The 103701-nt window shown below is 42.1% G+C and overlaps 5 protein-coding genes and 1 long non-coding RNA gene across 14 annotated transcripts; 3 read left to right on the top strand and 3 right to left on the bottom strand.

Annotated features, from left to right (window-relative positions):
• Positions 1-379: 379 nt before the first annotated feature.
• On the bottom strand, positions 380-29927 carry USF3 (upstream transcription factor family member 3). 3 transcript variants are annotated; one of them, XR_016470907.1, is made up of 7 exons: positions 29803-29927; positions 18754-18818; positions 16941-16969; positions 14514-14596; positions 13768-13864; positions 6148-12704; positions 380-759 (listed from the first exon to the last, which is right to left on the bottom strand). XR_016470907.1 is itself a non-coding variant. In XM_090149957.1 (6 exons), exons 1-6 carry the CDS (start codon positions 29848-29850, stop codon positions 6265-6267), a joined length of 6762 nt encoding a protein of 2253 aa, XP_090006083.1. In that variant the 5' UTR covers positions 29851-29927; the 3' UTR covers positions 5548-6264. The 3 variants fall into 3 exon arrangements, 2 of the variants coding, with proteins under 2 accessions (XP_090006083.1, XP_031468893.2); XM_090149957.1 differs by lacking the exon at positions 380-759 and having other exon boundaries at positions 5548-12704; XM_031613033.2 differs by lacking the exon at positions 380-759 and having other exon boundaries at positions 5548-12704; positions 29435-29915.
• A 125-nt stretch (positions 29928-30052) lies between these two features.
• LOC116242338 (uncharacterized) lies at positions 30053-42132 on the top strand. Of its 4 annotated transcripts, XR_016470963.1 has the most exons (4): positions 30053-30137; positions 30431-30526; positions 30665-30698; positions 30843-30996. It is a non-coding gene; the product is annotated as an uncharacterized LOC116242338 (long non-coding RNA). The 4 variants fall into 4 exon arrangements; XR_016470962.1 differs by lacking the exons at positions 30665-30698; positions 30843-30996 and adding an exon at positions 41780-42132; XR_004169719.2 differs by lacking the exons at positions 30665-30698; positions 30843-30996 and adding an exon at positions 35339-35425.
• NAA50 (N-alpha-acetyltransferase 50, NatE catalytic subunit) lies at positions 31980-52920 on the bottom strand. 2 transcript variants are annotated; one of them, XM_031613038.2, is made up of 5 exons: positions 52652-52920; positions 40417-40550; positions 39844-39963; positions 38227-38293; positions 31980-35857 (listed from the first exon to the last, which is right to left on the bottom strand). In XM_031613038.2, the coding sequence occupies exons 1-5, from the start codon at positions 52657-52659 to the stop codon at positions 35677-35679; spliced, it is 510 nt and encodes a 169-aa protein (XP_031468898.1). In that variant the 5' UTR covers positions 52660-52920; the 3' UTR covers positions 31980-35676. The 2 variants fall into 2 exon arrangements, with proteins under 2 accessions (XP_031468898.1, XP_031468897.1); XM_031613037.2 differs by having other exon boundaries at positions 40417-40553; positions 52652-52918.
• Positions 52921-52974: 54 nt separating this feature from the next.
• ATP6V1A (ATPase H+ transporting V1 subunit A) lies at positions 52975-80695 on the top strand. Of its 3 annotated transcripts, none has more exons than XM_031613138.2 (15): positions 52975-53105; positions 64364-64458; positions 65889-66017; positions 67532-67746; positions 68437-68574; positions 69026-69177; positions 70018-70180; positions 71316-71424; positions 72177-72299; positions 72389-72503; positions 73816-73879; positions 74729-74932; positions 76156-76250; positions 77400-77571; positions 78446-80695. In XM_031613138.2, the coding sequence occupies exons 2-15, from the start codon at positions 64377-64379 to the stop codon at positions 78536-78538; spliced, it is 1854 nt and encodes a 617-aa protein (XP_031468998.1). In that variant the 5' UTR covers positions 52975-53105; positions 64364-64376; the 3' UTR covers positions 78539-80695. The 3 variants fall into 3 exon arrangements, with proteins under 3 accessions (XP_031468998.1, XP_031468999.1, XP_031469000.1); XM_031613139.2 differs by having other exon boundaries at positions 52994-53183; XM_031613140.2 differs by lacking the exon at positions 52975-53105 and adding an exon at positions 61572-61729.
• An 81-nt stretch (positions 80696-80776) lies between these two features.
• DUSP12 (dual specificity phosphatase 12) lies at positions 80777-85019 on the bottom strand. The gene is made up of 6 exons (XM_090150006.1): positions 84705-85019; positions 84506-84619; positions 84314-84432; positions 83073-83169; positions 82218-82404; positions 80777-81652 (listed from the first exon to the last, which is right to left on the bottom strand). Exons 1-6 carry the CDS (start codon positions 84953-84955, stop codon positions 81491-81493), a joined length of 930 nt encoding a protein of 309 aa, XP_090006132.1. The 5' UTR covers positions 84956-85019; the 3' UTR covers positions 80777-81490.
• A 7252-nt stretch (positions 85020-92271) lies between these two features.
• TENT5C (terminal nucleotidyltransferase 5C) lies at positions 92272-100650 on the top strand. Its single transcript, XM_031613141.2, has 2 exons — positions 92272-92387; positions 94862-100650. The coding sequence occupies exon 2, from the start codon at positions 94888-94890 to the stop codon at positions 96058-96060; it is 1173 nt and encodes a 390-aa protein (XP_031469001.1). The 5' UTR covers positions 92272-92387; positions 94862-94887; the 3' UTR covers positions 96061-100650.
• Positions 100651-103701: the final 3051 nt, after the last annotated feature.

Here is a 103701-nt window from a genome sequence, read left to right as displayed (position 1 = left end):
CCACGTGGCAGCCCTGAGCCCATGGCCTCAGCACCGTGTTGCTGTGCTGAAACTGGGATCTGCAGGAGTGGTGCAGGCTGCAGAATGGTCTCATTTCTCAGCCTCTGAAAAGCTGCAGTTTCTCCTGTCAAAAGTGGCAGGAGGTTCCATCCCTAGAGGTGTTTGAGGCCAGGTTGCATGGGCAGCCTGGTCTAGTATTAAATGTAGAAGTTGGTGGCCCCTTTCACACAGGGAAAGAAGCTGTACTCAACAAAACACAGACTTTGAAGAACGTTTTTCTTTTTTTAATAAAATACTATTGTGTTCATATCTATACAAATAATTATTACAACTATTAAACAAAGTATTACATATAACAATAGAAATCTCAGAGCTCTGAACAAGGTCGTGGATTGAGATATTTACACCCAAATACGACACATTTGTAAAAAGATGTCAAAATAAACAGAACAAGATCTTATTTACAATTGCAAGATGATGTTCCTCCTCGTTCATTATATTCTTCTACTGCAGATTTCCTTTCTTCATTACAAAATAAGAAGGGCTTTCCACTGGGGCCGTATCCAAGTAATTTACAGCTGTATAAAACAGGAGCACAGCAGATGATTCTGGGCTGAATATAAATAATTTACATTGTGGAGGGCAACAGCATCTCTGAATAATCTCCTGTGGCAAAATCCATCTTTGCTTTCCTTCTCACAGTGAGCAGGCAGGAATGCAGGGGCAGCCTATTGCTGCCTTGTTTTGCATTTGTGATTGCTGAAAAGAAACAAAGCATATCGCAGACTTGAAACCTGTTTGTAAAAATGCAGTTTGATGAGAAAGCAGGAAATGCTTTTTGTAATCTAAAAATTTGCTGCTAAGATATGGGTCAGCAACTTTAAAGAAGAATATGCTGTTTTTCAGAAATTATCTTGCAATGTAAGAATGGCTTTTGTGTAACCGAGTGAGGACTGTCAGCAAAGAGAAGATGGTTCTTTATCATCACGGCCAAACATTTCTGGAAGTCTTCCACCATTCACAGAATAATTTGCTATCAGTACAACATGTAGAGGTAAAGCATGGGTGCTTTAACTCTCATCTGTACTGTAAGGACAGTAGAGGCAGTGCAGGGTTGACAGTGCCATCCTCATGTGCTCAGCTGTGAGCTGCCACCACTGCTGGACTGGGCAGAAAGGAAAAGGAGCAGAAGTAAATGCAGACTGGCTGATGAAAATGGATGGAGCTGTTCTATTCAAAAGCAAACACACAAAAAAACCCAACAACACGAATTTGATCATTTCAGTATGAATAAATTCAGTCCTACTCTTTCTTTCCAAGTCAAGGTGGGGTTATTATTGAAGTGACAAGCATTAAAGTGGGAAATATGGAGAGATGCGATCACGCCCTGCATCTATGGACTATGTTTGGCCATGCAGAAGCAGAGGGCAGCACAGGTCTGTGAGCAGGGCTGTGTGAGTACCTCTGAGTACGGCAGACAGATGGGAGAAGAGAAGTAACGAGATGACGCTTGTTACTAGAAACACCCTTTGCATTTGCCCTGCCAAGTGATGTGTTCTCTGCGCCAAAACCAGTCGCTAACCACAGTGGCAGTGCAGCTTTAAAGTGCGTAGGAAATCTGTGCAAAATGTCAGAGGCCCTGCGCGAGCACTGCATCTTTCATTCAGAGGCGCTTCTCTGACGGCACTGGGATATCAAACGCATCCCAACGTGGCTTAAACCATTTCTGGGAGCTGCACTTTGATGAGCCCCTTACTCTCAGTGAAACCCGGTGAGAATGCTCATACATGACCTGTTTATTGCCTGCTGTCAGCTCAGTCTGGTTCTGCTCATGTTCTCCTAGTTTTCTTGAGGGATTAATCGATTAATTTAATTACATTGAAATACATGCAATTCATCCCTAGGCCGTTTGCTATTGTTTGTTGAACATGTTTAAGACAAGCTGGAGGCCACAGCTACCCAGTGCTCATTGACTGCAGCAGTCCCACCCCAGAGGTAGTTCTGAACCACTCCCTTTTGCTACTTCTTTTGCTAAATGAAGCAGCATGGAGCATGTGTCTCTTCAAACACAAAGCAAACCTTCCAGAAAGATTCTATGAAACTGTTATGGAAGAGAAAATTCCACTCTCAGGATAATAAATTGCAATTAAGTCTTTTCCAAATGTATCTTTAAAAACAAGAGAACTTTAAATTGACAAGGAATTCTTGTTGGAATTATGGAATTTTGGAAAAAAAAAAAAAGTGGTTCTACTTGTAGAATGAAGAGGCAGGGGTAATTAGTTTACAGTGAAGAAGAAAACAAAATTCCATAATTAAAAACCAATAGAAAGTACCTAACATCTCACTTCTTCTCTTTTAATGCAAAATACCCATTCCATCAGCTGTTCAAGAGCACCAACATGTGAGAAACAATCTGGTAAAAGCACAATCACCCCAAACTGGGGCACCTGGCCAAGCTCAGCAAAGACAATCTTGAACTGTGAACGATGCCACGAGACAGACTACATACTAGAGCCAATTTTTCTTTTAATTAATTGATTTAAATGCCAGTCAGCAATGAGAATAATAGAATTGGGGAATAAATAATAGAATTTGAACAAATGCCTTCATGTGAATCTCTTGCAGCTAGGTCTTCCTACATCTCCTTTTATCCTAAACAAATGCCATCAAGAACACTTAGCATCATTTATGGCATATAAAAAGACTCACACTGGCCTGTGGTTGAACTTCAACAGAAACTGTCCTATTCAGTTGGGGTAACGGAGTGGTCTCCATCCTGGTCTTGGTAGTTTCCATAAAAAGTCCAGAGAGGCACGGTGATTACATAGGAACTACCACACCTCATAAAAACAATATAAGGTACATTCCTCTGGAGGAGAATGGTCACGTGGTAATGAATTTTGAGCCATACACCTCAAAACTGTGCAGTTCATGCAAAATCACACAGTTTTTGCATCACTAAAATGACTGTATGGTAACTGCCTGCACTAAAGGTATCCTATGAGTACAATTGCTTTTTGGTCACCTTTGTAAACAAAAAAGGAGAATAGAAAACTTACTGCCTGTTCAAAATTTGATTTACAACATAAAAAATAAATACAAAAAGCCAACACTTCCAACACGTTGTGAATACTCAGGATCACATTTACCTTAATACAACACCAGTGAAACTTATAGTAAAACCAATCTGAAGGAATAAATATACCCATGCAAACTTACAGGTTCCTTGCAGCTTTGACAAACAGCCCAAAGTGCTGGAGCCTTCCCAGCAAAGGAAACCAATGCAAGTAACAAATGACTGAGGAGTAAGAATGGCTCTTCTATATTCCTCTGTACAGAAGACTACATAATAGAACATGCAATTGCTGATTCAGTCCTTCTGACACAATCATCCATAACCCCTGGAGCCATTCAGCATTATGGAAATCCTTGCGCTCCTTCATGGCACCCCCATTTGGGATCTACAGCATCAAGGAGACCAGCACTGCCCAAGAGTCCAACCAGACAAAAGTCAGTCACATTTTTCTCAGTCATTGTCAAGGACTGGTGGTCATTGCTAATGCAACTGCATTCACTGCTGTTCGGAAGAAAAGCAGGCTTGCTTTGAAGTGAAATAAATATTCCATCAAATATTTGCACTAAACACACACAAAAAAAATGAAGCACCACTTACATTTAGTGTCCTAAAGATAAGCCCCATCTGAATTAGGTGGTGATACTCCATTTGAAACAGAACCATTTTACTTGGCTTTGTGGAAAAACATCAGACCCCGGGTTACAAGAATGAGATCTTATAAGCTTACTACAGACAGCCCAATTCTGTTTTATGCTAAAGTTTCTTTCCTGAAGCATATAAAAAAAAGAACTTGGCAAAAATGGGGCCTTGGCAGTGCAGCTATGAATAAACTTTCAGCTACCTCTTTGGGACTCCTATTCTTCAATATGAGTATTATGAGTCTTGAATACGAGCCAGCAGTGTGCTCAAGTGGCCAAGAAGGCCAGTGGCATCCTGGCTTGTATCAGGAATGGAGTGGTGAGCAGGACTAGGGAAGTAATCCTGCCCTGTACTCGGCACTGGTGAGGCCTCACCTCGAATACTGTGTTCAGTTTTGGGCACCTCAGTATAGAAAAGATATTAAGGTGCTGGAGCAGGTCCAAAGAAGGGCAACAAGGCTTCTGGAGGGCTTCAAGAATATGCCCTATGAGGAGTGACTGAAGGAACTGGGGCTGTTTAGCCTGGGGAAAGCGAGGCTGAGGGGAGACCTTATTGCTCTCTTCCAATATCCGAGAACAGGGTTGGTCTCTTCTCACTGGTGACAGGTGACAGGATGAGGGGAAATGGCCTCAAGTTGCACCAGGGAAGGTTTAGGTTGGATACCAGGAAAAACTCCTTTACAGAAAGGGTTGTTAAGCACTGGAATGGGCTCCCCAGGGAGGTGGTTGAGTCACCATCCGTGGATGTGTTTAAAAACCATTTGGATGTGGTGCTCAGGGACATGATTTAGCAGAGGGTTGTTAGAGTTAGGATAGTGTGGTTAGGTTGTGGTTGGACTTGGTGATCTTTAAGGTCTTTTCCAACCTGAGCTATTTTATGAGTCTATGATTCAAGATGAAGTGTCTTCCTTTCTACCCTTCAGGAAAACAGAATAAAACAATTACTCAAAAAACAAACAAAGGAACAAACAAAAACAAAACAGGGAACCTGCCCCTGCCACATTTCACTCAAGAACAGGGACACTGGGAATGAAGCTGTCAGAGGTCCCAGGAGCACTAGTGTGACGTAGGGATAGCAAAGTATTTGGATCTTACACTCCCCTGCAGCTTGTCAGCTGGGTACAGGAGGATTGCTTACAAGAAAACTGTTATTTGGAGAATATAATCTAGAATGGTATTTCCAAGAACTTAAAAGACATATTTCTATCCAAAAAAAATCACACCACAGAGCCATTAAATAAATAAAAGTTACCTAGTCCTTCCCTTTCCTTTAAAAGAAATGGGATCAAAATCTGTGGAAGCATACTGGGGTCTCAGCTAGTACACACACATGCTCTGTCCCTCACACACACACACAGGAAGTCCCCCTTCCTTGTGATGCTCACATCACATCTTCCTGGCATACAACTTTTCAATCTTGACACATTCACATTCTCCCTTCACCCACAACCACATAGGTTTAGACAAAAGGTGCATTCAAGTGCAAAGTACTGATATTATATTAGGCCCCAGTGATGCCAGCAACAGCAAGCAGACACCGTGCCCACGATCCCCATGGATTCTGTGGGATGCCATGGGCTCAGTGCTGCTCCTGTGTGCTGACCATTACAACAGGCAGTTGTCACTCACAGAAATCAGTAAGCTGGTGGCTGAGCATGGGCCAAAGAAAAGGAGGGGGGGGGGAAAAAAAAAGAGGACATTAAGAAGGTGCTAAACAAGGTACAAAACCACCCTGAGGTAACTTGCAGCATATGAGCAATGAAATGGCAACAAACAGGACTGCTGTCCCCACAGTACTCCAGTAGGAGTACTAAGTTACATTAAAATGTTGGCCAAGTTCAGCAGCAACAGATGCCATCATTAAACAAGATCCAAACAAATTCTTCTTTGAAACAGAAAATCATGCATTAAAGAAATTTCAATTTTCTGAAACGGTATTTTTAATTTCTGGCCATGGAAACACATGGCAATTTTTGCCAGGTTAAGTTAGCCTTAAGTCAGGTGGATGCAACAAGCTTCAAACAGACAAAAACTGCACAACAAATGCCTTTATCAATTAACGCCAGATTAGCAGAGACTTGTCTTGTTACGAGACTCCCAAAATATTTTACAAAGGAAAAAGAAAAACCTATGCCACTTGAAGTTCACCTTTAGCTTCAGGTAAACATAAGTAAAATGAAACCTGTAGCACTTGTTTTCCTGTGTCCTGTTTGGATATTCCCACCTCTTTCTTCACATCCAAGTACTACTGAGAGTGGCAGTCAGACATCAGGCTTGATTGTTGTAAAATCAACAATCAGTATTTGCACAGCTCTAAAGTTGCATTCTTACCGTTTACTTGCAAGTAAGCATTGCTATAGGCACTGGTGCTTTAAAGTTTGTAAGGTGGATAGAAAGTGTGTATACAGATATGGAAGGTACCCATATACATACATTTAGGCAAATAAACAGTGATGCTACGACTGGTCTCTTCAGGATGCCGGTAAGATCCACTTTCCTTTTCTTAAATATATAAACAACTCATCAGACTAGAAGTCAGTCTGTCAGTCTTCATACAGCTGAACTGCAGTCGTGACCTAGAATATGGCTTATATTGTGGGCGGGTCGGTTTGAGGGCTGCTTGGAAGAATCGGAAGCAGATGTGTTTGCAATGGAAAGCAAAGGCGACATTGCTGAACCATCTGGAGGAAGAGCAGTGGCTATTTCCGGAAACAAAGACGTCAAGTTAAAATTGGATAAGTGTGACGTATTGGTCATGTGCATTGGTGGCATATCCGGAAGCAAAGGAAAACTTGGCTGAGCAAAACCAACAGGCCGGGGAGGAGACAAGATAGATCCAAATCGATTGTTCAAACCTCCACTACTCGGCTTCTCTGTGCTCGGATTAGGAAACATTTGGTTGGGAAAGTAAGGGATAGAAATGTCATTGGAAAGAGTGGGGTGGGCCGGAGAGTAAGGTGGGTAGAAGGATGGCAGCGTATTTTGGGGATCGACGGGGATTAGGGCTGGTGTTCGAGTGGCACTAGGTTGAGTAACAGGGGGAATGAAGGATGTGTTGGCATTTATGGGTGGATTCATGCCACCCTCTGGGATAAAAGGGAATCCAAAGTTCTGAGAAAGAGTATGTTGGTCAGAGGCTGCATTGTCATTGGACACTTGAGGGCCATCAGACATGAAGCGGACAATGCTTCCTCTCTTTTCTATAGCAGACTGCTGGCGCCCAAGGATCATACTGCTGCTGGTAGACAGGGGGAGGTGGGGAAGACTGGGGTCAAAGACATTCCCGTGTCTTTGATTTCCAGATCGATTCCTTTCAGGCTGCCGTATTTTAGAGCTGCTGTTATCTTGTAGAGGATGCCTCGAGCGCTGAGTAACTGAAGAATTTGGCTGACGAACAGAAGGCTGCCCTTGTTCACCATTTCCATGAGAAACTGCAGGGTGAGGGTGACTTGGCCTCACAACCCCGTGCATGTTGCTGGAGACAGGTGTATTCATGTGGCTCTTTGTTCCATGACTGTCTGTCATCCTCATGGGATTGGACTTTTGTACGGAAATGTTCGGGCTTGTATTTCGACCCTGAATATCTCCCGAGGAAGATGAAGTTGAGAAGGGAATAGTTAAAGAGCTGTTCCTGGTGTTAATTGTGCTGATAGACATGTCACAGCTTTCCCTGTTCTGACCATCGCCATCTCTCCGGATGTGGACACTGTCCCGGGGCGGGGGACAGCTGTACTCAATCGTGGAGGATGCACCACACTGTGTATTCCTTGGATGTTCTGGGATCGATCGCTGGCTTCCACTGACTTGATCGCCAAGGTTAGGGGCAAGTAAACTCTGCATAAAACTTTGGTGGCACGTGTTTTCGTTTTCCCTTGATGGAAGGGAATTTCCTGTAGGAATACCTTGTACTGGCTGGTAAGGCAATCTCTTCTGTCTTTCTACGGGTGGCCCAGTATTCTGACCAATTCGAAAAGCTTGAGATTGCATGCCCCTAAGGGACGACACAGAATTACCAATTTCACTGTTTCTTGAGGCCTGCACATCAAAATTGCCTGCAGGTTGTTGGTTGGGTCCTGCTGGCTTAAACGTCTGGCAATCAGAAAGCCGTTGTACATCTGAGCCAACTGTATGATCAATGGATATACGGCCCTGCATATTGTGAATAACCAACCCTTTATTTCTAGAAGCATCAATATAGCTTCTCATTTCAAGCTGGTCAGAAACTCTAGGGCCTTGAAGAGAGATTCCTATTCTCTGCTCTGAATTAGAGGGTGTCTTCCCAATAAGTGCCTCAGCAGAGTAGCTGGAAACTCTGTTTCTCTCCTGCCTATGAGGGGTGCAGGTCATATCTGACGGCCTGGTTACAATACTTGCCTGGGATACCATTTGTGGCTCTAAGCCCCGGGAGGTCATCAGCCTCTGCATGGGATTGTGCCCTGATACATGCTCAGAAGCTGAACCTTGCTGCCTGCTGCTAACATCTTGCTGCTGTTGATGCATAATGTCCTGATTTATATGGCTCTGAGGGTGGTTATGATGGTTTCTGCTCGTTGCAGGATTTTCACAGTTCTTTTCAGGCTGGGAAGCTCCAAAGTGCTGCTGCATCTGCTGCTGCATTTGCTGGTGGTGAGGATGAGGCTGACCACCTTTCTGCCGTGTCTGATCACTCCCATGGTGTTTCTGCTGTAAAGAAAGTTGTGGGGCTTGGGTTCCCTGGATGAGATTTCTTTTCTTTTGCATTTGCACTTCCTGCTGTATTGTTCGCTGCTGGTGGACGCCGTGGGGTTGAGAGTGGACTGAGTTTTCCCCATGACTGACATGGTGCTGCAGCTGATACAAGTGGTGCCTTTCTCTTAACTGTCCAGCCTGCTGCTGCTTTAAGTAGGGATGATTATTGTGAAGGTGAGATATGCCTTGAGCAGGAACGTGCTGAATTGGCTGCAAATGCTGCCCTGCTGTGCCTTGCTGCTCTGAAATTGATGGCTGGGAGTTACACTGAACTTCAGTTTGTCTCAAAGCTGGTGTTACAAAGTTGCTGTTTGATGGGAATAGCCTACTGAGGCCATCTGTGTGCCCCTGACTGCTCAAGGGTGCCACCGAACTTGATGAATTAGAAGGCATCTGACCGACCAGCATCTGTGCTTGATCAGCAATACTCTCTGGTGTTCGATTCATCAGTGCCATCCCTTCAAGCCTTAGAGGTGCTGTCTGACACTGCTTTTGTCTCTTTGCTGTAGAAAGCAGAAGGTCATCCTGAACAGCCCGCTTAGCAGAGTCTTTACGACCTTCATGATTTTGCTGCTTTAATCGCGATTCCTGCAGCTGAGGAGCTTGCATGGAGTTTGCCCTAATAGCATTCAGTTGTTCCTGAGCGTACTCACTCATCATAGCTGGTCTTGGAGATGGGTTGACATATGAACTAGATGGAAGAGAGAGACCCACAGTTGCAGGAATGCTTGCTGGCTCTGAAGGCTGGGATAAACTTGAGCAACTCACGAGGGGATGGACAATGCGGCTCTGGTGTATCAGGTTATTCACACTTAAACTGGTTATGCTTGGTGACTGGGAAGCTGAAATCTGCAAAGAAGAGTTGGAGGTTTCCACACCTCCTACAGAACAGCTTGGTTTTTCAACTTGCCGACCAACATTTGTTTGTACTGTATCCTGAGCACTGAATTTGTTTGATGCTGTTTCTAATGGCCCTGCATTGCTTTCTTTCACTGGTAGAGGTTTAAAAGTCTGTTGCTCTCTCTCCAGAGTTGCAACTTCAGTTGACTTAGATATGGCATCCCTCATGTTAACTTGTATTCCTCCTCCACTTTTCTCAAGGCTTTCCTGGTCAAAAATAGCTCTTGCTGCAAGAGCAACTATGTCAGGTTGTTCGGAAAATGTGCAGTTGTTGCACGTATTGGTTGACGTGTTGCTAGTAACATCTTCTCTGGTGGTATCTGGTAACATCGATGCCACAGAAAAACCCCGGCTGCTACCAGAACTGGTTGACATCGGGGAGTCTGCCTGCCTGCTGGCAATGAGGGCAGCACTAACTACTTCCTGATCAGAAACGCAGGTGTGATGCTGGGAGAGTGCATCACCTTCTGTGTTCATTAACAAGAGTTCCTGCTTCTCAGGCAAATCAACATTTGATTCCACTGATTTAGAGTTTTCCATGGGAAAATTAGAATGCTCCCCTTGAACAGCAAAAGAAGAGCTTTTTTCCACGACCGTTCTTTCTTTCGTGAGATCAGACAGCATTTTGGTCAGACCTTGCCCTTCCAACAAGTCCACATCTTGCATGACAACTGAAGAACCCTGTGGAACGTTGCAGGATTCTGAAGTTGTTCCTGCAGTGGAAGTCTGACCTGCCGTGCTGCTCTCCACTGCCGATGCCCCAGAAACCTGAGAACTTGTCCCATGCGCTTCAGTTTGAGAGGATGTTAAGGTGCCAGAGGGCTCAGAGCGGGATGAAGACTCTGATGAGGCTGAGCTGGTCAGTGGGTTGCTATGAGACTGACGCACTGGCAGGAGAGGAGCAGCATCCCTGGCAGTTGGTGGGACCAGTGCCAACCGTTCAGACACAGCAAGCTGCAATGGCAAGGGGGCTGGCAGCTCTGCCAAAGTTGTCTCTGGTACAGGGCAGGATCCCGCTGTTTGCTCTGAGCACTCAGCTTCTTTGGAAGGAGAAATACTTGCACCAGTCACTTGCAACGTGGCTAAAGCTTGTGACACTGCTGGAATGTTCTCAGGCAACCCCTCACCCTTTGAATGCTTTGCCACAGCTTCTACAGGAGCACTGTCTGCCTTACCTGCATCTTTACAAGGAGTTGCTGCACAGGAAACTTTAATATTGGTAGCTAAGTGTTTTTTTGTACTCTGCTTTTTGTTTGTCCTTTTTGATTTTGTATTAGACAGAAAACCAGCAGTAGCTTTTTTGGGGGAAACATTTGTTGAATTAGATGCACTAGTTAATACTGAACCGTCCAGAGGCACTGAGGGGGGCACTGAAGCTGGCAACGACACACAGTTAACTGTGGTGATCTGATTATGGACAGTTGTGGGAGTGGTAGGGTGGCTGAGAGACAAGTGTAAGCAGCTTTGTCCAGCCATTTGTGAAATGCTCTGATTGAGGTTAGCTAAAGCACCAAATGTATTGAGAGCAACATTGGTATTTGGATCTTCGCTGGTGGTGGGTTGAATAATTTGCATAGGGGCTTGATTTGAAGCTCCAGATGAAGACAGCACAGGCTGCAATGCAAAAAGCTGCCCGTTTAATGAGATTGTTTGGGGATGCTGTTGATTTGACATTGTAACTGAAAACGTTTGTGTAGAGCTAGAAGTTGGCAAAGACGAGGGCCTTGGTAATATATGGACAAGGTGTTTTCCTCCAAAAGTCTGTGGAAGATGGGCATTTTGCACAGAGTTGTTGGAGTTTGCAACTGCCATAGGCCCATTCACAGGAACTCTCAGAGAAGCAGAAGGCTGGGCAGAGAGGAGAGGAAGAGGATTCTGACTAGCAGCTTGAATAATTACAATTTGTTGACTGACATTTTGGCTAGGAACTTCTGCTCTTACAATTGGAGGACACGGAGCAGTGTTTGGAGGCTGGAGAATGATGACATTCTGGTTCGCTGGTGCTCCTGTTACAGCTGACGCAACCGGCTGAGCCATCTGAATTACCTGCATAGTTGAATTTAATGGAAGGATACTTCCTGCAGCCTGAGTTTTAACCTGTGGTTGGCTGATTAATGGCTGCATAGGTAGGGATGGGCATGAGGGCAAGGTAACTACAATCTGTTCAGCTGCCTGCCCATCTATAGGCAGAGAAGGATTCAAACTAATGCTCGTTGTCAAAGGTCTGCTGTGAGCAGGAGATGCAGTACTAGCTCCATTAACTGGCTCACTTAGCAGCGCAGTCATTATACTGGATGGTGTTTGGCTCAGTGGCTGGACAGTATTTCCTGCTAGCTGCAAAGTTGTCCATGTGGTCTGTGTGTTTCCAGCTGAAGGCATCCGTGTAAGGCTACTCATATTTTTCAAGTCTGAAGGGACAACACCTGTAGAGCCTGAAAAAGACCAGCAGTTCTCCAGGGGACTGGCAGGCAGAGTGCTTATTACCGTTACAGCCTTCATTCCTTCTGCTGCAGAAGTCACGGGCATGTCAGCACTACTTATTAAGTTTGTGCTTTTGAGAACATTTACAGAGGAAAAACTGTCTGCAGCAGACAGTCTCACAGATGGCACAACAGCTGTGCCAGTAGTTGAAATTACAGAGCTTTCCTGAAATTCATTCCTAGAATTAGGTGTTTTTGAGCTGGTTGCATTCATATGTTGAACCTTCTCAGCTTCCATGGAGGCACTGGAAGGAAGGCTGATTCCCTGCACGACTGTTTTCTTTGTTGACTTCGAGCCACTTTCATCATTTTTATTTTTGGGGAGACTTTGACCATTCTGCAGTGCATTACCTGAAGAACACTGTAGGCCCTGTTCTGTTCCGGATTGCGAAGCGTTCTGTGAGCTGGTAGTAGCGAGCACACCTTGCTCATTTTCTGTGATGGAAAGTTCAAGAGTGTTCCCTGCTGGAACCACCTGAGTGGGTGCCAGTGGAGAAACTGTACTCTGAGACCGTGGTTTGTTTTCTGCAGGGTAAATACCAGAAATTGTCACAGGAGTCACTAGGTTGCAAGTTCTCTGGACTGGAACAACATTGGCTGTTTGCTTTTGTAAATTATGACCAACATTAAATGTTATTCCCTGGACAGATGCTCCCTGGTTATTTCCATTGGGTTGACTCCCATTTGAATAGACTATAATGTTCTTTTGAACTTGATCACTAGGAATAACAACTGAGACCTTTGCATTTTTGAGATTCCCCTTCCAGTGGATCGTAGGATCATCATACAGGCAAATATCATTGGCTTTCAGTAGTTCGATATATCTCCCATTTTCCTTTTGGAGTTCATCCAGTTGTTTCCGCAGTTTTTTTATCTCTTCAGCTAGAAAACAGTGAGAACAATTCAGGACAACAGCATCAGTGCAAATACTAAGTAAGGCTACCAAGTGGTTTGGAGAATAAGTTATATATAATACTGAAATAGGCTATTAATGTGTGCTTTCTTGAATATAATAACATAAATGAAGACTATCCCGATAAACCTTTCTACTGGGCAGGAAGGTAACGAACCCTACAAACTACTCCACTCCCAATATTCAGATATATCTAATTAGTTAGTTAAAAACATATAAAATAAATCATGTGAAACCAAACACTGATCAACTTCTTTAATTAACGAATGAAAAGCAAATATCTTAATTGACATTGATGAAATTGATACCCTTGTGGTTTTCCAGTTTCGTTGCATATAAAAATGACATGCAAAACTAAATAGAATGCACCTATGTAAAGCCACAAAACCCAGCAGTGGAATTGGAGAGAACTCACCTAATAGAAAAATCACCTAGGATTTTCAAAACCAATCACATCAACAACATAAACTATTTAATAGCATTCCACTCTTTGTGGAGAAATAAAAATCACAAACTATAACATTAGCTGTGAGATTATTACTGTCATATCTCCACCACTGCATTTGTATGCCTCTGTTAAAGTAGAATTTAAACGAGGCATTACATTTTTATAAGGTAGGGTGTTATTACTTTCAAAGGGTTTGAAAGGAAGGAAAAAAACAACTGCGTGAAGAAAGATCCATCTTTCCAATGAAGAAAATCTAACCCTTAATTTTAACAGAATTTTTTCATTACAGTAGAAAAAAAATCATGATGGAATCTACTGATATTGCATTACCTGTGAGATCTTTCACTATGTTACATCACAAGATGATCGCTTCAAATCTCATAGCTAGAACATGTGCTTGGGCATTTTCTTCTTTTTTTTTTTTTGGAGGTTATTCTAAGCAGATTTCTTTTTGTGTGCATATGTCTTGGGATTCCTTAAGTCTGTTGATACAGGGAATCCCTGGCTTTGTTCTCAGTACTAACAAACACACAGTAGAAAGGAGTGACAGAAATTCTAGAGCTTCCAGAGGACTCTGTACTTACCCTGTTCATTGTTCCCTCCATTTAACAGAAGCTCATCATTCTGTCTTTTCATTTCTGTTATGTACTTAAAGGCCTGATCCAGGATCATGTTCTTGCTCTTTAAAGGAAAAACAAACACATGAAATTAGAAAGAAATCTCACCATTATTGGATCTGTCATGATAGATCTTGCACTCAATCCAAGAGCCTTCATTTTAAAAAAGTGCTAAACAGAATGCTTCTCTGAACATTTTTTATTTTGTCTTATCACCTTGACACTGTCTTCCCTTACTATTAATATGTGACTTTCAGAATTGCTTTCATTTCATTATGCCGAAGATTACAGCAATAAACACACATGCATGTTTAATGAGAACTTTGGGAAGTTGTGAAAGGACAAGCAGGTGTCAGTAAGATGATTAGATGGCTATGGACAAATGAATCTTCTCAGAAACACTGCACACATGAATGAAGGAGAAAGTCAGCGAGTCACATGGCCAACTCGTACTGTTCATTTCTTCAGCAGTCATCTACAACACCTTCAGACATGAAGCTCAAAAATCTGTGCAAATATATTAACATGGCTTTGTATTTCTAAAAAGAAATTCTGTTATAAATACTTTTTAAAATCCTACTAATAACTAGTAAAATTTCAAGCATGTTAATTCAGACACTTTTGTCTTCTTTGTGAGACAAATAGCAAAATAAGTATTTGTACTTCTACAGACAAGGAAACACATCAGGATGCACATCTGAGTGAACACTTACCTGCTTAAGTGCTGGAGAGCAGGGAATGAGTTCTCCAATTCTGTTTATCCCAGCATTAATCTTTTTCTTTCGATGCCTCTCCACTGAGCAAAAATAACATGCACTATGTCATCTAGTTGGGCAAGTCAACACAACAAGACAACTTCTACCAATGTAAGGGTTCATAAATACATTATTTCCTGAGTTACTGGAACCATGAATAATATGGTAGAATAAAAAATCTCCTCTAAAGTAAACTTCAGCTACTGAATTAATACTCAGTGAAATTAACAGCTGTAACATAAGAAACAATAACTTTAAAAAGGTGAGGATTTTCAGGATGCCTTTATGGAAAAGCAGGGGTATTACATTTCAAAATTCAGGTTTTGATAATACTTTCTGGATCTAGCTATAATAGGCTACCAGTTACTCATTTTTATGCTGAAAGCTCTAACTGTTGTGGAAGATCTTACTATAACTGGAACTAAAAAAAATATTTTAATGAACAATACTGCCAATTACCTTTTTGAAGAAAGTCTGATATTGAAATGTTTTGGCGTACTGAATAAAGTTCTGTCATGGCTCTGTCAAGATTCATGTCGATATGTCATTCATTGTGAGTTCTGTTTTGTGCAGCAGGGCTGCTTCTGATACATACAGAAACACACAGTAACCCACAGATGAGCATATTTTCTACAAGCAAAACCATGCTTTACTTCTATATCGTGCTTCTTTACAAAGGATATACTGATTTATTTTAAATAGTTTTGTTTCAGTAATCTCTCACTTCAATTTACATTTCTCAAGCAAGTGAAGTAATTTTTGTATTTCAGGACAGGAAGGAAGTGTCCCTAGAGACAGTAGTTACATTAAGTACTGTTCTAACATAGCAAAATAAAGCCTCTTCTGCACAAAATTCATGAGGATAAAAACACACCAAAACCAACTAACCAAACCCAAACCCCAAGGCACTGTCTTCAGTCTCCATTTACTTGGGAGGTAAGGCACATGGAGATCAGCAAGTCCAGCATGAGAACAACACATACATCTCATTTGAAGTATTCCCCCAAGGCACCCTCTTTGCTCTGGGAACTATGTAATTCACCAAGCCTAAGGCACAGGCAATGTGTGAACATCTTTAGACTCCTCCCCAGGTCTAGCATGACTTCAACAAAAGGTCATGTTATTTACAGCAAATGAAGAAATAAAAACTAAGCAAAGCTGTTACTCTGAACTAAAGCTGCATTTCATATTGTTACTTGTAGGCAAGGCAGAAGTTTGTGTACAGCTTTTAAGGAAATCTTGCAGCCTGTCTATCTTCTAAAACAATGTAACAGTTCTGAAGAGCCTGTAACTTTTACATAACTTCATCCAATTAAGTCACACAGGTGTTTAAAAATTAATTACTGATGCCAGTTTCACCAGTATTCTTAGTGGTCAGTCACACAAGAGCAGCTGTACAAACATTAAAATAAGTTATCCTTGGGATTTAATTTTTAAATATCTTATTGTTGCTAATATGTGCAGATACCACAGTGATCGTAAGCATTATTCCTTTGTTTTGATAGTACTTTCCACTCAGTTTGTCCAGACATTAATGACTAAGCAAGCAACAGGGCTGGAGGGAGCCTGTCCCCACGCCTTGCAGAGATCAGCCCACTAGGGGAAGACTTTCAAAGCTATCAGCAAGTAAAATAGGAACCGAGAATTAGAATAAGTCTGGCCATCTTAAAATTAACTTGTTAAGATTCTTTCCCAATACTTCTTAGTCTTTAGGAAATTGGCCACATCCTGGTCACGTGGAAACTACTGGGTGAGAGAGAGTGGTGAGGTACTGGAACAGGCTGCCCAGAGAGGTTGTGGATGCCCCGTCCCTGGAGGTGTTCAAGGCCAGATTGGATGGGGCCCTGGGCAGCCTGGTCTAGCATTAAATGAGGAGGTTGGTGGCCCTGCCTGTGGCAGGGGGGTTGGAGATTGATGATCCTTGAGGTCCCTTTCAACCCTGGCCATTCTGTGATTCTGTGGGTGTTTTTTTCCAGTTGAGGTTGCAGAGACAACACATTTGCACTATTTAATGAAGGGAGAACTAGACTCAAGAGTTTAGTATTTTGTATCTGTGTAGATAAGCAAGGCCAAAACCTTCAGACTCTACTGAAACCTGATAGTTATCAAATGATGTTGAAAGTCAAATTCAATGGAGAGAAAAGGCTGCATACTGCACGAGGGATGTAAGTCCCACAACATACAGATGATACACAGAATTGCTGGAGCAGGCCTAAGGGACCGATTTGTGCACAGGTATTCTAAGCAGGACCATAGAGAGATGTTTGGTAGGATGTCGGGCTTTTTTTGCTATAAACTATTATAGAGGGACCTTCTCCAGGCAAAACAAGTTATTGAAGAATCTGTGCTTATTTATAGAAGAAACAACAAAAATAATATTCCTACCTGCATTGTGAGTCTCCCGATTTTTCTTTCTGTTAACGATAAAGGGAAAACAGTGACATGAAACAGAAGGGAAAAAAAACTGCACGCAAACAATTTTCTCTTATTTTATTATTTCATTTACAGCTAAAAACACTACATATTACACTCTACTCTGAACAAGAATACAGCAGAAGTAATACTCACAAGGATTGGTATTAAAAAGGCATTAAATAGTTTCTAACAAAAAATCATTAGTGTTCAGACTTGAATCAATTTCAGCAAAACAAGATATACAGTAATAATCCATTTGGTTATTACTACATATTTATTGGACAGAGCTAGACTTTGATTATTTTGTTCATCAAAAACTATTATACTATCCAATGCTAAATATTATAACCCAAAAACTAATTTTGACCAACAGGCTAGCCAATAATTTCTTTGAAATGTTGCTTGTACATTCACAGAATCAATGAAAAAGGAGAAAATATTACAGTGCAAACAGATTCTTTCAGATCTGCTACCTTCAAACATCAACCTTCTGATATCAAACATTCTTCCTTTGTTAGAAACCAGAATTATCCTTCCTTTGCAACCATTCCACTGTACAGCCTCAAAATTCTGTCTAGATGTAATGTGGGGGTGTGAGGGTTCTCTTTGTTTTCACATGTTCCTCTGGGATTCCTGGACCAATGGCAATCAGATGAGAATCAATGTGCAATGCCTCGAACTGCTTTCGCTAGAAGTCAATAAATTCTAAACACATACTTCATATAAATAAAACCAAGTGGCCTGTAGATATGTAGTAAGCCAAATATTTTCAAGAAATACAGTAAAACAATGCACATTTTTTTCTCAAAAAAGATATTTCATTTAAAAAATAGATAAATATTTCAAAAGACTTCTGCCCAGCAGTGCCCTCTCAGTCTGGTGGTTTGGCTACAGTATGCAATAGTAGTATTTTCTGCTCTCCACTCACTATTAAAGCACAGTCCAGATGTAACAAGGAACCTGAAGTGAGAATAGAAGATATATGTGGATGACATGAGTGACTACTATTGGCCACATACCCTTTATACTTTGAGTCGATGTTCGTTTATTTCTGGTAACTCACCACCAACAGTACGTATCAAGAGTAACTCAGTGATTACAAGACAATGTTGTTGCCTGCACATCTCAGTTAACAGTAAACTACAGTTTTCTCAGAAGATAATCACCTGTGATTACCCTAAAACATATCCTGCATGGCTTGCTAGCATAAGTTGGATGCTGTAACTAAGGACTGAAGGACTACATTGCCAAATCAGGTGTTAGATCAATAAATTACTACACAGAAACAAAAACTTGTAGAACTTGTGATGAACCCTAAGCCATTTGATTATCAACTTTGGTTATAGCATTACTATTCAACCTCAGGGTGTGTTTTGAATTTCAGCAGAGATTTATGAAGATCTGGATTTCACTGTAATTTGTGAAAGACATCTAAAACCACTCCATCAAAATGAGTTTTGCAAGGAGTTGCTGCAGTAAATACAGGCTGCACTCTAACCTAAGTAGTGGAGCAGTCACATGCATCTGAGTAGTCCCTGTGATAAAGAATCTATTTTGCCTTGGTGGTCGAGGTAGATTTATCTTTGACAAACAATTTAGCATGGATAGAGGAATAGAGAAGGGGAGGTTTACAGACATAGTTAACAAACTTTTGCATCAATCCTGGTCGACCCTCAGAACTTCTTAATAACCTTATTACCAAATTTATAACTAGAAATTTTGTCATTACAGCATGACCACAAACTACAGAACTGCAAAATTCATTTTTTTCACAGAAACTCACCGATGTTGCTTCTTAGTAGGTGTCTCATTTTCTGTCATCTCTGGCATGGTTTCAGAGAAGAGAACCTGAAGAAAATTATGGAAAGAATTAACAACTGCACTCTTCTGGATTCTTTGCACATGACATCATTTTGCCTTTGACCACAAGGACAGGACTGTACTGTTACCAGACAAAACGCCAGTCTGAAAGAAAACTCCTTAAGATGAATTTACCATTAAGAAGCAGGCATGCTTTCTTGTGGCACTGGGTGCACAAGGGATAACCACCTCACCTAGCAGGCACACTGGGCACAAGAAGTCTTCAACTTACATACACTTTAAAGTTGAATAAGCACTAATGATTCATTGCTACAAACTATTTGGTAGAAACAGATTGGATTAAGGCCACTTGGCATGCTTTGTTTGCCTATTCATTTGACTGGCAAATTTAGTGGCTATGTTTAGTTGTTATTCTTCTTTAATTCCCTACGTATGTGGTGCCTCTGTTCCTTGTGGCTTACCACCATTATTACTTCAGTAAATTTTGCAAAATATTGTGAAAGATGTGGCAAGACACATTAAAAAGTATACTGCAAGACACTGCAAGAGATATAGGAATGTACACTATAACATATTGGTACAATCATTACATTACTACAATGTGTGCAGAAGTCCATCACTTTTCTGTAGATAGGCTGGCCATGTGACCATTAAAAATAAAGTACACCTGCATTGATGCCTTGTGAACCTCTGCTGTCTATGAAGAACTGGTTTCCATTTCCTCAGTTTAAAAAAACAATTATAAACTCAACTATTCAAAGAAAGTAAAAAGGAAAAATAGAACGTAAATTTGTTGGTTTTTATTTAATGGGAGGAGGTACAGGCAAACTCTTTTCCAGTCAGCAGGTTTCTTCCAAGGGATGCTGTTCCCTGTCAAATGCCACCACGTTGAGTACCAGCCTCCCTAACTGTCACATGTAAGCAATGAAGTTTGCATTTCAGTTCTGCTGGGATTCACAGCCCCTTTCCTGCAGAAGAAACAGGGTATAAAAGTACGGTTAATATTATTTTAATTTCGCTTTACTGGGGGATTCCTTCAAGCCAGAAGTTTATTGAAGCTCATACAATTCAAACAACGTTTCAAAAAAGTTCTGTAGGTGTGGTAAGAATAAACAAGACCATGCCCATTAGCTAATTGAGCAGTTAGTTTATTTCAAGCTCCAATTTCCTCCTCAAAAAGAAGCAGTTAAGTGTATTAAATAGCTCTTATATACAACACTTGAGCACCTACTTCGAAGTTGTAACTTTAGAAAGATGGATAACTGAAGATTTTTCTCCTATTCTTATTCTGTAAGCACATACAGCACATAAGCACATAGAATGGGCTCAAAAGTACCACAATGATCATCTAGTTTCAACCTCCCTGCTATGTGCAGGGTCGTCAACCACTAGACCAGGCTGCCCAGAGCCACATCCAGCCTGGCCTTGAATGCCTCCAGGGATGGGGCAAGACTTCTGCATTTTATTTGTTAAACGTCAAAACAGAGCAGGCAATGGTAGGGAGGAACTGAAAGATTTCCTGAACACACAGAGTCCAAAAATTTTAAAAAGCTGCCCAGGTAGAAACTTCTGTGGACTGCTGAAAAAGGTTTATCCTATCTCTTTTCTCCCTAGCAGCCATTGCCCCACCAGTGCTTCATTTGTTTCTCTTTACTTATTCTATATCAAGTGATGCTTTCAGGAGAGATTCATTTTCTGATTTGCTGCAGCAGAAGAAAAGTATTTGCTCTATAAGCTTAGGGGCAAATACATTTTAAGTTCATTCATGCAATACGTTCACTCGACTCAGCTGAATATCCTTGCAGAAATAATGTTGCAAATCCCTAATTCTTCAGACAGATCAAGGATGCAATTGGCCATTTATGGTCATTTATTCTCAAGTTTTATGTAGTTTATAGCTCTCACAATGTCAGCTTGAAATACTGATTTTAGTTTAAATGCAGTGTCATCCCCAGCAATTCTTTGTCTTCAGGAGATTTAAGTTCAATGAAATTTAATCAGTGCTATGATTGTACAGTTCTTACCAGTTTCACACAATTTCAGTCATGACTTATGGATAAGATCAATTCCAAGGCATAGGTAACTTCTACCCAAATGCTATCTCTTTATTCTTATATAAAGAGACACTATTCTCTTTATTCTTATATACTTTCTCTTGGAACACTCTGTTCCAGTCTTCAATGTATGTTTTACAACAAGGCTAGCTTCAACCAGAGACTGAATTCAAGCTTTTAATCACAAGCAAAGCACCCTTGAGATAAAAATAATCACTGCCTTTGCTTTATCCCCCCCTTGAGACACTTCTATTGCCATTTTGCAGTTAGCTAACAAAACGACAGCAAGAACTGAAACTTGAAACTTCATCGTTGCAATTGTCACCAACATACCAACTATTTTTGCTTATAAAAGTAAGCTGTTAAGACTTAAGACTACTGGATAGGAAAACAGAGGGAGAAATGGTCTTACCCAAGGCAGTGAAAATCCCTTTGGTATTTTTTAGTTTCATTCTGAGGAACCCAATGTTTTTTTCTAACTACACTGTGTCTACTCTTCCACGCACTCATGACAACTGTGCCCAGTGATGAACCTAAACAAAATCCCCCAAAGACATGACATTCCCAGATGTTTATAAAAATTCAGCATGGGCAGAGAAGAATGAGTAAGGTTAGCACTGACAGTGAAGGTGAGTGAATAGATGCTCCTCTATGATCAGCATATACCTGCTGGCTGACTAGTTCAGCTGAGCCAGACCACCACACACACTCTTTATTTATTTGTTTATTAAATCTAGGAAGGTGTATGAGGGATTGAAGGGCAGGCAAGAGTTATCTTGACTTTTCACAGAATACACATTCCCAATCCATACCAGCTGATTGCTTCCTACAGCAACTAGGCTGCTCTGTGAGCTTCTGCAAGAGTTAGTGACAGCAAACCAGTGCCAATAAGCTACGGTGTGCTATACAACCCACTTAATTTTCTAAAGTGTCTGACAGCAACAACAGATGGGGATAAAAGCTTCACAGCTTTTACAATTTCTTACTTCTTTTGTTTGTACTATCTAAACCTCAAAGCCTATTTTTCCTCCCACTGACTTAAAGCAATTAAGTTTCACTAAGGCTATAATATAAGATCGTGTAAGAGAACCTGAAAGCAAGCCTTCTCTCTCTCTCTCTGTCTCCCTCATCCTCTCCCTCTCTCTTGCATTTTAATTTTTTTTTTTAAACAATATTGCAGGAAGAAGCAGGCTTATCATGCAAGTGATGTGCCATCAAATTCATTTTTGTTTACAATTTTCATAACAATAAAGTCACAGTTGCTCATGACTGTTGATTAACACATGGGTTTGAGAGAGCGTTCCTCAGAAGAATCCTGACCAGATTTGCTTAAGAAAATTCCAAAGAAGTTTTTAGTTTATTTTTCATTATTCTTGCTCTGGCACTGCTGTCCCTTTAGTCCTCCAAGTTTAGTATCTCATTCACTTAAACCTTAGAGGAGGCACAGAGACAGGAATATCACTCTACTGAACAAAGCCCCTTACCTGCTGCTGATGTTCTCAATGCTGCTTTGGGAGAGGCATCTCTGGACCTTTGCACCTAGCTGTGAGCTGCTGCCACCCCCACCCACTGTGTGGATGATCACAGAACTATGGACAGATCAAAATGACATGCAGTGCTAGCAAAGAAAATGCCTTAACAAACTGTATCCCATGATCTAGGGGAACTGTTATACGGAAACAGGCATTTGAGGATAAAGAGCAAAAATTACACAATTGGTATGCAAACTAAAAATGACAAAGACCAGACATGTCATCCTAAAGAGGGTCTTCAGCCATTTTAGATCAAAATAAGGGGAATAGAATTCTTATTTGGGAAATCAGAAAAAAGAAAAGAAAAAAAAAAATGATGACCATGGAAAGTCTCAGGGCACTGCGCTCCGTGGACACTTTGTTAAGATGCACAAGTCACCATTTACCGATTTCATAAAGGCAGCAAGAAAGAAGGAGGCATTTCTCTAAGTTGCAAGACAGTGCTCATTTCCATGGTTGTCAGTGATCCACTGTGCACTCCAAAACAGAAGATTAGTTTCAAATTGAAGACACGTCTAAATATGTCACATTCAACAAAACTATCCAAGACTCTGCTTTGGTGGGCAAGACTAAGTGGGTGCCAAGAGGCTTGTGGACAACTTCCTTCTGTGACAGGACCTCCACCTGCAGTAGATAACACACGTGCCCCGTACAGGTTGTGAGCACATTTCTACTCCCAGGTAACAGCACCTAGTGGTGAGCCAACCCTTTCTGGCAGCTGCCTAAAGAACAAGTGATTTCTTCCTGAAAAAGCTGTAACATAAATCTTTGCGATCTCTGACTCCTGGAACCCAGATGATTATTTATAATTGAAGATGCCCTACACAGGAAAGATCTGTCTGAAACACCAAAGACTGGTGGAATAAATTAGAAGTTACAGAGCCAGCAACAGCTAACCTAATTCTGCTTTATAATACGTCCTTACCTCCAAATGAAATCTCTTGATTTGTCACAGGGTTGCATAATCAATGTAAAATCAAAACAAAAACATTCTGGCTACAGCATCCAGAATGCTATCACTCACTTCATTTTTAGGTTTTAATCTAAGCTCTTATCTGTCGTGCAACCACAAATGATCCTCATGTAGTCTGTTTATAAAACTGCGTGAGATCTTAAGGAAGTATCAAGTTAGCCATAAGAGTGTTCTCTTACAGCTATACTGGACATGCAAGCACTCTAACAAGTAGTGCAAAATACCCAAGAACAGAAATGTGCAGGAGAGTTTAAACTTTTTTTTTATATTTACAGATAAGTCATTAACTACAAAGGATTACACAACAAAGTTCTTAAATCTTTTACAGGTTGAGGTTTGAAAAATATGACACAAACTAAGAATTGAACATGTGATCTTAAGACCTATACAGCTGTGCTTCCTGTCTCAACTACAAGGCTCCCTTATAACACGCAGAAGAAATCTACTGTCAGATTTGGTTACAGCGATCTTCCCATCTGAAGGTTCTTCCCAATGAATCTTAAGGGCATAAACAGGCAATGCACTATGAAACAGTACTTCTGCTGCTGTCTGAACATGCTTCCAAAGCACCTGTTGAGGCAGCGTACTGCCGCGTCCTTCAGGAAAGGCCAGCACAGTATTCTTGAAGTGGTGCTTTCACTATTATCAGCCGCAGTAAGCTTTAAAAACAAATGCTACCACCCTATACCTGACAAAAATGAACAAAACCCCCACAGTTTTGTAGTGGACTTTTCATTGCAGGCTCCTAACAAAAGGCTTCACTGGATGGAAGAGTGCTATTTCTCTCCTTTACTCTTCACAGGTTTTTTCCTAGATAAAGTGGGCCTAATTTCTAGTTTCAGAAATAAGGGGCTCACATTGTGATCTGGATGTCTGACAGATACTTTTGTACCTTACTGGTAGGGATAAAGCTGCAAACTATTGTGGTTTAATTTCACTGAAGTCACAATTAAAGATACCTGGGAATAGATGTGCAGCACAGACACCTTCTTAACAAGCACATCTTAAAGAAGAAATTTAAAAATCACAATTAGTATGTGCTATATATCAGAATCATAGAATCACAGAACCATAGAATGGCCTGGGTTGAAAAGGACCTCAATGATCATCCAGTTTCAACCCCCCTGCTATGTGCAGGGTCGCCAACCACCAGACCAGGCTGCCCAGAGCCACATCCAGCCTGGCCTTGAATGCCTCCAGGGATGGGGCATCCACAACCTCCTTGGGCAACCTGTTCCAGTGTTACAACCCTCTGAGTGAAAAACTTCCTCCTAATATCTAACCTAAACCTCCCCTGTCTCAGTTTAAGACAATTCCCCCTTGTCCTTATCCACCCTCGTAAACAGCTGTTGCCCCTCCTGTTTATAAAATGGCACAAGATCCAAATTCATAGAAAGCCTGAATTCAGTAGTTCCACAACTTTAAGAACTGGTTATTCAGCTTGGGGGGGAATTAGTGTACATGAGCTATCCAGCAGTAAGCAGACCTGTAAGCACCAGAGAAAGCAAACAGGGCATTGCAGAAGTTCAGCACTAACAATGGAACAGAAGCTGAAAACAGACCTCCAAGTTCTTACTTTGCAGAGATTTATAAGAACTGAGTAAAGGCAAAGGACAAGAACAACAAACAGACCAATATCACGATTACACAAGTCCTACGTCATTAGAAAAGCCTTCTCTAAAAATGCTTTACCTCCACCTGTTTTCTCTACATTGGTCTGAAATAACATTGCAGCTGCCACCTGAGACTGACTTAGCAACAATATCTTGAAAAGTAACCAAAAGAGGGAGATCTCCATTGTGTTCTTCAGAAGGGATAGCTTGAATATATGACTTTATCCACTTTATACAAGTGTATAGGCTTATACTTTGTTTTTTTAAAGTTATGTACACTTCTGAGAGTTTATGTCACTTAGAGTATTAAGGAGAGATGTAGACAATGCAAAGATATGAAAGATACCTAAAAACTCAAGCCTGGTATGTTGCAACAAAAAAATTTAGCTTTTCTTAATTATTTTCATCAGAAGCCAGATAGTGACAGAGTTAACGAGTTACACTGAAACATGCTGAACTAGGTTTCCTTAGTTAACATACTGTCCTCACAGCAATAACAGAAAGATCTGCAGGGAGGCCCTAACTACTCCAAAATTATGTGATGTTGCCTCTCCCCATCTTCACTGGCAGTGCTTAGACTTCTCAAATGACTCTAACCTCTGAATTTAGAACAAGTAAGAGTTATGTAGAAGAATCAAGCATTTACACTGCATGTACATAATATTTAAACAGGATCTCTTAAGTATTAAAAATCCTCCAACACAAATCAAACAAGAAACAAAATTTAAGACTAATCTAATTCTAACCTAAGACTTATGTTCAGTTTCTAGTTAACTTCACTGACGAGTAAAAGCAGTGCAGAATTCACTTATACCAAAGAGTGAGAGCTGGCATGAAATAACTGTCCCAAAAGATAACCACTTCTTACAGACTACAGATACAGCATGCATCCCAAATTGCCAACATTTTTTTTTTCACTTTTACACTACAGATAATTGAAGAAATACCATTTTTTTGAAGTTGAGCTCTTTTCCCCTCATACCTTTATGCTGACTTAATAGAGCCAGCAGCCTAAAGAACAAGATCTTCAACTACCTTCCATGCCACTGACTTCCAGACCACAGGACCAGAGAAGTCTGTGCTTAGATTTCTGGACTAGCAGACCCAAACCTGGATCTCTCCAGCCTCACTAGGGATGGCCCATGAAGAACTGATTTTGGTATGAGAATACCAGCACGACTGAGGTGTGCTTTTAGGTGGAATTGAGCTCCTTTGGGGCAAGAAAACCGACAGAAGTACAGGCACAGGTAACAGGGTGACAAAGGTGATTGCTAAAAGGAAACAGGGCAGTTATTGAGTCTGCTACTTTCCTATCTGCATCACAATGGCATACAGCTTGGCTGATGTAAAAGATTGCTATAAAGTATCACAGCTGCTGAAGTACCCCATTCATCTCAGAAGGTTAATGCCACAACACTTCATACAGGAAACAGACTCCGGTTACACAAGATCTGTCCATCCTGCGCACACCACAGAATCACTTTTGTGCTCACTCAGAGCATGACAACAGTTTCACACTTGAAAAGTCACAACAAAATACACCTCAAATATACAAAGCACACATATAAAAGCTGGAATTTCATTTTAACCAGCAAGTTAGGCTACCATTAGATAGGTGTGGCAACGCACAGTGTTTCTTAATCAGGGAGTTATGATCTCTACGTGTTTTATTGCAGTCAGACAAAAAGGAAGCCTTCTGCGCAACAGTTCAAGCTGAGATGTTCTCACTCAACTTTCCAGATTCACATTGATCATAATGTCCTTCAAAATAGGAAAAGGTGTTCCCAAGGGACTGAACTTAAATACAAGAATCATAAATACAACCCAGATGAAGAACGCTAGCAGAGGATACAAGTTACAAAGTGACTACAAGTGAGCAGTCTTTAAAGCTAGAGACAAGCAGAATGCATCTTCAGAAGCCTGAGAGCTTTAACTCAATGAATTATGAAACTATTAGAAACATTAATGTTGTCAGATGCTATGCCTACTTACATGCTGTACAACTATTTTCATGAGAACTCCTTGCATGTACACATAGCCACACATTTCCACTGCCATTCTGATATTCACAGGCAGCATTCAGTATTATGTTACTTAATGGAATCACTGAATGGCTTGGGCTGAAAGGGACCCCAAGGACTGTTGAGTTCCAATCCCCCCCACATGCAGGGCCACCAACTTCCACTTTTAATACTAGACCAGGCTGCCCAGGGCTCCATCCAACTTGGCCATGATCACTTCCAGGGAGGGGGCATCCACAACCTCTCTGGGCAGCCCAGAGAACAATCTCAGCCGAAAGGCTGTGTTGCAATACTTACTATCCTTCAAAGTGGTGCAGTGGGTATATTTACAAGTTAACTATTAAATGCATTTACAATTTAAGATGCAAACAGCCTTATTAAAATAAATATCCTCTTAATTGAGGATCCCTTCATGCCAAATGCAACTTCTAACTCCCCACAGGCACATGTCATTTACAGTTATTTTTAAGTGCACCTCAGATCCAAACAGTTATTATAAAGTCACAAAAACTAATGGACTGGTTGTTGTCAAATCCAGCATGTCCTTCTCTCATCCTCCATTTGTATTTGTTTATTACTCCTACCTGGTTTAGTACCCAACTTCAATCCACACATTAATTAGTTTACCTAAAAACTGGCTGTGCCTGGTTACAGTGCCACATACCTCACGCCAACCTGCTTTGCAAAGCAAAAGTGCACTTGAACAGAGCTCTATTCCAAATCATTTTGTGGACTAATTTGTTCCATACCTGGAAGCCTGAGGTGTTCTGATTTCAGCACACTGAAAAAAAAAAAAACAAACTAACAGACATGCAACACGTAACAAGAGCTCTTTAATTCCTCTCTTTAAAGAAGTCAGAAGCCCCTCTACATTCACCCAAGAGGCAAGATAAGAAAGCTAGAGCAAGTTGGCCAGCAGTGTCAGCAGAACACCAACGCTGAATTTCTGACACCTTGTTCACGTTGTCTTTTGAATTTCAAAGTATAGCTAACATTCAGCTAGTGTCTCCACAGTGCACACAGCAGGGACATGCCAGCAATGTACCACAATGCCGTTTAGGTGACAGTCAGTTCAGTCCACCCCTGCTCAGCTCCTAGGTGTACAGACTGCTTGGAAAAACAGGGACTGAAGCAGCAAAGCCACCACCTGGCACCCACAGCCTAATTAATTCCCACCTCATGGCCATCAGACTCTTCCAGGCTTCGCCACCTTTTCTCCTTCCACTCTGTTAAAATCTTCTCTAAGGGACTCATATCCAACAGTTCATCATTTATATCTATTCTCAAGCCACTGATGTTATTCTAGACACATCTTAAAACCATGCTTGGAACAAACTCATTTTCTAAGTTTAGCTCCCACAAACTGATGAGCACTTCATCCCAAAATATACATTTGGGTCATTATTACGGCATTAATTGAAAGTCAGAATTGAACCTTTAACAGCTCATAATAACAACCATTCACCCATAATTTATTCCTTCCTGTTTGTCTGACTACCGCATGCAATTCACGTGTGATAAATAGCACTCTGCAGTTTGTTAGTGCCATATAATATAATCAACGTATCTAAGACTGCCCTAATGAGCTGTACAAGGAGAGAAAAAAAGCTGAAGTCATGCTTCCAAAGCAAGCCTTTACATTACCTACATTACATTTAGAATGCTTAATGTGCAACATCAAGTTGTCTTTGCCTAATGTTTTTAATAAACGTGTGTCTGGCTGCATTTAACAGAAAGCCAAGATGTTATGTGAAAAATAAAAATAAAGCAAAAACAAAGTTGTGATTCCCTGCATGGTTATGGTCAGTGATCCAACGTGTCCTCACACCTCTTTGTCTTCTCACTTTCTCCTCTTCCTTACCAACAGCCCTGCACAAATGGCACTGTGTGGCTGCATCCAGCTGTGTGCATGCAGATGCGTGCTGTCCCATGTGTTGTCAAAGGGAGCTGCCTTCTACACGCCCTATCCTCAACGCAACCCCAAGTCCCGAGGTGCTGGTTTCCATGGAATAAGGGCATCAATCTCCGTTACTGGCAAACTTAATAGAAATTAGACAATGAGCTAACATTGCAGGACGGAGAAGGAATAGATGGAGCGTGTCCACGAGCCTTCTTTCCTTAGAAAATCAAACTGGAAACACACCCAACAGGAAAACGTTCGTTAGCAAGGCAGAAGAAAAGCTGTAAAGGAGAAGGACTTTTGCATCGCACTCCGAAGCCACCACACCTCCAGCCCGAGCTCTCCCACAACAAAAGCACCGACACGATGCACGACACGTCCTCAGGACTACACCGCAGAGACGTTACAGCTGAGAACCATCACAAGTGACAGAAAGCACCTGCTTTTCGCCGTCTCCGAAGTTACAACTTCCTGAACACCGGGTGACGGCTCACCGCCTCGGACCTCCAGGACTTCCCAGCAATAACCCCCATTTCCTCAGTGCCGTTACCTGCACGTTTCCCCCGCTCCGGGCGCTGCCGTCTCACCCCCTCTCCACCTCGCAGAGATGCCGCTCCGTCAGACAAAGGGGATGCGGTCGCCCCTTACGTCCCGGGGCGCCCCGGAGGCGGAGGAAGGCGGGAGGACGACGGGACGGCCCCGGCCCGGCCGGTCGCGGATCCCGAGTGGGCTCGCAGCCCCGTCGTCGCCATGGCGACGGGCCCAAGCGCGGCGCTCGCCCTCGGCCAACCGCCGCCTCCCTCACGGGCAACGGTCGGCGAAGGGGGAGGGGCGGCCACAGGCAGCACCCTCAGCCCCAACCCGCTCCCCTCCGCCCTTCCCCGAGCGCCAGCCCCCCCCTCCGCGGCCCGCACTCACAGGGGGACTGGGCGGGCTGGGCGGCGGCGCCCCCACGGCGGGGACCATCCTCCGGGCGGGAGCCCAGTGCCAGCGCGCCGCCGCTGCCTCCGCTCTCCTGTCCTCCCGCGCAGCCTACCCTGCTGTTAGCACGCGCGGCCGGCGATAGCCAATCGGACGGCGAGGGTTCAGCCCAGCGGGCCAATCGACGAGCGTGGGAGCAGGAAGGCGTCCCTCGACACGAGTGGGCGGGGAGAAGAGGACGTAGGGCCAATCGCCGCCCCAAACACCTTGAGCGAAGCCCAATCAGCGGCCGAAGAGATTGAGAGTGGCGTGCAGACCGTCAACAAGTTAAGGTGGCCGAAACAGGAACTGTCGTAGAGCGGCATTACGACCGTCTAATAGGGGAGCGAGAAGGGAGGCCGGGGCCGGGCGAAAAGTCTTAAAGGGAAAGCAGCTTGCGGGAGACCCCGCCCCTGGCGGCGGCACACGGGAACGGGTTGTCCAAGGAGGTTGTGGATGCCCCAACCCTGGAGGCATTCAAGGCCAGGCTGGATGTGGCTCTGGGCAGCCTGGTCTGGTGGTTGGTGACCCTGGGCATAGCAGGGGGGTTGAAACTAGATGATCATTGAGGTCCTTTTCAACCCAGGCCATTCTATGATTCTAAGAGCTCACCAGCAGCAGCAGCCTCCAGCCACCCCTTAGAACTGCATTTATGGGACAACTCAGCCCCTACAGCTGACAGGTAACCGAATAACCTTTACTGCTTTTTCCTCCCACCCCTCTCCCTCTTTAAGACACTCTGTCATTTAATACCAAATCTGAAGAATAAATAAGTAAATAATTTAAGCCGCTGTAAGCTCAGAAGATAATACCCTTGCAGGCACAGAGATGCGATGAAAAGACAGAAGCACAGGGTAGGTATGACAAAAGATAGGGTCTCACGGCTGCAGGCAGCCAATAGCAGAGGCCAGCGCTGGGGCAGGGCAGCCTCTTCAGCAGCACAGCCTCTTCAGCAGTGCCCCAAAAAGAGGGCAGAAGGAGATGAAATGTTTCTGTAGGTCAGTGGAGGTCATAGGAATGAGGAAGGACAGATGGACCTTCCAGCACTGAACAATGTGAAGCATTCTACCACTCAATTAGAGAACCTTGGCATTATAATTGTTGTTGTTTGTTTGTTTTTCCTCAATAATAATAATAAAAAAGCTTTGTGAAGGGCAGCAAAAGTTACCAAGTTTGTGCAGGTGCTGTTGAGGTCAGCACGGACAGATGGCAGCTCCAACTGTGCCTCCCAGGCTCTCCAGCAGAGGTCAGGCTCACCAACAGCAGCTCAACACAGCCAAGTCCACTGAGTTTTTTGCGTGTTATCCTGAAGAGTGCACAGACTGAAGCTACTAATAGAGCATTCTCAATAAGCAAACATGCTGTAGTGTATTTGGGGTTACATTTCTTTCCCCTTCATAGAAACCACATCATCTCAACTTCATTACTTCATAAACAGCACTTTCAAGGTCAGAGAGGAGCAGAAAGAAATTAATTAAAAGAAAAGTAGGAAAAGATCAGAACAGTAACTCGACATTTCTTAAGAAATGTCATTATTAACATTCACCAGACACTGTACTACAAGCAGGTACAAACCCTAGCTTTCCTAAGATTGTTGTCAACACTGGAAATAGCTACCCACTCATTTCAACACTAAATATTTAATCTATACAATCTGATTGTTTAAATCAGATTTAAAATATAAATTATCTTATAATTAATCTTAAACTATAATTATATCCAGGCTGGATGTGGCTCTGGGCAGCCTGGTCTAATGGTTGGCGACCCTGCACATAGCAGGTGGGTTGAAACTAGATGTAGTCCTTTTCAACCCAGGCCATTCTATGATTCTATAAAGCACCGAGTTCCTCATGCCTGGTCTTCTTCAAGACTGTGCCAAAATAGTTCAAGACAGTTGCTTTCCTTCATCCCCCAAGGCACAGGATTTCTAAGAAAGGCTCATGACTTCAGGGAAAACAGCCAACCCACCCCCACTTTCCTCAGCCATCAGACACACGTGGCATTCATCATACAGCAGACCCACTCTCCGCTCCTGTTTGGAATGCTCACTTTTTTTTTTGAAGTCTTCATGGAGTATTCTATATCTGATTTCAGAAGGAAACAGCTGGACTGCAAGAAATGCACATGACAAGTCATAAGTGACATAACTCAAATAGTGCACGTTTATTCTGAACAGTATTTCTAAAGAGTCTGAGAAAAACAAAAACATGCTTCTGATGTACAACAAGGGCAATGATATAGATAATAACGGACCAACTCATTGGTAAAGAATTTGCTCCCCCTGCAACTCAATTTGTAACGTTGAGAATGCAATTGCAAACTGCAAACAGCATACCTTTAACTAAATTTAAACTCAAGAGACCAGGGGTGGTCTTAGCCAGATTAATCAGAAAGCAGTTGCAGATTCAAAAGAAACATCCAAGTCAGCAAACACTTTACAGAAACACAGACTTTATGCATAGCAGCTGACCCTGGATTACAACATGGGGGAGAATGTAACAATGGATGTTTAGGAGATCAAATTTTTACTAGACATCACAGGGCACCATCAAGAATTAACAAAATATCACAGAAGTTTGTTTCAATTGTAACAGTATGTCATATTTAGTTGGCAACTTTAACCGTTAGCTGCATCACGTAAACTCAGCCAGTTTCTGTATACACAAAATAAATTCTCTCCCCTCCCCCTCCCAAAAAAGAGGGATATCTCTCCTGGATGAATCTTTTTCCCCTGTACCATGGTGTCCTCTAGTAGGAGTCTCTTTGTAGATATCATGCTTCAATCCACGTATAACAAAACCAATTGCAGAGATTCAGGAATAATATGTAAATACACAGTTAACTCTCTAAAGCTGCTAGTTGCATATACCTTTTTCTCGCTAGATCCTCATCCAGAACAGAAGTGCTGGTGTGTTTTTTTCTCTTCTCCACTGAAACTCCCACTCAACTTCAAAAAAAGTTTACTTGATCATAAACAGTTATTTTCAATCTAAAAGAGTTCCTGCTGCAGCAAAATATGAAGTTCTCTGCAGTAAGCTCATACTTCAGAGTTTCAGTGACTCTAGATAACAGTACTAAGATGCAGCATTCTCTTACTATGGCCGACTCGGCCAATATACTGATACAACTGTTTGTTGTTCAGAACTACTGACCTGCACTCTCCATCATCCATGTACAGGGAACACAGCTTTCTAAGAGACTGAGATTCAACCTTGTATTTAACAACCGTTTTCCACGATTAACAGCCTGGGAAAAGGAGTCTTACATGAGTGGTCACTCTCGCTTCCACCTCTTACAACACATTTAATCAGAAGTTACAATGAGGCAGGTTTGCTGTGAAACAGGAGCTCTAAGAATTGTTTTCAGGGATACATTCATAGAATGATGGCAGCCCAAAGCAAAGAGAGACAGAAACAAAGGTTACTCCAAGTAAGTTCAGACATCAGACTTGTACTTTTAAACCTGAAGGAAAACTGTCTGCAAAACACACTGATTTGTGGAAGCCTACGACAACAGCAAATCCTAAGAATTCATATCCCCACACCCATCTACCCAACCCAAACACTTACCACTTAGTTCTAGAAGAATGAAGAGCACTTCGCTTGGCACCAGAGGCAGCTATGGTCTAAGTTACAGCTGTGCTGCATGAACATCCTCAAGTACAATACTATCTCTCTCCCACCACATACTTCTCTTGGTTTGGTCTACAGATGGCCAGGGAAACTATGTTGGCATATGACAAACTAATTGTGCTTCAATACATTCCCCCCTCAAGACAGATACTAGAACTGCCAACATAAGCAGTGCAAGCAGATCCTAGCAGTACTAAAAATAAGCTTTTGTCAAAACTAGGTTGCTTCTGGACAAAGAAACTGCTGCTTCCTAGCCAGAGTCTGCTACCAAGTGTTGCAAACACAGGTGCTCAGGCCATGCAGAGGGGCTTTTGTTGTTAGAGACCTGCCCACCACCAAGACTCAATTAGTGCAAACCTAGCAAACAGAATAGCTGTTTTCCAGCATAGGTCTGTCAAGATGCATTCCAATAACACTACACACCTCTGGGAAAGTAGTAGCAATTCTGGAGCAGCTTGTATAGTCACCCCTCCAGGTAATAAAGGACCACATAATGTGCAATGAGGGGTACCATCCCTTGCCTCTTCACAACTCCCATCTTGAAATTCTTGGTTCCCAACTCACCTTCAAACGACTGGACAGCACCTGCTAACAAGATGTACGCTGCAATGCGCACTATAGGTTGGCAGGCTTTCAAAGCAGATGAATTCAAGATGCAGGTTCAAACTTTAAAAGAAAACAAACAGGAAAAGAATGCAGTTCAATATCTACTTGGGAGATGGGCAGGGTGGTGTTGTCTCAGCTCAGTGCACTTCCCCAGATGCTTGGAGAAAAGTCCAAGCTTAAGCTGGTATCTGTATTGGCATACACAGAATTGCTGGCAACAGTGCATAGAAAGGAGCACTGATTCATGCAAAGAAAGCATATAGGATGCAAAGCAGAGCTTAGAGTTTGCTGTAGCTTTTCTGAGGTTACAGCACCAGGAAGAAGCCATTCAGCCTATTTTCCAAATCCATAAATTGGTCTAGTATACACTGCTTTCTCCAGTGCCCCACAAACACCATCTGAAGAGAGGAGAACTGCATTATTATGGCTGAAGGGTAAAAGGAAAAGAATCTTCAAAAGAGCAAACCATACTGTTTTTAAACCACCTCCTTCTGAAGAAGCACGTAACACAGCAAGCCAAGCCAATCCCAAGAAAATCCAGGAGACTCCTGCAAAGCAGTGTGACTGGGGTCAGATTCTTGTTGGCCTTCTCAGCCTTGCTGCCTGGTTTCTTCAACCCTTGACTCATCTCAGATTTGTCACCACAGGTTTAGCATCTGTAGCAAGTTTATCTGGAGACAGGTGTTTGCCTTACATGATCAACATGGGTAAAGTGGTCACAATCACTCTTCCCATTCCAACAGTACAGATAAAACTCTCAATGAGCCCTACAGCACTTTACCCATTTTTAAAGCAACGATCTTGCCTCAGGATTTTTTTTTTGATAGGTTTACTCCTGCCAACGTTAGCTCTAGCTCTTACTCTGTCAGTCATCTGGTGAGAATCTGATAAATGGAGATAAGGAAAAACAAAGACCACTCTAAACCCTTCTCTCAGTCAGTTAAGAAGTGTAGCACCAGCTTGGGTGAGATTTAAAAAAAAAAAAAAAAACATTCAAAAATATCAGCCTAGGCAGAGTGAAAAAGTACGGTAAAGTAGCCTGCCCTTCTCAGCAAACGATGGAGGAAAAAGCCATACTCAAAAATATTGGGAAGAACTACATACTTTCTTGAGGTGGGGGGAACTGGGAAGAAGAGTGGGAAGTACTGAAATAACATTCAAAGGCTGGGGGAGTAAAGTACCCTGTAGGTTATAAAAAATAAGATAATACAGAAGTCAAAAGGACAAGATATTGCTTTTCCTTTTCTCCCCCTCAGATTTACATTCTGCTTACCGAAAGAATTCTCTGAAGAAAACCTATCATCAGGATAACCTGCTCAAGTCCTCCACACCTCAAACTAAAGAGATTTGCACACCTCTTCCCACCTCAATCAGAACAACAACAACAAAAAAAAAACCTTAAAAAATAACCCAAACATGATCTGACAATCCTTGGAAGAAGCATTACATTTTGTTGAAGAGAGGTCAAGATAAAAAAAAATTAAAAATAAGAGGATGACAATGAAGATGTGTAATTTAAAAAAAATTATCAATAGGCCTCTCTTTCCTTATTTGGCGACAAGCAAGTGCAAGAAAGTGTTCATTGGGGTTTTGTTCAGTTGTCGGTCTTTTGCACATCTGCGTTCTGGCCAAGACAAGGGGCTTTGAGGTTTTTCTGCAGCACGTGAGCATCTGCGGGTTCTATCCTCTTGTAGTAGTTTTTCTTCGTCTCAATGATCTCAAAGCCAAACTTCCTGTAGAAGTCAATTGCTGACTCATTGCTGATCTGGACATGCCTAGAACAGAAAAGAAGATAGAGAAACAGGTATCAAAACTCTGTATAGTATAAAGTTGTGCATTTGTGCTGTGAACAAAGTATAAAGAATAAAAAGATAAAGGAAGAAAGAAATGAATTATCTATCTAGAGAGGAATGACTGTAGTTCCAAGACTTGCAGTTTTGGTCTTCCCACAGGTTATCCTGAGCTAACATGGTTCCTGGATGACCTGTGGCAAATACCATGAGAAATGGCAAATACTTCCATTCAGGAAAGCTATTCTGAGGAATACAAATAGCTGAGACTTAAATATTGATAGCTTAGTAATTTCAAATTTTCTCCATTTGGAAGTGATGGATATGTTATAGAAATATATATAACACAGTTATATAGCGTTAAAGGCTCTAAAGTGAAACTTCAACTATTTTTAAACTTCCTTTGGAAACACTTCTTAGATGACCCAAAGCAAAGTGTAGAATTCATCACTCAGACAGCTCTAACACAAAACTGATGATAACACTGAATAAGATTTTAACTCTTTACTCCTTGCTAACCACCCTCCTCTCCTCACAGAAAGCTATGGCAGCACAAAGCAGCCCTACAGACTTAAAAAAGTCCCTTCCCTTTCAATCCCCTGAGTTTTACAGATCTTACTCTAGTGTATTCCCACAATTTGAAGGCCTCCAAAACAGCCATTAGTTCTTCATTCTAAGCAGCCAGTGCATTTACTTCCAAAAGTGACATTACAAAAAAACCAGCCTGGCTCAGCAAAAGACATTCATTAAGCACTCCCAAAATCCAGTGGACACTGTACAAGCTCACGAATCACTTTGTTGAACACCAGGCTGCACAACCACAGACACAAAGTAACTCCAGAAGCTAAAGCAGAGCAAAACAAAAAAACAATAGTTTAAGCCCAATAAACACCAAATATTTAAAAGAAAGCTTCAAAATAACAACAAGTTTAGACAATGATATCAAAGTAGGGGCCAAAGCTGCACATTCAGTTTGTAGGTGCACAAACAACAGAGCAACAAAACCAATGGTCAATTACAAAAGTTCTGTTGTGTCTGACTGTGAGACCTATTTGCTGTCATCCCAGAATCCTACTGTGGTAAGCTACAAGAAGGATTACAAAGGTTTTGTGTTATTGTACTGAAATCAGCAAACAGTTCCATCACTGTGCACATTGCTATATGCAAAAAAAAAAAAAAAAAAAACCAACCCAAAAACAAAGAAGGAAGTTTGTGCCTGTTAGAAGGCATCTGAAAGAATTAATTACTATTTCCTCTGAGAGAGGAGAGCAGGAATACAAGCCAAAAGCAGCTTTGACCAAATTCCTCTTTAAAATACCTGCTACTCTGACAGAGCAGGCACAAAGATACAACAGTAGTGGATTTGGAAGAATTTACACCTTCTTGGAAGAGTAGGTCTCAGCTTGAGGAGAAAGTTATTCATTTTCCAGTGATATCAGTGTCCAAAATACTCATCTGCACTGCCAGGACTGCACATTTTTAAAAGTCATGGCAAGAGTTCAGGCTGCCATGGAAACGCATCTTAAATGCATCCAAGCCACAGACACTGTAGGACTATCCTCATAGCACCCTGTGATTGTTCCAGTATAGCAGGAAGTTGTGGCCAAGGAAGGAGCAGGCTCTGAAGTGATTTTGGCCAAAACTGTTCTATAAGGAACTATTAAGACAGCCCTTGCAAGTAGCCCTGTCCTCTACCCCAGTGCTTGTTCACATGTTGGTATCACGCCAAGTGCTTACATGGATGTGGCTGATATTTTGGAAACAGACACAAACCAGCCAACCCCAGAAGCAACACACTAAGAGAAGTTTTCCCCAGCTGTGTCAGATAACTGACCTAATTTACTGTGCTGCTGCACAAACAGGTGACCTGGCACACTGCAAAAACTGGAGTAAGCAGTCAGGCCTTGCTATTGAATGCAAATACAGAGTGCCTCTTAAGCACCTCTGGGCTGATGTTTTAACCTACATGTTAGTGTTGTAAGAGACAACAGACAGCAAGTACCTTAAAACTGTATGCAGTATTTTCTATTAAAGGACAATACTGGATAGGAAAAAAAAATTCAAATTTTTTCTTCAAATCATGCAGTGCAACACTGCTATAGATGATCACTTTAACTAAAACAATTTCAAAATTAAGCAAGCCCTAGTAAAGCAGGCAAGCTTTTGGTTTTCTCTGCATCACACAACAAACCCAGAATACAACACATCCTCCCTTCTGCTGTTTTCGCTAAATATTTAGGAAGAAAGTTGTCTCATAACCCTGCAAAGACATAAGACACTTTTGGATTTCCCTCTGTTTGATCCCATGTACATCTCTCATTCTCCGTAGAAGTATGGGTGCAACTCTTACTTACAGATAGATGTTGTCAAAAGTGCCATCTTTCTCACAGATGTTTAAGACATGATTCAGCATTTTAGTTCCTGCCGAAAGTTAAAGAAAGACTTAAAATCAGAAATGCACAATCAAGTCTGTACTTAGATCACCAACTGCTTTCTTGAACAGTTAACCATATGTAGAATAAGATGACAGAACCTCGTGCTTATGACATTGCCATGAAGTTCTAAAATCAGAAAATAAAATTTAATACAAAAGACGTCATCTGTGAGCACTGAAGTTCAGCCAGCAAATATTACAAAAAAAATCAGTCATAGGAAATACGTGCTGTAAAAATTTTCACTGTGAACAAGATACCCTTATAATTATTAAGAAAAGATGCTTAAGACAGTTTCGTTTGTGAAATCTCCCATGGAAGGATCTCCAATAGCCTATGATTTTTCCCCTACTGCTACATTTGGGGAAAAGCTACTAGAGCAGGCAATAATACATGCTATGAGTACTCCACCATCCTCTTGTACACAAAACTCTGCTCAATTTCATCGTTTCTTTGGAGAAAAAGAATTGCTCAGAAGCATATTTATAAATCACTTTATCTAAATACTAGATTCTAGATCTATAATTAGTTAAAATATGGTCAAAGCAAGGTATAGACTAGTGAGAGTACTGATCATTTTTTTTTAAATGACAAAAGTCTATTAAAAATATTTTAAGTTATCCTTCCAAAGCAAATAGCAAATATCATGAGCTTTTGATTAACTTGGCCCACAGATCTGCAACAGAGAAAACAACTCATTGCTGTACGGACAGTAAAGAGGTACTATCTCTGAGCAGCAGTAATTAGAAACAAAAGATATAATTTAGAAGAATGAAGAAGTAACACAATAAAGGACAGATGCATTTCAGGGCTCCACAATATAAAAAGGATATTAAGGTCCTTGAAAGTAAAACCTTGACAGAAAGAAGAGGCAACCTCTCTGCTCTGGGCAGCTCCCTGAGGAAGGGAAACAGAATAAGGTGCCAGGCCATGCTCCTGGGAACTGATGGCAGGATAAGATATGCACAAGACTGCACAGGGTAGTGGGGAATGGTGTGTTTAGGCTGTATATTAGGAAACATTTCTTTACCTTGAGGGTGTTAAAACACTGGAACAGGCTTCCTAGAGAGGTGGCTCATCACCTATTGCCTGTCAGTGTTAAGAGACATTCGGACAATGCCCTCATCAACATGCTTTAACTTCTGGTTAGCCTTGAAGAGAGCATGCAGAAGCTCCCTTCCAAGTGAACTATCCCATTTTAAACAAACTATTCTAGAATATCTCTCTGCTTCAATTTCATATCTATAGAAGCTGAGTGTTTACATCACAGAACAGCATGATTAAAAGAATTTGAAATCCCAAACAATAAATAAAAAAATAAAGTTATAGAACAAACAAACAAAAAAAACCAAACAACCAAAAGACAGGAAAGCAAGAACATGTTGTAAGTCATTCTTTTCCAAAAGCAATTACTACTCTAGAAGTACATCTTGAGATGCCTTGGCTAAAGCAGCAAAAACTCTACGAGGCAATTTAAAAGGCTGCTCAGACAATCTTGTTTGTTTGATGACTCAAGATACAAAAGAAGAGCCTCCTCACCTATTCCTAGCCGTCGGTAGGGTGCCAGGCATCCAAGTGTCATGATATACAGCCTTTTTTGGTTTTGGGAGTGATCCACCCTACAGCACACTGCTCCCACTGCAATATCATTGAAGTAGGCTGTCAGGGAGAGAAACAAAGCGTTATCAGACACAAATCTTAAACTATACATGCAACTCTTTTGTTTAAGCCCGGTACACCCCTTCCCAGCTATTAACTCCCTGACTCAGATGAAGTCATACATTATGACTAACATCAAGGCAAATTATATTAGAATCAGGGGTACTCTAACACAGTGTTTATTACTTATTCTTAACCGTAATAAGCAAATGACTTCAGGAGGTAAGTTGGCAGCACACATCTATGAAGTTTTCTGCTGTAACAGAAAGTGTACCTCTTTACAGTAAAATGCAAGCTATTTATAACAAATCCTTTGAGGCTGGGACAACAGCTTTTTAAGATTCCAGCCGTTATTTGTCATTACGTTTAAGCAACAAAATAGCTGAATCTACTACTGAAAAGCATTAAGGATGGCACACCACAGCCCACAGTTGCTGGCAAGAACATCTGTACCTAATTTGGCTAGTTCGCCAACCTCCAGTACGTCCTTGTAGAACTTGTCGTTGTAGCTGACAGGAAAGATGACTTGGTTTAGCCTCTTCAGCTGTTTAATGTTGTGGGGTGTCACATCTCCCAGCTCGATCCGGCTACTGGAACAAATCAAAATATGCTTAACATTGACACACTCTAAAATTTCTATGGACACCAAAGATCAGTTGTTTTATATTTAGAGAACTGCTCCACCTAATGATCGGCTCAATATGTATTTGAACTGCAGTGTTCAACCCACAAAATTAACTTTCATCAGTGGCTGCTTTAACTACAGAAATAATATAAATCAGTGCTATACAGTCAAAGTTTGAGGCCGCACTTTACACTGACTTATTAGATGTGCTGCTTTATGGAGTGATTGACAGAAGAACATTCAAGAGAATAGTAACCTCTGTAGAAGCTTAAAAAAAAACTTAAACATGAAGGACAGAAGGCTAGGAGAGACCAAGCAAATGAAGACTTTGTATTGATAGGTGGCAGAATTAAGCAATGAATAAAGTTTATGCTTAGAGATGAGTGAAATGCCACCATACATCTATCTGTAACACAGTAATACTGTGTGCAGCAGAAAACTCATATTAAGCCTATTAATATGCAACTGCCGAGGTGATATGCGCATTGATTATGATCATCACTAAAGTCATTCTTCCTGTTAACTGAAAGCAGAACAATAACCTTTAAACACTAGTACTGCACCAAACTAGGCTTAGAAGAAATAGCCCAAGCTTGGCCCTTTTCCAAAACTAGTTTTCTGTCAAAAGCACTATCTAAAGGACTACAAGAATGAAAAATAAAGAACAAGCCCATCAAAATCTTTCTTGGTCATCTGGTCATCAGAAGACATAGGCAGGAACAAAACCAATACATGCTATGTTAGAAATGTATACAGTTGTAGATTTATCTGCGGTCCTGTTCTACTGAACACATACAGGGCAATCAGGTTGTTTAATACCTAATCATTGTTACAGGCACCATTCAGAGCCTTTTTTTTTTTCTTACAGCATGTTTTCAAAAAGACAATTTTATGAGATTTTTGTACGCCAGACTTCAAAATTACTTCTAATAATGTGTGATGGTTGCTTTCCATCTCTAATATCCTTTGGATGGAAAACAAACAGCAACGAACCCCAAACCTTAAACAATTAGTACTCCATATCATATCAGTTTTAGTGCCATTATCAATGATGGTAATAGACATGTAGTACAATGGCTAGAAAACACTACAACTGGCATAATGGTCAGAAATCACTACAGGAATGGAGTAATGCTACTTCATAAAGTATAACTTGCCCTCACACCCACTTTTTCTTCTTTTCTTTTACAGCCTTCAGTTCTGCAAAGCTATTGCAGCTTCACACATCAAGGATCATGGCTGACTGCTCTCTGATATGACACAGTCATAGCCACCTACTGAGCATGCAGAAGCTAAGCAATTTGTAAGGTGGGCCTATCTTTTAGAGAGACAACTGGCCTTAGCTAACAAATCATTGATAATTGTGTAATTCTCCATCAGATTAACATGTTCCAGTTAAATATCTTAGCTACAAAGAATTAATGGATGGTATTTAGATTGTGAACTGTGCTGACACCAGAGCCTAATCTTTCACCACGTATTTGCCAAATGGATTAAAAAGCCCCCTGGTATTGACATCTCATGCCAGTAATAGTGCTTGCACGTTGATCCAAGCAGCTTTTTGTCTTCTCCATGCCACACTGAAAAGCTGAATCTTCTTCCTTCTCAACTATGGCTTGCCCCATGTTCCGCCCAACTGGATGGCAATCTTCAGATCTCTTACCACAGCTAGACAGTACATTCTCCAACAGTGATCTCAAGAATGACAGAAGAGACCACTCTCCATATTCTTACACTTATCTATTTTAACCTACGCAGGCATACTAAAAGTAGCATCAGTTAGACATTGTTGAAGTTTCTAGCTATAAATCAATATGCTCTGCTGAAACAGTCCTTTTTTCATGACTCCTACTGACTCCAGCCCTTAATTTCACAATCTTTTCCACCTGTAGATAACCCTGCTCTCAAAATTCCTTTCTTCACATACCATAAGCTCTGAGAATTATATTCTAACATGAAGTACTGATCTAGCAAGAGAGGATCTGTACACACCACAGGAATCACAGAATCGTAGGGGTTGGAAGAGACCTCCAGAGATCATTGAGTCCAACCCCCCTGCCAAAGCAGGTTTCCCTACACCAGGTCGCACAAGTAGGTGTCCAGGTGGGTCTTGAATACCTCCAGAGAAGGAGACTCCACAACCTCTCTGGGCAGAATACTGCACTGTAAACAAGCATGCTATTAAATGATAGTTATTAGACAGTGAGGTAACTGTAATGCTTGTTCTACAACCAGCTTAATGCAGCTGTTCAAGCTAGCACAGCTGGCCTTCTTCAGGCACACAAATGGCAACAAGTTGCTCCCCTATCCCAGCCAGCAGCACTGCTACTTTGTCTCACAAGGGGCAGGAATAAGACCACAGTGCAGGGAGTTCCCTCCCAGATAAATCTAAGAGCATCCTGCTTGAGTAAAGCATCTCAGCAGTACTAGAAGAGAAGACTTCTGCATTGAGTGGAAACCAAAGGGAGCAGGTCTCATCTGCCCATTGAGATCAAAGCAGAATGTCAATGAGGAAGGAGAAAAACCTCACATTTAGTCCCCCAAAAGCTTAGACCTCTTGTCCAAAATATTTTATAGTAACCTTTGGTGATACCTTTTTATTTTTAATCAGTAGGTTCAAGCCTCAATAGATCAGTAACGCTAGCCTGAACCTTTATGATGAGCTTATGGCAGACTTGTTAGAGCAGCTCCTCCTTTACACTTCAGTAAAAATCCCCAGACTATAATCAGGTACTACATGCTTTCTAATATTTTAGTCTTTGATGAAGTGAAAAGTAAGGCATTAGAAGACAGTGGATTGAAAATTTTCAATAAATACAGATGTCATGGCTGAGGAGACATGGCCAGAAGACTGGCCTTGATCAGGAAGATTCCAGACAAGAAAAACAGAAAAGCAGAGCAAGACACCACCTCTCAGGCCACAAGACCAGAGAAACTGCTCCAGAAGTGCACAGCTGAAGGGTGTTGATGACTAATTTCCCAGAGCCCTTGGGCTCCCCAGCTCTCTCACCACCACTTGCAACATTAATTGCTGTCTCCAACATCTCCTTCTGTCCACCTCTTGCGCTCTGCCACTAGCTGTTTCTTCCTAGGGTGAGAATTACAGCAGGGCCAGCAAGATATCCTGGAGGACAGTATGAAAGAAATCTAAGAACAACAACAGTATATTGATTTTGTTTCCTGATATGTCTGTTTAAATACTACGTATTCAAACCATAAATTACTTTAACGTACAGCACTAGCTGATTAAATCAGCACCACATCTATTGCACTCAAAACCATCTGAGGCAAACTAAATGAACCCACAGGAAGATAGATATATACCATGGGAGTTCACTTTGCCTGAGGACAGCACAGCAAAAGTGCCACTGAAGCCTCAAGTAGAAACAAGGGAAAGCCAGCATTACTGCTGGAAGAAGCACTCTTGTTATGCCTGAGCCACTCATTTCCACCCTCCTGCTGGCACAAAGGCAGTAAACCAACCTCAATTAAAACTTTGCCAAAAAAAAAAAAAAGAGAAAAAAAGGAAAGTTTAGCTTTAACCCACATCAGTCCCTTGGTTGGGTTTACCATGTAAAATCTTCTGCCAACAGAGGGGGAAAGAAAACCACCAGAAGTAGAACTGCTTCTAGAGTAGAAGTGCCAGCCTATCCCACATTAAATTGCTTCTGGAAGAACTGTACAAGAGAAGCACAGGGATCATTCAGTATTCATTTCATCTCAACCTCATATATACAACAGTGTGCACTTTGAACCTAGGGATTTAAAACCACCCAGCCTCAAAAAGAGAAGGAGCCTGGAAGAAAGAACACCAGATAGTCACTCCTTCCTTTCCACTGGAGTAAAAGCAATTTTTTTTATTTTTTTATTTTTTAAAAAGCTAGTTACAAGTAGACAGGATTTCTAGTTACCTCTCAGCCGAAACAGTAATATAAATTTACTGTATCAGCTGAGGCTCAGTTGGGCCAGCTGTGTATTCCAGCTCAGTAGCAGCTGTAACAGAAATACCTATTCTTTACTGCTGCAAAGAAAAAAATTAAATCACAAAGCATATAAGAACACCTGAAGCACTCAGATGTCATCCCTTAACAGATTATTTTATTCCATTATTCCAATCATGTTCTTAGGAAGATATAGTTATTACCAGCATCCCAAATAGCATCTCACACAGGAGGTAGCAGTCAATTGTATTCACTGTAGGCATCAAAGCTTCCGGTGCAGAGATGGAACATCCCAAGGCACCCAACGTAAGTAATTCATTCTCATATGGAGGAACTAGGGATTCCCAGCTCATCATATCAGGCCTCTTATTACATGCAATGCTCTACCCTTACCTAGGTGGAGTACCAGTCAACTGGAGCTACTCAGACAACATCACTGCAAGGTTGTTCCCAAGCCATCACTGTTCTCATAGTTATGCTTTCTTCTGATTTCCACTCAAATTCATTCAAGTTCTAGCCACTTCAGTAGTTGATGCGAGTCAATACTCCTTGCCCACAGCCTGTATCTTCAGAGAGCTACCATGCCATTCAGCTTTCATTCCATCTAAAGCCAAGATCCCAGCCTCCTTCTTTAATGCTGCCTCTTAATTCCTGCTGCTGTCACACTAGCTCTTCTTCACACTCCTTCAGATTAATTCTCCCCAAACACAGTTGACCAAAACTGCTTACAGCACTCTAAACGCAAACCCTGTACAACAGCAACAGCTTTTCCCCATCTCTACTGGAAGCATTTTCCTGACATAACCTAGGACTACATTTGCATTTCAGCAACATAATATGACTCAGTTACTGAGAAAATCCACACTCAGAGGTGAACCAGTTTCTGATCCATAGGGCGCACAGCAATGTTGCCCAGCTACGTCAGAGCTGAGTGAAGCGTGATTCATGAAATCCTGATGGAAATGGGAATTTACAGAGGTGCCATGGAGAACTTACTGAAGCTGGATGCATGCCCAGAACATCAACATTAAGACTCTGGCTCTTGCATGCATTAGCCTAAAGTCCTTTAAGCACTTGCAGAAAAAACAAAAAGTGCACACCTTCTGTAGGAACAAATGCAATCCAATTAATTATGTTGCAACTGCATTCCTTCACCTGCACCTACTAACACAGCTGCAATTTGAACACAGTTGAGTTACTTTTCCTATAATGGCTTCAATTCAGACTGGTGGAAGTAACAGGAGTTATGTGAGAGATCAGCATTTGCTTACGCTGTTAAGGCTGTACTTTGCTTTTTGATGCATACTAAAGCAGAGCTGCTATAAAGAAGCTCATAAGAAGTTAATTTCCAGAGTTATAGTTCAGGAGTAAAAATAATTCAGTCACAGGAACAGCCAGCATTGTACACTAGTTTAAAGCAGACAGTGAGAAAAAGGGGAAATTCCAAATTTCTTAATGCTGTAAGAATCTCAGCCTCATTCAACTTTAAGCAGCATGAGTCCCTCCCCAGAGGGATGTGCCTGACTGAAACAGATCTCTTTGTAACCGATAGCTGGGCCTAGGCTTATTTAAAGCATCTGCTGCTCTAAATTTAGCTGAACTGTATCTGCAACTTGCAAAATGTACTGAGGGACAGTGGAAGAGGCAGGAGAAGAAGCAGGGGGAAGAAGACTGCCTGAACAAATGAAAGGACTTCAGAGAAGGTTTGTCACCCCATTATGCAGCCAACTTGCTTTATTGCTTCTATTTTGGCTTCCAAGTCAAAGAAGGAGTCTAGACAGGATAATCCACTCCCATAAAATAAAACCAAACCAGAGCTAGGAAAGCTATAGACCTGAAGGGTGTGGCTTTACTTAGATTCGGCTCCAAAGCCAAAAGAGCCTCTCTAGTTGCTTTTTTTTTTAAATATATGTTATTATTTTTTTTAAATAGATGAGCTGTCCTGCTAGGCACACAAGCTAGTCTAGTTCTCGTGGGCAGACCAGTATGTTTCTGATTATTTAGAAGATCTGCTGCCTATAAATCTGCAAGGATAAGTGCAAGTCTAATATGATTCTGAACCTCAGCCTCCTTTACTGTGACTTACTGCTGAGAGCACGTACTCACACAACACCTGACATCCTGCTGCAAGTTATCCCCAGCTGTGTGCTGGATTGTAGAACAGCACAGTGAAGTGCACAAAAAAATCCAAGTAGTTTCAGAAACAGAATTAACAGAAGACTTCACCTAAGATGTGCAGTTCAAAAGGATCTAGATGCAAAGAGGTTTCTCTGGCACCTGATCTAATTCCACAGAACAGTTCAGACAATATCAGCCCCCTCTCCTTTACAACAGGAAGTACATGGTGCATTACAGTCAAGGTATCTTAGTCATATTTAGACATTTGCTCTTCTTCAATCTAGAAGATCAGACAGAAGATACAGAACACCAACTGACCACCCAAACAACAACAACCCTAAAGCTACAGCAGCAGTACTATCATGAAGAGTCGCAGATGCCTGGTTATGCAAGTGCAAGAGAAAGACAGTGAGATCATTTCAAAAAGTATCAAAAAAGAAACTTTCCGGAGAAAATCAAGAGATGTCATTTTGTAGCTGGATACAAAGAACAGAAATCACCACACGCAGCTGAGAAATTTGAACTAACAGAAATAAGTTATTGCTGGTCTAGAAGAGAAAGGCAGCCATACACAACATCACTTAGTAGCTCACAACGCTGCTTCTTCAAAGCACTTCATGAAGTAAAGGCCTATTGTATTACATCTGCCTGTTCCAGGTACAGTGAAAGAGGAAACAACTTGCCTGCGATCATATAGCAGATAAAGAGCTGCCAGAAATCCCAACTCCCCACTGCTGGTCTAACCACTTTTCCTTATTAGCCAGGTGAGCTCACGAGCACATTCAGATTTTGAACCACAATTCCAGTCAAAGCAAGAATACTTCACCAGTTTGAAATAACTCCAAATTTTTTGTGGCTCCACAACCAATACTCCTGGAATGCTTACAAATTACAGCCCCCTTCCATAACCTCAGTGTTCCTGGATCTAAAACTATAATCCTTATTTGCCTCCTAGGAAATCATGAATCTTCACTAATTAACATTCATAAAATACTTAATGATCTTCAGGTGACAGCAGAGGTTTACTTTCAAATTCAAATCAGAAGCGATCCTGGGTTCACCAAGTGCCTTATTTACACAAATCTGAATAGCTGAAAGATATTTCTTGTATTTATAATTAGTTAACCTCTCTGTACAGAACTGACTTTCAAGAGACAGGCATTTACCTGCTTTATACAGACTATTTATGTAGGTCATGGAAACACCTTTCCTCACAAATGCTTGTGTTCATTTGATTAGTAATGAAAACACAGCAAACACCCATACTTAACATTTTAATCCCAGGTTCATTTATAAGATGTTTGAATTATGTATTATATATTACAAGAATGTGCTATCAGTTTTATGTGCTTACCTTCAGTACCTTCTAGGCAACAATCACTGCAAGCTCCTAACTAATAGAGCATAGAAGGTGGCTTTATCTCCCCCTCTCCTTTCTAGTTCTCAAGAATGAGTTGTGCTCAACTGAGAAGTTTGTGCTAAAGGGCTACTTATTAAAAACAAACAAGGATTCTTTAACTGCAAATTTCAATGTAACTCAATCTTTACTGGCAGAAACTTCAAGCACCGACTAGAAAAGATTGCCCTAAACCATAAATTGCTGCCCCAGGCCTCCCCCATACACTCGAGAAAATAATATGATGTTAAGATGGTGGAAATGGGAAGATTCTTCAGGAATCAAGATTCAAGCCTGCTAAGAACCAGAAATGAACAGTCTGTGAAATAACAATAATAATAATAATAATAAGAGGAAGGGCACGTGAGCTCAGGAAGCATTTCATACATCAAGACCTAACTGTGCTGCACAGCATTCTCATCTGCTGCTCTTATTCTGTTCCCTAACACAGTAACTCCACCCCCAGTAAAACTGAAATACCTTAGTTTTAGTGCCCTAGTGACAGCATTATGAAAGTGGGTTCTATTTTCTATAAAGCCTCATTTCATTTCCCTTCTTTAATGAATTAATTCAATAACATTTTCTTTGATACAAAGACACAGTTACCCCATTTCAATGCTCCACTTCTCCACTTTCAGGTCTTCAAGTGTAAGAGCCTCCAAACAATGAGCGAAGTCTTCTTTGCAGACTTCTCTCTTATCATCCCAACCTCAAGTCTCCTTCCTAAAAACTTCTGCTCTTCTAAGGCTCCTGGGAAGAACACATGGGTCACTTCATCCCTTACCCTCTTTTAAGAGGGAGCAGAAAGTAATCCTGAAATTGCCTGCCCTACCTAGAGAAGAAGGGATGCAAGGGACCGATGCACTTCTCTTTTATCAGTTCTCAAAGAAGTAAAGAGATCTGACTTCTCTCATCCTCTCCTCTTCTAAGAAAAAAGGGTCTAGTGCCTTCTCAGATTATTGGTTTGAACAAGTCTACTATTTGCCAAATGGGCAGGCCTTTCAAGTTCTGAATCATTCCCATTTGTATAAAAGTATTTATCTGGCTCAATCATCACTCATTATTTGCCATTTTAGTGGAAAAGGAAGATGCATAATTTCTCATCTTCAGGAGACAGCAGCAATCACCATGGCATGTGGTGATTAACTAAAGATACTACATTTTTCACAGAAGAATTGCCTAAGTTAGCATGTTTCAAACTTGCAAGCCCATAAAAAGTATGTGAATAGTCAAACACCACACAAGAGCAAAGATTAGGCTGTGGGATGCTTTCATAAAACAATTACAGTCCTTGCTGTTTTCCTTTCCTGCCAGTCTTTCCTATCTCATGGTGTGTCTTAAGCTGGTTACTCAATTAAACCTGCCTAAACTCTGTAACTCTAACTTGGGAAGGAGTGGAGAGAGAAATATTCCCCGTTCTTGTGAGAAGCACATACAACTTCAGGGCCGTGAAAGGTTCACTTCACAATTCTGTGAAGCAGTCAGAAGTCTGAGAACTTACCTATAACTATTCATTGCATTTAAATATGCCAAATTTGGTACTTTGCTGTTACATTCAGTACTCTCCAGCTGTGATGCCAGTTCCACAGAGCCAGCGAAAGCAGCACTAGCCAGCACCATGATGTTCCATTGCAGCAGCTGCCTTCTGCATGGGGCTGGTCTGGAGGCTTTGTGGCAGCAAGTGGAACCCCAGGAGACTGTAAGGTGTACTGAACTGTAACACAGAAGCTTGGAGGCAGTCTCTGATCACACGTGCAGGGCCTTGCTCATAGCACAGCTCATACACAGTGATGCAGTGTAATGCTCTCACTTGCTCAGTGGGTAGAGCATGTGATAGAGCACACACATCACATTCCCTGGGTAACATGACTTTGAGATAAGGGCAACGGGGAAAAACTGGGCTGCCTCTCACAGGCTTCTTCTGAACTAAAAGAGATCAGGAAAACACCTGCACTGCAAAGCCTCAAAATGCCACAGTTATCAGCAAGTGTTCAAGAGTCAGTACAAGATTTCCTGTTTTCCTTCCTTAAAAGGAATCAGAAAATCTGTAGCCAAAATTCAAAGCTGCTGAGCAACAAGTGAATCAGCGCTGTGAAAGCAATAAAGGACAGGGGGAATTATTTACATCTGCTCTACAAAGAGTCAGTTTACTACAGACAACACTACTTGAGTGCTTCCCAATGCTATTTTTCCCTCAAGCAAATATAGTCTAAAGTAGATTTTCAAATTCCAGAACTAGCAATAACAATTATGAATGCAATAAATGAAAAAAAGAAGTGGCCCTTTAGAGATTCATGAAGTTCACTAAGAGAACAAGGAATTACCTTAGTTTTACAAATCACACTTAAGGGGGAAAAAAAAAAGGGGGGGGGAACATAATGGGTTCTAAATCACTAAAATCATTCAGAAGATGAAGGAAGATTGAACATAATGCCAAGCAGCACAAAAGCAGAAGGGAGACAATAGCAATTACAAAGTCAGAAGTTGGTATTTAAGCCATCAAATTCAAAACAAAAAAAAATCACTTTCCCTGAACTAAGAGATACTCTGTAAAAGAGGTCACCTAACCTAACTGTGATGACAGAAACACTAATCTAAGTGCTATTAACAAATTACGTGTTACTTTGAATTCAGAGAGCTAACAAAGAGGGCTGCAAGCAATGTGTTGAGAACCCAGACTTCATCATCTGAAGTGCTCCCAAAATTCTTCCTATGCTTCATGATGTGCGTGTTACCATGCAACATACGCGCTCCCAGAAAAAAAAAGACACTCAGATGGAGTCAGTTTGTTCAAAAGAACTGGTCCACAATTCTGAATTAAATACTGAAGACAGATCCAATCCCTTCAAACAACACATTACTTTCTATATGCCAGACTTGAAGCTTTAGATCTATTTTGGGACATGCCTTCTAACAGCACTCTGATCTTTGCAGCTTGACAAACAATTTGCTTTTGTTCCAGAGTAACCCAGTGTAATTTAATGTTTTCCTTCTGATGTGTTCATCTAGCCCTTTCCATCTCTCATTGCATTTGAACTGGATTTTTGGTTTAATTCTATCATTCCATTTGCCTCTGTGAATTTTAAGAGAACACCTGGATTCAATATGAAGATTTTATCCAGCACAAGAACTTGCCGTGTGATGCTAACAGTATTTTGACAAGACAGGCACGTGATACTCTTCAAAGAGATGAAGAAATACCAGAAAAGCAGAAATATGCCATCAGAAAACCTGAAGGCATCCATTCGCAAGTCACATTGGTGATAAAGCTACCTTTAAGCAAAGCAAAGAAATATAAGCAATGTCTGGTGCTCTGAAAGCAAAAGAAGTTAAGGGTTGTTATATTATTTTTGTTCTGTTTTTTTAATTAAAAAAAGTTAGAAAAGCTCCCTGGAAGAACTCCTGTGCAGCACAAGCAAAGCTGGGACCCAGCCCCTGACAGAGCATAGCAGCAGAGCAGGCAGCTCAGGCTGCAATCTGCCTCAGCACCCTCAGGCTCCCACCAGCAGGGCTCCATGCAGCACAGCCAAATCCCTCAGCTCAGTCACCCAGTTGGGCCAGCAGAGGGTGGAAGGAAGTAGTCCACAAATTAGGACTGAGCAAAGACCAAGCCACTTATCACTCTGTCCTCGCTAAATGGCCCATTTCACCTACAGCATTCCAGAAGATTGTTCAAGACCCTAACACACCTACCTAGCATTAGCTATGAACTGGTTCATTTTTAATTGCAATCAGCAGTGAACCTCTTTCCTACAGATACTTGTCAGTCCCTCACAATGCAGGAAGTGGCTTATGAGCTGTAGGAAATGGCTAAGTACCTGTTATCAGGCAGCCTTCCTGCGTGACCTCACCCCAATTGCTAATAAGCTAAACCCCTTACCATTTCTTAGCAAAAGCTTAAGTGCTTCAGCTTCCATTCACCCCAGCCTTAAGCTGCAAAACTGGAATAGCGTTACGCAAGGCTGAGTATTACAAGTTTCAAGAGGACTGGTTTATTGCTGCTTTGAGAAACAGCTGCAGAAAACCTCCTTTACATCCAAGAAGAAAGTGAGGCAGGGGGAGGAAGGCCCCTGGAATGCAAATGGCCCTGAACCAAGGAGCACTGGGTAATCTAAGAGGCTGAGACAACCGCCTCACAGCAACCTGCACAAGGTCACGCGGGTCACCTAGCCCCGAAGCCAACCCGAGCGCCCCCAGCCCGGTGCTCACATCTCGCTCCCTAGCGGTGGCAGCAGGCAGGGTGCCCCACCAGCCACATCTGATCACCGGCAGGTCTTCCGGAGCCACCGAGGTGTAAAGACAGCCTCCCAGCACCGCTCCTTCCACCCATCCATACAAACTATTGCTTCAAGACTTCAACCCACGCTACGATCAGGCGGACGGCCGTCAGCTACGGTAAAATAAAACAGCCAGCCGGAGTCAGGCAGGCTAGCAGAACCACGAGGGCTCTTTCCACCGCCGGACCAGCACTAAGGAGCAGCCCGCAGCCTAGGGCCTCCCCGATCTCCTCGAGAACACGGAGCGCCAATCCCACGGGATAAAGAAGCCTCTAAGCGAGGCGGCCTAGACTGGCCCCGCACCCACCGCCCGGCCGGGCCCCGCTCTCACCCCTTCATGGCGCGGCCTGCCCGTTCCCAGCGTCCCCGCTAGCAGCGCGCAGGGCCCGGCGACTCGATTCGGGCCTTCTCCCTCCTCCTCCACCGGCTCCTCGGGCCGGGCAGCGCGAGCGGCTCAGCCTCCCGCTCCCGGGACCGCTCCACATGGGCGGCCGCCGCCTCCTTCTCCTCCTCCTTCTTCTTCTTCTTCAACCGCCGCCCGCCCTCACGACCCCTCACCTCACGCCGTTGGCGCGCGCGCGCCCCGCCCCCGCCGCGCACGCGCCGCGCCGTTGGGCGCGTGCGCGGAGCGGTCGGGGCGCGAAGAGCGGCGTGGGTGAGGGGAGGGGAGGGCGGGGCTTTCGGTCACGTGGGTGCGCCGCGCGGAGTGAGGGGACGGCGCGTGCGCGCTGGGTCACCATCAGCTGATCCGCGGCCGCCGGCGCTGGAACGGAGGCGCCGCTTCGGTAAGCCGGCCGTAAGCGAGACCTATCGCTTCCCACTCTCGTTTAACGGGGTCGCGCCGCCGCTCGTCCCCGCCTTGGGTAGGTTGCGAGGAGTCGGGCGCTCGCTAAAGGGGTCACCTCGTCTCCTCCAGCGGTCATTAACGGGCGCGGTGGGGAGGGGAAGCGGCGCTGTGCTCATTGAAGGGTGCGTGCGCGGCCCTGGCCGCCGCCGTGCTGCCGGGCTGCGCCGTCGCTGTCCGGCCGCGGGATGGGATCTGTCCGTGGGAGAGGCCTCTGCGCCTTGACCTTCAGCTCCCGCCCCGCCTGCCTGCGGCATGATGGCAGCTGGGGAACGCCGGATTTTGCGACGAGGAGCTTTCTGAGCTCTCTGGCGTAGGCCTCGCCAGATATCCCCGCGCTGTGTCACGAACCGCTTTCTGTGCGCTCTCTGCCCGCTGTCTGGGATGGGCGAAGCCGATCCTTGCCTCGCCTTGAGCGCTGCGGCGAACGGAGGGTTGTGGGACAGGCATGGCGCTCCCGCCGGGGCTGCTGGCGGCGTTTCCCCAGTGACAGCTTTCAGCTGAAGGTGCTGTGGCGAATCCCGTGCGTTTCCCATTCCTGTAGGCGGTGGTGAAGCCCGAATTTAAACGGGATGTTCCAGTTGTCGCCCCTACGATCCTTCCTCGTCTTTACGTGAATTTTAGTGACTGCATTCTGGGGAATACGGTTGGCTTATGTGCCAGCGTATGACGTACGTGGTTCAGGTTCTATCCCTTCACTGCAGTTGCCCGAAGTGATTTTCCCCTCTGTTTTTACCAGGCTCCATTGATGTGAGAATTTGCGCTCTGCTTGGAATAATCTAGTTGGTGATACTTTTATTCACTGTAACGTGATACTTCAGCAAAGTATCCGGGCTGTTTGATCCGTCTCAGCATTTCAAATGAGAATAGCTCTTAAGGAAGCAAAGGCAAACTGACTGGCAGCATGCTGGAGGTGGTTTATTGATCCACCCATCTGTGGCACCTGAGTGAGGATGTGGCAAACGTAGGTTGGCACAGGCGAGGGCAGATAACTGCAAGGCAGATCCTTAACACCTTTTGTGAGTTGCTGTGTTTGTGCTGACTTTGACGCTGCAGAATCCACAGTAGATGGATGTTTGGCTTCTCTATGCTGTAGTTTTAAAGGTGTTTACAATCACTCATATTTAATATCTGCACTTCTGCTTAAGAATATGTTAGTTGAGATCAGTGTGAATAGATCTTTGAATGACCAAAAACGTTGCAGGTAACTTTTCACTGTGTTTTTCAGTACCTTATGTTAAATCTTCTTGAAAACTGTTGTTTGTATGGTGGAAAAAGCATTTTATAATAAGGGACAAAGCCTGGCATTAATGATAAACACCAGCATTAGTTTGAGAGCATAGGGAAGGAAAATTAAGACAAGACTGGAAAATGTCTGCCAGTATCAGCTGACTCTTCAAATGGGGGTTGAAGTCTCGTGTTGCAATAGTAACACAAGATCTTAGTTTCCTGTAAATACAGTATTTCCATTTTCCATATCTGTTTTCTACAAATAGTGCTACTATTAAGGTTCACCCCAAGCAAATAGTACTAGCTTAATTTTCATTTAGTGTTAGCATAAATGTAGCTTTTACTTTGATCTAAATATATCTTAACTGTTTTACACCTCATTCATCCAGACTTGCATGGCCTGTAGGCTTCAGTGTGCTTCCATGTCTTATTTGTTTCCCAGTATTGCTTTGTGTGTTTATCTTCCAGATGCACACGGGCACTATACCACATGTTGTCATCCAAAGGATCTGTACACCAGCAAATTGCTAGATTATTCCCCTAGAGATGTATTCAGATACTCTGTGCTTCTCCCCTTGTGTTCTGATACCGTGATTCTGTCTCTTTGAGTTTCAGTCTTACCAAAACTCCCTTATATTTCTAAATTGCTTGTGCTGAAGGTGTGTTTGTAATTAGATGTCCCCAATTTTTTAAAAAAGTATAAAAGGGTTACAGGATAACCTAGCTGATCTGTTCAATTACTTTGGTGCTAACAAAAAAAAGTGTTTGACGCTATTGCTTGTCAGTAATAGTTACTCTTCATTATTTATTTGTTTTTAACTACACTGCCTGGAAAAGTGGTAGCACTTACCTAGCAGTTAGCACAAAGAACTAAAATAGATTTTCTTTCCCTGCCACGTGTAACATTAACACAAAGAAAAGTGTTTTCTATAGACTCGGAAGCGTTGAGAATGTCATCCACATGATTTTTTTTAGAATGGAACACTATCAAAGACAGCAGATGATGTTCTCAGCTGGAATATCATGCTTGTTCACTATTACTCACTGTCCTCAGGCATGTGACTTTTTCAGCCTTCCAACAGGAGAGAGAGAAATGGAAATCTCGTCCAACACATGAAGTTAAATGATTCAACTTGTTCTGTTTGTACAGAGGCTAAGCTAGTTTTGCAGGACGTGATTGCCTGTAAATACAGTGTGCAGAACTGGCTTAATTTGAATCTTCTGGGTGCCATGAGAGCAACTTTTATGCTCTGAGAAAGTGTTTTTGTTGTTCCCCTCCTTTTGAAAATGGAAAGCTAAGCTTATATTAAGTTAATAGGTTTGGCTGTACCTCATGGCAGTAAGTTCTACAACCTGCATCAAGTGTTTTTGGTTTGGTTACCTTATATAATCTACATGTTTATGTCTCTTGTTTCTGTCAAGTTCTCCCAAAGTTGAACACCCCTTACTTCTTTTTAAAAAAAAAAAAAAGACCATTTGTTTCTAGCTTTTTAGACTTCTGTATATAATCTAGCTGCTCTGTTGCAGCATCATTTCTTTACTAAAATGACACACTTATTCTGAAAACTAAGATACATACCAATAAATCCTGACAGTCATTGTCTAGCAGCCTTTATTACTATTACTTAACCAAATGACACGTGAAGATCAGTCTTAGCTGCTGAATTTGTTTTCTGAGCTCATCAGCTTGTTTACTACTCTGAGCTTATCTAATGGTAAGTTTCAGAGTTCCTTACCACTAGAACTAGCTTGTCTAACAGTGATCTAATGCAGGCAAGGTAGCTACTGATGGTTTCTTTTGTCCTAGTTTACAGAATTTTGAGGGTTTACTGTGGATTTCCTAAAATATTATTATCAGGAAGTACTAAAGCCATCATGACCATATGTCTGTAACACTGGGCTTTTTGTGTTAGCATTTGCTTCTTTGCATTCCTGAGAAAAGTAGTCTTGAAAGCCATCGCTACGTCTTGTAACAACTGGGATTTTTCCTTCTAAATTGGTAAGTGAATTAAAACTTATGCTGAAGGTATCCCTGTTGCGGATGCAAGCTCTTAAGGGACAGATGCCTTCCTAGAAGGCATCTCTATGATGTGAAATTCTTTGACCTTGTTAAAATTAGTTGAAAACCATACGTGCTGTACAGATTCTTGGGGCCTAGTTGAAATTTTGGTGTGCTGGTGAGTTCCAGGGAACCATTTAGTTCCACTATCTCTTCCTGACAGCCTGCATCCTAAGAAAATTGCAGAAATCTGTGCTGTTGAAGATGCAGTGTTCCACTCATTGGGTTGCATCTTTAACATGCTGTAAGCTCTGCTGACTTGCTTGAGCTGCTATTGTTTAAGACCGCATAAAAGACTGGTAGTCTGTATATTTCTGACACTGGCCAGCATACTGTGCCCTGAACATGTACCAGAGTGCTCTGTGGTTGTGATGGTTAAGTCTGAGGAGGGATGGAAAGGTTATAAATAAAGGTATTAGATTTGTAGACAGAGAATTGTTCCTTTGTAAAAGTAGTTTATTATAGCTGGATAAAAACTGTGAAGTGTGCAAGTTTCCTTTAAGAGCCTGAAGAATTACTTGATTTTTATTTTTTTTTTAACTTTAATCTAGCAAATGCCTCTTCCAAAAAGCTCAATTAATGAGACAAACATTTGCCCCTTCTCATCATTATATTATTATTCCCTTTCTTACTGTGAAGGCACTACCTTAAAAAGCAGCTCTTCAGGAAGACTAAAATGGTATTTCTTGGCTAAATGCAGATAACACTGATAAGCAGCTTTTACTTTTAAAAATTAGTTCTGTTATTTTCTCTGTTAGTTCTGAATTTTCTCTAGCTCCATGAGATCTTAGAGGTTTTAGTATCATGGGATAAATCTGAATCAAGTAATAGATACTCAGACAGCTGCTGCAATATAGAGTTTACATTGGAGGGGCTCTGGCTAGTCTGAAAAAACTATAAATGTTTCAGGTAATTGAACATAAAATCTCCAAATGTGGTTTAACTTGCCTTTAAGTATAAAAATGAAGTTTTCCATTACAGGAAAAGTCAACCTCAATTTCATTTCCTTTTACTGGAATTCCATGCCTGTCTGTGTTGTGATTCCAGCCAGGTGTTTCATTATACCAAAGTGCTGTAAAAGAGTAGTTCTATCTGCTAGGTGTATTAGATCTTTCTTAAAGGCTTTTGCACAAAATCATTCCTGGTCCAACTCTTCAAGCTAGCTAGTTTGTCAAATACTTCACATAATAAAATGAAGATTCCGTACTATCCCTACTTTCCATTTAACTTTCAGAGCAGTCTTCAGTGATGAAATGATTATTGTGAAGTTAGGATCAGCATTTTGGCTATCACATTTAGGGATGAGAGGTTAGATGGTAGTGAGGCTCACAGAGGAGCAGGTATGTTTTAACAAGCCCAATTTGCCAATATTTTTCTGCATGTAAAACTGACCCCAACTGTAAGCCCAGCTTACAGTTTTGTAAGATTGTACACTTTTTGTTCTGTAAACTAAGAATCTTTGACCATTCAGAAGTTACTCTACTGAGCAGCGAAGCTTCTGTAATTGCTTACAGCTTTGCATTCATCTCATTTTGATGTTTGTAATCTTAAAGATTAGAATAACAAAAAAAATATTTCAAATAACAAAACCGCATGCACCTGAAAGCAGAGTGAATGTTGTCTTTAGTAAAAGTAAGGCTGATGCTTCAGCTTTGCAGTAGTGTTAGTGAGATTAATGAAACTATTGCTGGTGTAGGGGAAATGACTGAGCATTGTGCAGAGCAGATGGCTAGAGAACTCAGCGATAGCAGTTGAAAGGATCAAGATAAGAAAAGAGGTTACTATAGGACTCAGAAATGAACATTAATATTCTCTGTTACAGCTTGGGTCTCTGTTGCGTTAGTTCTTTCTTTTCTGTGAAAGCTTATCAAGTCAGAAAAGGGGCAGGAGGCCTTACAGTCTGAAAGGAGACTCAAATTGTTCACACTTGGAAACTTGTGAAGCAGTGTAACAACTAGAAAGAAGGGGAAGCTCATCCATTTCAACTTCAGAAGCTCTTCTGGAGAAGCCTTCTGGGCTGGGAGGTAAGAATCAGTGTTAGAAAACACTGTTATGGAACACTGTGGCTTTTAACCAGTCAGATGATGATCTATTCAGATGGACAAAGGGGCTTCTCTCAAAACAGGAATATTTTAATTGATAAAACAAGGATCCTTACCAATTCTAGGTATTGCATGACCAATTCATTTGAAGTCAGAAGGCTGGTAATCTACTAAGCTGGTCAGATCTTCAGTGGTCACAGCAGTTACAGGATGAAAGACTTGGCTGTCTTTCTATCTGGAGTTATTGCTGCTGCTAACTTCTCAATCAAGTTCAAACACAACTTTTTTCTAGTCCTTTTTGGGGCTAACTGAAGAAATGGGCTCCCCAGGAATCTCCTAGAAGTCCAGCAAGAGCCACAAAGATGATTAAGGACCTGAAGCATCTCCCATATTAGTGAAGGCTAAGTAACCTGGGTCTGTTTAGCCAGGGGGAAGAAGACTGAAGGGATCTTATCTGATTAATGTTCATAGATATCTGAAGGGAGCTGGGAGGCAAATGGATGAAGCCAGGATTAGCAAAAGGACAAGGAATATTGGCCTGAAACTTGAACATAGGAAGTTCCATACAGATGCGTGGGAGAGCTTCATGGTAAGGCTGACAGAGCACTGGCACAGGTTGCCCACAGAGGTTGTGCACTCTCCTTCTGTGGAGATATTCAAGAACCATCTGGATGCCTATCTGTGCTACCTATTGTAGGGAACCTGCATTAGCAGCAAGGTTGGACTTGATGATCTCTTGAGGTTCTTTCCAAGCCCTGCAATTCTGTGATTCTGCGGAATCTTCCAAGCTTCTGCTAAAAGCTTGAATGCTTGAATGGTGCTTGCTTGGGGAGGTTTCACAGCTGCATTTTGTGGTTGGTGAGAATCTCCTATGTTTTTTTATATGTATTAGTTACAAAAATTCATGTGCTTTATATATATTTGGCTAATTTGCAAGGTATGACATTTGCTTGACATATGGAGCTTGTATTGTGTTTAAGTCCCCGTGTGTTTGAGAAAGTAGTAGGAACTTGTGATGGGCATCATGAATTACCATGTTGCACAGTATTGGCCTTCCTGAAGGCATTAGACTTCAGGACAAGTGTAGTATCCTGGCAGTGGCAGCCTCTTTCAATCTTGAATGCACCTGAATGAACCTGTACTTTAAGTAGCAAGCCTCACGTGAGGGGAAATGGCTTTATAGCACCCAAGAGAAAGTTACACGAAGGGTAAATTGCCTTGCCTTGCGTGGTTGTAGGTGGATCCATAGCATGTAGGTGAGCATTACTGATGCAAATTCCCAACCTGCCAAGCAGAGGCAACCTCTGTGTGTCCTGTGGCAAATGGAATGGTATGGGGTATTTAAATGGAAGGCTGGCTGTATTGTTGAGCGTAAGAAGCAATGATCATTCTAGCTCTGAGCTTTGGTACAGTTACTATCTTGACTCTGTGATGCTTTTTGTAAACAGAAAAGTAAGGCAAGTTGCTGAGCATAGGTGGTAAATCTGGCATGACTTTTATAGATTGTGGTGCTCTTCAACCTCAGAAATTCTGTTGGTGACTGAGAAATCTGGAATAATTTTCTCTGCTATGGTAAAATTACAACTGTGTATTCTGAAGGAGTGAATGTACTGATGATATTATTTGTCATCTGTTCCAAGACACCTGTGCTGGAGTTCTGGGTGTACTGTTCCTTCTGAGAAACTGGACTGGATTCTCAAAGTGCTGCTTAACTTCTGCATTTGTCTAGTAACCTTAGGCACTGTATCTTTTTTTAATACTTCCTCTTAAGAAATATCATTTGATAGAAGGGGAAGTATAAACCGTCCAGCTTACAGTAAATCTGTGTCAGTGATTACCATATTATTTATGGGATCCGTGCAATACTTCCTCATATATCCAGACAGTGGGATTTACATCCTGTACTAAAAGCTGTCCAGGAGAACACAGCAAATGTTGGCAACCATGATTCTAAAACTTTACTCTAGTGCAGCCCTACTTGCTATTTGGGCCAGCTAGGGTTGTTGGCTTACTCCAACATCATAGAATCATAGAATGGCCTGGGTTGAAAAGGACCTCAATGATCATCCAGTTTCAACCCCACTGCTATGTGCAGGGTCGCCAACCACCAGACCAGGCTGCCCAGAGCCACATCCAGCCTGGCCTTGAATGCCTCCAGGGATGGGGCATCCACAAACCTCCTTGGGCAACCTGTTCCAGTGTGTCACCACCCTCTGTGTGAAAAACTTCCTCCTGATATCTAACCTAAACCTCCCCTGTCTTAGTTTAACATAATGCTTCTGTCTCTGAATTGCTAGTCTTGTGCTACTTAATGCAGCTTTGACTGGTGTGTTTGGGCTTTTCTGCCAATTTGATGTGTTGCTTATCCTAGAACCTGCTAAGATTGACTCATCATGGCTGTAGGGAGCTCTTAATATTGTGCATCTTTCTGGGAGGAGGGAACATGCAGCTGCTTGTCTTTTGTTCAGTATATGGGGCGATGTCAGTGCCCACCAGTCTGTGACAGCAGTTGCTAGTGGCTGTCACAAAAAGTGTAACATCAGTCTGCATAAATAAGGTGTTGGACGTTACACACCAGTGCTTCTGCCAGCAAGGCAGAGGGGCTTATGTTACAGCAGTAAGCTCTGACGGGACTATTTTGTTGAGAATCGATACCTATTCTAAATACTCAAGCAATTAGAATTGCAGCGCCTTTGGCACCTGCTTATGGAGCCTGTTGTCAGACAGTTGTCTGTTAAGCTGTTGGGAAACGGTGTTCACTGGCAAAGATATATCACACTGGAGCACTGGTAGACAAGCTGATTCCAGCAGCAAGCACGCACCTCTCAAGGATTTTTCATGTATTAACATGCAGCACTTGGGGCGTTTGGGTCATTGAGGTCATTGGCTTTGTAGGAGGTCCTTACTATGAGTGCTTCTTTTAATTTATTATGTCTGGTACTGTGCTACAAGGAGGGTGTAGATGGGAGTTCTGCTGGGCTTTAGGTTGCTTGGTTTGCTATTGCGGCATTCCCTGGTGCTGGTGGGAGAGAGAGACTGATGACTCATCAAGTCAGGTGGTTGTGCCTCTGCTGTGTGTCAGAAATCTCTTTTCCCTCTGCAGCAGGCTTTCTCATCCCTGTGCATAGGGGCATTAGAAGGACAATTATTTGGGAAGTGGTGCTGCTTAACTCCTGAATTCTGGCTTTGCTTCATTTGTGGGGATTTTTGTCCCTCCTGAATTTGCAAAACAAGGTAAGAATCTGTGTTTGTATTATTAAATAATCGTGGATTTTCTTAAGTGCTGTAAGAAGGCTCCTTCTAAAAATCTCACTAGAAGCTTAATTTGAAGAGATCTTTGTGGTAAGGCTGATCATTGGGAAACCTGGGGGACTGATCAAATGATGGAAGCATAACTGAAACTGTAGCAGAAAACAGGTTTCTTCACCATTGAGAGCAGGATACTTCCATTGGGGGCTACCATGTAGCCAAATTACTGTGCTGGGGCAAAATCAAGATAAGAGTCTAGGATTGCTGTTATTTTTTCTTCTTCTTTTTTTTTTTAATGATGACTGTGGTATTACTTTCATAAATCATCTTTCCGTGTGTTTCTGCAGCAAGTAATATTTCAATTTCTGGCACTGTTAGATAGAATATGACCATGTTAGGGCTTAAAAGTGTGTCTTAAATTAGTGGTTGAACAGTTTGAGACGAGGAAGATTCCTGTTTGTAAGTATTATGGGATGCTAGATACATCCTTGCTTAAAATATGGGAATTAAAATTGGGCTAATACCCTGTGTTTGTATGCTAGTGGACTTTGTTAGAGTGAATTGCATATCCTGTGTTGGTGAGAGGCCCTTAAAGAGCTGTAAGAACCAGTTGGCTTTCAAAATGGCTAGCTGCTGTGGTGTCTGGGTTCGTACGCAGACGAAGCAATGCTTAGCAAATCCCAACATGCTTCAGGGAATTCTGTTCTGATTGCTAACAAGGCAGATGTGTAACAGTACGAGTATGTAAGACAACATTTCTGCTTTCTGTGAATTTTTTCATCTAAAACAAACATCTGTAATGCTGATATGCAAGCACAAGAAAACTGTCCAGAGACAAACTGTGCAGCGTTTCTTAATTTGTACTCAAGGTTAAAAGATGTGCAGCCCCTTAAAGAAGGAGTCAGCTTCTTGGCTAGGTGAGTGATGGTGTTTTTGTCCTGTCTGTGCTGTGCATAGGAGATTGAGCAAAGGTGAGGAAGAATTCTTTACTTTAACCTGACCTTTAGATTTTGATTTGGATATGAAGAAATGTTGATTTAATTTGAAACTGGCCAGTGCTCTTCCTGCTTTTGTTTGCCTTGGTAGATTGAGTCTTTCTTTTGAGACCCTCTGCCATATGGCTGCCAAACAGTGCCGTTAATTCACTTAGAGAGTTGTGTCTAGTGCTTTCTTGGAGGTTGAGTAGTATGACTCCAGAGGTTGTTTCGTGTTATGTGTTTGGGTGGATTCAAAGGGCTAGCTGCATTTTTCAGTGCAAGAGGAGACAGTCCATGCTAGTTCAACTAGAGTGAGCTCTTACCAGTTGCTCAGGAACTAAGGACTGTTTTGTGAGGCCCTCTCTCTGCCACTCATCAGAAGGGGATTATGAAAAACAAGCAATGAAATGAAAATCATCTTCTAGGCCTAAACAGGAGGCAGCTTAAAAGGATAAACTGTCGTTATAGGGAGTAGGGGGGATCTTACAGATACCCGACTTAGAGGCTTTGAACTCCAACTCACCAGTTCCACACCAGGCTGATAGCGACTGAGTCACAGTCAACTGTTGGGGTAGCTGCTGGAAAATGAGTCAATGGAAGCTGTGTTACACAAGGTTTGTATTGTTGAATGGCTTGCTTTTGCTAGATAGATAGGCCCTGTTGGTATGCAGAGTATGTTGTGGGGCTACCACACTGCACCTTCCACCACCATTGTATGATAAATGTGCCAATAAAGTGGGAGTGGGTAGGCATTTGCCTTACTGCTCTCTAACTTGTTTCCAAGGTAACGCAAAGCATGATAAGGGCTGACAAAACCCTTACGTGCTCTTATCTGCACCAGAAGCAGGACAGCCCAACTGCCAATTACAGGGCCAACGCAGATCCGTGAGGTTTCTGAACAGCTTTTTCTGTGACGACTGTTCAGCTTTTCCATTCAGTAACTGTCAGGAGATATCAGTCTATTGTTTAACTGTTGCGAGTTGAGTTTTTTTAGCTGTTATTCTTCTCTGACGTTCCACAGGTTTCACTTAGAGCAAAGACTTAGAGCTAACTGTGAGACACATCGAGCAGTTTTGAGTGCATGTGATATTAAAATATGTGCTTTCTATTTAAATACTGATCCATCAATTTGAGGTGGCAAAAATAGTAATTGTGGAAATTCTCTTTGTAGCATTGCTTTCTAGAGAATGGTGGCTGTTAAGCAGCCCTGTACTGTTCTATATGCAGTTGCCTATGAATCACTCAGAATCCTGAAAAACTCCATATTTTGAAGGACCTTGGGGGGGGGTATAGAAGGCAGAAGATATTCTCCATTGTTTAAATAGCCTGTTATTTGACTTGAAAGTAGACTGGTAGTGTTAGGGTATTTTTGGAGTGTAACTGTTCTGTGGAGCATATTAGGGAGTAATGTTCCAGCCCTCTCCCTGCAGTTAGGAGGGATGTTAGTTCTCATTTGCTTAAACAAGTTGTTTTTTAACGTTACATAGCTTTAAGATCTGAGTGGTTAAAGTGTTGCAGGGTACATTAGTTCAGAATTCTTCAATGTTATTTCTGATGAAAGCAAAAGAACAGAAGGTGAGAGAGAAGGAATGAACTACAAATGTGTAAAAATGACTTTTTCTCTCTTTTTCCTTCTGTACAGTTGAACAGGCAAAATGGACTTCTCCAAGCTACCAAAAATCCGTGATGAGGACAGAGAAGCTTTTGTTGGCTATGTCCATGGAGTGTCAGGACCTGGTAGGTATTTTGTAAGGGAAATCATAAGTTCTGTTTAATCTAATGTATTATTAATCCTGATGTTTACTTGGAAGAAGTATAAGTTGTAGGTAGGGTTTTTTGGGCTTATTTTAAGAATGACTGCTACCTTATATGAAAGATTTATGAAAGATTAAGATATTTACTAGCGAGATGTTAATGCTGATTAGTTTTTTTTAAAGATATAATGAACAGTAAGCAGATTGAGGAACAGTAAGTTTAAAAAAAAAAAAAATTGCAACCATTCTGGTTGAGATAAAGCTGCCTAGTCAGGAATCTGCATAAGGCTTCTCAGTGAGAATGTGTGATGCTTGGTCTGTTCTCATTGAAATCCTGTATGACCCTTCGCTCTCTGGTATATACAGTCCTCTGCCAGTGTCAGGCTGTTCTGTGTTACTGCACCACTGGCTGAAGAATTGCTGCAAGGGTCAAGGACGGTGTTAATGCGCATGGGAGGAGAACTGCTCCTCCTGTTTTATCAGCTTAGATGCAGAGTGTAGTGGCTTTTCCTCTCCCTCTGGCATTCTCTTCACGAGATGTAGGAAAGCATGGCAGTGTGAGAACAGAAGAAGAGCATACATCTTTTTCGTACGGATTCTATGATGAATAAGAAGCTACCTTGGCTAGAGGCTACCTAAAGAAAAAGCCAGTTTCTTTATTGCAAAAGTGATGATTGAATGCAATTTAAAACTGATACAGCTTTCTTAAGATGTGGGAAATGCAACTTTTTTTTTTGTAAAGACTTGAAACCTTTATGTAAAATGGATGATAGAATACAAAGGACATGATGAATTTCCTCCTAAAGCAGCAACACTGCACGTAAGTAGCAGTCTACATGTAACCTGATGTTTATTATGCTGATGTGTAAGTCAAAATGGTAGAAGGCTTCAAGCCCAAAGCGTGTTGTAATCTTCAGCTGTAGAAGTGTTACTTAAAACATTTAAGTCATTCATTACTTTTATACAAAATAAAACACCAAAATAGCATTTTCTTAAAACTTGTATAGATGTCTACCACTTTAGATATAAGTATATATGTTGGCCTTTAGGAAAGAGTCTCATGACTCCCAGTCAGTTTGATCTTTCCCTCTGAATGGAAAACGGAAATGGAATAATGAAGTCTTCTGGGAGCTGTAGTACACTCTTCTCTTCTGAGATTGCAGCTGCAGCATTAACTTGTTAACTCCCAGAGCACTGCATATTGTTGTGCTGTGGAATACCGATCACAAATCATTAAATATCCTGAAAATACCAGGACTTGTGGCAGCCAAATTACCCCTGTGTTAAATCAGAGATGTACTCCTGATCTGAGTGAATATTAGTCTCACGCTGTCCAGATTTTAGTAGCTTCTGATCAGAAAATTTGTTTAACTACCGGAAAACAAATTATCTATGTGTCTCTGTCTTCTACAGTGGTCACTGCTTCCAACATGGCAGGTGCTGCTATGTATGAGCTGGTACGAGTAGGCCACAGTGAACTGGTGGGGGAAATTATCCGACTGGAAGGTGATTTGGCAACTGTCCAGGTGTATGAAGAAACATGTATCCTTTCCATTGATCCCTTTGGACCAGGCAGAACACGGTGGTGGTTATGTTAAAGAAGATGAACAAAACTGCCCGGGACCAGCAGTTGTTACTTCCAGTACCAACATCCAGCATCTGTTCTGTAAATTCTGATATTTTTGAGGTACACCTTATATTGGTTGGCTGTGTAAGAAGGAAGCTTCTTTGTTATTCTACCTGGAAACCAAGCAATGTGTTCACTTGCATTGAAATGTTACAGCTCCTTGATAAGAAATTTGACAGATGTCAGCTATGAATGGCAAAACTACCAAGCAGTATGTTGTATTTTTTTTCTTTGCTTTTGAAAACTCTGCCTGTGGAATGCTTCTGTAGGAAATGTAAAGTAGGCAGGATTCCTTCTTCTGGACAGACTGTTCTAACAGATATGATCTGTTCCTTGCTTGTTTCTACATTGTGATTGCAGAATCTTCATCCAGATGAGAGATGGACAGCATGTATTTAAAATCTAGTTGATGTAAAGTGTATTTTCTGTTGAAAGTACATAAGAGAATGTCATCAGAGCAATTCATTAAAGATAGCTTTTTTTTTCACCCCCCCCCCCTCATATTCTTCTAAACTTAAGAGTTGATTTTGTCTACCCATAGATGTTAGGAAGAAGCCTGTACTGGCACCCAGTGTTTTATTTTGGGGAGCTGAATGGTAAACTGGTCAGTGGGTTGTGTCTGTACCTATTAACTTGAAATTTCATTTGGCTCTTCATTGTTATATTTAGTAGCTTTCTATCAATACATCGAAGAAGTCTAGCGCTTACGTACAGTTTACTCTTAGATTTCTAGTGAGAGGATAGCAAGAGCTTTTTGAATATAACTTGCATTTAATCTCTTTTTGAGTCATATATAAGCTTTTAGAGTGTCTCCTGTATTCTAATAGGGCCTGCTAAACAACTGGCCCTTTGCACAGAGGCCCATTGAGCATCTCTGGAGCTCAGGTAATGCCTAGGAGGGACAACTCAATGCTGGAGAGAAGGGAGATGCTAATCTATGACAAACTCTCATTACAATTAGACTCCTGTCAAAAAAGCTCTGCAAAGCTCAAGGTTAAAACTTGTGTTGTGATGTGTGTTTCTAGCAAACTATAAAACAAAAACAAAAAAAATTACATCTTTTCATGCCACTGTCTGATTTTAACACTAAACCTAGAAAACATGTTTGAAGATTTAAGAAATGCTTGATGTTTTGCCATCATGCTGTCTTGTACAGCAAGAAATTTATGCATATAGTTGACTTGAACTAATGATTGTAACTCAGAACATATACTCTCTACCTCTCCAGAGGATGAACTACTTCATTGCTTTAGCAGTTTCAGCTGGAGTTTAGTATAATGTCTACGTGCTTCTCAAATGATTATATGTAATATATTAACAAAACTATCACATTAACATCAGAAAGATGCTGTAAGGATATGATGATGTGAGTGTGATGCCCTCTACCCTGTAATTTCTCTGGATGAACTTTTCCTCAGCAAATCTTTAGCTGGTGTATCTGTAGGAGATCCTGTACTCCGAACTGGGAAACCCCTCTCAGTGGAACTGGGGCCTGGCATTATGGGAGCTATTTTTGATGGTATCCAGAGGCCGCTGTCAGACATCAGCACCCTGACCAAAAGTATCTATATCCCTAGAGGTGTCAATGTGTCAGCTTTGAGCCGAGATGTCAAATGGGATTTCACACCTTCCAAAAACTTGCGGGTAGGTCCTGCTGAGCCTGTCTTTCCCTCTCTCCTTCCTTCTCAGAGCACCATGGCTGTGACTGCTAGGAACTGTGGTTACAAATAATCAGACTCATGAAAAGAGGTGCTAGGGTGTTTTAAGGATATATGTGAGAACTAGACAGGGATCACCAGAACTTAGTCCACGTGACTCACTGTGTTGTTGCATATGAGAAACTTGCAAAGTTCTAATGTGTTTGCAGTCCCATAAAGAATTTAGAGCCTAGTGCAGTTCCACTAGCAGGAACAGGTGTTACCTTGGCAAAATGAATAACAGAATACAGTGAAGATAGTTTTAGAGCTAGAAAAAAAATCAAAGCTTTAGCCTTTGGCATCTTCTTTCTTCTCCAGTCCTGCAGGTTAGCAGATTGTCTACTTAGCACATTAAGCTGAGAGGTATGACAGAAGCAAGGAGAATTCATTGCATCAATCAGTAAATGCTGCAGTCTAAGCCTTGAAATGCTCCTGAATGCATTTAGTATTGCTAGCAATGTGCTGTTAGAGTAATGAGTTATGTAAATGGGCTACTGTTCTGTAACAGTGCATTCGTAAAGGAAGTCATAATGGTGCTAGACTTGATAGTTATTGTTATTTTATATGATTCTTTGTCAGCATTCTTTTTTTAAAATGAAATTCTTGTTTATGGCTAATAGGTGCTTTCTGATTTCAGGTTGGCAGCCACATCACTGGTGGAGACATTTATGGTGTGGTGAATGAAAACTCTCTTATCAAACACAAAATCATGCTGCCCCCACGGAACAGGGGTACAGTTACATACATTGCTCCACCGGGCAACTATGACACTTCAGTAAGTCTCCCAAACAACAGTTACTGGGGTGTTCCATGTTTCTTTCATAAGGTTGCAGGATCCTTTATCTTCTGTGAGATGCCATCTTCAGAGCCTTTCGTGCAATAGGATGTTAGAATTGATCACTTCTGCTGCCCTCCCAGCAGGGATTATGTGTTTTTTCTTGTGCAGTTACTTTCTATGTTTATGACTTCCCAGTGGCATTTAAGTATGCCATATTTGCTGTCCTATGTGGGCATCTACAGTATCCGATGAATATGAAAAGTTTCCTGATAGTATTGTAAATGTGGAAATGTGCTTCTCCTCAGGGAGGAATGATAGGGTGTTAAGATCTGCAAAATCTATGGTCATATTGAAGTCCTAGTGGTGTGGAGCAGTTGAGGTGAGAATTTGCGTGCTGATCCATTGTATGGTTGTTGGCTTACTTCAGATGTCTGGTGCTCTTTGTTAGGATGTTGTCTTAGAGCTGGAGTTTGAAGGTGTGAAGGAAAAATTCACAATGGTCCAAGTCTGGCCTGTACGTCAAGTCCGTCCTGTGACTGAAAAGTTACCAGCAAATCATCCTTTGTTAACTGGCCAACGGGTGCTAGATGCCCTCTTCCCGTAAGTAATATTCTGTCTGTTCCTATATAAGAAATCTGTTTTGGGAGAAAGGATAGTGTTAATTTCTTTAAGAGTGAACAGACCTCAAACATTCACTGTGTACCTCAACATAATCTCAAAAAAAGTTATCTAGCTGAATTGCTAATATTTCTATCTGACAGAGGAAACTATGGAATGGAAAATGGAAGTGGGGAAAAGTTAAAAGGAGGCTTAACAGGATGGTTCTTTTACATTAATTCAGGAAATAAATGACAAATGTAAAAATAATTTATTCATACCAAACCTCCAGGAAAAGCTAGAACTTTCAAGCTTGGATATCTGCATTTGAGCACGAGTGGGATCTCTTTCCATGTTCTTGAAGAGGTGTAGTTTGCAATGACTCTGAAGTTACCACTGACAGAAACTGTCATGCTTAATTGTAACTCAAAATTCTCATTTAAGTGGCTGAGTTCCAAGGCACAGGATGGAGTAATTTTTCATTCTAAAATATTGTTCTGCTCATTCTTGTAATGCACATTTAAGTAGCACTGATGTTCTTTTCTTAACTTTTGTGTTCCATCAGTGCTTCCAGCTGTGTAAACTATGTTTCAAGCCTGAAAGTGCAGTTATTGTACCAGCATACCTCATGTATTTCAAAGGCAATAGAAAGAAAGGATAGTTTATTCCTTTGGTCTTTGGTTTAGTGAAACACCACTGTGCTGCTCAAACAGAACATTGAATGTGACTTCTGTTGTTCTGCTTTTAATTATGCAGTTGTTTCCTTACTAGAACACATATTCTGAAATGGAAGAGAGCTGTTTTTGAGTTCCTTGCAAATCAGAGTCCCTTTTCTTTACTCAGGTGTGTACAAGGGGGTACAACAGCAATTCCTGGGGCATTCGGTTGTGGAAAGACTGTGATCTCACAGTCTCTCTCAAAATACTCCAACAGTGATGTCATCATTTATGTAGGCTGTGGAGAACGAGGAAATGAAATGTCTGAAGTACTGAGAGATTTTCCTGAGGTTAGTATGGAGAATTCATGGAGAGTAAACCTTGGAAAGACTTGCTATTATACTAATATAGCAACTGAATAAAATATCTTATTGGTATAGGACTTAAAAAAATCTTATTGGCTGTAAGTTTTGACTGTAGTAGCAGAAATCACTTTTGGATCATACAAGCATGTCTTCAGTGGCCTCTTGGGAAACATCTGGACTAGTGTTTGGGCATACCTTTTAACTTGTTTAAAAGAAATACAAAATGAATGCCTGAATGTAATTTAGCACTGCTACAAGGATGTTACCTTTTTATTGTTGTTATCTCTAACTTTTCTAGCTTAATCACATATACCAGATATGGCATCTGTATTTACAAGGTGCAAGGTGATGATACATACTGTTACAGTATATGAGTTTTGCCAGTTAGGCTTCAGAATGTTCTCTGAAGAAAACTGAAAATGCCTAGTTCCCCCTTACTATTGTTATACATTTAGGGGGGTTAGTTGTGGTGCAGACTTCTGTAAAATAGAGGAAAGAGAAGATCCAAACTGTTAGGTTGAAACTCCACTGTTAGAAATAAGTTTTACATGCTGATTTGCAGTGTGACAGTGGCACACTGCAGCGGCCACGGACAAAGGTAAATCTCAGGATGTTAAGTAGAATGCTACACAAATGTCAGGATATGCATTCTGCTGTTCATGTGCATATGAGAGATCATCTGAGTTATGTACGTGGGCTTATGTCCAGTTGTCAAAAATGAACTCAGGTTAGTACAGGTGAGGAAAAAAGCTCTCTGTTTCCTAGTGGATTTAAGAGGGAAGGATAAGATTTTTGGCTCTTTCGGCCTAGTAAAGTGAGGCTGAAAGAAGATAATGTACTTCCTGGAGTAGATTTATCATCACTCATTTGTTTGTGGTGAGCAGTGGAATTAATAGGAATTGCCGTTAGCAGAAGATGGGATGAGGCTGAGGCATGTGTACAACTCATTCTGGAAGGAAGAACAGTATAGAATCCTGAGATCTCTAATCTAAATACTGCTTTGTTAGACTACCTGTGAGGAGACTATCCTGATATAAGGTAATAGAGTTTAAATAAATAAATTGCTAAATTTGTGGGAATCTTTATAGTCTTTGTTGTGTTTTTTTTCATTGCATTGTAGTTAACAATGGAAGTTGATGGCAAGGTAGAAAGCATCATGAAGAGAACAGCTCTGGTAGCAAATACCTCCAATATGCCTGTGGCTGCCAGAGAGGCCTCTATCTATACTGGTAAGACTTACAGGAGGATGCAAAAGGCTGCATGTATGGAGCGAGTCATCATGCTCTAGTATTTTCAGTTCCTGGGATGGTCAGTACCAGGACCCCTGCTTAATTACATAAATCAACCCTTTCAGGCTATGCCTGCATAAAGTCTTAGTATCACAAATGGATTTGTCTTTCTTATACCCAACTATGATCTCCACATGCTGAATAAATTCTTGCTTATAAATTAAACTTGCCACGCTGGGTCTCCTGTAGTTCTGCCCCATGTATTAATTATGTAATCTTTTGTTCTTCATGAGTAGCTTTTTGCTGACAAGTACAGCTTCTCAATGGGTAGAAACAGTGCTCTTTAAGAAGTACTTTTTTCCACTGCAGCCTCTCAGATGATTTTTTTTCTTAATACTTTTTCATGAAAAGTTGTCAGATAAAACATCTTTATATGTTCTGGTGGCTTAGAAAGGAAGGAGACATTTTACAATAAGAAGAGGCTTTGTGAGGCAAATAGTGTCAATGATATTGCCCTATCTCCTTAAAGAAATACACAGGAACATAAGATTTGCCAAAACGGTTTGTAAGCGAAAATGAGAAGAGTGGAATGAAATAAATCCATCATGGGGTTGTGGAAAGGAGTAGTAACTTTCAGTCTTTACTGACATCAGACTGTAAATATAAATAACTTATCTTGTTTGCCTCTTAATGGTGAGGGTAGAATTCCTTTTTCAACACTATCCTGCATTGTGCTGTTGTATTTGTTCTAGGAATCACCCTGTCAGAGTATTTCCGAGACATGGGCTACCATGTCAGTATGATGGCAGACTCTACTTCCCGATGGGCCGAGGCCCTGAGAGAAATTTCAGGACGACTGGCTGAAATGCCAGCTGGTGAGTTGTTCTTTTCTTCATATAGACTTGTAAATACATCCTTTAAACACAGAGCTGTTGACTCGATTTGTGTATGTTCACACTTGCAGACAGTGGTTATCCAGCCTACCTTGGTGCCCGTTTAGCCTCTTTCTATGAGCGAGCTGGCAGAGTGAAGTGTCTGGGAAATCCTGAAAGGGAAGGCAGTGTCAGCATTGTTGGAGCGTGAGTTGCGTTTCTTTGCTTTGAGTTGGCTGCAGTTCTTTCTCTACCTTTTTGTGTGTTAAAATACTTTCAAACAAGAGGGTCTTGTTGCTGTGTGTAGCTACAGAGCTAGGAATGTATAATGTGTGTAGATACATAATGTGTGATCACCCTCAACTGTTGCTAAACTGTGCACAAGAGCAGTGAGAATGAATGTGATTGGTAGTTCTGTGTGGTGTAGAACCACAGTCGTGGCTGTCTGAGAAAAAGAACTCCAGGAAAAAAGTCATCAGAACAGTCACTGAAAAGTATGTCAAACCATGCTCAGAATGGGAAAGAGGGGGCAGTTACAGCAACAGTGTGGGAGCATAATCTATTATGATTCTCTTGCTAAATAGCAGAATTACAGGGAATAGGAACAGGATATCTCAAACTGCAGGGAGCTGTGAAAAGCATGTGGTGCCCAGACAAATCACGTAGAATTTTTCACTTAATGTAATAGATGAGAACTTTGTTTGAAAAGCATTCCTGTGTAGCTGTGGCGACAATACTGAGTTCCTTCTTATCGTATTGAAAGAGTGACCAAAAGGAAGGAAAGCAGAGGCACTTGAAACTTTTGGTGTAAGAGAAGAGAAAACTGATCATCCCTACTTTCCTTTCTGATGTAATGACAGCTGTCTTGCAGAGCAGTGCAAACTGGAAGCTTACACAGTAGGCAGACACTTTCTTGTAGGCTGTACTGATTTGTCTAACATACTGTGAGTAAAATGGCTCTTCCTCCATAGGTTTTTAACAGAGCCTCTAGCATCTGCAGCTTCTCTCAGAGTCCATTATTTGTTCTTAGTTCTGTTGTCCACAACAAATGCAGCTGCTTTTGAATTTGGGAAGCAGGTATTGCCATGTCAAGCCCAAAGGAAGTTAGTGCTTGCTGTATAGGTGAATATCTGATAATGATCTAAAATCATTTCAAATTGGGGTATTTTACATAAAATCTTTGCTGCTGTGTTTCAAGCTGCCATATGAGCACACCTCCTGAATCCATTCCAGTTGAGATAGGTTTGGTAATCCAAGCTGGAGTGACTACCTGGAGCTAAATTGACTGAATTGATTCCTTCATATTGTCAGTCAGTTACTGATATAACTATAATTGATATCACACACCTGAGTAGATATGCTGCCACTCTCACTGCAGTAGGAATTTGTAGTCCATTACTTATGTGAAATGATGTTGGCCTTTTTTCTTTCTGTGATCACAGACCTGTGTGGTCATATGTTCAGATTAAACTGTGGCAATGATTCTGATTTACTTTTCCTTCTCTATCTTTCTGCTCAGTGTCTCTCCACCAGGAGGTGACTTCTCAGATCCTGTAACATCAGCTACTTTGGGCATTGTTCAGGTAGGTCTCGCTATGCTGCAGCCCTTTTGTCTAAGCTGCCAGACCTAGACAAAATGGTTGTACTTTAATACATTAGTGCCACTGGCTATGGTGTGAGTTTTAATTTTACACAGGCAACTTTGCAGGATGTATTCAAGCAGTGTAGGACATGAAATCTCTTGTGAGATCTCTGAAATGATGTGTTTGGAAAAGGAAAAAAAGGTAATAATTCCTTGCAGCAGTGACTGCTCAGGAATATTCCTTTGCTTCTTGATTCCAGCCTTTTGAGCTGTAATTTAAGTATGGCCACTCTCTGAGATAGAATGGAAAGTGGACCACCCTTGGTAGGTGCATTGAAACCATGAAAAAATTCTCAGAGCAGATGACTGGGAGAAGGATAGCTTGCAAGTGATTGCCCATCCTTGTTTTGGTAAAATGAGCTTTGTCAAATAGGGCTCCACTTAATTAGACTTGTGTATTGATCTTCTTTGCTACTGGTGACTCCTCACTTAGGTTTATTCAGCTTGAGATTCCTCCTAAATTCAACTTTTTTTTTTTTTGAGATGCATATGTGGGGGATTGAAACTTGATGATCCTTGGGGTCCCTTCTACTTCCAGCCCAATCCATTCTATGATTCATTTGATGATTCATATTTGAAAGTCACTTCTACAGTTAAATGAGTAAAAGGCAGGTTTTCTTTCTCAGGCTTTTTTTTAAAGATTTGTGGTAGCCTTTGCTGTGTTGTTTGCTCAGACCTGCTTGTCATATTGGGATTGTTTTGATTGTTTGCTTGTTTTTATGGTTTGTTTTGCTTTCATTTATTTTGTTTTTCATTTGGAGCACTGGCTGATCTCACTGGCTTCTGGCAGGTTTTCTGGGGCCTGGATAAGAAGCTGGCACAACGCAAACACTTCCCCTCTGTCAACTGGCTGATCAGTTACAGCAAATATACCCGTGCCCTGGATGAATACTATGACAAGCATTTTACAGAGTTTGTCCCTCTCAGGACAAAGGCCAAAGAGATCCTGCAGGAAGAGGAGGATCTTGCAGAGATTGTGCAGCTCGTAGGGAAGGTGAGTAACCAGCTGTGAGAAAGTGTGGGATTCCATGAGAACTGTTTTAGCGTAGTGGTTTTACAGGTACATAGTATGTGCTAGAGAATAATTTAATTTCACAATGCTTAGGTGAGCTCTACTGATTTACAAGGTGGCTGTAATGCATGGTAACATGTTGTAACTGCTGCTGTTTGGAGAAAGTTCTGTTTTGGTGCTGTCCCTGTTCACTGACTTTCTAGTGCAGCCAAGATCAGGTCTTTCACTGCTCTTGCCTTAGCAGAACTCTGTTCTTTAGACAAGCCTTAGAAGAAAAGGAAATGTGATCCTAGGGCCTTCTGCAGTTTCTTATTTACCAAAGTGTGTTTTAAAATACTCATTTACAGAGCAGGTTAAATTCAGTTTCTTGGCATGGAAGTGATATTGACAGTACAGTGGTTGTACTGTAGGCATTATTCCCAACAAAGAAGTCCTGGAACTGGTAGAAAAGGGTGAGTGATGGTATTGATAATAGCAGGGTGCTCTCTGTCCTGCATAGTATGACATACCATTATCACCAACTCCTTCATTTTTCTTGAATGCCAAAAGGTCCATTGTTAGCAGTTGTGCAGGTTTGTATCAAATCCTTAATATTGCTTGTTGATCTAAAATGATGAAATCTAGTTTTTGTTCCCTGGACATAAGAACTTTATGGAAGGGAAAAATTATTTTACTTTAAGTAGGAAGATGATGTTTCAGCATACCTCATGCCAGCACCATGTGTGATTTCTGTGTCTGGTGGCACATTCCTGTCCCAAAGGAAACTTCCTTTTCACTGTTCATAATCGGATAAATCTACTTTGGGTCTACTGACTTTTTGTTCATCTTAATAAGCCTATGTAGTAAATTGGCTGTTTGATAGCAGGGTGTGAGAAAGAACCAAAAGACAGGATTCTACTGGCAGCTACATTAACTTTCAGTGTCCTTTCTCTTAATGGTTCTTCTCCAGGACATAACAAGTTTTAAACTAAGAGAGTAGGTTTAGACTAGGTATTATGAAGAAATTAATCACTAAGAGGGTGGTGAGATGAGAGCAAGCTGCCCAGAGAGGCTGTGGATGCCTTAGTATAGAGGGAGGTGTCCCTACCTATGGCAGGGGGTTGGAACTGGATGATCTTTTTATATCCCTTCCAGCCCCACCATTCTGTGAATCTATGATTTCATGTACATAAGTACTGAAGTAACAGTGGACCTTACCTTTCTAGGCTTCTTTGGCAGAAACAGACAAAATTACTCTGGAGGTTGCCAAGCTGATAAAAGATGACTTCTTGCAACAGAACGGTTATACACCTTATGACAGGTAAGATCTAAATGGCTACAGTGCTGCCTCATTCATGTGTAGTCTGGATTTCAACTGCTATTTTATTTGGAATCCAATCAGTGCAGAAGTGAATTTTACTTGCCATAAACAAATGATAGAACAGAAGCCACTGAACAAAGTATTCATACTGTTATACCTCAAGGCACGCAGACCTTTTCCAAATGCAGTCGCACTCTGAGTTTCTCCAGCCTTCAACCACTGAAATGAATACAGTTCAGTTAGTTTTTGCAATAGCGTGTCCTCAGGAGAAGACAGCCACTTTGTTTTCACAGGCAACACCCAAAGTCTTCCTGTTTGTTCTAGCAGCAGATGATTGCAAGTAACTGAGAATTTTGATCTGTTAAGAACTTATTAGATTCTTTTCCCCCCCCTCGTGCCATGTTTATCATCTTCCCTCGCTTTTATTTCCTTTCCCTTCATTTTTAACAGCCTGCCAGGGGGTGCTTTGAACTTCTGCTCACTCCCAGCCCAGGTAGCTCTGGAGGTTTGGAAATATTTAATCTCTAAAAACTTAGACATGCATCATTATGTATGGTGTGTGCTTTTAATTATGTTATTAGGGTAAGGTATGCTTTTATGTGATGGGGAAGCATAGGAAGTATCATGATATACTGTATAGATAATAGTGAGGTACTTTCCATCACAGTCACCTATCCATTTGAAAACAAAAACAAAAACAACTGTGTGTGAAGCTTCTGGAGTGCTCTTATCATAGAAAAACTTCCTTTCCTGTGAGCAAGGAAACTTGCAGAGCTGTCAGGCTCTCCCATGCTGCTTGCAGGAAGCCTGCTCCCATAATGGACAAAACAGGAAGGAGGAATTCCGCTGACTGCTAGTGTTTTCCCTTTCTTGTTTGCAGTGGCACAGATTGAGATGTCAGACTTGTATAGCAATGGTTACTGTTCTATCCCATTTTGTCCAGTGTTTGGATGCTGTTTCAGAAACCTTGCTTACGGATGGCCCCATGTTTTTAGATAGGTCAATCAATAGGATGTCTCTCTCCTTTAACATGAAGTAGACTAACACTTTATTTCAGGTGAGAATTCAGAGTTGCTGCAAAGGCAGGAGCAAAGGGTAGTCCTGTTAATTGCTCCAAGATGCCTTACAGATCCTCTTCTGTTTCATCAGATTCTGCCCCTTCTACAAAACAGTGGGAATGCTTTCCAATATGATTGCATTTTATGACATGGCACGCCGTGCTGTAGAAACCACAGCCCAGAGTGACAATAAGATCACGTGGTCCATCATCCGAGAGAACATGAGTGAAATCCTCTATAGACTTACCTCCATGAAATTCAAGGTATGTTCCTAAGGAACCAGCTTGGGTTACTTTGGGGGAGTTCTCAGTGCCTCTAACAGGCTGTAACTTAAAAGTGGTTATCAGTTGCTGTAGATAAATGTCTATGTACCTAGTTACCCATCTTTGTAGAGTGCAGCTTTCCTACTCCTATACTTATGCCAGCATCCTCTGGATGAGTTTTAGCGTTTACTGCTAGGACATTAACCTGTGATGCAGTCTGATGTTGAAGTAGCTAAGGAATATAAGGTATGATGATTATTTTGTGAAAACTTTTTTTAAGCCATTGCTCGTATCGCCAATCTTTCGGGAACAAATACCATGAGATAACTGCATGTAAAGGTAAAGCGTTCTTGTGTGCCAATGTCTTCTACTCTTGCAAGGTACTGGCTTGTTTCTGCAACAAATAGATCCCTAGTATATATTTCTAGAACAGCAAGAACAGAACAAGATACACCTGGGCACATAAGCTTGCTTGAGAGCTGGTTATGTAGATACAAAGAAGTAATCCTTTCATTTACAAACCCTGGCTGTGAAAAGACACTTAGCATGCAGCGTAGCAGTGGACAGCTTGGCTGAAAAATGGAAACCAAAGGATGAATGCACGTTAAGTAGAGATGGCCCTCTAAGACAGTAACAATTATGAAAAAAAGTGGGTAACAGGCTAAGAAGCCTAAGAATTTAAGTGTTCTGTAGTCTGCATACCTCAGCAAGACAACGAGTAGAGTGTAATCCACACATGTAAGTACATTTGGCCTGTGTAGCAGGTGTTAATCCTGAGGTTAAAAAAAAAAAACAGCAGTGGCAAAACAGGGTTGTCTTAAAGACCAGAGGCTTTTCAAGACTGATCTGTACACTCGATGTATTGTTTTTTCAGGACCCTGTCAAAGATGGTGAAACAAAAATCAAGGCAGACTATGCTCAACTGTTTGAGGATATGCAGAATGCATTTCGCAGTCTGGAAGACTAGACTGAACCTCTGTGACCACTCTGGTTTGTCCTCTGAATTCCTCATCTCAGCTCCTCTGCTTCCCTACCTTACAAGAATGATGCAACAGTACTTGAGTTGATAAATAGCCCTATGTTTTCCTCTTCATACTCAGTGTCTTTACAAAACATTCCTTAGTTTGTGTTTGGCATTGCTTTGTGTGTCTGAAATAGTGAGTGATGTGTGAGTGGGCTTGGCTGAGTGAAGAAATGCTGTTGTACACTTCTAGGGTGGGAAAAATTCACCTTGCCCTCCCCCAGATCACTTGGTAACACAACCAACTGACCTGTACTGGCAGAGGAGGTGTAGATCTCAATGCAGTCACGCGGTACATTCTGAGCTGGCAGTGGTAAGGGCATTTAGGTCTAGCACTTTGCTAAGTGACTATCATGAAACAGAATTTCTAACCATATTCTGACATGACATGTTGATATAACCAAAGTTCTTCCCTACTACGTCCCTTCTGCAGCCTGTTGGTATTGAAATGTGGTAGATCTGGATCTCTCCAAGGAAGGACTGACTAGAAGATGAGCATGTGCGAGTAGCCAGTATGCTTTTGTACACTGGAAAAATAGAATTTTATTTTCCTACTTAATACAGATAGGACTGTTGGATGGAGCACCAGCTAAAATTAAAGCTACAGGTGCTCAACTTCCAGAATATTTTTGCCTTCTTGCCTCCCACTCACCCCATAATGTTTCACAACACTCAGCTGCTTTAGTTTGTGAAGCTTGTTACTGCTGCTTTGTACTATGACCCGTAACAAGATTCCACATGTGTGGACCAGGAGTATAATCTTCCCTAGGTGGTGCTCTCTACCAACTCTTGCCTACCAGTGCAGTGTCCAGGTGGTGTTTAGGAAAGAAAAAGTGTGTGCTTAATCTTCCTGCTCCACCTGTGCTCATTGTGCCTGTTTGGCAGTGGCACAGATGGTCCTCATTTCTTGTGTAGAAAGATTCTGAGATGCTAAACTTCTGGGGGTGGGGGGTTAAAGAGGGGAAAGATTGACAGTACAAAATGTATTTACTTCTGCCTTCTTGATTATGATGCAAGAGAAGCTAGTGACTTCTGCACCATGCTCTGGAAGCACAGTCTGTCAAGCAACTGAAACTCTGCTGTGTCTTGGGCTTGTTGACTAAACTAGTATGAGATGAGAAATGAGTGTAGAGCAGCTTTTCTGTCAAAATTCAAGCGCCAGCACTCCTATCATTGCTGCAGAGAGAGATGAAGATGCTGCCATACTTGTTGGTCTTTGACTCTCTTGTATCTGATGACATCTAATACTTCTTTGTTGTGCAACACTGTAATGCCCAGCTGGGTGCCAGCTGACATCTAGACTTGTTATGGTCATGAAACAGTAACAGCTGGAGATGCCACTGGTAGTGGCAGGGCTTTGCATTAATTCCACACTGAAGTGTTTTTTTCCACCAGCTGCCAGCTTTGAACGGCAATGGTGAAAAGGTATCTTGGCGCTAAGGACCAAATGCTGCCACTTCCATTATGAAATCAACTCGCTGTTTGCCATGGAGAGCTCAGTTGAAACTTAAGTGGATTTACTGTGTTCAGCTCTCCCAAAATAAACTACTATTCCAGCTGATATTCTGGTAGTGAACAGTTAAGTTTACAGTTCACCAAACTTTCAGTGTATGCTGCTTACTTAACAATGAGCATGTGTGAATGAGTAGTCACCATTTGAGCCCCTGCTGGATTCCTCATTGTTTGTACCCTTCACCACTGTACTATGTAGCATTTCATGCTAGAAAACAGATGTTCTTATCTCTTTAAATAGAGGATGTTATAAACTTTACAGAAGATGTCTAAGATAATACAGTTCTAATATTTATTGTGCTGTACCTGGCCCTGAAGTGTGACCAGTTCAAACAGTTTCATATATATTTTTGTCTCTTTTGTTTTGTGTCTCAGTTTTCAGTGTTGAGATTCTGATGTTCACTGTGTACTGCAAGTCTTCCCTCCACAGCTGTGGGAGGAATGAAAAGATGGGCAGAACCCAACCACCTAATTTCTTGTATATTTCATAATGTATGTTGCTGGAAATTGTGTAAAAAACAAACAAACAAACAAAAAAAACATTTAAAAAACTGTTGGGAGTCAATGAGAATAAAATGGATTTAACGTAGATCTTACCTGTCCTCTTTTCTGATGTCAAACCAAAACTGTGTGCTACAGTGCCATACACTGACCACCATGAGCAAAGCTTGAAATCTTAATTCATCATTTTGGGATCTCTTTAAACTGGGATGGACAACTTAGCAGGGTACTTCACCTCAGGTCCTCCATTTCAGTACAGCTTACATAATCTCCTCAGGCATTACATGAAGAATTACACTGTAGGATATGCTCTTGGGATAGATTTTTGGAACTTTAGCGTAAGAAAAGTATAAATGCATCTTGCTTTTCAGTGCTAATCCAACAATGGTAACGGTGCTGTGTTATGTTGCTTCACTGAGCCTTACAATCTTTCCCTTCCCTGTATACCAGATGAACTTCTGTAGCAGAAGACAAATAGTACTGTTGTCCACAACCTAAAACTAACATGATAGCATTTTTTTTTTAGATAAGGATTAGAATTTGTAAATAACATTTTTATTCAGTCTGTTGCTATAAACATCATGTTCAGGCATTTTTGTACATCTTTGACCACTGCTTAACACATCTTTGGACATGCTTTACTATCCTTATATACATGCATTTATTTTATATGTAAATGTGCATATATATATATATATATATATATATATATATATGAATGTATAATCCTGTGTTTTAGATATACTGAAAGCAGAAATAGATCAGGCGCTCAAGTAATTCTTCTGCTTACAAAGGGATGGAAGTCTCAAGCTCTGTCCTGGCAAACCCACAGTACTTGGGATTTCTCTATGGTCATTTAGAGATCCATTGAAAAAGGCAAGGAGTTCAGGTTTTGGTAGTGTGGAAGTTACCAACTGACAGAGTTCTCGCTTCATCCACTCGACTTTTGTGTATCTGGAAGGCAGGTGTCACCCAGTGGCCGCAAGAACACTGCTCACCCCACCAGCTAAAGGAACCCAGCTTAGATGTGCATTTGGGACACAAAAGCTGCAAGAAAAACAAATGATCCCATTGTAAGATGCATGCAAATGTATTCTATGGTACGTTAAGTTATGGCAACCTGCACTAAAGCCAGCTCTTGTATCATTTCACAGAAGTTAAACAGTCTGAAAAACAGTCCAAAAAAACCCAACAATAGCTATATAGACATGGCTGGAGCTTGCCATGCCCTTGTGTGTTATAGGCAGCTGTGCTGGCAGAAGGGAAGGCGTGGAAATGCAGCTGCTCGGACCTGGTGTGGTTCCAGGACACTTGCCAATCTCAGACATCAGTTAAGACCACGACAGGTTTTATATGTCTCACAAATTATTATACTAAAAACACACACCAAAAAAAAACCTGTCAAACATCCTTGCTAGCATACTAAATCCAGCAAGATCACCAGCTCATTTCCTTATACAGGGATATTCTAACATTTGAGAATCTGTTCATAAGCTGCAAAACTTATGCAGGAGAGACTGGGAGACCTAGGATGTTACATGGGGGGCCTTTGCATCAAGGAACAGCAACAGCTTGTTTTACCTTGGCTAAAATATCCCAAAAATGCATTCACCTGTCCTTCCGTTACTCCTAGCAGTGCTGGCTCCATCCACTGCACAGGCTCAATGAAGTAAGAGGTGCACTTATCAGGGCCACTGCCACGAAGATGCACAGACTCCTTTATTCTCTTGTGAGCAAAGGCTGTTGCTCCACTTCCTTCCATGTGGGACAAAATGCTGGAACTACGGAACAAAGCGCGCCTGTTCTCCATGACAGAGGGGGAAAAAAGGTGAAACACTTTTTTTAACAGTGAAGCTTAGAGAGCACAGGAACAAGGACCTGTTGACAATAGCTACATAGATAGCGTATCTTTTCATAGGCAGGCACTGACTCCATTTAGGGCTGCATCTTAACAAACCTTACAGTTTGTGTAGTCTTGGGCTCCGCTCCACCACTGTATACTGTTTCTTACATAGATCTGTGTTTAAACAATTCCCTACTAGTGAAACTTTAAGCTCAATATCTACATATAATCAATATCAAATATCTATGCATAAGGAGCAACAGGATCTTTTACCTGTATTTTAGTATAAAAATAATTAAAATTGGGTCTGTTCTTTTTTCCCCTGGAGAAAGCAATTCTCAAAAACAAACTAGAATATATGACTGCAGATCAAGCAGCTTTACAGTCAAGCAGAATTACACCTTTCTGCATAATGTGGCAAGTTAGGGTGCACAAGTGCTGCACAACTTCAAGGTTTGTATTCCATTATGTGTTTAATTTCTGTGGCACACACAGTATGGAAACTTACACAAGATCTTATCCCTCTTCCAAAAATGACAACATGGCCTCTGATTTACGCAGGCTATTTTCCTTTCAAGATCATTTCAAAATGACATTTTGTGGGAAATACGAAAGGTTCAGTACCTGCATTTCCTGCATCTATAGAGAACTTCTGTGTTTGGACTCTGATGTGCATTGGTTGGATCAACAGCAAAGACTTCTTGTGGTAAGTCTTGAAGTTCTGCAGAGGGGACAGCACTGAGTTGTGAGTCAGACTGATAAAGACACCAATACATTCCAGTGAGAGAAGACAGTATTCTGCCCTGGTCACCATATGCAGAAGTCACCTTATTCATCTTTTTTGCTTTGGCAAAATAAATCCAAAAAAATAGATGAAAGACCTCACCCATTCCATTAGGCGAGTTCAAAGCAAAACAGATTCATCCCACCACACATAAAATAGGGATTCATTTAACACAGTAGAAACAGCAATCTGACCATTACTTCTGCATCTTGACAGAAAAAGACAGTCACAGATTTGTTTCTTAGATATGCCTCAAAGACCCTGTTATCCTCAACTAATGAGCTATTGGAGATGTGAACATTTGTCTGGCCAATTCAAGACTCAGGTGCTTTGAGGGTAGCAATCCAAGTCAGCAACAGCAAGCTCTGTATGATGGCATCCCTCTGACATGCTTCTCTGCATTTAAGAATAGATACATCATGCTCGTCCCACCTGAGATATTTGACTACAGAAGGACATTCACCAGTTTGCTGTCTGTACAGAGATACAGCAAATAAGCTCTGCAGTGAGTCTTCTGTGTTGTCGTTCGTTTTTGTTTTAACAATCTCTGAACCACAGCTCACTGCTATAGTCCCATGCTATCCTCACGCAGCACATAAGGGATTTACCTTGATCCACAACCACTTAAATACAGCTACAAGCCACAGCAGCAGGGGTCAGAGGTCACAGATCATGGCATATGACTTAAGACTGGTAACTGTCATAATTTAAAGCAACTGCACGTCAGAAAGTGGGTGCCTGGTGCTGTCTAATGCAGCATAAAGCAGACTGCATTGCTGCCACGGGCACAGCCACACATGAGCACTCAGTACCCTGCACAGGAGCCAGCAGCAGGACTCTCAGAATCATTTGAGTTGGAAGGGACCTTTGAAGGTCATCCAGTCTTACCCCCTGACAGTGCACAGGGTCATCTACAGCTTGATCATGTTGCCCAGCGCCACTCCAGCCTGACCTTGAACATCTCCAAGGACAGCGCATCCACCACCTCTTTGGGCAACCTGACTCATCCCAAGCTCAGGGTTCAGTGACACGGTGTGGCTTTTGGGCAAGGCATCCCCGGCCCCAAGGCTGCCCCACTCACCGGAGAACCTCTCCGTGAGCACCTGCAAGCGATGCTGCTTGTACAGGGCGCTGCTGCTGTCCACGGCACAGCCCATGGCCTCGTAGAGCTTCAGCTGCCTCTGGAAGCCGGGGTTCACCCTGCGGTGCGGGAGAGGAGAGCAGGCTGAGACCAGGCCCGTCCGGCCGGGGTGCCGGGGGGACGAGCACTCACTCTGCGTCAGGTTTGGCGGCCCTGACGGCGGCGTAGGCTTCCTCCCAGCCGAGCCCCTGGCTCTTCATCAGGTACGCGGTTACCACGGCCACGCTGCGGCTCACTCCGGCCTGGCTGCAGGCGAAAGGCGAGACGAGGCGAGGGCTCAGAGCAGCCCCGAGGCGGCCGGCCCCGCCGCACCACCAACCCCGGCCCTCACCACCGCACGAGGACGGCCCCGCCGCCCGCCCGCGCCGCGCCGATGAAGGCAGCGCACTCGTCCAGGCGGCTCAGAAGGTCGGCGCCGGGCTCGTCCAGCGCCCGAATGTACAAGGCCTGCACACCCGGCACCGGAGGCGGCTCCTCCGCGTCCACCGTCAGCACCGCCATCACCCCCGCCGCCGCCAGCGCCTTCGAGGACGAGCACGACTCCGCGCCGCCCACGTAAAGCCCCGGCAGCACCGGCACCATTCCGCCACCCCGACGCCGGTCGCGGCCCCGCCCACAAGATGGCGGCTTCCGGCGGCCGTCGCCGGTCCCAAGATGGCGGACCCTCAACGCGGGCTGGCGGTGTGGCAGCCAACGGTGGCAGGCTGGAGCAGCCGCGGCCCGAGGGGGGGTTTGAGGTAGAAGTGAGATCAGTCGCTGCAGGAAGATCCAGCACCTACGCTTTTTCTCAAGATTTCTGCTATCCTTGCACCTCAAAGTAGCGTGGTGAGGAAAGGAAGCCTGACGGGGTGTTTATCTGGGAAGCCTCTGGCACCAGTGTGTGAATCACCTTCTTGGAGATTAAAGCAGGGCTGCGAGGACCCTTGGTTCACTGTGAGATTCCCAGCTGCTCACAACAAGCAGGGTTCTTTCTTCATCTGAGCTGAGCCACAAGAAAAATCTGCTGGCAGGTTAAATCAGCTTGCTTGTAAGATCTGCTACATGACTGCATCTACATAAGTGACACTGAGGTTGACTTGCAGAATAAAGCAAACACTGCTAGGCTTTAACTCTTTCCAAATTGAGGCTTCTCATTTAGGATTCAAACTGTAAGCACATTTTTAATGTCGCAGGTTTTATATTTCTGGGAAACTTTTTATTATAAAATTGCCAGACTGGCAATGCTTCTAGCTGTAAGGTAAAACCAAATCCAGACCAAATAATTCCTTACAGGCCTTGTGTGAAACATCTGAAGAACCTCTTGCCTCTTAAAATCAAATGCCTGGCCCAATGTGAAACCTGTCTCACAACTCTGTTTTATGCTGGCTGTCACGCAACAAGTGGAATTTGAACTGCAAAAGAGGAATTGTAACTAACTCCAGATTTCTATTCCAGTCTCTTACTTATAGCCAGGCTATAACTTGCATTCATAACCGAAATCCAATCCAGTGTAGACAGAGGTAACGTCTTCCCATAATCTCCCTTTATTCCAAGATTTGTTACAACTGATGACATGGAAGTTTATGGGGCGATCTTGGTGCAGCCACTTTTTTTGCCTGTCATGAGGTTCAGATCTGTCGAGTAGTGAAAAGAGGCACAGCACTCGCTTTTACTCCTTGTCCTGGTTTCAGATGAGGGTAGAGTCAATTTTCTTTTCCTGGTAGTTAATGTGGTGCTGTTTATGATTTTGGATGAGTGCAGCTTGATAGGCGTAGACCTAAACCTAGCATGTTGCAGTTTCTTTTTGGAACTGACAGGGGATGGCATATCTTTTTCAAATATTTTACTATTTTTTTGAGGTTCTGCACTTACTTACTTAGGGCTGAAGTTCCAAAGCACTGGAGGTGCCTATTTTTCTAGGTGCCTGCCTGTATCCTCCCACACTCTACTACTCACAACTATCCAGTCTTAGGGCAGATCTCTGGGTGATATACTTAAATAGTTGCTTAATCTTAAAACCTGGAGCACATTCAGGAGACACAGCAATAGGAACATGTTGGTTTGAAAATCTGGAGTATATTCAAAATTCTCAAGAACTATTGTAACTTGGTTGGAGTGGAAGGGGAAGGTGAAGAAGCAGGGGAAAGTGTTTCCCCTTGTCTCTCTCACAGATTGGTTCCCTGCTAAGAAAAGGTGAAGAGTGTAATTGTTCATGTTTCAGAGAGATGGTTCCCAAAGTACAGAGATGATGGCAGTGTTGAGTATGTACACCAGGTTAGTCTCACAGTTTGTACTTTTATCATATAATAACATAGGTTTGCAAAGTACAACAGTGATAACCTTAATCCAGCCCACAAAGGTGATTAACAGCACAACAGGAACATAGATAGACAGTAAGGTACTACATAACACAACTCTGAGAACAAGCACAGGTCTGATTAAAAACAACAACAAAACCAACGAGTAACTACTAAACTAAAAATATATATAACAATTTTGTTTTAACACGCTGGGGTCAGATATGTCAATCTTTGAGGTCCCTTTCAATCCAAGCCATTCTATGATCCTCTAATCTATAATTCTCTAGTTCTATGATCTAAAGGACTGTTGTGATTTAACCAGCAAGCAGCTCTGCACCATGCAGTTGTTCACTTGACCCCCCTGGCAGTGGGATGGGCGAGAGAACTGAGGGAAAAAAAAGGCAAAACCTGTGGATTGAGATAAAGAGAGATTAATAGGACAGAGAAGAAAGGTAAAATAATAATTACAATGTTATAAGAATACACTAAACAAGTGATGCACTGTGCAATTTCTCACCACCCACTGACTGATGCCCAGACAACCTCTGAGCAGCGGCAGCTGCCCCTGGCCAGCTCCCCCCAGTTTTGTTGTTCAGCTCAGTGCCATATGTTATGGGTCATGCCTTTGACCATTTGGTGTCAGCTGTCCTGGTTCTATCCCCTCCCAGCTCCTTGTGCATGTCCAGCCCTTTGCTGGCAGGGCAGTGTGGGAAGCTGAAATGTCCTTGGCTCTGTGCAGCACTGCTCAGCTACAACTAAAACATGCATGTGCTATCAACATTATTTTCATCCTACATCCAAAGCACAAGCTACTGGGAAGAAAATTATCCCAGCCGAAAATTATCTCATTTATTCTCATAAATGAGAATGGTCTGTGTTAGCAGGATACCTGTGCAAAACATTACCATGCAACACATTTCCTTCTTCTCTCAAAATATCCCATCATTTCACTTCCTCCTCAAATCTTTTTCCAAAGTGATCTCTATCACGTAGCTGCAAGATTTTCACAGCACAGACAGAAAGGCCTGCATGTTGCTTAGCAAGTTTCTGAGGAGAGGTAAAATGTCAAGATTACCATAGAAAGAGGTATGGTAATGTTCTCTCATCAGATGAGATGTGTGATATTACTCTACCTCTTCTGTATTAGATAAGAGAGCCTGAAAGCCCCAGCTATCTGTCACTGGGAGGATTGTTCCTGCACTAGTAGTCAAAAACAGTCTGCAGGGCCCTCCTGAATCCTTGGAGGATGGTATCTGGCCATGGAGATGGAAGGGGGTGTGTGAAAATGGTGGTCTTTGATCAGATAGTGTGAGACTAAATTCTGGTGGTAAGATTGTTACCCCTTCTAGCAGGAGAGTCGGACAGAGCTGGGCACTGGGGATCAGCTGCTGTGCTGAGGGACAGATCACAGCAGAGAGCTGCTGAAGATGCTACCCTAGGCTGAGCTCTTCAAGCTGTCATCTTTGTGTTGGAACACAGCACCTTCTAGAGTTGTAGAGCTTCCTAGTAGCCCAAGGGACAGACCAAGACGTCTCTTTGTACTTTAGGTGAGCCTAAAGGCTTCTGAAAGCATAAGTCCACTGCAGCTTAAAGTTTGCTGTCATTCTGCCTCACCTCCCATGCTTGTGTTGCTGGAATGTAACTACGCGATGGCCCTACCAGCTGGCTAGCCCTGCTGAATTTGACCTCTGTGGCTGGATCAGTTTTCAGTGGGGTCAGTTCCCTGGGCTGCCTCACTGCCCTGTGGCATAAACCTGACCTCTGAGGATGAGTTAGGGGAGACTCTGACAGGTCTAATTTAGATTATTTTAAACTACACAACTGCATTATCTATGCAAAACCTCCTTGTCTGTTACCATTGCCACTAGCTAGAAATAAAGGGTCTGCTGAAAAATCCTTAAGGAATTCAGACAGCTTTTCAATAAAACCCCCTGTTATCTGTCAGGGGAAAAAAAAAAAAAAACAAAGCTGAAAATACTGAAAAGAAAGAGAGATGGAAGTTAAAACCAGATAAAACTGTATGGCCCTGTAGCTGCAAATGTAACTAACAGATGCTGCAAACTACTATGATGAAACATAGGGTTATTTAAGTCTTGAGGGGTTGAATAAAGTCAGCAGGTGACTATATGTTAGTGAAGGGACTATGAGTTTGATGGCAGGGGCATATCATACAGGGATTGGATAAGTACTAAGAGATGGTTAATTGTATCTGTGGGCCTTCAAAATGTAAATCTGTGGGGGTGAACTGTGAACTGTGGCTGTTTTTGCAGTGACAGAAGCAGCAGACGGGGTTCAGGTGCAGAAGGAAGTGTTGTGGTGCAGGCACTGCACACCCGTGCATCATTTCCCAAAGCTGGGGGTGGTGAGGGAACATGAAAAACCTGCAATTTCAAAGTGAAAATCTCTGGTGGGGGAAAGTACATGATCTGTGGGGCAGCTTTGTGTGTCTGGGGCTGTGCTCCCTAAACAATATACTCTCTTTGCCTCCCTTTGCTGTGCTTGCCACCTGCAGCTTGAACATATGGTGATGGATCCCGAGTTTGCTCACAGCTCCCAAAATAGAGTAAATATTATTTTCGGTTTGATTTGCAAAGCAACCTTCTCCACCGACCTCTGCCTCCCCCCCTCTTCAGTTCTTTTCTTCTCCTACGCCACCAAAATTTCTAACCGTGTGTTCTCCCCTGGGTTCTGGGAAACTGTGACTAATTAAGCTGCTTGGACAAGCTCAGGTGCAAGGCAAAACAAATCAGAGGACAAACTGCTGCCCACTCCCTCCAGTAAGCATGTTCCACCTCAGCATGTGCTGTGAGGGAGGGCCTGGACAGGAGACACTTCATGAAAAGGAAAACCCTTGTGTACACATAAGCCAGTTCATGAGAAGAAGCAGCCTGCAGAAGGCACGTGGCAAAGTCTGCAGAAGGCACGTGGCAAAGCTGAACACCCTGGAGGTGTTCAAGAAATGTATAGATGAAGCACGTGGTTTAGTGGGCAAGGTGGAATTGGTTGATGGCTGGATGCTCTTAGTGATCTTTTCCAACCTTAATGACTCTATGATTTTATAATTCTATGGGCTGATAGGTAGCGATATCTTGAGTCATTCACAAAAGTCAATAACACTGAGTTTCTGTATCCTCCTCAGATCTCAGTGCAGCCTGAGCTTTGAGATCCCTCTTTGCACTTTTTTGGAGGGCTCTAGTGGAATTTCTTGCCCCTTAGAGAGGAAGTACTTCTCAGCTCTTTGCTGAGCTTTCTGGTGGAAGCTGGACAGTCCTGCAAAGTAACCTCTCACCCCTTTGACAGAACCTTCTGGATGCTGCTGTGCTTCTAGAGGCAGGTATAATCTCAGATTTCTGAAAGACTGCTGTTCCCAGAATCAGACCCTGTGAGTCTATACAGGACTTCACATGTCTATTCTTATTAATTAACATTAATGTGTCAAGAGGAAGGATTGCTGCATCACTGTGAAGGAAACCTCAAACACTTGCAAAGGTGGCTACCAACTGAGAGAGAAGCTCTCTCTGGGGCTCCAACAGAGGATTTTTGAATAACCCCTTATGGGTGGGATGTTTCTATCTGTCTCCATGCTCTTAGTACTGCAGACATACAGTTACTCTGCATGTCAAACAAAAGGAAGAATTTCTCAATGGCACATTTGATGCTCAATTACAGAATAGAGCATGACAGTTCTTACTACAAAGTATTAATAACTCTCCTTCACTTCATGGCTTTAACAGTTGCAGCAACCAAGATTTATGTTGACACATTACCTTCAGCAATGCAACACGAAAAAAGACTAATCTGATAGTGCCAAGTCACTGAGCTGACTTAGAAGTTTTTAAAGTGCATTTCTTCCACCAAATTTGCTGCCCTATTTACTAGATTAAAATGAATGAGCTGCACTGTGTTTATAACATTTCATACCTACCTCTCACTTGGTGGTCCCAGACTCCTCTTTTCCTCTGTTATAGTACCATTCAATGATTTGTTTGGTCTTTCTTCTCCATCCTCCCTTTGAAACAACTTCCACAGTGTGTCCCAAAAGTAAAGTTAGCCCTGCCTAAGTGTATGTACATCATGGCTGTACCCTGGGACAGAGTCAGAATAACCTCAGCAGCCACAGTGCTCATGCAATTGCCCCTGCCCTTAATCTCATCTTGCCAGTGGGGCTGTGTTTCCACATTTTCCATCCACATCGTGCAGCAATCCACGACACAGACACGGAGAGCAGAATGCTGGCTCCTTCTGGGGGTATATGGGCCCAATCTCCCAGGTGTCCATTACTCAAAGGTGCATTCCTCTCTCTGCCTGCGACCTACACAAGTCTGAACTGGCAGTTTTTAAATGGCATGTCAAGATCTCGTCCCTCTGGCCTTTCTGTAGGACCAGTGGGCAGCAATTGCCAAGAGCAGGTGTACTGTCAGGAGTTTTACACACGCTGCACTGAGTGCTGCACTTCCACTGAAGCGTGGTCAACGTCTGCAAAGCAGGAGAGGCAGAAAACATCTCAGGTGTTCAATCTTTAAGATATAGTTGAGGCGCCCCTTTGTTTTTACAAACAGTTCCGTGAAACAGAAACTTTTAAGCAAATAAAGTGTGAATCGTTCAGTAATATTTTAACACCTGTAACACTACTGTGTGCTACAAGTTTCTTTGCATTCATTGATATCTAATAAATATTACAAACAATATTTTTTTCAATATCTTCTAACTGATGTTTGTCTGTGAGACAGCTGTTCAAATAACCAGTTACTGCCATCAGACAGTAACATTTTTAGGCAGAAGTGCAGCTGAAACTGTCACTTTAAAGGGGGAGACCATTCACTGCTTTAACCTCCAAGTGCGACACTTCCTTACTGGTGGTTCTGCCTCCGTCATTTCTCCTATTGCTCCTTTTCGAGTTCCCCATTTCTATTTCTTGTTTCAGAAGACCTGGAAAAAAAAAAAACAACAAAAAAACTGTTCAAAGAGATGTCCTGGATCCTCAAGTTTAGCTCTGTAACTCCACAGACAACCACGTTATGGATTTCCTTATCTAGCTCCTTCTTGAAACGAGTCGGTTTCATTCTGCCTGCTCTCAGGTGCTGTGCTCTGAAGGGATGACAATCTCATCTGACAAAAGATGCCTTAGATCTTCTTCTTGTGTCAGTGTTATCCTTTAATTTAAACATCTCTCCTCGTTTCCTGTAATTTATGCCAACAGTGCGCTGACGGAGAAAAATAAATAGAAGAAACTTGCCCATATTCTTGCTCAGTTTTTGTTTTTTGTCGAAACAGGCTAAGTCTCTTTTTGTTTTCTGAGACTAGAAGAGCTTTCCAGCTTCCTCGTATAGGGTCAGCTCTTTTCTACACGTGCTCAGGTTTGAACTCCTCTTCCTTCAGGGTGTAGGACAGTAACAATACCCTAGATGTGATTGGCAAACAGCGTTCTAGCTCCACTACAAACATTACAACCGCCTCAGCGGTGGAACAACTTTTCTTCCCCCCCTCCTCTACTGATTACTGTACAAATAACCCAGATCCTTTTCCTCCCCTTTTCGCCGAGCCCGCCCCCGCTCCTCCGCCTCAGGCGGGCGGGGAGGGGGATCCCGTTGGTCGCCTCAGCGCGGGGAGGCGAAGGCGGGGCGGCTGCGCGGCAATAAAGGGCGGGAGCGGGGGGGCAGGGAGGCGTGCGCGTGAGCGTGAGCGAGGCCGGTGAGGCGGCGGCGCGGTGTGCGCGGCTGTGGCTGAGCTGACCGGTGAGCGGGGCGAGGCGAGGCGGGCCGGGCCGGGCGGGTGTGGCGTCTCCTGAGGTAGAGCGTCGGAGATGGGATGGTTAACGATCTTTTTGGGGAACAGCCGCTCGGAGCCGTGTATGGCTCGCTGCTCGTGGTTATCTAATTGGCTGGCTGTGGTCCCCGGGCGCATTCTGAAGGAAGCTACGTCCCTCAGCATTTCGGTTCCTGTTAAAGTTGACGCTGTGGTGTCGGGGAGGTGTCTGCCACAGCTCTGAGCTGAGTTCTCTAGGTGTTGCGTCCTGTTATATGCTGTTGCAGGCTGCTGTGATCCCTCATCACGACAGAAACGAGTCTCACTTTTCCCGCCTGTGACTTGGGCATTGCATCCACCTGAAACTATGGTACACTTGAAGCTGAATAGCAAAAGTAGATAGGGCTTATCCCGGCTGTTGGATCGCTGTCTTTCCAGTGGATGAGCACCTCCAGGTGTCTGACCTTGTGCTGGCAGACAGTGGTGACGAAGCACAAGCATGCAAGCCGCTAGTATTCCACATGCGCTAGTCACTAAGGTCCTGCTGTCATGAACTTAAATCTTTCAGAGCAGGCGACACATGAGTGATTTAAGGATGAGATGCTTCATCAGCTGGCAGCCCAGGAATTAAACTCTCCCCTGAATGGAGGAGGAGCAGGTGCTGGCAGAGAGAGCGTGTGCGCTGTGCCTCAGCCCAAAGATCCTCAAGCAGAACCAAGTACGCATGATGAAGTGGAAAGCTCTGCTCAAGTCCTCTCTGGTTGCCTGGTGTGCTGTGTATGTTGTCTTGGCTGCTAAGGAGCCCACAAATGGAAAGGAGGAGCTTAAACACTTGCAGCTTGAAGTCAGGGGAATCTTGTTCGAATCTTGTGTTCTCTAGTGATCTGAAGGATTTAATGGAAGTAGTATTTTGGGGGTGAAAGTGCACTTAATGTCTCTGAGGGCAACTCCTGTCAGCTGTGATACCTCTGGGGTTATGCTCTGTTGGAATCCCAAGGGTTGAGTTTAAAGAAACTTCTGTTTTCTCCTGAACTAGTTATTTTAATGATTTATGATATGATTATGGGTTTGTTTGATGCCTTCTGAAGCTGATGTGCTACACACAGCAGCAGAGCTCATAATGCTGCAGCATGTGCTCAGGGACAGAAGTTGCATCCCTGGGAGTTTTGCTTGCTTCACCTTGCTGTGTGTCTAAGCTAGTGTTCTTCTCCTAGAGGAGTGACAGGTCAAATATCTGTTTAGAAGTTAAAGCTGGTAGGCAACGAGCAAGGACTAACAACAGCTATTGTTTGTATCTTGCTTAAAAAGTGCTCCATATGCTATCCTGATGCATGCTAGGAAAATACATGATTGAGTTTTAAACAGTTCTTGGTAGGCAAGAGTTAAGTAAGCTAAATCTGAATAACCTGACCTTGGCAGCTGCAAATACAGCTTTCACAAGTGTTTGAGGTGGATGAATGTGAAGCTTCAGTCCCCAGCTGTTAGGGAGCACCTGGCTGTTATAGAAACCTGGAACACTTGAAAAGGGGGGAGTGTATTAATACAACTCGGAGTTGCATGACTGTAGAATATACGTAAGTATCCACATATTTCAAAACAAGTCATTGAAGCACAAGGGAATGAAGAGGTCAACTGTGACAAGACTTCAAGTGCTCAAGCTTGAACTAGTTGAGGTTCTCAAGTCCTTATTGCAATGTTAACAAGTGTGCCTTAATCCCATCTGAATACATGCCAACTCTTATGAACTTGTTTTCCCTCCATAAATGAACAAAAGGACAGGGAAAGTATGAGTATTTCCAAAAAGGTAGCTTAATTGTGTAATGTATCTGAAAAAGAAAAGGATTACTTACAGACTGAAGTGCACATTGAAAAATTATGTTATCTGACTTTGTGACTGAAATTCTGTCCAGATGCTGAAGTTCTATAGGTTTTTACAGAAGCAAGGTGGATTTGGCTTCTTCTATGAGAAGAAAGGTCTTGTCTCTCACATAATCCACTGAAGGCACTAATTGGATTTCTAAGCTCTGAAACTAGCACCTGGATATCTCTTACTGTCATGTTATTTGGAGAGAGGTGTTTAAGCTTTAACTATAGTGAAACAAGTTCAGTGATAAGCACAAAACACTTCCAAGTATTATGATTGTCACTTGCTTCAGCTGGTACTGCAGATGATCTTGGAAACTTGGATGAAGTTTATGCATTATTCATTGAGGCTTTCCCTTTGAAACAAGCTACTTTTATCCAATTCTTAATGCTATCTCATTAGAAAGGACACTGATCACTACATTTTGAGCCTATACTCGTGGGGCAGTTGAGAACCACTTCAGGTGGAAAGCTTGCTGATAATTGTTAGTATGTAAAGCTATTTCTCTCTAGTTTGTGTATGTAGACAGAAAGCAGAGCTAGGCAGTGCAAACTGAAAGTCTGACTTGTTTTTTGTTTTTTTTTCCCCACTTCCTTACAGTTTCTTTGGAGAAGAAAAACCTTACCATGGCAAGCAAAGGAAGTAATACAGACTGCATGTCATGCAGTGTGCTGAACTGGGAGCAGGTCAGCCGCCTGCATGAAGTTCTTACAGAGGTGGTTCCAATCCATGGACGGGGTAACTTCCCAACGCTGAAGATAACTCTGAAGGACATAGTTCAGACCGTTCGAAGTAGGCTGAATGAAGCAGGCATTGCAGTACATGATGTCCGTCTGAACGGCTCTGCAGCTGGCCATGTCCTGGTCAAAGATAATGGTCTGGGCTGTAAAGATTTGGATCTCATTTTTCAAGTTTCTCTTCCAAGTGAGGCAGAGTTTCAGTTGGTTCGAGATGTGGTGTTGCGCTCCCTCTTGAATTTCTTACCGGAAGGAGTAAGCAAACTGAAAATCAGTCCAGTAACACTGAAGGAAGCCTACATCCAGAAGCTAGTTAAAGTGTCCACGGAGTCTGATCGTTGGAGTTTGATATCACTTTCCAATAAACATGGCAGGAATGTGGAGCTGAAGTTTGTAGACTGCATAAGACGCCAGTTTGAGTTCAGTGTAGACTCTTTCCAAATCATACTGGATTCCCTGCTTTTTTACTATGACTACTCAGAAAACCCCATGTCAGAACACTTCCATCCAACTGTGATTGGGGAGAGTATGTATGGAGATTTTGAAGCAGCTTTTGATCACCTCCAGAACAAGCTGATAGCTACCAAAAATCCTGAAGAGATCCGAGGTGGTGGACTTCTGAAATACAGTAACCTCTTAGTGCGAGACTTCCGGCCCATGGATAAAGATGAGATCAAAACATTAGAGCGCTACATGTGCTCGCGATTCTTCATAGACTTCCCAGACATCCTGGATCAGCAGCGCAAACTAGAGACCTACCTCCAGAACCACTTCTCCAAAGAAGAGAGGAGCAAATATGATTACCTCATGATTCTGCGCAGGGTGGTGAATGAGAGCACTGTGTGTCTCATGGGACACGAGCGAAGACAGACTCTCAACTTGATTTCTCTGCTGGCACTCAAAGTGCTGGCAGAACAGAACATCATCCCTAACACCACTACTGTTACCTGTTACTACCAGCCAGCACCTTATGTTAGTGATGTAAACTTCAGCAATTACTATCTTGCAAATCCTCCGGTGCCATATAGCCAGTCCTACCCCACTTGGTTGCCTTGCAATTGATCGCTTCACTTGAGCGTTCTTCAGCGGAGGCTTCTAAAAGCTGAGTGTACATAGACAAGTAATGGATGTTCGTAGGTTTTCTAATAAGCAAGATTGTTGGACTAATTACTTCCTGGCATGCAGTAGGAATATGCAACCAGGGAATCTGTGAAGAACCTTTTCAGTTTATCTCTCCAAATGCTGAGAAGCCTTATTACCTCTTCACCGGGAGAAGAGAACCAGCAACCAAATATTAGAGGAATAGTTACAGGACTAGGTACTTGTCTTGGAAGTGGCTATTAACTTGTTATCTAAGTGGAGTAATCAGTAAACTGTGTTAGTTAATAGAGCTAAGACTGGGGAATACATTGTGCAGAGCAGAAGCTGATTTAAAACCAAAACTTTCTATTGATAAACCTCATTACTTTATACATCTTCAATTCAGATTCTGGCCAGCTTTCTATTGAATTGTTGTGTAAGAGTGGTCTTGTCATGCTTGGGCTGCTTTACTTTTTGGCTGTGTGGAACTGGTAACTGTGTGGTGGATAGTGTCCCTCTTGTAGAGGGCCCAGTGGCTGTTTCCTGTAGTGCATAGGCATGTGGTCCTGCTTCAAGTTCAAGGTTTCTTGGGAGTTGGAGATGGATTAATGAGCCTGTCTTTAAAAGCATGAGTTAGCTAGATTTTTCTGGAGTACAAAAATTTGGAAGCTGACTTCTCTAAGCATGCAGCAGAACATGATCTAAACAATTACTAATGTGAAGTCCTTGAAATGAGGAAATAAAGCCTTAAATAGAATTGAAACCACTGCTTGAATGGGATGGGAAGAATACTATTAAGAAGAGGCTCAAGATAAAGCCTTTTTGACTACATCTTCCTAAACAGTTATTGGCACAGCTGGAAAATAGTGCAGCTCTTACACTGAAGTTTTAAGTTTATTCGTTGTGGGTCCACAGCAAGCGAAAAATCCACCAACTTGTAGGCTGATATGTACTCCTGTCAATATGAATTTCTAAAGTGCCTCCTTGTTTTTCTTGTACAAATTCAGGCAGGTCCTGCAGGCTTGCCTTTGTTTCTGCTTAAGGGTCAAGCTTATTGGTTTATCATCATCACTGTGTAGTATGGTCTTCTGGGAGGTTAAATTCTCGGTCTATTGTGGTCTTAAACTTCACTTGATGAGGTGTGTAAACCCTAAGCAGAGCTCTACACAGAGGCTGTATATGGTGAAAGTCTGTTCCTAGTTTCAGAATAACCCCTGGAAAAGTATGTACTTGCTTGGAGGCGTAGGGGGCTGAACTTCTTAAAGGGTATGTGTTGAACTTTCTACTTGCTTCTGTGCTTTATAAGGATGATTCTGTATATAGCAGTATAGAAACAAGGTAATACCTTGACTGGCAACTTTCACTTATTTGCAATAGTAAAATTCATACTGTAAATAATTCTGTTTTCTTTGCTTAATCAGAAGTAGACTAGAAAGGCAAAAGTTAGAGCTATTTAATGTACTGGTGCAATGTTAAGGATACTTAATTGCTAACTCTTATGTCATCTTGCTGTCTCCCTGAGTATATGAGACCAAAGTGCTGGATCAAACAAATGATTTAAGTGTAGGAAGAAAAGCAGATGAAATAAAACTATATGGTTGCTGTTAGATGTGAAGAACAATAGCAGAGCAGCATTTACTTGACGGTGGAAAAACTGCCTGTTCTTAGTAGGACCAAAGGCTTCTTGTTAGGTTACAAGCTCTCCCACTTTTTTGTAACTAATGCACAAAGGCCACCTTAGTATAGCAGCAAGGCTACTTCATTTTTTTTTTTCTTGTTCAGACTTCACTTAGCTTGGGAAAGCAGAGAGGGATAGGATTGTGGAAGCAGGCTGCAGCTAGGCATGCTTTATGTTAATATCTTGTACAGTAAGCATCTTCAGTAGCAAACATTTTTTTATTAAGATTCTTGTATAGTCAAAGTACTTAAGGATGAATTTGCTTTCAAATTTTTCTAGGAATTGAAGCTTGGACTTGATGCAATTTACAGGCAAAGCACTTCTCATCTGGAATACTGACTATTTGGAAGGCTTTTCTTGAAACTGATGTGATGTTGGTGTTGTCATCTGTCAAATATAATGCAAGTTTACTGGTAGAATGAGAAACTTCTGCATGTAGAGCAATACTTGGCCTATTACAGAGCATTGCTAGAAGAAAGTCCTTTTGTTTAAGAATTTGTAATTGCTTTCATCCCTTAAATAGCTTCAGCTGACTTTAGGAAAAAAAAAACTATTCTGTTCCAGAAGTAAACCAAAACCATTGCTTAGAGGGACAAGTTTGATTTGCATATCAGCTTAGACCCAAGTCTTGTGGATTGCATAGCTGGACTTTAGAAACTGTGTAGATCAGCTCTTGCGGAAAAACTAGTCAGTGCTCAAGAGGAGTCCTTATGAGTTTGAAGCAAATTGTCTTTTTCCTTACTAGCCTTGGAATACCTTGGCTGCTGAGTGTCAGACCACATGTATCTACTGGGAAAAGAAGTGCTAGAACAAAGCCCTCCTGTGGTCAGAGAACTCAGGCAGAGCCATGGACACCTAACTTCCCGCAATGTAGGAAGTAATTTTAACTTATTGCTGAGGCCTCTAAGGAAGCTTTGTGTTGAATGCCTGCTCTCCGAACAGCTGACTCCCTTGGTTTAAACTTTGCAGGACTACTGGGTCTTAAATTGTTCTGACATATTAAATTACTAATGCTTCTCAGCTTGGATGTTAAGTTCTTGAGTAGTTAAACTGTAGCCTGAAGTTGCTCATTACCTACTGCGTTGGCACTAAATAGAAGAAACAGCATTACTGGGACAGTGTTCTGTTTCTTTGCCTTCAAATAATCCTAGTTTGGCAGTTCAGATAGAGCTGAAATACTGAATAGATTTGTCAGGGTGCTACCTGCAGTCTACCCCCTTCTGGTTTCAAATTGTTTTGGCAGCCTGATGCCCCAGGTGGCAGCAGATCAATCTGGTGTATGCTAGTTGGTTTGTGATCAGGTTTACAAGGACCCTGCAGCTGGGAGTAATATGAGAATGAGTGCTAAGGTAATGACCCATGGCCAAGTTCAAACTGCACCATTCGGCACTACAGGGAGACTGAATCAAGCAGGCAAACTTCTTCTCTGCTTGCTTCTGTATCAAGTGGAAGTTTGAGAGAGGCTGCTGAACTTCAGGCTATTACCCTAATGCATTCTTTCTAGGCAGTGGCATCATAGCAGAACTGCAGAAATACTGGACTGCAAGACTTGTGTCAGCACGTCATTCCTGAGGACTAGGCTTCTAGGAAACTAGACTAGTTTAAAATAGCAATTTTCTTCCTGTTGCTTAATCTCTGCAGGGCTAAGCCAGTCTGAAGCTAAGCATCTGTTTGTGAATATTTCTCACCAAGCTCCCTTTAACTTACAGTTTATTGATATTACTTCCTCATTGTAAGAGATTAAATCTTTTTATTTGATAAGGATGCTACTAAAGAAACCTACTAGTAAAGAGTATTTTAGTCACTTTCATGAAATCCCTGTGCTAATCACCATAATTCTGAGAAGTGATAAGGTAAAGCATACCTTATGCTCCGTCAGCTCAAGATGCAACTTACTGTGTTTGTCTTCAGCTTGTTTGCTGTGCCACTAAGCTGGACACTGCTTCTGAGTAACCGTTTTTCACAAACTTTTGTTTTAACATGAATAGTCTGTCTACAGAGCAGAAGGTTTAAACCAGGTCTCAATTAGAACTTTAAGTATTTGGACTGTAGCTATTCATATTTTGGACTGAGTTAAGGGGTTAAGCATATGGATGCCATGGGATTCTGACAGTTAGAATAACTGCTAATTTTGGTAGTGATCTCTGCTCATCTCTACATGAGAAGTCCAAGTCATTTTTTAAGAGGCTTTCTCCAAGTTACTTCAGTTTTAAACTGGTGATGTGCTGATAGTGCTTGTTTAATGAGAGAGATAGAAAACTGATTGAATTGGATGCCATAATTGTTAGACGCAGGAATAAGCAATAAGCCACTCATTGTTAGTAGCAAATGTGTGATTTGGGCACTGGGATCCAAATGGATACTTCTAGCCTTTGCATCTAAGTCTTGCTCAAACCATTGTCAACTGTTAAATATGGTGAACTGTATTTCATATAGGCTATTTACTTTCAGTGAAACTTGTTCTGAGGTGGATTGCTGGGCTATAGTTATAGAAGCTTTGGGGGTGGTTGGAATGCTCCAGCTTTTCTTCTTCACTGGAGGAGGCCACTCACTGAAGTGTTTGCATTGGGCTTGTCTCTCTTTCTGGTTAAAACTGCACTTTTTGTTGAAATGTAAAGGCTTTTTTTTCTGTTTATTTTTTAAATTTTACTAATAGAAGTCAGCTCTTGGAAAATCTATCTTGTACTTGTTTTGGAAAAGTGATGTATTTTTTTTTAAGCTGGCAGAACAAGATACTAGAAAGATTTCAATTTGTGATGAGCCCAAATGTGAGATTAGTTACAGTAACTACCTACTGTCCTGCACTGTGGTGTTCACTTGTCACCCTTGGAAATTGGGTTTTGGAGCTTAATGATTCTGAAATACTTGTACAAATAAACTTATGCGAAACACTGTTTGCCTCAAGTTGTTTTTGCATCTAAGTAGTGTTGACTGGAAATACTTGTGGAGCTTATTGTCTGTTCACAGTACCGTAGGGGTTGGAAGGGCCCTCTGGAGACTTTCTAGCTCAACTCCCTGCTAAAGCAGATTCCTTAGAATAGATGCATGTAAATACACTGAGAGGGGATGAAATAGTGATGAATTTATACAGTTATGTTTTCCTTCTAGGCCTTTTTCAAGGCAAGAAGACTTCTTATAATGAGCATATTCATCTGCCTCTTGACTGACTGAAGATTAGTCAGTTAAGTGGAATGTGATTAATCTTTTACTTAGTTTATAGTGATGGTTTGTAGAGAAGCACTCGGTCAATGTGGGTTGAACAGGTCAATGCTAAATAAAAGTTAGGGGCATGTGGCAGTCTATTTGTTGCTCTAGATTCAAAAATAGATGTTCTATAAAAAAGCATGCTTGACATGATGCCTTTGCTCAGGCAACCTCTACCCTATTAGTTAACTAACACCAGAGAAATTCCAGCCTTCAGGAGCTTGTAATGGCTGTAAGTGGAAGCTTCTCCAGAGACTAGCATGGAGTGCTGTAGTACTATGAAGACAGTTATTAAACCTGTGTAGTTGTAATTTCTTCCCCAGGCTTAAATGGAGAGCTGATAATCCAACTGCACAAAAGCTGGATGGCACAGACCACTAGTTTGTCATCTGAAACTCTCTTACCTCAGCTCCTCAGTTTATCTTGTGATAAAAGTTTCAGAAGCTTTTTTCTTCTTGATGGGAGAGTACTGTCCTTAGGTTTCTAGAATACCAGACTTAAGTTTGCAGTCAAATACTGAAACAGCTATCTTGCCATGCATAAGCAAGTGGCTGTTTGGATGCTCTCATCTCTGTGAAGTGAGAATTGTGAGAGTAGATATGTAAATTGTTCTTATATCTTGCTATTGCATGGCTAGTAAAGTGATGTTTCCCAGCATCTTGTTTTTTTGCTCTGCCAGAACCCAGTGTTATCTATGCTGTGCAAATGATCTCAGTTTTGTGACGGTGAGACATTAGAGGCCTGGTACTCTAAACTGTTCCACTTTTCTGGCAGGTGCAATTACTGCTTGCCTCTCTTTCGTGGTAGTGGTTCCTGTCTGAAGTTAGTGTCCAGCATGCCCTTTCAGGCAGGTCAGATGCTTGTGTAAAAGGCTGTGTGCTTCCTTATTTTGAACATTGCCTTCTATGCTTTTAGCATATTTAGTGTACTAATACACAAAGTGTGTGTAGCTATTACCTTCCTCAGTAAAATACTTTGCATTTATCCAGTCACTAGAAAGTGAGGTACGTTGAAGGATGCAAAACACCTCTGGAGTGTGGGTATTAGAAGCACCAGTTATGTTCTGCTGTAGCGGCACGACTGTAATCATCTGCTTTGGCTCAATGATTTAAAAAAAAATAAAATTGCCCTGTATCCTGTAGGCGAGGCTGCCCAGTGGAAGTAGTAGTCAACCTGCCAAACCTTAGTAATTTTCCTAGTAGGAAGGAGTTGAGTCATCGTGCTGGAAAAATAGTCTTGCCAAGATCCATATGCAAAGCAGCTGCTAGATGTGAACTATCAGCTTCAGTTCTGAAAATTAAGGAAAGTTACACTATTTGCTGTAGATGTTACCACATTAGTTTACTAAAGCCCCTAGTTTAATTAATAAGAACCAGTTGCCTAGGCTGGCTTATCCAGTAAAATCCTGTATGGAGTTCCTACTGCTGCTAACTGGTGTCTGGGATATTCTGCTGCTTGCAGAACAGCAAAGCATGCTCTCTCTGAAATAATTCTAATTCCCTCTGGCTAGCTTGTCTACTTCAGGAGACTTCATGCCCAAGGCCTGAATTGCTTTGGAGAAATGATCTGTTGCAGAGTGTCACTGGTGATTTGGTGCCATAGAGGTGGTTTTAGTGATGGTGGCCTCATGTCTTATTGTGTACATCAAGAACCTTATTGCCTTATCTCATTATTTAGCCAAGGATTCATGAGAACCTTTGAATTGGAGATTATCTGATTCTTCTCAGCAAGTCTCAGACTGCCCTGTACTATCTATTAATCCCTTCTATTCTTGGATGAATAGAGGAAAATGAACTCCTGAAGCCCTGTATTCCATGTCTTGGTTTGGAAACTATAAGCCTTTTCCCTTGAAACTTGTTTCTGTGTATTTGTTGAACCAACCACTTGGTTCATGCGCTAAGTGTTCTATGTAACCACAGACAACCTTCCTCTCCCATCTGCATTGCATCCCCACCATTTTTCCTGTCATTCTGTGGCACGTTGGGGGCTTCTGCTTGCTTAGTTATTTGCAGTGAGTTCAGAGTCCATCTGCTTTTCAAAGCTGCCTCTTCAATCTAGTATTGACAACATCTGTGTTCCTGGCTTCCAGATGTAGTGTTTTGCATCTGGCAGTATTAGAAAAACATTTTGTCTGAATCCCACAGTTGAATGCACACAAAATAAATGGACAAAATGTTGTGTGATGGCTGGGAATGACAAATGCTCACAATTTTGCATTGTTCTTGCATATGGTAGAGTATATGGTAGGTGGTTGTGGGTACTTCGTTTTCAACCCACCTGCAGGTTTCAATGTCAGCACAGAGGTGCAGGATGCAAGTTATTTTGGTCTTTCTTTGTGGATTCAAGGTACAGACAGCAGCCAAAGTCTGTGTTCTCTCACTGTACTTTACAGCAGCTCTTCAGTCCTTTCCTCTGAAAGCTCTTAAAATACTTCTACATCTGTAAGTCATCACAACATCTGCCTGTCTGTTTTACTGTTCATGTGGGGCTCCCCTAATGTTGTATACTGCTGAATAATTGCCAGGGCTGATGGAGCTTTATAGACCTCATGAGCTGCCTTCTGCTCATTCCTCCTGGGCAGTTTTTCTCAAGACCAGGGGGAAGCAAGGCTATTTCTGGGGAGAGGGACTGCTGCCAATCCCGTGTCCCAGTTCTCTGTGACACCAGAAGGTTTGAGTCATCAAAAAAGGAGGCTGGATCTGCTCACAGATCAGGGCTCTTGACTTGCCAACAGGCTGTGC

The sequence above is a fragment of the Phasianus colchicus genome, chromosome 1 (assembly GCF_987193195.1).
Source record: "Phasianus colchicus chromosome 1, bPhaCol1.hap1.1, whole genome shotgun sequence".
NCBI classification, from domain to species: Eukaryota; Metazoa; Chordata; class Aves; order Galliformes; family Phasianidae; genus Phasianus; species Phasianus colchicus.
This window is presented reverse-complemented; position numbering and strand designations above follow the sequence as displayed.

Excerpts from the sequence above, each read along its gene's own strand:
- USF3 (XM_090149957.1), bottom strand. The coding sequence starts at position 29,850 with ATGGTCCCCGCCGTGGGGGCGCCGCCGCCCAGCCCGCCCAGTCCCCCT. Across the intron at positions 18,819-29,802 it reads CCAGCCCGCCCAGTCCCCCT|GTTCTCTTCTCTGAAACCAT; the intron begins GTGAGTGCGGGC and ends AATTTTCTTCAG. Across the intron at positions 12,705-13,767 it reads TGGAGGGAACAATGAACAGG|CTGAAGAGATAAAAAAACTG; the intron begins GTAAGTACAGAG and ends ACTGTTTTCTAG.
- NAA50 (XM_031613037.2), bottom strand. Across the intron at positions 38,294-39,843 it reads CTACCGACGGCTAGGAATAG|GAACTAAAATGCTGAATCAT; the intron begins GTGAGGAGGCTC and ends AACTTTCGGCAG. Across the intron at positions 35,858-38,226 it reads ACTTTTGACAACATCTATCT|GCATGTCCAGATCAGCAATG; the intron begins GTAAGTAAGAGT and ends TTTCTGTTCTAG.
- ATP6V1A (XM_031613138.2), top strand. The coding sequence starts at position 64,377 with ATGGACTTCTCCAAGCTACCAAAAATCCGTGATGAGGACAGAGAAGCT. Across the intron at positions 69,178-70,017 it reads GTGCTAGATGCCCTCTTCCC|GTGTGTACAAGGGGGTACAA; the intron begins GTAAGTAATATT and ends TTCTTTACTCAG. Across the intron at positions 72,504-73,815 it reads AGTGTCAGCATTGTTGGAGC|TGTCTCTCCACCAGGAGGTG; the intron begins GTGAGTTGCGTT and ends CTTTCTGCTCAG.
- DUSP12 (XM_090150006.1), bottom strand. The coding sequence starts at position 84,955 with ATGGTGCCGGTGCTGCCGGGGCTTTACGTGGGCGGCGCGGAGTCGTGC. Across the intron at positions 83,170-84,313 it reads GCTCACGGAGAGGTTCTCCG|AACTTCAAGACTTACCACAA; the intron begins GTGAGTGGGGCA and ends TCCCCTCTGCAG. Across the intron at positions 81,653-82,217 it reads TAGGAGTAACGGAAGGACAG|CTTTTGTGTCCCAAATGCAC; the intron begins GTGAATGCATTT and ends TTTTTCTTGCAG.
- TENT5C (XM_031613141.2), top strand. The coding sequence starts at position 94,888 with ATGGCAAGCAAAGGAAGTAATACAGACTGCATGTCATGCAGTGTGCTG.